Raw genomic sequence first — 113,075 nt, 5'->3', positions numbered from 1 at the left:
TTGTGGCACAGATTGTTGTTTTATTGAGTTAATGTTTTATTGTTACCATTGTTTGCTTTTCAGGTACACCATTCAGCTGCAGGCACTGATTTATTTATCTTGACAGCAATAGCATTTGCTCTCACGATATGTAAATCAGCAAATCTAGTGCTGTAGGAGGTGATTTCACCACCACAGTTAAAAAAAAAAAAAATGCATGTATGTACATCATTAGAAGTGAGTGGATGCAGGGCCGTGTTCTAATGGTGGGCATACCCACCGATCGATATCTTTTTTTTTTTTTTTTTCAGCCCACAGGCTGCATGAAAAAAAAAAGAACATATACAATATATGCCCAACAAGGACCAGCAATGTTCTGGTATGTTGCTGGACTTTGAGTGGTTATACCAGAATGATGCCTGCAGGTTCAGGTATCATCTTGGTATCGTTCTTTTCAGCCAGCGGTTGGCTTTCATGTAAAAGCAATCCTAGTGGCTAATTAGCCACTAGACTGCTTTTACAAGCAGTGGGAGGGAATGTTCCCCGCGCCCCCCCCCCCCCTTGTCATCTTCCTTGGCTTTTCTCTGCTCTCCTGTCCCACCAGGGAACCTGATAATGCAGCCGGTGTTCCATCTAGCAGACCATAGAGCTGATCAAAGATCAGAACGGCTCCAATCATCTCTATGGCCTAAGAACCGGAAGCTACGAGCATTTCATGACTTCGGTTTTACCGGATATAATCAGCGCCTTTGGGAAATTGAGAAAGCATCTTAGCACACCGATCTTGGTGTGGTCAGATGCTTTAAGGGCAGAGGAGAAATCTAGAGTCTAACAGACCCCAATTTTTTTTTAAAAAAGAGTACCTGTCACTACCTATTGCCTATCATAGGGGATATTTACATCCTCTGTGATATAAAAATAATTTTTAAAAAATTGAAAGGAACAGTGTAAAAATAAAATAAAAAAGGGCACCCCTTTCCCCCCCGTGCTTGCACGCAAGGACGAACGCAAGCGTCAGTCTTGTGTCATATGTAAACAGTAGGGATGAGCCGAATACCCCCCGGTTCGGTTCGCACCAGAACCTGCGAACAGACAAAAATTTGCACGAACATTAGAACCCCATTGATGTCTATGGGACTCGAACATTCGAATCAAAGTGCTAATTTTAAAGGCTATTTTGCATGGTATTGTCCTAAAAAGGGTTTGGGGACCCGCGTCCTGCCTCGGGACATGTATCAATGCAAAAAAAAAAAGTTTTAAAAACGGCCGTTTTTTTCGGGAGCAGTGATTTTATTGATGCTTAAAGTAAAAAAAAAAAAAAGTGAAATATTCATTACATATCGTACCTGGGGGGCTGTCTATAGTATGCCTGTAAAGTGGCACGTGTTTCCCCGTGCTTAGAACAGTCCCCTGCACAAAATGACATTTTTAAAGGAATAAAAGTCATTAAAAACTGCTTGCGCCTTTAATGTAATGTCGGGTCCTGGCAATATGGATGAAAATCGGTGAGACAAACTGCATAGGTACCCCCCATGTCCATTACCAGGCCCTTTTGGGTCTTGTATGATTATTAAGGGGAACCCCGCACCCAAATTAAAAAAAGGAAAGCCGTGGGGCCTATATACTCTGAACAGCAGTATACAGGCGGTTGCAAACAGACAGGGGACTGTAGGTTTGTTGTTAAGTATAATCTGTAATTTTGAACTGGTACATTTTTAACGTGTTTAGCTCCAGCCAAAAAATCTATTTTAAGCTTTTTGGAAAACATAGGGAAGGGTTATCACCCCTGTGACATTTGTTTTGCTGTCTGTGCTCCTCTTCAGAAGATTTCACCTCACTTTCTGTCCCAATGACAAATGTTTTTAGAAAATTTGGGGGTTTTATGTGAAAACAAGGATTGGTGATAAAGCATCAGTGGAAAGGAGAAAACGTTTTTCCATATTAACTCTTACAGGAGAGAATTTCCCTTCCTAGGGGTAGATTTCATCTCACTTCCTGTTGTCTCCTTCCGTTTTGCAAGTAGGAGTCGTTTGTAAGTTGGATGTTTGAAATTAGGGGCCTGCCCTATATACTCTGCAGAAATTGTGGCCTTAGGTGCTGGTGTTGCCACAACACTGTAAGCCCTCACAGGGCCCTGCTGTGAAATATTAGATCAAGAATTGTAATTACATTGCCCCTGTTGAACAGGGGCAGAAAAATTGGGCCTTTGATGGTGCTGGTGCCACAACACTGTAAGTCCTCACAGTTACTCTTGGTGGGCGCCTGGAACGGGCCCTGCTGTGAAATATCAAGAATTGTATTACATGCACCTGTTGAACAGGAGCAGAAAAATTGGGCCTTAGGTGCTGGTGCCACAACACTGCAACCCCTCACAGATACTCTAGTTGGAGCGCAGGAACAAGCCCTGCTGCAAAATTATTGCATCAAAATTGTAATTCCACGCCCCTGTTAAACGGGCCTGAAAAAATTGGGCCTTAGGCGCTGGTGCCACAACACTGCAACCCTCACAGATACTCTAGTTGAGCGCACGCAACGAACCCTCCTGCATAATATTACATCAAAAATTGTAATTGCAACGCCCTGTTAATAGGGCTGAAAAATTGGCCTTCGGCGCCCAGAACCAAAAATGTTATCAGCATGATCATTGAGGAGGAAGAGGATAATCACTCAGCATAACAGGATAGTCACTCAGCATCAGCATAGGCAGTCTTGAAGGGATCTGACATTCAAAAAAATTATTCGGTTACATCAGCATCAGGTGGCTTGGTACAGGTGTGATCCAAGACTGATTCATTTTTATGAAGGTCAGTCGATCGACCGAGTTGGTGGACAGACGCACCCTGTGATCAATTACAAAGCCTCCAGCAGCACTGTATGTCGTTCTGAAAGAACGCTGGATGCAGGACAGGCCAGTAGCTCAATTGCATACTGTGCAAGCTCTGGCCAGTGATCCATCCTCAAGACCCAGTAACCCAGAGGATTTTCGGTGGGAAAGGTGTCCAAGTCAGATCTTGCCCCTAGGTATTCCTGCACCATTGTAAAACAGACGCTGGCGATGGTTGCTGAGCTGATCATACCTTCGTGCTGTGAACTAAAAAATTGTCTGTACGCAGTGGTCAGACGGCCACCTTCTCCACCGCTCCTTCTTTGACTGACCGAAGCCTCAGCAACACGTTGTCCATGAACAGGAGTTTGTAACCTCCCAGTCTCTGGGAACGCGTTGCACAGACCTTTCTGCAAGGGCCTCCCAAAGATGTTTCATCCTCTGCTCCCTCTGTGATGGCAAGATAAGGTCCACAACCTTACCCTTGTAACGTGGATCAAGGAGGGTTGCCAGCCAGTATTGATCCCTCTCCTTGATACCACGAATACGAGGATCCCTCCCGCAGGCTTTGCCGGATCAGGAGGCCATGCAGTGTAGGTCTGCTGAGGCATTCGGTCCGGAGTCCTCTGGGTTACTAAGGACGACATGATCCGCAGCCACCTCCTCCAGCCACGTACAAGTACATGGGTTTCTTGGACTGTAAATGATCCCTTAAGACTGATGCTGAGCGCCAGGCTCCACCTCCATGCTGACACAATCCTCCTCCTCGTCCTTTTTCTGTGTGATTGGCAGGCATGCAGGAACACTGTCTGGATAAAGGGGGCCTTGAGAGCTAAGGAAGTCCTCTTCCTGCCTCTGTTCTGCCTCAAGTGCCCTGTCCGTTATTCCACGCAGCTTGTGCTCCAACAGGTGGACAAGGGGGACAGTGTCACTGATGCATGCACTGTCACTGCTCACCATCCTCGTGGCCTCCTCATATAGTGACAGGACAGTGCATGCATCCTGATCATGGCCCACTGGCGTGGGTAAAAAAAAAACAAGCTCCCCTAACCCTGTCCCTGGTGCCATTGTCGCACAGGTACTCATTGATGGCCCTCTGCTGCGTGTGCAGCCACTGCAGCATGGCCAACGTTGAGTTTCACCTGGTGGGCATGTCACAGATTGGGCGGTTCTTGGGCAGGTTAAATTCCTTTTGGAGGCCTGCCAGCCAAGCACTGGCATTATATGAGCGGCAGAAATGCACACACTTTCCTGGCCTGCCTCAGGACATCCTGTAAGCCCGGGACCTGCCCAAGAACTGCTGCACCACAAGTTAAGGGACGTGAGCCAAACAGGGCCCATGGGTCATTTATCCCTGGTCGGAGGGCAGAAAGGAGGTTGGTGCCATTGTCACCACCACCATTCCTGCCTTAAGTTGGCGTGGCGTCAACCACCTCTGACCCTGCCCCTGCAGAGCTGACAGAATCTCTGCCCCAGTGTGGCTCCTGTCGCCAAGCACACCAGCTTAAGCACCGCATGGCATCTTTTGGCCTGTGTAGTTGCGTAGCCCCTTGAACGCCTACGGAGCACCGCTGTTTCTGAGGACAAAGCACAGGAAGAGGCCATGGAGGAGAAGAGGGGGGTGCAGGAGAGAGGTGTGTCAGAATCACCAGTATTGGCATTTGGAGGCGTGGTGGCGGAACAACCTCCAACACTACTGCACCTTGTCCTGCATCCTTCCCAGCAGCCAGCAAAGTCGCCCAATGCGCCAAGAAACTTAGGTAACGTCCCTGTCCATGCCTGCTGGACCATGAATCAGCGGTAATATGCACCTGACCGCCTGTCCAGCGAGGCCAAGACATTGCCTTCCACATGCCAGTAAGAGAGCCCGGAATCGCCTTCCGTGAGAAAAAGGTGGCGTTTGGGAACCTGCCACTGAGGAACCGCACATTCCACAAACTCACAGGAGGGGGCAGAGTCTACCAACTGAAAAGGTAGCAGTTGAAGTGCTAGCAATTTTGCCAAGCTAGCATTCAACCGCTGGGCATGTGGATGGCTGGGAGCGAACTTCTTTCTGCGGTGCAGCAGCTGGGGCAGGGAAATTTGCCTGGTACAATCTGACGTCGGTGTACCGATAGCAGATTGCCCGCAAGTACTCTGGCTGTGACACACCTAATTCTAACCTTCATTCCTCTCAGTGCAGGTCTCAGAAAGGACTGAAGGTATAGTGGGGTTGGAGATCCCAGCTGATGAGGAGCAAGGAGAGGTCCTCTTTGTTCTTTGGTGTGGGTCTTTTAGGTACTCTTGCCAACAAACTACATGGCAGGTCAACATATGTCTGGTCAAGCATGTGGTGCCCAAGCGGGAGATGTTTTGGCCACGCGAGATACGCTTGAGACATATGTTGCAAATAGCAGCGGTTGCGATCTGATGCACTCATCTCAAAAAATAGCCCACACCAAAGAACTTTTTGGAATAACGCGCAGAGACAGCAGGCACCCTGCACATGCGGAGCTCTGCGGTGTGATGCAGTCAGTGTGCTGCCCTTAGGCTGGCCCCTGGAGGACATCCTGCATCGTTGGTGATGTGCCTCCTCCTGCTCCTCTCTTCTATCAGGCACCCATGTGGAGTCAGTGACCTCATCTTCCCCTCCCTCTTCATCACTGGAGCAAACCTGGCAGTATGCTGCAGCAGGGAGAACATGACTGCCAGATTGCTGTCCTCCTTGGGCACCCCCTCTGTCCAGGCTCCCGTTACTGCCTTCATCTAGCTGAGCACCATCATCAGAGCCTTCAAAAGGTGGGGCGGCATCCTGGAGCATGTACCCAAACACTGTGGTCAAACGGTTCGAGGGACTCAGGAGGACATAGTGGGGCTAGGGAAGGAGTCACTGATGCCATTGAGCCGAGGGAAGAGGCCGCATTGGCAGCTGCTTTGCCAGACAAAGTACCCGGAGCCTGGGTGAGAGAGGATGAGGACAGCTTGGTCCATCCACTCACCAAGTCTTCCGCATGTTGCGGCTCAACACGGCCATCTGCCGAAAAAAAGGCCAAGCGTGTCCCACGGCCACGTGCTGGTGAGGATGCACCGTGTCTATGACCAGCACTGTTGCCTCTAGACACAGAGCCTGCTTGCCCTCTTTTATTGGCTTGTGACTGTCTGCCTCTCCTTGTTGGTCTTCCAGACATACTATTGGCCTGCAGTGAGCTGCTCAAAACTGGGATGTGTGTGTGTATGTGTATATATATATATATATATATATATATATATAATCAAGTGCCTGCCTGTAGTATTATTAGTATGGTAACACCTGCACTTGTCTTCAGGTAGCTATTCTGTAGGTGCAACTGTGCGGGGTACACAGTACATTAACTGGAAATACTTCAAAGAGCCTACACAAGCACTTGGCTGCAGATAGCAACTGTGCGGGGTACACAGTACAGTAGCAACTCTGCGGGGTACACAGTACAGTAACTGGAAATACGTCAAGAGCCTACACAAGCACCTGGCTGCAGGTAGCTATACTGTAGGTGCAACTGTGCAGGGTACACAGTACAGTTACTGGAAATACGGGCAAGAGCCTACACAAGCACCTGGCTGCAGGCAGCTATACTGTAGGTGCAACTGTGCAGGGTACACAGTAAGTAACTGGAAATACTGTGAAAACGCCTGCCTGTCAGTATATTAGGAAGAGCAGGATCTAGCTAAACTGAATACAGTGTGTGTGTGTGTGTGTGTATATATATATATATATATATATATATAAAATATACACAACACCTATGCATATATATATATATATATATATATATATATATATATATATATATATATATATATATATATATATATACAATACACTGTAAGTGCAGCTAACTGACTCGACCTGCCTACTCTATCTAACTTAAATCAAATGACACTGTGTGTCTCTATCTCTCAACGCCGGAACACACTACACAGGGCCGACATGCAGACCTTATATAGTATGAGGCATGCACTAAACCCCCTGAGACATAATTGGCCAAAGCATCTCTTAGGAGCCTGTCTGTATATGAACTGCGGACGAGCAGGGAGAACCAATCCCTCAACAAAATCTCCCAATGTTTTTTGATGATCTTTTCAAGTTTCTTGTACTGTAAGCTATAATACATCACCAATCTATATTCATGCTTGTTCTCCTTAAATGTTTTGGTGTTGGAAATCAATAAATTGATAAATCCTCTGGTACCCTTTCTGCAAAAATCTTTCAGTTAACACTTGGGATTGGGACAAATAGTCTGTTTTTCAGGAACAATTCCTTCTTAAACGGACAAATTTGTCCCCTCAGGATATTGCGTGGCCATGTTCTATGCTGACAACTATCCTAAATCCAGAAACACCGTACGTTCCATATCAGTGTTCCATGTGAGGACAATATTCTTATTATCGTGATTCAATTTCTCTTGAAACAGCTGGAAACTAGCTAAATCACCATTCCATAAAGAGATCATCTGCAGGTGCATCTCATAAAATTATTGAATATTATCAAAAAGTTAATTTATTTCAGTAAATCAATTCAAAAAGTGAAACTCATATATTTTATATAGATGCGTTACACAGAGTGATATATTTCAAGAATTTCTTTATTTTAATTTTGATGATTGTGGCTTACAATTAGTGAAAACCCCACATTCTGTATCTCATAAAATTAGAATATTACATAAGACCTAAAAAAAAAAAAAAAAAAGGATTTTTAATACAGAAGTGTTTGCTTACTGAAAAGTATGTCTATGTACAGTATAGTATGCACTAAATACTTGGTCGGGGGTCCTTTTGCATGACTTACTGCTTTAATGTGGCACTACTGACGTGTAGGGGTGGGCCGAACACCCCCCCCCCCCGGTTCGGGTTCGCATCCAGAACATGCAAACGGACCGAAAATTAGTGCGAACATTCGAACACCGTTAAAGTCTATGGGACTCGAACATGAGAAATCAAAAGTGCTAATTTTAAAGGCTAATATGCAAGTTATTGACCTAAAAAGGGTTTGGGGACCTGGGTGCTGCCGCAGGGGACATGTATCAATGGAAAAGAAAGTTTTAAAAACTGACATTTTTTCGGGAGCAGTGATTTTAATGATGCTTAAAGTGAAAAAATAAAAGTGAAATATTCCTTTAAATATCGTACCTGGGGGGTGTCTATAGTATGCCTGTAAACTGGCACGTGTTTCCCGTGTTTAGAACAGTCCCTGCACAAAATGACATTTCTAAAGGAAAAAAAGTCATTTAAAACTGCTTGCGGCTGTAGTGTAATGTTGCCCCCCCCCCCCAGCCCATTACCAGGCCCTTTGGGTCTTGTATGGATATTAAGGGGAACCCTGCACCCAAATTAAAAAAAGAAAAGGCGTTGGGCCCCCCAGGCCCTATATACTCTGAACAGCAGTATACAGGCAAACAAGACAGGGACTGTAGGTTTGTTCTTATGTAGAATCTGTTTGTAATTTGGAACAGGTACATTTTGTAAGTGTAGCTCCAGCCAAAAAATCTATTTTAAAGCTTTTTGGAAAGCATAGGGAAGGGTTATCACCCCTGTAACATTTGTTTTGCTGTCTGTGCCCTCGTTCAGAAGATTTCACCTCACTTTCTTTCCCAATCACAATTGAATTTTGAAAATTTGGGGTTTTTAAGGGAAACAAGGATCGGTGATAAATCAGTGGAGGAGACACCTTTTTCCCCATATTAACTCTTACAGGAGAGAATTTCCCTTCCAAGGGGTAGATTTACTCTCACTTCCTGTTGTCTTCCTCTGTTTATAAGTAGGAGTTGTTTGTAAGTTGGATTTTTGAAAATAGGGGACCACCTGTTAATACAGTGGGGACGGAAAGTATTCAGACCCCCTTAAATTTTTCACTCTTTGTTATATTGCAGCAATTTGCTAAAATCATTTAAGTTCATTTTTTTTCCTCATTAATGTACACACAGCACCCCATATTGACAGAAAAACACAGAATTGTTGACATTTTTGCAGATTTATTAAAAAAGAAAAACTGAAATATCACATGGTCCTAAGTATTCAGACCCTTTGCTGTGACACTCATATATTTAACTCAGGTGCTGTCCATTTCTTCTGATCATCCTTGAGATGGTTCTACACCTTCATTTGAGTCCAGCTGTGTTTGATTATATTGATTGGACTCGATTAGGAAAGCCACACACCTGTCTATATAAGACCTTACAGCTCACAGTGCATGTCAGAGCAAATGAGAATAATGAGGTCAAAGGAACTGCCTGAAGAGCTCAGGGACAGAATTGTGGCAAGGCACAGATCTAGCCAAGGTTACAAAAAATTTCTGCTGCACTTAAGGTTCCTAAGAGCACAGTGGCTTCCATAATCCTTAAATGGAAGACGTTTGGGACAACCAGAACCCTTCCTAGAGCTGGCCGTCTGGCCAAACTGAGCTATCGGGGGAGAAGAGCCTTGGTGAGAGAGGTAAAGAAGAACCCAAAGATCACTGTGGCTGAGCTCCAGAGATGCAGCCTAGAGATGGGAGAAAGTTGTACAAAGTCAACCATCACTGCAGCCCTCCACCAGTCGGGGCTTTATGGCAGAGTGGCCCGACGGAAGCCTCTCCTCAGTGCAAGACACATGAAAGCCTGCATGGAGTTTGCTAAAAAACACCTGAAGGACTCCAAGATGGTGAGAAATAAGATTCTTTGGTCTGATGAGACCAAGATAGAACTTTTTGGCCTTAATTCTAAGCGGTATGTGTGGAGAAAACCAGGCACTGCTCATCACCTGTCCAATACAGTCCCAACAGTGAAGCATGGTGGTGGCAGCATCATGCTGTGGGGGTGTTTTTCAGCTGCAGGGACAGGACGACTAGTTGCAATCGAGGGAAAGATGAATGCGGCCATGTACAGGGATATCCTGGATGAAAACCTTCTCCAGAGTGCTCAGGACCTCAGACTGGACCAAAGGTTTACCTTCCAACAAGACAGCGGCCCTAAGCACACAGCTAAAATAACGAAGGAGTGGCTTCACAACAAATGTGTGACTGTTCTTGAACGGCCCAGCCAGAGCCCTGACTTAAACCCAATTGAGCATCTCTGGAGAGACCTAAAAATGGCTGTCCACCAATGTTTACCATCCAACCTAACAGAACTGGGGAGGATCTGCAAGGAGGAATGCCAGAGGATCCCCAAATCCAGGTGTGAAAAACTTGTTGCATCTTTCCCAAAAAGACTCATGGCTGTATTAGATCAAAAGGGTGCTTCTACTAAATACTGAGCAAAGGGTCTGAATACTTAGGACCATCTTATATTTCAGTTTTTCTTTTTTAATAAATCTACAAAAATGTCTACAATTCTGTGTTTTTCTGTCAGTATGGGGTGCTGTGTGTACAATAATGAGGAAAAAAATGAACTTAAATGATTTTAGCAAATGGCTGCAATATAACAAAGAGTGAAAAATTTAAGGGGATCTGAATACTTTCCGTCCCCACTGTATATTAAATGCACTGCAGCTAGCTGAATTAACTGCCTGCCTGAAGTATATTAGCAACAGTACACCAGGAACGGTCTGCAGTGAGATCTAGCTAAACTGTATACAGTGTGTGTGTATGTATGTGTGTATATATATATATATATATATATATATATATATATATATATATATATATACAGTGGGGACAGAAAGTATTCAGACCCCCTTAAATTTTTCACTCTTTGTTATATTGCAGCCATTTGCTAAAATCATTTAAGTTCATTTTTTCCCTCATTAATGTACACACAGCACCCCATAATGACAGAAAAACACAGAATTGTTGACATTTTTGCAGATTTATTAAAAACGAAAAACTCAAATATCACATGGTCCTAAGTATTCAGACCCTTTGCTGTGACACTCATATATTTAACTCAGGTGCTGTCCATTTCTTCTGATCATCCTTGAGATGGTTCTACACCTTCATTTGAGTCCAGCTGTGTTTGATTATATTGATTGGACTCGATTAGGAAAGCCACACACCTGTCTATATAAGACCTTACAGCTCACAGTGCATGTCAGAGCAAATGAGAATCATGAGGTCAAAGGAACTGCCTGAAGAGCTCAGAGACAGAATTGTGGCAAGGCACAAATCTGGCCAAGGTTACAAAAAAATTCTGCTGCATTTAAGGTTCCTAAGAGCACAGTGGCCTCCATAATCCTTAAATGGAAGACGTTTGGGACGACCAGAACCCTTCCTAGAGCTGGCTGTCCGGCCAAACTGAGCTATCGGGGGAGAAGAGCCTTGGTGAGAGAGGTAAAGAAGAACCCAAAGATCACTGTGGCTGAGCTCCAGAGATGCAGTCGGGAGATGGGCGAAAGTTGTAGAAAGTCAACCATCATTGCAGCCCTCCACCAGTCGAGGCTTTATGGCAGAATGGACGACGAAAGCCTCTCCTCAGTGCAAGATACATGAAAGCCTGCATGGAGTTTGCTAAAAAAACACCTGAAAGACTTCAAGATGGTGAGAAATAAGATTCTCTGGTCTGATGAGACCAAGATAGAACTTTTTGGCCTTAATTCTAAGCGGTATGTGTGGAGAAAACCAGGCACTGCTCATCACCTGTCCAATACAGTCCCAACAATGAAGCATGGTGGTGGCAGCATCATGCTGTGGGGGTGTTTTTCAGCTGCAGGGACAGGACGACTGGTTTCAATCGAGGGAAAGATGAATGCGGCCAAGTACAGGGATATCCTGGACGAAAACCTTCTCCAGAGTGCTCAGGACCTCAGACTGGGTCGAAGGTTTACCTTCCAACAAGACAATGACCCTAAGCACACAGCTAAAATAACGAAAGAGTGGCTTCACAACATTTCCGTGACTGTTCTTGAACGGCCCAGCCAGAGCCCTGACTTAGACCCAATTGAGCATCTCTGGAGAGACCTAAAAATGGCTGTCCACCAACGTTTACCATCTAACCTGACAGAACTGGAGAGGAGCTACAAGGAGGAATGGCAGAGGATCCCCAAATCCAGGTGTGAAAAACTTGTTGCATTTTTCCCAAAAAGACTCATGGCTGTATTAGATCAAAAGGGTGCTTCTACTAAATACTGAGCAAAGGGTCTGAATACTTAGGACCATGTGATATTTCAGTTTTTCTTTTTTAATAAATCTGCAAAAATGTCAACAATTCTGTGTTTTTCTGTCAATATGGGGTGCTGTGTGTACATTAATGAGGAAAAAAAAGTGAACTTAAATGATTTTAGCAAATGGCTGCAATATAACAAAGAGTGAAAACTTTAAGGGGGTCTGAATACTTTCCGTCCGCACTGTGTATATATATATATATATATATATATATATATATATATATATATATATATATACACGACTGACTGTATGTGTGTGTGTGTGTATGTGTGTGTATATATATATATATATATATATATATATACATACATACATACACAGTGGGGCAAAAATTGTGCAAGTTCTCCCACTTAAAAAGATGAGAGAGGCCTGTAATTGTCATCATAGGTATACCTCAACTATGAGAGGCAAAATGTGGAAACAAATCCAGACAATCACATTGTCTGATTTTTGAAAGAATTTATTTGCAAATTATGGTGGAAAACAAGTAATTGGTCACCTACACACAAGCAAGATTTCTGGCTCTCACAGACCTGTATCTTCTTTTTTAAGAGCCTCCTTTGTCCTCCACTCAATACCTGTATTGATGGCACCTGTTTGAACTTGTTATCAGTATAAAAGACACCTGTCCACAACCTCAAACAGTCACACTCCAAACTCCACTATGGTGAAGACCAAAGAGCTGTCGAAGGACACCAGAAACAAAATTGTAGACCTGCACCAGGCTGGGAAGACTGAATCTGCAATAGGCAAGCAGCTTGGTGTGCAGAAATCAACTGTGGGAGCAATAATTAGAAAATGGAAGACATACAAGACCACTGATAATCTCCCTCGATCTGGGGCTCCACGCAAGATCTCACCCCGTGGGGTCAAAATGATCACAAGAACGGTGAGCAAAAATCCCAGAACCACACGGGGGGACCTAGTGAATGACCTGCAGAGAGCTAGGACCAACTTAACAAAGGCTACCGTCAGTAACACACTACGCCGCCAGGGACTCAGATCCTGCAGTGCCAGACATGTCCCCCTGCTTAAGCCAGGACATGTCCAGGCCCATCTGAGGTTTGCTAGAGAGCATTTGGATGATCCAGAAGAGGATTGGGAGAACATCATATGGTCAGATGAAACCAAAGTAGAACTGTTTGATAGAAACACAACTCGTCGTGTTTGGAGGAGAGACAATGCTGAGTTGCAACCAAAGAACACCATACCTACTGTGAAGCATGGGTGTGGCAACATCATGCTTTGGGGCTGTTTCTCTGCAAAGGGAACAGGACGACTGATCCGTGTACATGAAAGAATGAATGGGGCCATGTATCGTGAGATTTAGAGTGCAAACCTCCTCCCATCAGCAAGGGCATTGAAGATGAAACGTGGCTGGGTCTTTCAGCATGACAATGATCCCAAACACACCGCCCGGGCAACGAAGGAGTGGCTTCGTAAGAAGCATTTCAAGGTCCTGGAGTGGCCTAGCCAGTCTCCAGATCTCTTCCCCATAAAAAACGGAAAGTCCGTGTTGCCCAACGACAGCCCCATAACATCACTGCTCTAGAGGAGATCTGCATGGAGGAATGGGCCAACATACCAGCAACAGTGTGTGACAACCTTGTGAAGACTTACAGAAAACGTTTGACCTCTGTCATTGCCAACAAAGGATATATAACAAAGTATTGAGATGAACTTTTGATATTGACCAAATACTTATTTTCCACCATGCAAATAAATTCTTTAAAAAATCAGACAATGTGATTGTCTGGATTTGTTTCCACATTTTGTCTCTCATAGTTGAGGTATACCTATGATGACAATTACAGGCCTCTCTCATCTTTTTAAGTGGGAGAACTTGCACAATTGGTAGCTGACTATATACTTTTTTGCCCCACTGTATAAATATACTAGACTGACTGTGTATATATATATATATATATATATATATATATATATGAAATACACTGCAGCTAACTGAATCAACTGCCTGCCTGAAATATATTAAAACAGTAGAGCAGGAACGGTCTGCATTGAGATCTAGCTAAACCGGATACAGTGGAGATATATATATATATATATATATATATATCAGTCTGACTGTATATATATATATATATATATGAAATACACTGCAGCTAACTAAATCAACAACTTGCCTGAGGTATATTAAAACAGTAGAGCAGGAAGATCTAGCTAAACAGGATCAACTGCCTGCCTGAAGTAAATTAGAAATAGTACAGCAGGAACATTCTGCAGTGAGATCTAGCTAACTGAATAAACTGCCTGCTCCAAAGTAAATGAAATGACACACACTCTCTCTCTCTCTCTCTCTCTCTCAATCTATCTCTCTATAATGCCAGCAACACACTACACAGGGAAGACGTGCAGGTGGCCTTATATAGTGTGGGGCACGTTCTTTACCCCCTGAGCCATAATTGGCAAAGGCACCCTGCCTTTGGCCAATTATGGCTCTATTTGCTTGCGGTGCTGTGATTGGCCAAAGCATGCAGGTCATAGTGCATGCTTGGCCAATCATCAGCCAGCAAAGCACTGTGATGACGCAGTGCATTATGGGCCGTTCGCGCCGCTCGAATTTGGCGCGAACGGCCCATAATGTTCGATCTTCATTGAAAGATCGAACAGCTGATGTTCAAGTCGAACTCATGTTCGACTCGAACAGTCAGCCCATCCCTACTGAGGTGTTATGGAAGCCCAGGTTGCTTAATCATCACGGACTGTGGAAAATTTTACATTTCATTTGGAAATCAAGGTCCCAGAGTCTGGGAAGAGTGGAGAGGCACAGAAGTTGCAAGAGGTTTAGTGTGAAGTTTTCAGTCAGTGAACCGCATTGGATCATAAAAAACAGCGGCATTACCGTCACTCGGGTCGCTTCTGGTCCGCCAGTCATGCCCTACGCGTCGCGTTACGTGACTTCCTCCAGGGAAGGCTGGCAGACCAGAAGTGACGTGAGAAGCGGTAACGCCGTTGTTTTTTATGATCCAATGCGGTTTTAACTTTATTTGATGTAAGAAGTCATTTGTCTGTTAATAAATGGTGACGTTTTAAATTATTTTACACTATGGGATGCATATTGTCTATTTTATTCTAATATATGGACCGGAGGGACCAGGGATACCTCAAGAGCTAGGATTTCCTAGCCAACACAGAGGAGACCTAGGATAGGGCTACCTTAAAGAAGGATTATCAGTCCCATACTGAAACCTGATCTTAAATGTAAACCCTCACATATACCCAGTGAAGTAAACAACCTCAGATGATACACAGAGATTAAACAAATCTCCCTACATAAGTTTTACATGTATATCTGCTGTCTTCATCTTTATATACTGTTTAGAAAGTACACATCATGTTAGGAGATTTTCTGTTCCTGGTTAACACTGCAGGGAAGCCTGGGCATACAGCCAAGACAGTTGATAGGAGGAAAGGCACACACCCCCTGTCCTCATAGGTAGAGACTTTCAGCTCTGTTCGTTAAATAGTTCAGCACGCTGCTAATCTATTTATAGCAGGGATATGCAATTAGCGGACCTCCAGCTGTTGCAAAACTACAAGTCCCATCATGCATCTGCCTCTGGGTGTCATGTTTGTGACTGTCAGAGTCTTGCTATGCTCATGGGACTTGTAGTTCTGCAACAGCTGGAGGTCCGCTAATTGCATAACCCTGATTTATAGCCTCCTCCTCAACACAAAACTCAGGCTGCTTTTTTCATATGTGACGAAGAACTTGTCAGGAGTTATCAGGCTGATAACAGAAGAACGAAGCAGGGGATGGCTACGGGACATAGTGCTTTGAAGAGAGATAACAAAACTGCAAATATATGTGCCCAGCTCAAATTTCATGAATCGGGTTTACATCCACGTTAAGGCTTTTATTATGCAGCAATGAGGTGAGGGTTGTGTGAGCACTGAGGTGATTGGTGGAAGCACAGAGATCCATTGTTTACACCAGGGTTAGGCAACCTCGGCACTCCAGCTGTGGTGAAACTACAAATCCGATCATGCTTCTGCCTCTAGGAGTCATGCCTGTGATTGTCAGGGTCTTGCAATGTCTCATGGGACTTGTAGTTTCAAAACAGCTGGAGGGCCGAGGTTGCCTACCCCTGGTTTATACTAAAGAAGAATGAAGCACTTTATTGGAATGATAACACTTGGACACTTGTCAGCTACTGTGCAGTTATGTTTTTGACGATATTATTTACCACCACTTGTCTATATATTTTGTTTATCATATATTCTCTACATATATCACCTTTTCAAGATTGAGTTATTCATATATGTATGTGATGGTTTTATCCATTATTATATTGTTTTCACATTTAATTAATATAGGGACTGCGCAACACCACCAACATTTAACAACTCTGGTCAGATGTTGTCTTGGGGGTCACAATGCCATCAGACTTGTCTCCCCAAGGTGAGTCCACCTCTTTCTGTACCCACCTCTTCAATGCTCCTGTGGCATTATCAGGTCTTCCAAGATGTTTTTTTGTAAAAAAAAAAGCTGCTGATCGTCTGCCCTTTCCATCATTCCTAGGATTGCCCCATTGATCTTTAACCTGGGACTACTCTACCTTGGGTGGGGTCTTGTCTACCCTCTCTTTGTTATGGAAACTCAAGCCATGTCAGTACGTTCAGGAAAAGCTACAAAAAGGATTAATCTGAAAGTCTAATGCTCCTGCTGAGGCTGGCTTCCCTATGGAGAAAAAGGATGGTACGCTCTTACCTTGCATTGATTATAGAGGCCTCAAAGCCATCACCATTAAGATCTGGTACCCACCACCCTTGATCTCTGAACTTTTTAATATGCTTTGGGATGCTCATATCTTCACCAAGTCAGACCTTTGAGGAACATACAATTCAATTAGGATCCAAGAGGGTGATGAGTTGAAGACAGGTGTCAACACAAGAGATGAGCATTATGAGTCTGTATCTTGTGATGCCTTTTGGCTTGTGTAACGCCCCAGACATTTTTAGAACTTTGTTAATGAGATTTTCTTTTATCTTTTGTACATTTGTGTCATTGTGTATCTGAATGATGTGAACAAATGTGTAAGAAATCACTCTAAATGAGAAACACTAACACAACAAAGCGGCGCTATTCTCAGTCACAGACTATGACTGGTGAATAAATGTCTCTGTTAGAAATACAAGGACAATAATTTCAGCAAAGACAAATGTAGTGAGAATTGGCATGGTGTCTCCAGCTGGATATAATGGGTATGTGTAGCGAATTTGATGAGTGCACCATTCACCATCTGTTATGTCACCACGTGCTGCACATACCCCCGCAAGGGGTTCCAACTCACCAAAACCAAAGGGTTAATAGGCATTAGATAGCATCCTTGATCCGGTCGCTCCCAGGGTCCTCCAAGAAGAGTGGTTAAAAACCCCAGCAGTATCCACTATATCTCTGATGGAAAAGATGTGGATGCAATCTGCAAAATATCCGCTGTAGGGTGCTGTTCCCCTTCTGTGATGAGCGCCGTTACGACACGCCTCCTTCCTGGCAAAGCACAGACGGAAATTGATTATATCCAGCTGGAGACTCCATGCCAATTCTCACTACATTTGTCTTTGCTGAAATTATTGTCCTTGTATTTCTAACAGAGACATTTATTCACCAGTCATAGTCTGTGACTGAGAATAGCGCCGCTTTGTTGTGTTAGTGTTTCTCATTTAGAGTGATTTCTTACACACTTGTTCTCAATTCGTGATTACTGACATCTGTTTTGATTACTGGTATCTATTATACCTCAATCTTCATTTTGTGACATATACCTAATATTACATAAGCGCTGAGATAGGAGAATTGTAGCAGGGCAAACCTTCCCCTTTGTTTATCTGAATGACATTCCTATTTTCTCTCCAGATTTGAACACTCATCATCAGCACGTTTGTCTGGTTCTTCAGCATCTTGGGGACCACTGTCTATATGCAAAGCTGGAGAAATGCATCTTCGAGTGAACCTAGGTCCCTTTCCCTGGTTACATAGTCATAGGCAAAGGACTGTTTATGGACCCAGCTAAACTTCAGGTCATCTCCAACTGGCCTCAGCCCTTCGGTCTGAAAGCAATGCAGCATTTTTTTGGTTCAACAAATTCCAGGGGCGGCCCATCCATTACGGGTGCCACCCCTCCCCCCTGTCCATCATCACCCCCCATCCATGCGTCTGGCCCCTTTCAGGACACTGGCGCATGGATTCCAATGTGGGGGGACTGTTTTTTTGAAGCACTGATTAGAGCCAGAGGCTCTAATAGGCTTCAATATAGGGTGGGCTCGGGTCACAGAGAGTGCGCTCCCATCCCACCCAGGTGTGTTACAACAGCGAATGAATATTCACTGTTGTAGCACTGATCCTCCTCCCAGCCAATCAGGAAGCCGGTTTTGACACCGGTCACCTGATTGGCTGAAAGGACAGGCGATGCTATTGGACGCCTAGGTGGAGGAGCTGGAAGCCGCCATGGAGGAGAGGACACAGAGCCGCTGCACCATGCTGCCTGCCACCCGCCGCCCCCCTACCGCCGATGGGGTAAGTGCAAGCAGCGGCGGGTGGGTGCCGCTCGGGGGTTGATGGGTGGTTGTTTGCCACCCCCCCCAAAATAAATCACCAGCTGCCACTACCAATTTCTATCATTAGTTCATTGCTGGTTCCACTCTGTTGGCCTCAATCACTTCTCTTACCTGGAAGGGTATTGATTCAAGAACCTGGCCTCCTGCAGCAGTTAAAGCTTTTCACAAGCTCAAAACGGCCTTTTTTTCTGCATCTATTCTCATGCCAGAACCTGGTCTCCTGAACCAGTTGAGGCTTTACACAAACTCAAAACAACCTTTCTCTCTGCATCTATTACCATACACCCATCCCTTCTTCTTGGAGGTAGATGCTTCATCCTTGGGTGTTGGGGCCTTTTTCTCTGCATCTATTTTCATGCCAGAACCTGGTCTCCTGAACCAGTTGAGGCTTTACACAAACTCAAAACAGCCTTTCTCTCTGCATCTATTACCATACACCCATCCCTTCTTGGAGGTAGATGCTTCATCCTTGAGTGTTGGAGCCGTTCTTTTCCAAGTGCACAATGGCAAGCTTAGCCCCGACAACTGTCTCTCGAATTCCCAGTTTCCAAGGAAGGATGATCCGGGAGTGGTGATTCAGCATGAAAAAGAAAAAAGGGGGCTCCACATGATGTAGGTCAAACAAATGGGATTTTATTGAAGTAAATCACCATACAGAGGTAAAAAGTGATCACTAGAAGATAAAATGGCAATGTAGGAAGCTAAAAATGCTATCCCTACGCGTTTCGACTGAATAGTCTTCAACTAGTGATCACTTTTTACCTCTGTATGGTGATTTCCTTTAATAAAATCCCATTTGTTTGACCTACACCATGTGGAGCCCCCTTTTTTTCTTTTTCATGCTGAATCACTACTCCTGGATCATCCCTCCTTAGAAACTGGGAATTTGAGAGACAGTTGTTCCACTTCTGCTCGTGTCCACCAATATCCATTGGGGCTTGCGGCCTACAAAGACACCACCTGTCTGGATACTACGGGAGATTCTCCCTATGCCTTTCTGACGTACTGCCATATGGTATGTGCATCCTACGGATCCGGTAAGGGTACTCTCTTATTACTTATTGAATATTTATATGCCTTTTGATGTTTATCGGCATCTTCCAACCTGAAGAGATATCCCTCCAACACTTCTCATATGAACTTTATTTCACTTTGCTGTTTCATATTTTATACCGGACACCATTTGATGCTCAAATTTTCACATTTATATTTTACAAACTTGAAGAGTGACTACTCCTCATATGGACTTTTTTTCTTTTACTGTTTTCATTATTTTTAATTTGTGATAAAAAAAATGTAGCGCTAGTAATGATAACAATAAACCAGTCAGAGGTAATATCCGCTGAAACAAAAACGTGAGTGTGACTGTTGTGGCATGGTAAACTAATAAAGTTCAATAGTGTCCAAATGGGTGAAAATGAAATAATGGTCCCATAACGGTAAGTGTGTGGAGTGAATCCAACCAGAGTGGAGAATCTTCACGTCTATGTGTCAATGGTAATATGATCTTGAATAGGAAACTGATGAAATACGCTTACCAGAAGTGGTGGATTCGGATGCCGGTGACACAGAATCAAATAGGCTCAGAGATCCACGATGGACATGGTGGGTCCAAGAAACCCCCGGATCTCAAGGGGAATCTTCCCTCTGCTGTCCCAGTCACGACTGCCAGTCCAAAACGCCAAGTGGGAGTCCCAGCCGCATGGAGGTCTCAGAGGAATGGATGGTTAGATCAAAAAGTGCTCTCTTAGTGGCAGGAAAGTTGCACAGCACATGTGCAGGCAGATTGGGTCCCACACCCAAAAGGTCCTTTTAAGAATTTTGATCAGTGTGCAAAGAGTTATTTTCTAAGCACAGAGTCAATATGAATCCATTCATTCAGTGAATATGGGACATATGGAGGTGTTTGTAAAGACAGGGTGAAGTGATGGTGTCAGGGACCCCCCTCTCTCTCTCAGATACCCATAAATCAGCAAAAGCGGCAGGTCAGAGCTCACAGGAGCCACCTTAATCAGGGTGTGGAGAGCATATACCTTGCCTTTAGATCGATCCCATAAATCAGCGAAAGCGGCAGGTCAGAGTTCGCAGGAGCCACAGATCGTCATTGCAATGTGAGTTCCAAATTTATTCCTGGTGGCAAGGTTTGGCTAACTAAGAATATTAGTCTCAGAGTACCCTCAATAAATGTTTTTTATGTTGCAATCCTATGACGGTAGAGCAAAAGGTTTTCTCGCCCTCTTCGTCATCCTTCTCCAAAGGTCAATACTACAGACCAATATGAATTCAAGCAAATATTGGATTCTAAATACTCCAGGGGAAGGCTTTTATATCTAATGAAAGGTATATGGTCCTGAGGAAAGATGTTGGATTCCTTCTGCTGCTCATTTGGTGAAATATTTTCCTCCCAAGTCTGGACCTAAAGTTGTGGGAAGGACTCATAGAGGGGGGGTGTTTACGGTCTAGCCTGCAATTTTCTGTTTGTGAAATTCTTACCTCCTTTCCGCAGTGGTTCTGTTATCTGATTCCATTCACATGTTCTGCTGGCTCCTGTGTTCACCTATGAGTGTCACCTGCTCTACTGTGTTTATATCCCATTCCCTTCTATCGATTCCTGGCCCGCCTCCCAGCCTGCTTCTCTATGGTATATATAGACATGGTCAGTGCAGCCCAGGTTGCCTGAGCAACTTCTTAGTTTTTCTTTGCTCCTGATTTGCCATGTAAAACTTACTGACTATCCATGTACCAACCACAGTTTCGTCTACCATTTTCGCTTATCTGCTGCCCGTTCTGTCTTTGGTTTGTTTCCTTGATCCACTTTTGTCTCTTGCCATGTGTACTCTGCACACACGAGAAGTCTCTGCGTTGTCAGCTGGGCGTACCTGGGGGCCAGGTTGCTGTAAGTCCATCCCCACCATCAGGGGTGAAGAAGCAGGCTGGAGCTTAGACTCCTCACCCTGAGGAACTCCAAGCTGACTTTCTTCAAGGTCTCACCTGCCATAGAAACTTGACAACTCCTCTCCAAACCCATCACATGGATGCTCCCCTTTGACTTTGGAGCAATGCCTCTGTCACGTTCTGTTCAATGTTAGGTTGATAGTTTGTTGGCTATAGTCCCATGTCCTAGAGATCTAAAGCCATTTCTTAAGTTCACACTTTTGAGCTGAGACCCAGCTGTTATGCTCTCATATTAAGATGATGCAATTCCTGTGTTGTGATCCTTGCATGTTGGCAGAAGCCCTGTGTCTTTTGGCTTCCCTTTTCCTGCTTGTAGTCAACCTGAAACAATGTTTTCCCCTTTTATTTTGTATACCTTATTTTAAAATGAATCGTCTTTCAAATGAAAAGAATAGGATTCCTTTTGCTGAGTGTTTTTATGTGTGCACTCAGGTGTCAATGGGGCTTCAGCTTATCTAAGAGAGATGTGTACAGTAAGCTTTTGCAAAGCATTTGGCACGCTTTGAGCAGCTTTGTTGAACTCGTCCTAATAGAAGTACAGACTTTCCCTTTACTCAAACTGCTAGCTGACTTTCAACAGGCATCAAGAAGTACTAAAGCCTGCTAGTTTACAACAGTTAGTCCTTCCATTAAGACCTGCGTTTTAACATCCCTAAACTGGAGCGAAATCGTAATTTAACAAAGTATGCTGAAAACTCTGCAAATGCTTTGTTAAAGCTTGCTGTACACACTTCTCTTAAAGTGGACCTTCAGTCATTTTTTCATCTTTCCATCTATTAAATCCTCTGCCCTTGTTGTTTTAACTTTGGATAGCAAAACATTTTTTTTTCCAGTAAATACCTTATACAGCCCACTTCCTCCTTCTTGTCTGGTCGTTAGCCTAGGCACAGCTCTCTCTCCCACTCTCGTGAGAGTTTGCCAGGCTGGAAGGGGGGGGGGGGGGGGGGGTGAGTCATAAGAGGGCCAATGAGAGCTGCAGGGGTTGAGCTGGAGGTGTGCCTCAGTGAACAGGCAGCAGCTTCAGCTGCCCACAGTTAAATTGGATGCAGCCAGACTTAGTGGAGGGAGAATTCTGCAGCATATTTGGCAAGTACAGAATCACAGTATATATCAAATAATATGCAAAGTAGTTGATGGGAAGCTTCTGAATGGCAAAGATGTTTTTATTACAAATTATGTGAGCAGACTGCAGTTCCTTTTTAAGCTGAAGGCAGTGTGAATAAGGTCTACCTGTCCTGTGTCATTACACCACACTGCACACTTGTCTCTACATCACATACATCTACCCACTCTGTATCACTACACTCCACATTTCTACCTGTCCTGTGTCCGTACGCCTCACAAATCTACCTGTTCTGTGTCTCCACACCTCACACACCTGTCTTGTGTCACTACTCTAAACTAGTGATGGGATCAGGTGTGTATGGGATCGTAGTCCCAACCCACCTGAGCAATCACGCCAGGAAGCCAACACTGCACACTGCCAATCATATGCAGTGAGGCATTTCCCGGTCTGTGCAGCTGCCGGTGTGCAGTGTCGGCTTCCTGGCTAGGGTTGCCACCTCATCCCTTTAAACCCGAACACATATGAATTACACAGGCTCTGAGGCTAATTTAATGCAGAGAAGGCACCAAGTGAGTTTAATTACCACCTTAATCAGCCACAGAACCTGTGTAATTAATGTGTGTTTGGGTTTAAAGGGATGAGGTGGCAACCCTATTCCTGGTGCAATTGCTCTGGTGGATTGGGACTACGATCCCGAAAGCCCCTGAGCCCATCACTACTCTAAACATGCTTGTCCAGTATTATTAAACCTCACATACGTACCTGTCCTGTGTCTTCACACTTCACGCACTTACCTGTACCGTATCACTACACTCCACACACCTACCTGTCCTGCGTCTCTACACCACACACACACACACACCTACCTGTCTTATATTTCTACCCTGCACACACATGTCTGTTTTGTATACCTGTGAAGGTTCCCATTTTTCCAGGTCATGTTATAGCTAGTAGTTGTCAGTCCCAATCAGCTACACTTGTTGTATAGTAATGATGATGTTCTAATGAATTTCAGAAACATATCTTGGTGCTAATAGCCACATGGGTAAGTCTGTTACTGTAATCCACCCTTATTTAATCATATATTGCCTCAAGGTAGATGTTAATTATCTAAAACACAATTCAAGATGTCAGTGTATGTAAAACCTACGGGAGGGGCGAATGGTGTTAATGAGACATTGAGATATCTATTGGAACGATACAGAGCTGTTGTGGCAGTGCATTGGATTTTAAAAAAAAACGCTGTATACAGTTGGTGCACTGGAGCACTCAGCACATGTGAGTGTAATTTACACGTTCTTAATAAAGTCACGGTTTTTAAACAGTTTACGCACTGTGTGGAGCCCCTTCTTTTTTACATATACCGATTACACAATGCTTTTTGAAGACACAAATGGACGGATTGGAAGGAGGAAATTTATCTGATTAGTTCTGGGAAACTAAAAAAGCATGGTTTGACCGAACTTAATTGTGAGGTCACACACATTGAGGTGAGCACATACCCTATATGGGAGCACTAGGATTAAAATTTTTGGCACATATTTGAACAAGAAGATTTAAAGAAATTTCACAAGATTGTATTTTGCACTGAAGCACTTTATTTATTATTTTCATTGTCATCTTTATAATTTAGAAAATTGGACCTTTTTGGTTTTATATATATATATATATATATATGTATTATACATTGTCAGGCACTGTATATTACATGAAAACCTATTCATTGTTGAATGATTTGCACAGGTTAATATCAATTAGCGCAACTGACTTATTATATTTCAGTGCATGTAAAGCCTCCCTTTTGAGTGTACATACCCAAGCCCCATGGCAACTGGAAGTCTGATATGGTTCTTTATCATTTGAATTACATGGTTGAAGGTGCGACCTGCCCACTGAGAATGCTGAAAAAATTTCATTTTAACAAAAAGGACTAAATGAGAAACATAAGAAAGGTATTTCCACACCAGAGCCTGCCTCTAATTATAGTAATGTTCTTCCACCTGCTGCATCCATTCCCAGGAGTCGCTTCAATCTACCTGGAGGAGGCGGAGCCGACACACCTGTCTCTTTATTCATTCCAACATCTGATCCCTTCACTCAACTGTTTATGGAAGCTAATGGATCCTTAATCCAGCATTCTTTAATCAGTGACCCCAGTGGATCCCAGTCGCAGACTTCATGTACCAGAGACCTTAGTAGATTGCAAAAGGCACTTAATGAAATGTCAGTGGAAATCTGTAAGTACATCTGATCCTTCTGGTCAAAGGCTGGAAATCCCAAACCTCCTACTATGAGATTTTCCGGTAACTATATATTGGCAGTGAGAGGCAACGCAACATCATGTATAAAAACATGAATAGTTTAAGGCAATTTAAATGTACTTATTGTTTAATTTAAAACAAATTCTTTGTTTTAAACTGTACATAATTTCATGTCAGTATTTCTGTCTTTTATTTTACATTATTTGATCATTTTAGACTTTTAGAGAGACTCCACTTGATCAGCCTCACAGTGTCAGATTTATTGCCACTGCTGTACTGCAGATGATGATCTAACATTACTGGTCCTGCAATGAAATCAGCCAATGCTTCATTAGTCAAGCACGGACAGCCAGGCTTAGCTGAAATGACACTGCATGTACAAACATTATTTGACATTTTGACTTTAAATGCATTTTCCTCACACAAACTAAAACTAAATGAGTGGGTATAAAATTATTAAAGCACAAGGTACTTTTTTTTACGTTTCATGAAAAGATGGTGGATTGTTTTAACTACAATCTCCTACATATTTGTTCAGATCCACTGTTAGCAAAGCAGACTTTGCATACCATATGTTTTCTTAAGAGTGCTACGGGTGTTCCCCGATGATGGATGCATGGAGAAAAAGGAGAGAAAGGTTAGATGGAGGTATGGTTAAACTGAGGAATGAAGAAGTAAATTAATGAAATGGAATGGGATAGAAAGAAGATTGGACATTGCATAGTGTTTTGTACACTGGTTGTAATTCTCAGTATCAGTAATTATTTTGCATGAATTAACACTGCACAGTGGCACCTTCCTTGTTTTGAATGCTGGGTCTAATTCCCAGTATCTGTTTTCATTCTGTATGTGTGGATATTGTACAGTGCTAGCTGTCTTGTGCTTTATACTGGATGTTTATTCTCAGTATCTACTGCACAATAGTCCTTCTCCTGCCCTGTGTTCTGGATGGAATTCCTGGTATCTGATCTTATTCTGTATGTACAGTACTGCTTCTCTTGTTCTGTACATTATGATTGTAATTCTCAAAAGCTATTCATTTTCTGCTTGTAAAGTATATATAAACAAATAGAAAACAGCGCAACGCAACAAAAATAAGTCTCTTGTACTGATACTGAATATAAACACCAAAATATCAAAAAAAGTGCTATAGACATCTAATAACATTATAAGGCCCCTTTCACACGATCAGACTGTTCAGGTCCGCCTGTCAGTTTTGACGGCGGACCTGAACGGGCACTCCATGTTAGCCTATGGAGCGACGGTTGTCAGCGGAGACATGTCTGCTGACATCCGACCCGGTCCGATCCGCTAAAAGCAGACGGATGCCTCTACGTTCGGATCCGTTGCTGGCGGATCGGGTGAGATCTGATGAAAACGGACATGCTGTCCGTTTTCGTCCGATCTCTCCATAGGCAGCAGCGGCTCTTGACAAGCCCCTCCCCGCTCAGTGAGCAGAGAGGGACCTGTCGTCCGCCGGCTCAGCGGAGATCAACGGAGAGATCTCCCGCTGAGCCGGCGGACCGAGGCGGACTCCGTGGAAGCAGCATCCGCCTCGTGTGAAAGGGGCCTAATGTGCAACAAATATGATAGTCCACAAATAGTGTAAATGAAAGTCCAATCAGTATATGCAATCACCACTGTGATACTGTAATCCAAATAATAGAATTGTTCTGTGTTCCTCCACCATCCAAACTAGCCGCTCACCTCAAAGATCAAATGCTCTCAGTTTAAAAGGTTTAATAAATAAAAGAAGAATATTGCACTTACAAAATAGAGCACTGCTGTCAGTGCTAGCTCAAATGCACATATCAAACACATATGCCAACTCTTGGCTCAATGGTAAGATACCTGCTGGATGACTCCTACATAGGAAGTCCCTGGCTTTGGATGTAACGTGTATAGGGGGACCAAGCCTTGGGTGTCACATCATCACGTGGCCATCTTACCATTGTGCCGAGAGTCTGCATATGTGTTTGATACGTGCATTTGAGCTAGCACTGGCGGCAGTGCTCTATTTTGTAAGTGCAATTGTAGTGCCATCCCTGAAGAAGCCGCTTTGTAATTTTTGGTTCTCTGTTTTGTGCCTCAACCCCAAGAACAACCTCAGCCCCTCTGGCACACCTGGTTAGATGAAATCACTGCAGACACACGTGCAAATGACACCAAGCTGTAGCAAAACACATTAGTATTTTACTAAGAATTTTTAAGGCAACACAAAAAAAGGGAATGGCAATGCAGATATATTCAATCTTAAACTTTAGTCTTAGCAAATACACAGTAGATATGCAATGCAAAGGCATTTCCTGGCCCACCTCACATCAGCACACAACGGTTAACCCTCTGGAGACCCACATGACCACCTGTACCTAGCTGAATAAAAGACAGCCCCTCCCCCAACTAACTCGTTCAACTTTTTTTTGGTCTGCTCCAGGCCATCTGTTGATTGCAGTTGGTAAGTTATTTGTTTGATGCATCCCCCCTGCCGAACCTACCCCTCCATGTTCAGCCTCTCATGGAGTTGGAAGGCACTGAATGCTGAAGGTAAAATTCTAAAAACTGGGTGCCTTTTGTGCCAAGGCCGCGGGCAAAATGATGTTTAAATAGCATTGATATTGTTCAGGTGTGGTATTATAAGAGCTCTGCAATGTCATCATTGCCTCTCTCTTTGTTTTTTTTTGTCCTGTCTTTTTATATGCAGTACACCGCACTGCTCTCCTGGCTTTATTGTCAGTCAGAGCGGCTGTGAATCAGTACACAGGGTGCAGGGAGATGGGCAGCACAGGATGCGCCAGTCGCCATGCAATGGTGTAAACTAAAACTAAATGAGTGGGTATAATTTATTAAAGCACAAGGTACTTTTTTTACGTTTCATGAAAAGATGGTGGATTGTTTTAACTACAATCTCCTACATATTTGTTCAGATCCACTGTTAGCAAAGCAGACTTTGCATACCATATGTTTTCTTAAGAGTGCTATGGGTGTTCCCCGATGATGGATGCATGGAGAAAAAGGAGAGAAAGGTTGGATGGAGGTATGGTTAAACTGAGGAATGAAGAAGTAAATTAATGAAATGGAATGGGATAGAAAGAAGATTGGACATTGCATAGTGTTTTGTACACTGGTTGTAATTCTCAGTATCAGTAATTATTTTGCATGAATTAACACTGCACAGTGGCACCTTCCTTGTTTTGAATGCTGGGTCTAATTCCCAGTATCTGTTTTCATTCTGTATGTGTGGATATTGTACAGTGCTAGCTGTCTTGTGCTTTATACTGGATGTTTATTCTCAGTATCTACTGCACAATAGTCCTTCTCCTGCCCTGTGTTCTGGATGGAATTCCTGGTATCTGATCTTATTCTGTATGTACAGTACTGCTTCTCTTGTTCTGTACATTATGATTGTAATTCTCAAAAGCTATTCATTTTCTGCTTGTAAAGTATATATAAACAAATAGAAAACAGCGCAACGCAACAAAAATAAGTCTCTTGTACTGATACTGAATATAAACACCAAAATATCAAAAAAAGTGCTATAGACATCTAATAACATTATAAGGCCCCTTTCACACGATCAGACTGTTCAGGTCCGCCTGTCAGTTTTGACGGCGGACCTGAACGGGCGCTCCATGTTAGCCTATGAAGCGACGGTTGTCAGCGGAGACATGTCTGCTGACATCCGACCCGGTCCGATCCGCTAAAAGCAGACGGATGCCTCTACGTTCGGATCCGTTGCTGGCGGATCGGGTGAGATCTGATGAAAACGGACATGCTGTCCGTTTTCGTCCGATCTCTCCATAGGCAGCAGCGGCTCTTGACAAGCCCCTCCCCGCTCAGTGAGCAGAGAGGGACCTGTCGTCCGCCGGCTCAGCGGAGATCAACGGAGAGATCTCCCGCTGAGCCGGCGGACCGAGGCGGACTCCGTGGAAGCAGCATCCGCCTCGTGTGAAAGGGGCCTAATGTGCAACAAATATGATAGTCCACAAATAGTGTAAATTAAAGTCCAATCAGTATATGCAATCACCACTGTGATACTGTAATCCAAATAATAGAATTGTTCCGTGTTCCTCCACCATCCAAACTAGCCGCTCACCTCAAAGATCAAATGCTCTCAGTTTAAAAGGTTTAATAAATAAAAGAAGAATATTGCACTTACAAAATAGAGCACTGTTGTCAGTGCTAGCTCAAATGCACATATCAAACACATATGCCAACTCTTGGCTCAATGGTAAGATACCTGCTGGATGACTCCTACATAGGAAGTCCCTGGCTTTGGATGTAACGTGTATAGGGGGACCAAGCCTTAGGTGTCACATCATCACGTGGCCATCTTACCATTGTGCCGAGAGTCTGCATATGTGTTTGATACGTGCATTTGAGCTAGCACTGGCGGCAGTGCTCTATTTTGTAAGTGCAATTGTAGTGCCATCCCTGAAGAAGCCGCTTTGTAATTTTTGGTTCTCTGTTTTGTGCCTCAACCCCAAGAACAACCTCAGCCCCTCTGGCACACCTGGTTAGATGAAATCACTGCAGACACACGTGCAAATGACACCAAGCTATAGCAAAACAAATTAGTATTTTACTAAGGATTTTTAAGGCAACACAAAAAAAGGGAATGGCAATGCAGATATATTCAATCTTAAACTTTAGTCTTAGCAAATACACAGTAGATATGCAATGCAAAGGCATTTCCTGGCCCACCTCACATCAGCACACAACGGTTAACCCTCTGGAGACCCACATGACCACCTGTACCTAGCTGAATAAAAGACAGCCCCTCCCCCAACTAAGTCGTTCAACTTTTTTTTGGTCTGCTCCAGGCCATCTGTTGATTGCAGTTGGTAAGTTATTTGTTTGATGCATCCCCCCTGCCAAACCTACCCCTCCATGTTCAGCCTCTCATGGAGTTGGAAGGGACTGAATGCTGAAGGTAAAATTCTAAAAACTGGGTGCCTTTTGTGCCAAGGCCGCGGGCAAAATGATGTTTAAATAGCATTGATATTGTTCAGGTGTGGTATTATAAGAGCTCTGCAATGTCATCATTGCCTCTCTCTTTGTTTTTTTTTGTCCTGTCTTTTTATATGCAGTACACCGCACTGCTCTCCTGGCTTTATTGTCAGTCAGAGCGGCTGTGAATCAGTACACAGGGTGCAGGGAGATGGGCAGCACAGGATGCGCCAGTCGCCATGCAATGGTGTAAACTAAAACTAAATGAGTGGGTATAATTTATTAAAACACAAGGTACTTTTTTTACGTTTCATGAAAAGATGGTGGATTGTTTTAACTACAATCTCCTACATATTTGTTCAGATCCACTGTTAGCAAAGCAGACTTTGCATACCATATGTTTTCTTAAGAGTGCTATGGGTGTTCCCCGATGATGGATGCATGGAGAAAAAGGAGAGAAAGGTTGGATGGAGGTATGGTTAAACTGAGGAATGAAGAAGTAAATTAATGAAATGGAATGGGATAGAAAGAAGATTGGACATTGCATAGTGTTTTGTACACTGGTTGTAATTCTCAGTATCAGTAATTATTTTGCATGAATTAACACTGCACAGTGGCACCTTCCTTGTTTTGAATGCTGGGTCTAATTCCCAGTATCTGTTTTCATTCTGTATGTGTGGATATTGTACAGTGCTAGCTGTCTTGTGCTTTATACTGGATGTTTATTCTCAGTATCTACTGCACAATAGTCCTTCTCCTGCCCTGTGTTCTGGATGGAATTCCTGGTATCTGATCTTATTCTGTATGTACAGTACTGCTTCTCTTGTTCTGTACATTATGATTGTAATTCTCAAAAGCTATTCATTTTCTGCTTGTAAAGTATATATAAACAAATAGAAAACAGCGCAACGCAACAAAAATAAGTCTCTTGTACTGATACTGAATATAAACACCAAAATATCAAAAAAAGTGCTATAGACATCTAATAACATTATAAGGCCCCTTTTACACGAGCAGACTGTTCAGGTCCGCCTGTCAGTTTTGACAGCTGACCTGAACGGGCACTCCATGTTAGCCTATGGAGCGACGGATGTCAGCGGAGACATGTCTGCTGACATCCGACCCGGTCCGATCCGCTAAAAGCAGACGGATGCCTCTACGTTCAGATCCGTCGCTGGCGGATCGGGTGAGATCTGATGAAAACGGACATGCTGTCCGTTTTCGTCCGATCTCTCCATAGGCAGCAGCGGCTCTTGACAAGCCCCTCCCCGCTCAGTGAGCAGAGAGGGACCTGTCGTCCGCCGGCTCAGCGGAGATCAACGGAGAGATCTCCCGCTGAGCCGGCGGACCGAGGCGGACTCCGTGGAAGCGGCGTCCGCCTCGTGTGAAAGGGGCCTAATGTGCAACAAATATGATAGTCCACAAATAGTGTAAATGAAAGTCCAATCAGTATATGCAATCACCACTGTGATACTGTAATCCAAATAATAGAATTGTTCCGTGTTCCTCCACCATCCAAACTAGCCGCTCACCTCAAAGATCAAATGCTCTCAGTTTAAAAGGTTTAATAAATAAAAGAAGAATATTGCACTTACAAAATAGAGCACTGCTGTCAGTGCTAGCTCAAATGCACATATCAAACACATATGCCAACTCTTGGCTCAATGGTAAGATACCTGCTGGATGACTCCTACATAGGAAGTCCCTGGCTTTGGATGTAACGTGTATAGGGGGACCAAGCCTTGGGTGTCACATCATCACGTGGCCATCTTACCATTGTGCCGAGAGTCTGCATATGTGTTTGATACGTGCATTTGAGCTAGCACTGGCGGCAGTGCTCTATTTTGTAAGTGCAATTGTAGTGCCATCCCTGAAGAAGCCGCTTTGTAATTTTTGGTTCTCTGTTTTGTGCCTCAACCCCAAGAACAACCTCAGCCCCTCTGGCACACCTGGTTAGATGAAATCACTGCAGACACACGTGCAAATGACACCAAGCTGTAGCAAAACACATTAGTATTTTACTAAGAATTTTTAAGGCAACACAAAAAAAGGGAATGGCAATGCAGATATATTCAATCTTAAACTTTAGTCTTAGCAAATACACAGTAGATATGCAATGCAAAGGCATTTCCTGGCCCACCTCACATCAGCACACAACGGTTAACCCTCTGGAGACCCACATGACCACCTGTACCTAGCTGAATAAAAGACAGCCCCTCCCCCAACTAACTCGTTCAACTTTTTTTTGGTCTGCTCCAGGCCATCTGTTGATTGCAGTTGGTAAGTTATTTGTTTGATGCATCCCCCCTGCCGAACCTACCCCTCCATGTTCAGCCTCTCATGGAGTTGGAAGGCACTGAATGCTGAAGGTAAAATTCTAAAAACTGGGTGCCTTTTGTGCCAAGGCCGCGGGCAAAATGATGTTTAAATAGCATTGATATTGTTCAGGTGTGGTATTATAAGAGCTCTGCAATGTCATCATTGCCTCTCTCTTTGTTTTTTTTTGTCCTGTCTTTTTATATGCAGTACACCGCACTGCTCTCCTGGCTTTATTGTCAGTCAGAGCGGCTGTGAATCAGTACACAGGGTGCAGGGAGATGGGCAGCACAGGATGCGCCAGTCGCCATGCAATGGTGTAAACTAAAACTAAATGAGTGGGTATAATTTATTAAAGCACAAGGTACTTTTTTTACGTTTCATGAAAAGATGGTGGATTGTTTTAACTACAATCTCCTACATATTTGTTCAGATCCACTGTTAGCAAAGCAGACTTTGCATACCATATGTTTTCTTAAGAGTGCTATGGGTGTTCCCCGATGATGGATGCATGGAGAAAAAGGAGAGAAAGGTTGGATGGAGGTATGGTTAAACTGAGGAATGAAGAAGTAAATTAATGAAATGGAATGGGATAGAAAGAAGATTGGACATTGCATAGTGTTTTGTACACTGGTTGTAATTCTCAGTATCAGTAATTATTTTGCATGAATTAACACTGCACAGTGGCACCTTCCTTGTTTTGAATGCTGGGTCTAATTCCCAGTATCTGTTTTCATTCTGTATGTGTGGATATTGTACAGTGCTAGCTGTCTTGTGCTTTATACTGGATGTTTATTCTCAGTATCTACTGCACAATAGTCCTTCTCCTGCCCTGTGTTCTGGATGGAATTCCTGGTATCTGATCTTATTCTGTATGTACAGTACTGCTTCTCTTGTTCTGTACATTATGATTGTAATTCTCAAAAGCTATTCATTTTCTGCTTGTAAAGTATATATAAACAAATAGAAAACAGCGCAACGCAACAAAAATAAGTCTCTTGTACTGATACTGAATATAAACACCAAAATATCAAAAAAAGTGCTATAGACATCTAATAACATTATAAGGCCCCTTTCACACGATCAGACTGTTCAGGTCCGCCTGTCAGTTTTGACGGCGGACCTGAACGGGCGCTCCATGTTAGCCTATGGAGCGACGGTTGTCAGCGGAGACATGTCTGCTGACATCCGACCCGGTCCGATCCGCTAAAAGCAGACGGATGCCTCTACGTTCGGATCCGTTGCTGGCGGATCGGGTGAGATCTGATGAAAACGGACATGCTGTCCGTTTTCGTCCGATCTCTCCATAGGCAGCAGCGGCTCTTGACAAGCCCCTCCCCGCTCAGTGAGCAGAGAGGGACCTGTCGTCCGCCGGCTCAGCGGAGATCAACGGAGAGATCTCCCGCTGAGCCGGCGGACCGAGGCGGACTCCGTGGAAGCAGCATCCGCCTCGTGTGAAAGGGGCCTAATGTGCAACAAATATGATAGTCCACAAATAGTGTAAATTAAAGTCCAATCAGTATATGCAATCACCACTGTGATACTGTAATCCAAATAATAGAATTGTTCCGTGTTCCTCCACCATCCAAACTAGCCGCTCACCTCAAAGATCAAATGCTCTCAGTTTAAAAGGTTTAATAAATAAAAGAAGAATATTGCACTTACAAAATAGAGCACTGCTGTCAGTGCTAGCTCAAATGCACATATCAAACACATATGCCAACTCTTGGCTCAATGGTAAGATACCTGCTGGATGACTCCTACACAGGAAGTCCCTGGCTTTGGATGTAACGTGTATAGGGGGACCAAGCCTTGGGTGTCACATCATCACGTGGCCATCTTACCATTGTGCCGAGAGTCTGCATATGTGTTTGATACGTGCATTTGAGCTAGCACTGGCGGCAGTGCTCTATTTTGTAAGTGCAATTGTAGTGCCATCCCTGAAGAAGCCGCTTTGTAATTTTTGGTTCTCTGTTTTGTGCCTCAACCCCAAGAACAACCTCAGCCACTCTGGCACACCTGGTTAGATGAAATCACTGCAGACACACGTGCAAATGACACCAAGCTATAGCAAAACAAATTAGTATTTTACTAAGGATTTTTAAGGCAACACAAAAAAAGGGAATGGCAATGCAGATATATTCAATCTTAAACTTTAGTCTTAGCAAATACACAGTAGATATGCAATGCAAAGGCATTTCCTGGCCCACCTCACATCAGCACACAACGGTTAACCCTCTGGAGACCCACATGACCACCTGTACCTAGCTGAATAAAAGACAGCCCCTCCCCCAACTAAGTCGTTCAACTTTTTTTTGGTCTGCTCCAGGCCATCTGTTGATTGCAGTTGGTAAGTTATTTGTTTGATGCATCCCCCCTGCCGAACCTACCCCTCCATGTTCAGCCTCTCATGGAGTTGGAAGGGACTGAATGCTGAAGGTAAAATTCTAAAAACTGGGTGCCTTTTGTGCCAAGGCCGCGGGCAAAATGATGTTTAAATAGCATTGATATTGTTCAGGTGTGGTATTATAAGAGCTCTGCAATGTCATCATTGCCTCTCTCTTTGTTTTTTTTTGTCCTGTCTTTTTATATGCAGTACACCACACTGCTCTCCTGGCTTAATTGTCAGTCAGAGCGGCTGTGAATCAGTACACAGGGTGCAGGGAGATGGGCAGCACAGGATGCGCCAGTCGCCATGCAATGGTGTAAATTATCTTGGAGGTCTGTGGTTGAGAGGGCTTCTCTCCCTCTCTCTATGCAGTCTTACCGGTTAAAGGACTTACCTCAGATTCTCCTGTCTGCCTCTGAATGTGCTGTCCTGGCTCCCTTGCTATGCTATGTACTTCTGTGGGTTTGACAGTCTGACTGTTTTTTGTCCCAGACTCTGACTGTGTCTGCTGTCTGCCTTTGGAAATGCTGTCTAAGCTCACCTGCTGCGGCTTCTGAAGTGAGTGGAGGAAGGCAGATGGGTCTTAAAAAGACAGGGTACCAGTTTTTTTGGTGAGAGGTAATATGCTTTTTTCCATATATTTTGTGCAAATATGAGCTTGCCACACCTGTTAGTGGAACAGAAGATTAGCAAAGCTAGGAGGGGGCAACATGGGACATGGTTTTTAAAAGAGTGCTGAAGGAAATTATGGAAATTAAGATGTTTTGCATTATTTTAGGACATCTGCCTTGACATAACCTAACATGTAAAATACTTGAAGGCCCTGCTCTAACGGATCCTGTGTAAAATACCTGTGCACCATAGACGTACGCAAGGTGTGTGCAAGGTGTGCCTGGGCACACCCTAATCACTACATGCGGTGCCCATTCCCCCTACTGCCTGGGTCCCCCCCCCCCATGTTGGACCACCCGCCCTGCAGTGCTGCTGGCTTTCCTCCTTTCATCTCCCCCTCCCCCCAGTTGCTGCAGGGGGATGTTTCAGTATGGAGAGCGGGGAAAGGGGCTAGTACATACAGTAGGGCAAAAAAGTATTTAGTCAGCCACCAATTGTGCAAGTTCTTCCACTTAAAAGAATGAGAGAGGCCTGTAATTGTCATCATAGGTATACCTCAACTATGAGAGACAAAATGTGGAAACAAATCCAGACAATCACATTGTCTGAATTTTGAAAGAATTTATTTGCAAATTATGGTGGAAAATAAGTATTTGGTCAATATCAAAAGTTCATCTCAATACTTTGTTATATATCTTTTGTTGGCAATGACGTGGTCAAACGCTTTCTGTAAGTCTTCACAAGGTTGTCACGCACTGTTGCTGGTATGTTGGCCCATTCCTCCATGCAGATCTCCTCTAGAGCAGTGATGTTTTGGGGCTGTCGCTGGGCAACACGGACTTTCAACTCCCTCCAAAGGTTTTCTATGGGGTTGAGATCTGGAGACTGGCTAGGCCACTCCAGGACCTTGAAATGCTTCTTACAAAGCCACTCCTTCGTTGCCTGGGCGGTGTGTTTGGGATCATTGTTATGCTGAAAGACCCAGCCACGTTTCATCTTCAATGCCCTTGCTGATGGGAGGAGGTTTGCACTCTAAATCTCACGATACATGGCCCCATTCATTCTTTCATGTACACGGATCAGTCGTTCTGTTCCCTTTGCAGAGAAACAGCCCCAAAGCATGATGTTGCCACCACATGCTTCACAGTAGGTATGGTGTTCTTTGGTTGCAACTCAGCATTCTCTCTCCTCCAAACACGATGAGTTGTGTTTCTACCAAACAGTTCTACTTTGGTTTCATCTGACCATATGACATTCTCCCAATCCTCTTCTGGATCATCCAAATGCTCTCTAGCAAACCTCAGATAGGCCCGGACATGTATTGGCTTAAGCAGGGGGACACGTCTGGCACTGCAGGATCTGAGTCCCCGGCGGCGTAGTGTTTTACTGATGGTAGCCTTTGTTACGTTGGTCCCAGCTCTCTGCAGGTCATTCACAAGGTCCCCCCCCCCGTGTGGTTCTGGGATTTTTGCTCACCTTTCTTGTGATCATTTTGACCCCACGGGGTGAGATCCTGCGTGGAGCCCCAGATCGAGGGAGATTATCAGTGGTCTTGTATGTATTCCATTTTCTAATTATTGCTCCCACAGTTGATTTCTTCACACCAAGCTGCTTGCCTATTGCAGATTCAGTCTTCCCAGCCTGGTGCAGGTCTACAATTTTGATTCTGGTGTCCTTTGACAGCTCTTTGGTCTTCACCATAGTGGAGTTTGGAGTGTGACTGTTTGAAGTTGTGGACAGGTGTCTTTTATACTGATAACAAGTTCAAACAGGTGCCATCAATACAGGTAATGAGTGGAGGACAGAGGAGCCTCTTAAAAAAGAAGATACAGGTCTGTGAGAGCCAGAAATCTTGCTTGTTTGTAGGTGACCAAATACTTATTTTCCACCATAATTTGCAAATAAATTCTTTCAAAAATCAGACAATGTGATTGTCTGGATTTATTTCCACATTTTGTCTCTCATAGTTGAGGTATACCTATGATGACAATTACAGGCCTCTCTCATCTTTTTAAGTGGGAGAACTTGCACAATTGGTGGCTGACTAAATACTTTTTTACCCCACTGTATGTCGTATACCAGCCCCTTCCTTTTCTAAATGAACACAGTGAACACACTCTCTCACTGTGTTCATTCATATTAGTATGCTTCAGTTTGTGAATGAACAGGAAGCCTTTTAGCACAGAGCACTTCCCATTCATTCACTGTTCCATGCAGCTGGGGCTGCAGAGAAAGGCATGTGTGTTTGAGCTTTGGGGTGCACACCCTAATGAAATAGGCTGCGTACACCTATGCTGTGTACTTTTACTTGCACCCCTACCCGTGAAAAATTGGCCTGGAATATTTCAGCAGCCTCGCTCTAGTAATCTGCTGTATAAAATACAGTCTTGCTTTTTTTTTTACTGAACTTCATTACTTTATCTTAAGTAAATTGCAGGGTTTATCTTATCCTAAGCAAATCGCAGGGCTTAATGCATCTGCACTTTGATACCCCCCTTTTTTTTCTGAGGGGAGAGAAGTTTTTTTTTTTTCCTCCCGTGCCTTGTGCAGGTATGTCAAGGCGAAGAGGAGAGAAGCAAACACAGCAGGAGAATGTGGGGACAGAACAACTACGCTCCTCAAAGGAAAGGGGCAGTCAAATCGCAGCGGCTGCAGCAGCAAAATTAGCATGTTTTGTTCATGCTCCAGGACAGGCACAAACAAAAGGGGTGCACCAGGTACAAGTAAAGACACAACTGAGCGCATCAGCGGATAGAAAAAGTCAGGGCCATCTTTCAGTAGCCGTTCAGGCCACAAAAATTGTGAGTAATAAGAACCAGGGGACGATTCAGCAAGATCCCGAGCAAATTTCTGACCCTAGCCCCCTCCCTGAGGAAGAACCAACACTGAAGGATATCCTTCAGGCTGTGAATGCATGTAGATCCACACTGGGGGGACTATCTGACCAATTAAAGGGGGTGAAGGAGGATTTGTTATTGGTCAGGCACAAACTACAAAAAACAGCAGAAAGAACAACAGCATTGGAGGGGAGGACAAGCAAACTGGAAGATGACCTACATCCATTAAAAAGCGAGGTTAAAAATATGAGAAAGCAGATGGATATACAGTGGGGACGGAAAGTATTCAGACCCCCTTAATTTTTTCACTTTTTGTTATATTGCAGCCATTTGCTAAAATAATTTAAGTTGATCTTTTTTCTCATTAATGTACACACAGCACCCCATATTGCCAGAAAAACACAGAATTGTTGACATTTTTGCAGATTTATTAAAAAAAGAAAAACTGAAATATCACACGGTCCTAAGTATTCAGACCCTTTGCTGTGACACTCATATATTTAACTCAGGTGCTGTCCATTTCTTCTGATCATCCTTGAGATGGTTCTACACCTTCATTTGAGTCCAGCTGTATTTGGTTATACTGATTGGACTTGATTAGGAAAGCCACACACCTGTCTATATAAGACCTTACAGCTCACAGTGCATGTCAGAGGAAATGAGAATCATGAGGTCAAAAGAACTGCCTGAAGAGCTCAGAGACAGAATTGTGGCAAGGCACAGATCTGGCCAAAGTTACAAAAAAATTTCTGCTGCACTTAAGGTTCCTAAGAGCACAGTGCCTCCATAATCCTTAAATCAGTGACGTTTGGGACGACCAGAACCCTTCCTAGAGCTGGCCGTCTGGCCAAACTGAGCTATCGAGGGAGAAGAGCCTTGGTGAAAGAGGTAAAGAAGAACCCAAAGATCACTGTAGCTGAGCTCCAGAGATGCAGTCGGGAGATGTGAGAAAGTTGTAGAAGGTCAACCATCTCTACAGCCCTCCACCAGTCTGGGCTTTATGGCAGAGTGGTCTGATGAAAGCCTCTCCTCAGTGCAAGACACATGAAAGCCTGCATGGAGTTTGCTAAAAAACACCCGAAGGACTCCAAGATGGTGAGAAATAAGATTCTCTGGTCTGATAAGCCCAAGATAGAACTTTTTGGCCTTAATTCTAAGCGGTATGTGTGGAGAAAACCAGGCACTGCTCATGCTCACCTGTCCAATACAGTCCCAACAGTGAAGCATGGTGGTGGCAGCATCATGCTGTGGGGGTGTTTTTCAGCTGCAGGGACAGGACGACTGGTTGCAATCGAGGCAAAGATGAATGCGGCCAAGTACAGGGATATTCTGGATGAAAACTTTCTCCAGAGTGCTCAGGACCTCAGACTGGGCCGAAGGTTTACCTTCCAACAAGACAATGACCCTAAGCACACAGCTAAAATAACGAAGGAGTGGCTTCACCACAACTCCGTGACTGTTCTTGAATGGCCCAGCCAGAGCCCTGACTTAAACCCAATTGAGCATCTCTGGAGAGACCTAAAAATGGCGGTCCACCAACGTTTACCATCCAACCTGACAGAACTGGAGAGGCTCTGCAAGGAGGAATGGCAGAGGATCCCCAAATCCAGGTGTGAAAAACTTGTTGCATCTTTCCCAAAAAGACTCATGGCTGTATTAGATCAAAAGGGTGCTTCTACTAAATACTGAGCAAAGGGTCTGAATACTTAGGACCATGTGATATTTCAGGTTTTCTTTTTAATAAATCTGCAAAAATGTCAACAATTCTGTGTTTTTCTGTCAATGTGGGGTGTTGTGTGTACATTAATGAGGAAAAAAAATGAACTTAAATGATTTTAGCAAATGGGGGCAATATAACAAAGAGTGAAAAATTTAAGGGGATTCCATTTAAATTTAAGGGTGAAAAATGTAAATGGAAAATAGATCCCGTCAGGACAGTGCGAGGTTCATGGGGCTACCTGAGAAAAGCGAGGGTCCTAACCCAATAGAATTTCTGGAAAAGTGGTTTATAGAACTGTATGGAAAGGAGACCTTTTCACCATTTTTTTCAATAGAAAGGGCTCATCGAGTTCCCTTTTAGAGCTCCACCGCCAGGAGGCCATCCCAGGCTGATATTGATGACATTTTTTAACTACAAGGACAAAGTCATGCTGATGCGGAAAGTACGGGAGATGGGGAATATTTCCTATAATGGGATGAAGATTTCTCTTTACCCGGACTACTCACCTGACCTGCAGAAGCGCAGAGCTGAATTTTTAGATCAAGCGCACAAAAATATAAACTTGCATATGCTCTATTATACCCAGCATGACTAGGGGTGGATGCGCTGGGGGGGACTCAGATCTTTGACTCCCTACTTGGAGTGAAATCTTGGTTAGAGGATAACAAGGAGAGGCTGCAGATGGATTAAGGGAAGAAGGAGAAAGAAGAGAAAAGAGAAAGAAAAAGAAAGGGGAATGGAAAGGGATTAATTTGCTTGAATATATGTTTCAAGGGGATGGGGCAGGGAGATATACACAAGAGGAGTGGTTTCATGAATGTGGGAAGAATATGTTCAGGGAAAGAATTTTATTTTTTTAATATTTTTTTTTCACTGACAAAGAAGGGGGAGGGTGGGAGGAATAAGGTGGGGAGGAAAGAAGAACATATGTAACACTGAGAGGGACTGGAGAACATGAGGAGTGGAAGGAGACCACGGAAAAACCCCTTAGGGTACACCAGGACAGGAAAAGAGGAGGGTTTGGGGAGGGGGGGGTGGGGAGAATAAAAGAATATTTCATGTAAGGATTAAAGAAAAATGGTTCTTGGGCACCAGATGGATAACAAAATAGACATTAAAACGTACTCTAATAGAAGAAAGCACATGGAGGATACACTATAGCACACAAGGAAACAATGATATTAGTAAATTGAAAATGGGTGTTTTTTATTTTGATTCATCATTATATGTTTATTTTCTCTATTCTATATATTCTCTTATTTCCTTGATTATATATGCAGGCTAAAATACTCAATTTAGGCTCTTGGAATGTCAGGGGGCTGGGTAACTCAGCTAAGAAAATTGCAGTTTTTGCTATGCTGGAGGGATATGGAATAGGACTGGCCTACCTGCAGGAAACACATTTAACAAAGTATACAATGTCACAACTGAAGAATAGGAAATATCATCATCAGTACCACTCTGTGTACTCCTCCTATTCTAGGGGGGTGAGTATAATGGTGAGAACTGGGGTGGCTTTTTCCTGCAGACCAGTGTAGATGAAATGGGGCATTATAGTTATCTTTATTGCCTGCTGGAGAACAGGCAATATGTTCTAGCAAATATATACATCCCACCGCCTTTTTAGTTGAAGGTTATGTATATATTGATGGAATTTATGGTAGATAAGGAAGATGTGCCAGTTACAATAATGGGAGATTTTAATGAGGTTCTCGATAAAAATGCTGATAGATTTCCTTCTGGGACGCGACTGGAGAATGCTGGGAAGAATCGGCTATGCCATTTTTTGGAGGAAGCTGGCTTGATGGACATGTGGAGAGTGTGGAACCCAGGTGTACAACAATATTCTTGCTTCTCAAGCTCCTATTCCACACTCTCCCGGATAGATATGGCCCTGGGGAATGGGGAAGCGCTTCAGAACGTTAAACATATATCCTACTTGCCTAGAGGAGTTTCGGACCACTGGCCAATGGTGCTATCACTGACGCTAGGGGGAAAAAGAGCCCAGGGGGGGCTGGAGAATAAGCCCAAAATTTAAGGGGGTCTGAATACGTTCCGTCCCCACTGTAGATACGGCGTCAACTGGGATACTTTGGGATACCTTTAAAAGTGTTCCTTAGAGGTATCTTGATCCAGCAGGTGGCAAAAATTAAGAAAGAATCTAGGGAATGGGAGGAAAGTATTAGAAAGGAGGCGATGTAAAAGATCCAACCCCGGAAAAACAAAAAATATGGCTTAATAAACAGCAAGGGTATAGAATTGCAATTACGAGAAAGGTAAAGAATAATTGGCTGTCCCAGAAGCGGGGCTCTTTTAGAGAAGGGGAATGTGTGGGACGAATGTTGGCTCACTTAGTGAAAGCAAACTCTTCTCCCTCTTGTATAATGACAATCAGGACTGCAAATGGAGAGATTTCCTGTCTCACAATAGAGATCATAGATACATTTGGTGAGTATTATGAGAAACTGTATAAATCTCAGAGATTGGGAGAGGGAGGAGAAATGAATACATTTTTAGAGAATGTGGAGATACCGACTATTTCCCAAGAGGATAGAGAAGATTTGGAAGGTCCAATCGCCCTGAAGGAGCTACAACTGGTTGTGTCCGGAATGGCCAACCAAAAATCTCCTGGGCCAGATGGACTCCCGATGGAGGTATATAAATACTACGGAGAAATATTACTTCCCGAACTGCTTAGGATACTGAGGGGATCGGAGTTAGAGGGGAAACTGCCTGATTCGATGCTAGAGGCAATTATTATAGTGATACATAAAGAAGCGAAGGACTCATTAAATGTAGCATCATATAGACCGATATCCCTGTTGTGCTCAGACGTTAAAATATTAGACAGTGTATTATCAGACAGGCTGAATAAAATTGCTTCAAAACTTGTTCACCCAGATCAAGCAGGATTTATTGCCAATAGGTCTTGAATATTAGAAGGGCATTCCTGAATATTCAGTCCCCATAAGAGAGCACGGGATCAAGGGCTGTTTTGTTCTTGGACGTGACTAAGGCTTTCTATAGCCTTGAGTGGGAGTATGTCTGGTGCTTCCTGGAGTTTGGGCTTGGATCTTCTTTTATTGGCTGGATAAAAATGTTGTAAATGACTGAAGTAATCGATATAATAATTAATATTATATCTGTGTATTAATTTGTCTAGTCCCTATAATTAGTTGGTCTAATAAACTCTGAGCACATGTTATTGTTAATATCACAATAATACCAGGTTAGCTATGAAACCAAACACACGGTGCTGCTAGTAAAGCAATATCTTATTTATTTCCCAAGTAATTAGGAAACTAACACTAAAGTATTAAAAGGGTATTACAATGTTACATAGCTTACAATCAGAACACAATATACTAAATAGCATATCTCTACAACATATAACAACAATGAAATATCAAAGATACTTATCACACATGGTTTCATCTGCTGGTTCTGGATGATAAAAGGGGTCTGGGCCACATGGAATTTAGGCCCAAGCCCTCAGTCAGAGCAACGTCCCAAGATGGCAGATAGACAGCCTCATGGCAGGCTTTTTCAGCAACAAAGAGAAAGAACTCTCTGTAACAACCCTTTTTACAAGCTCACTCATCACTCATTCAAACTCCCCCCATTGCCAGTCCCTTTTGCTGTGGACCAATCAGTGTTTATTATTATTATTATTATACAGGATTTATATAGTGCCGACAGTTTACGCAACGCTTTACAACATTAGGGCAGACAGTACAAGTACAATACAATTCAATACAGGAGGAATCAGAGGGCCCTGCTCGTTAGAGCTTACAATCTAGGAGGGAGGGTCAAGTTATACAAAAGGGTAATAGCTGTGGGGGATGAGCTAATGGAGAAAATAGTGCAGTTGTTAGATGGAGGCAGGATAGGCTTCTCTGAAGAGGAAAGTTTTCAGGGATCGCCTAAAAGTGGATACATTTGGAGACAGTCTGACAGATTGGGGTAGGGAATTCCAAAGGATGGGTGAGGCTCGGGAGAAGTCCTGGAGGCGGATATGGGAGGAGGAGATGAGGGAGCTAGAGAACAGGAGGTCTTGGGAGGAACGGAGATGGCGATTAGGTTGGTATTTTGAGACTAGGTTAGTGATGTAGCTGGGGGCAGAGTTGTGGATGGCTTTGTAACTTATTTTTAGTATTTTGAATTTAATTCGTTGGGCGAGTGGTAGCCAATGGAGGGATTGGCAGAGAGGGGTAGCAGACACTGAGCGGTTTGTAAGGTGGATGAGTCTGGCAGCCGTATTCATGATGGACTGAAGGGGGGATAGTCTATTTAAAGGTAAGCCAATGAGGAGTGAGTTGCAGTAGTCAAGGCGAGAGATAACCAGGGAGTGAATTAGGAGCTTTGTGGTTTCACTGGTTAGAAAGGGACGTAGTTTAGAGATGTTGCGGAGGTTGAGGCGGCAAGCTTTGGAAAGTGATTGGATGTGGGGCTGAAAGGAGAGTTCAGAATCCAGGATAACACCTAGCACCCTGACATGTGGGGATGGGTGGATGGTTTTGCCATTGCTCTTGACAGAGAAGTCAGGGGAAGAGGCACGTGGGGGAGGAAATATTATAAGCTTGGTTTTGGACAAGTTGAGTTTGAGGAAGTGGTGTGACATCCATACAGATATGTCGGTTAGTAAGTTAGTGATGCGTGAGGAGACTGATGAAGTGAGTTGAGGGGTGGAGAGATAGATTTGTGTGTCATCAGCATAGAAATGATATTGAAAGCCGTGAGAGGCTATCAACTGACCCAGGGAAGAGGTGTAGATTGAAAATAAGAGGTCCAAGAACAGAACCTTGGGGGACCCCGACAGAGAAGGGAAGAGGAGTGGAGGAAGTAGAATTGTAAGTGACACTGAAGGTGAGTTGGGATAGGTAGGATGAGAGCCACTGAAGAGCACAGTCACAGAGACCGAGGGAGTAAAGTTTTTTGAGGAGGAGGGGGTGGTCAACCGTGTCAAAGGCAGCTGAAAGATCCAGAAGTAGGAGTACAGAATAGTGTCTGTTGGTTTTTGCAGTTAGTAGGTCATTTGTGAGTGTTTACATGACAATCCTCCTCATATTACTGACTGTTCTGCCATACTTGGCTCTGGGGGCAGTATTGAAGTCCATGCGCCCTGGGCCGTCTTTGTAATCAATCTCTTTGAAGCCTGTAATCACACATATCACCGCAGGTGGGCTTGAGCCAAGCCATTGTTCTTCTGATTACAAAGCTTTGATGTGTTTCAGGAAGCGAAATACCAGAAGTAAGATATTAAATCATGTTGCTATCCAACATATGCCGCTTTGAGCCTAAAGGGCGCATACCACCCTTCTTCAGACACGGCCCTATTGAACAATCCATAACTGTTTTCTCCCCAACATGTGTTTCCGAACCAGTACCTATAGAACAGTACTTAACTGTCTTAACGTGTTGTATTTTTCAACATGTGCAGAAACATCTCCTATGGAACAGTTCACAATGGTCTCACCGTGTTGTGCTTCTCAACATAGGCCTCAGAACCAGCTCCTGTGGAACAGTCCATGACGGTCCTAACGTGCTGTGTTTCCCAACACGTGCCGCTTTGCTACTGGGTGACACACCAACATCACTCTTCCGTGACAGCTTCCATGTTACCACTCTGTGTCTTCTTCTTTCCGATATCTTCAGGACAGGGTGCAGTACAGGCAAGGGGTGTCTATTCACTCACCATTCACCAACACCCATTCAGAGCAACATATCAACCAGCTTTCCGATATAGAGTCTCGAAAAGGGCCTTTTGCCCATATTACTAGCCTAAAATACACCTTTATCACACTATACCATAACATGAAATCAACCCATTACCATAATATATACATATGTGTCCCATCCAATTATGCATCCCCTTCCCAACCTCTTATAACTCCTCACTGTAGATGCGGGTCAGGATTAGGCAGGCTTGCTCACAATGGCCTTTCCTACCGCACTTTAGGCATGTCAGCGGTATTGCAGGGCTCTGACTTGGCAGCAAAGTCTCTAACTTGTACGCAGAGACCCTACCGTCACTTCGTCCCCCAGCTTGCATAGATAACTGGGCGACCCTTCTATATAAATATCAAGTCTAACAACACATATAAATCTGCAACAATGACAAAACCCACACAATTCCATCCCTGTGCCTGGATTTCAGAGACCATGCCCAGGGTATACCTGGCACCTCTACCTATGGTTAGTGTCAAGGAACCCTCTAGTTCCATGACTAACGTTACATCGGTATTCTTTAGGACAAAGAAACAAACTCGTCTATGTCCCAAAATATATCCCAGGTGCTTCCTTCCCAGCAATGATCTCCATCCTGACTACAGAATGAAATATCTTCCCAACATTTTTCGTTCACCACCATGTATTGACCTGACATACAAAGGACATCATGGTCATGCTTCCGACCGTGGGAAGTATCAACCTGCCTCCAGGTTCCATTCTCTCTGATCATATGTGGGCAACAGCCTCAAATGCAACAAGATAGAATCCCCAGTCAGTAAGCCCATTGATGCCAGCAAATATACAGACTGAGTCTGCACTTCTGTACAGCATAACACCTACCACAATCCAAACTAGCACAGCCCATCCAGGCATTCGACCACCACTTTGGATTAGTGTAAGCGACGTGTTTTGGCAAAGTCTTACTGAGCGGTGATGCTAACTCATCAGGCCACTGCCCCTCATACAGAGACTGTATAATCAGCTCAATGCTGGTCGATAATTCTGCCTGTCGCTGTGTGCACGCCAGAGCCAATGACAGATTTCTGTCCTGTACCATCACACTCCCTACCAACCTCCCAACACGTTTGAGAAAATCTGGAGCTACTTTACCCTGGGTATTTATGTGACTTTGTTGAATGTTGTCAAGGATGACACCAATCGCTCTGAGTAACAAAGCCCCGCTTATTCTCTGAAGCTATGGCTGCGAGTTTGTTCCTCAGGAGGCCGATGTCCACTCCATTAACAACACCCATCTCATCAGCTCCTATTCCCCCCCAGTATGGTGCTGAATACATCCCTCCTCTTTCGGGTTACTCCTCAGAAATAAGCATCCTGCATGAACCTCATTCTGTGTCTGCACATCTCTGGGAGTAAGTCACTGGTACAATGACCGCACTTGATTCAGTGTATATTCAGCACATATAGGGTAATAGGTTTTTATCAACCACTGTGAGATGTTGCAGCGCCATGTGGTGAAGGCATATTGTACCCTGGTAGCCAGCGTTTGTTCCCTTTATCTAACGGAGCATGCTCCTGTGTGTATTCACTGGCCTTCCCTGTGCCGGGTTTCAACCTCTCAGGTGAGACATCAACCAGGCGTATCCCCCCTACAAGGAAATTTTCACCCCATTGATGTGTCACCTGGCCAACCTCTAGTCTGGCCAACTGACACCTTATTATATGTAAGATCCAGTCTCCTGGCTACCTGCACCATATTACTTCCGTTACATCAATACATGTCATACATTAAAAACCTTTTCTTCTTTCAATTCCTCCCTCCAACAAAAAAAAAAACACATATTTTACATTTCAGGTTCTGACGGATTGGATGTATATATTCCTTCCCCAACCTCCAACCAATTGCACATGTATTAATAGCATGTTTGCATTCATCAGGAGAGACTCTGGCAAAAAATGTTTCACAAGTCTTGTTGATGGGCACAGTCCTTCAGATTTAGCATTGGCCCTAAATTGTCCATAAGCAAAAACAAGTATTAAACTGAATCTTTTCATTTGTCCCTTCTCTCCCGATGTCTATCAGAACAAATTTGTGGTGTGGTATGGCACAGACAAATTGCCAACCAGATGAACATCTGTCATCCATGTTCCAGAGACCTCTCCAATCTCACTCCACCAGGACTCTGGAATTGAAACACAAGAGCAGAATTAAATTCTTATCCATAATAGCTGCTCACTTGCTAATATCTGCTCACTGTTTATTTACAGTTCCTTCCTTGGAACCCAGGAACTTAGTATTCCTGGCTTCTGCAACTCTGATCAAACTATCAAAACAACCATGACCTCTTTACGCTGAATCCACTCTAAAATGGATCCCCATGGTATGATCAAAATAAAAAAAAAAAAGAACGTCAAAGTTGACTCACAGAATTCTCAGTTTAAACACTAAAAAACAATGCATTTATCTATCTTTAAGATCTATGCACTAACTCCCCTCTCAGGTGGACAAAGGCTAACCCTTTTGGAACTTTTTCCACCTGAATGAACATAAAACAAAGAGAGAGGAAAAAAAAAAAAAAAACGAACTCCAGAGGCTAGAATGGCTTCCTACCAACAACTCTTGTCTTAAATTAACAAAATGTATTCAGCTGGAGGACATATTCCCATGACCATCTATTCAGCTGCTAATTGACGGAATAGTCAATTACCCCCCTTTCAGGTGGACTAAACAATAATTTTTCCACCTGAACAAACAAAAATAAAATAAAAATATAAAAAAAAATAAAAAAATTTAAATTCTGGCCATTACCACACAAAAACAACATGACAAGACAACCACCACAAGACAATGACAAACACTCAACTTTTAACTAAAGACATCCATGGATTTTCCTCCTGAGAAGAGTAAGTGCTCATTTCCATCTGAAAGACAATTAGTTAATGGGAAAAACAAAAAACAAAACATCTGTACCTCATCACAACATTTGTAACTTCATTTATAACTCTTCAATCCATTAATGCCTGACCATTGTTTATCTTATTTTTTTCATTGTTTGCAAACAATTACTAATTAATGAGCTCATGGTACCATATGATAATCGATTATGCATTTACAATAACCTAACCCCTGTTTTGCTAAATTTGCCCCATGTTGTTCTCACTTTGAAGGACCTGCAAACAAACACAGACATTAGTAACCAAACCAGTTTTACCTTCTTCCAAGGTCTCTGGAAAAAGGAACACAGAGACAGTGATTACACACCATTATCATGACAATTGGCTTTTTGAGTCCCCCAAACCTTTTCCCATTAATTGCAATGCCAGGGGAACAATTGCTATCAATAAAGTTTAGATGTGAGCGTCATATTTAAATAAAATATGGCAAGGAAACATTGACCATAACATTCTTAGCATCCATGCAGCTCACTAAGTGCTGCTAACATTGTTTCCCCCAGTGCTACATTTGAATAACCATGCGGCTACCTCCATTTTGACTTTACGTAACTGTATTCAGCTGGAGGACATATTCCCATGACCATCTATTCAGCTGCTAATTGATGGAATAGCCAATTACCCCCCTTTCAGGTGGACTAAACAATAATTTTTCCACCTGAACAAACAAAAATAAAATAAAAATATAAAAAAAAATAAAAAAATTAATAACAAAAAAAAAATGTAAATTCTGGCCATTACCACACAAAAACAACATGACAAGACAACCACCACAAGACAATGACAAACACTCAACTTTTAACTAAAGACATCCATGGATTTTCCTCCTGAGAAGAGTAAGTGCTCATTTCCATCTGAAAGACAATTAGTTAATGGGAAAAACAAAAAACAAAACATCTGTACCTCATCACAACATTTGTAACTTCATTTATAACTCTTCAATCCATTAATGCCTGACCATTGTTTATCTTATTTTTTTCATTGTTTGCAAACAATTACTAATTAATGAGCTCATGGTACCATATGATAATCGATTATGCATTTACAATAACCTAACCCCTGTTTTGCTAAATTTGCCCCATGTTGTTCTCACTTTGAAGGACCTGCAAACAAACACAGACAGTAGTATCCAAACCAGTTTTACCTTCTTCCAAGGTCTCTGGAAAAAGGAACACAGAGACAGTGATTACACACCATTATCATGACAATTGACTTTTTGAGTCCCCCAAACCTTTTCCCATTAATTGCAATGCCAGGGGAACAATTGCTATGAATAAAGTTTAGATGTGAGCGTCATATTTAAATAAAATATGGCAAGGAAACATTGACCATAACATTCTTAGCATCCATGCAGCTCACTAAGTGCTGCTAACATTGTTTCCCCCAGTGCTACATTTGAATAACCATGCGGCTACCTCCATTTTGACTTTACGTAACTGTTCTACATACTGACGATTTTCAGTTTGTAGTCTCCACATTTGGGTCTTTAAAGGGAAATGGGTTTGATTACTATGGCCTCAATGCTTTGGGTTGCTACCCCATCGGGCAGAATACACTTCATAATGCCTTGGGGTCGTTTTGGAGTACTGTGATCTTCTTTTGATATCATTATTCGCCGCCCAACAATACTTAGCGATGTGACCCCCTTTTACACGGAAAACATTTGAGGGCTGGTCTCTCTGTATAGGCCCTTCTTTGAGCATACGGCATTGGAAACTCACATTGCTGGACATTATTACTACAATTACTATGCTTGGAATAACCAGACTTTACACTTTCATTGTCTGAGGAGTCATCAGAAGTTTCAACTCCTGAATCACTTGCAAGCACAGTTATCGCACTTTTATTTACATCTCCGCCATTGATTTCTGTCATAGCAACATCACTTGCAGCAATAAGAGCGTCTGGTTTTTCTGCATGTTGTTTCACTTCTATCTTTGTTGTCCACTGAGGATGTGCGGAAGGTACCTCCACCATTGCACATTCAGCTTTTGCATGTTTGGAGGATAACTCCATTATGGCTTCCTGTGCACCCTGTAATTCTGGGGTTTCCTGCTCCATGCTAGCAATGTTAAGGGCTTTACAAAATCTATGTCCATGCTTATTTCATTTAGAAAGTCTGAACTCTCTCTGCCTTCCTGTACCTCTGCTTATTACAGATACACCTGCCTTTGACCCATATTCCCTATCACTGGACTCTTGACAGAAGTCTCGCAGGATATTGACAAAATTTTGGTAGGATCTAGCATTCCTCAGAGCCATTCTAGTGGGATAGCTTACATAACACTTGTAACAGAAGAAATAGGGAGTCCGCGCAAATGAGTGTAATTAAGAGCCTGGGTGGGAAGTATATTGCTGAAATGATAGACTGCTGCCCTCACATACGCTGACTCCACAGGGGGTGGAAGGAGCGAAAAAAGTGAAAAAAGAAAAGTGTGTGAGTGTAGCGCTGTCCCAGAATTGTAAAAGGAAATATCTGCATATATACAATTATATCCAAGGTGTCATGTGTGTATTCCCTTGAGTGAGATATGTATGGCAATTATTGCCACTCCTGTGGGTTAAAGTGACTGGTGATTTAAACATAAAGAGCACAATGAGTGCAGTAAATCACATCCAAGGTGTCTAGTGCTATATTCCCTCAAAAGGAAAAAAAACAGTATTGTCCACTGCTAAGAGCATGAAGTTGTCTGTGTCTAAACATTAGAAACCGCAAAGTTGTAATAAATACCTCATACGTGACATGCAAAAAATCTAAAGTGTCTAGTGCTAAATGAATTAATATTAAAAATATTGCTCTACAAACGTTGCAAATAACAAATGACAAGTGCCCAAATGAAGAAGTCACTCTGAAAAGTAATAAACACACATGCCATGCAAATGGTTTTATGATAGTGAACAGTCCATATGGGTATGTGCCCGGTGCACTATAAGTGAAAAAAGGCGTCCGTTGTAGGGTTCCTCAAAGCACACAACAAGTGTTAATCCAGTCCTGGTGTCTCGCGTTGTGATTGTGCAGAGACTCACCAGCTGTATATCCCCTGCAAGGGTAACGAGTAGTCACAGTATGTGCCACTGTGCAGCAGTACTTGGGAAGACCAGGACCAGGATGATATCATAAGGACTTAAGAAGAAAGGATTCCATAGTGTGAAACCGTTTAAAACACTATTTATTAGGTCAGATAAAAAGGGTACTCACATTGTAGTAGAAAAAATGAGCGGTGTACAATGCTTACAAAGATGTTCCTAAGCGTCAGCTTACAGGGAGATGTCAGCAAGGCGTTCAGTCACAAGCCACGCCCTACGTACGTTTTTTTTTTTTTTTACATAACACTTATTGGCCATTGAGTATATGAAACTTGTATCATCCTCCAATAAGTCAGGACAGTTGAACACTTTCGTATACAATTCAAGATACTCACTGCAGAACAAAATTGGGTCATCTCCTCTCCTAAATCTCTGCATTTGCTAAGTTATCATTAACCTGTGCAAATAACTGGCCTGCCAAAGGTCCTGGTAGCCATGCTCTCAGAAGAGAACATGCATCCTCATTACTCAAATGAAATGTAAGGACTGGAGCCTCAAATTTATTGGACAGACTCACTGGTGATTCCAGGGCATTAAATTCACCCAGAATCTGGCACAAAGTAAGTCTCTCTTGGATTGTAATTAAACTGTTATTCTGTTTCGAAGCTATGGGTGCAATAGCAGAATGTTTTTCATCACGGCCCTTCTCCTCATTGACTGTGCAGATATTGGCCAATTGGCATGTTCCTTCGTGCTCATTGAGCGATACTATACATTGCTCTTTAGTAAGAAGCTGGGAGTGTGCATTTGCTAATTTTCTTTCTAAAGACATAACCAACTCTTCCATCTCTGACACCTTTATTCGCAATGACTCTAAAAGTTTGTTCTTCATATCACAGTCCATGCTGCACCTCTGAAGCTGTTCTTGTAGCTCACTATTTCTTTCTGACAAATTGCTTGCTGTAGCCAGCAATTCATCCATCTCACTACTGGAGGCTGTTGCAATCTTTAGATGGTTTTCACTGATTTCCTCTATGTCCTCCCCGAGACGTCTCCTCTCTGCTTCCCACTTTCCCTCCATTTGCTCAGATATAAATTTAATCTTAATTCTGAGCAACACTGCAATTTCATTTGCCAACCTTTCTTTTTTAACTTTCTTTTTTAGCTGTTTACCCAATAATCTGCTATTATGTTGCTGACACTGAGACAATAGTACATTACACTGGCTTTTAAGAGGTTCATCGGCACATGAATGGTAATTGGCAGAAGCGTACTTTTTAACATATGTATACACAAGTTCCATTTCACAACCATACAATCCACACCATACAATCCACAGTAAGTGTGGTGAGTCTTTTCTATGGATATGCAAAAGTTTAATGGTTTTGAAGGATATCAGGTAAAAGTGGTAATGAATGAAGAATTTGAATGCTAGAAGAGCGATTCGTTTTTTTTTCGTGAGTTGTAAGAGCTAACGATAATTGAGTTTGGTGTGTTACTCAGTGCAGTGTGGGAACGTTAGTACAAATAGAATTTATATTTGTATTTGTACTAGCATTCCCACACTGCACTGAGTAATACACCAAACTCAATTATCGTTAGCTCTTACAACTCACGAAAAAAAAATGAATCGCTCTTCTAGCATTCAAATTCTTCATTCATTACCACTTTTACCTGATATTCTTCAAAAACATTAAACTTTTGCATATCCATAGAAAAGACTCACCACACTTACTGTGGCATTATCGGCTGCCTTGTATCTGAGCACTTCTGTCCTGTAGTTTCTTTATGGCTTTTAGGATTACCACACACGCTTTCTGGGGATTATCCATTGATATGCTAATTTGCATCTTAGTCTACACTGAAGCTCGTCTAACCTGTTTTTACCAGAGTTGCTTACAATGCATAGACAAACAAACAAAAAAAAAAACGATACAAAGCCATTTAAACCTAACAGTGACTTTTAGTTCTACAGCCTACAAGACACAAGGCACATTTGTCCACACTAGAGACGATTTTCAATTCTGGGTGTATTTGAGAATTTATGCTTATAGGGACTCAAGACAAAAAAAAAAAAATACGTTAGGTTTTTGTGGATCCTGTGTAAAAATAAAACTCACACGCTTTTCTGGGGTGCCAATTGAAGTAATCGATATAATAATTAATATTATATCTGTGTATTAATTTGTCTAGTCCCTATAATTAGTTGGTTTAATAAACTCTGAGCACATGTTATTGTTAATATCACAATAATACCAGGTTAGCTATGAAACCAAACACACGGTGCTGCTAGTAAAGCAATATCTTATTTATTTCCCAAGTAATTAGGAAACTAACACTAAAGTATTAAAAGGGTATTACAATGTTACATAGCTTACAATCAGAACACAATATACTAAATAGCATATCTCTACAACATATAACAACAATGAAATATCAAAGATACTTATCACACATGGTTTCATCTGCTGGTTCTGGATGATAAAAGGGGTCTGGGCCACATGGAATTTAGGCCCAAGCCCTCAGTCAGAGCAACGTCCCAAGATGGCAGATAGACAGCCTCATGGCAGGCTTTTTCAGCAACAAAGAGAAAGAACTCTCTGTAACAACCCTTTTTACAAGCTCACTCATCACTCATTCAAACTCCCCCCATTGCCAGTCCCTTTTGCTGTGGACCAATCAGTGTTTACATGACAATCCTCCTCATATTACTGACTGTTCTGCCATACTTGGCTCTGGGGGCAGTATTGCAGTCCATGCGCCCTGGGCTGTCTTTGTAATCAATCTCTTTGAAGCCTGTAATCACACATATCACCACAGGTGGGCTTGAGCCAAGCCATTGTTCTTCTGAGTACAAAGCTTTGATGTGTTTCAGGAAACGAAATACCAGAAGTAAGATATTAAATCATGTTGCTATCTAACAATGACCCAAGTGCCAAAGTTAGAATTGACAATGAATACTTGAAGACTTGAAATGAGCAGGGGGACAAGACAGAGGTGCCCATTGTCACCACTGCTCTTTGCCCTTGCAATGGAACCTTTGGCAATCGCAATAAGGTCTAACTCGGGGATGAGAGGCTTCCAAAGGAGGATGGGAGAGGAAAGAATCGCATAATATGCAGGCGATCTTCTTCTCTTTCTGGGGGATACGGTCTGCGGTCAATCTTTGAGAATGGCAATTAAATTAGTGGAGGAGTTTGGAAGAGTTACAGGGTTGGTAATAAATTGGGAGAAGTCAGAACTGTTGCCAGTGGACCCCACTGATACCCCGATTGCATTAGAAATGCCCCAATTGGAAGTGGTAGATGCGATGAAATACCTGGGCATATATCTGACAAGAGATCCTAATCAATATATCAATAAAAAAAAACACAGTTATTGACTAAATTTAAACAAAAAAGTAAAATTTGGAACTGGCTCCCTCTGTCGGTAGCGGGCCGATGCAGTCTTAATAAAATGATATGGATGCCCCAACTGTTATATCTGCTACATAATTCTCCAGTGTGGATCTGTAAAAAATGGTTTAAAAAAACTGAATCTCTCTTCAGAGAGTTGATCTGGAAAAAGGGCCAGGCAAGGATCGGGCTGCAAATGCTGCAGCTGCCGACGGAGAAGGGGGGCTTAGCAGTGCCTCGCCCTAGAAGCTATTATCTAGCAGCACAATTGCAACATTTATTGGGATGTGATATAATGGGCGGGGGCAGTGCAAGTGGGAGAATAATGCTGGCAGGAGCCCTGCATAATACCATAGTAGATGCACTAGAGGCGGAATCTTTTACCCACAAGAATCCCACAATAAAATGGTTATAAAGGTATGGAGAACAGTTAAAATATTGATGGGATATACAGGAATATTGGAGTATACCCCTTTGTGGAATAATAAGAACCTGCAGGAGTTGGCGCTAATAGAAAGGTTTGAAGAATGGGAAAAACAGAGCATAACCAGGCTGATTCAAGTATACGCTGGTAGTACCCTGAAAACATTCTTAGACCTGAGAAAAGAATATGACATACCACGTAATTCATTTCATAGATATTTACAGATCAGACATGCAATAGCAGCTCAGTTTAGGACACATATGCCAGAGTGGAACAATGCTCCCCTTTTTCAAAGGATATTTGCACTGGACAAGACCAGAGGGCTTATATCCGTGCTCCACGGGCAGATACATAATAGAACTAGTACAGGTTCAGAACTCCCTAACCTGAAGAGGAGATGGGAAGAGGATATAGGGGAGATAACACAGCAGCAATGGAAAAAGATACTGGAGATGGGGCCGTCGGTGTCAGTTTCTCCTCCACATAGAGTGTCACATTTGATGTTGATACACAGAACTTATTATACCCCCAAGAAATTATTTATGTTTGGCAATAGAGCTGATGCTGACTGCCCCAGGTGCCAGGGAACTGGAGATCTGATGCATATGATGTGGGGATGTCCAAAGTTATTCCGATACTGGGTAAAGTTTATTAAAACCATAAATAAAATCTACGGAAAAACATTGGAACTGGTTCGTAGGCTTTGTGTGCTGGGATATAGGAATGAGCCAGGAGAAAGGAGGAGCACTACAGTGGCAGTGCTACGATGCCTATTCCAGGCAAGAAAACTGATTGCGCAAAGGTGGCAATCAAAAAGATCCCCGACAGCTAGTGAATGGATTTATAATATAAATTAAGTAATATGGAAGGAGAAAGTAGTTTATATAAAAAGAGGAAACCTCAAGGAATTTGAAAAGATGTGGAAGCCATGGCTTGAGGAGATGGGCTGCCCTCCCTAAATAGGGAGGGAGCTAGGGAAAGCTTGAGGTAAAAACCAGGAAACGAGACAACCCAGAGAACATACTTTTTTATAAGATGCCTAAAAAGTGCTGGAAAATAGCAATACAGGACTTGCCACTTAGTATAAAACAGTTAGTGCATATGTGTATATATGAGAATATCTATGAAGTTAAGAATGAAATAAGATAGTAAGCCAGATAAGCATCAAAGAGCTGGGGGGGAGGGAGGGGAGGGGTAAAAAGTGGATGGTATATATTGTATTGGGGAAATGAGGGAAAGTTAAAGTACTGGAAAATATCTTGATTTCAATGTTTTATATCTTCCCTTCCCATGTTTTTTAATGAAATTTTGTATTAAAGGAAAAATTTAATATAGAATAAAAATTTAAAAAAAAATTAAAAAAGAATTACCTGCGAGGGCGTGGTCTAGCTATGGAGGAGTGAGGACGTGTGTCTCCTCAGCTCCTCGTCCACCGCTGCATATACAGCCGCACAGAGGGAAGATAGCGACTCCGGAACACCGGAGAACATGTTGCAAGGGCAGCGGGCACTTTCCCAGCAAAGAAGGGCAGAAGGGTCCCAACAGGAACAGCTAGACACCTACTTTGGCCCAACCCACGGAACGGGACACGAGGCCTCCAAGATGGCGCTGACGCCGAAGACAGCAAAGGCAGCCAAGGACGCACAGAGAGTTGCGGCACAGCAGCAGCAGCAGCAGCAGCAAAGGCTACAGGACTCCCAGATCCCCTCTCCATGGATGGTTAGTGACATTGTCCCTCCACTCCCCCTGGGATCCTCTGCCTCCCAAGACCCAGACCCTGATATGGCTGACTTACTAGGGGAAGGGGACATAAAGCGCCATATTTGGTCCCTCCCCACTCGAGCAGACTTGGAAAAGTTCACAGCCAGAATAGAGAAAGCGTTCAGAGAGGACATAACCCAGCTTAAGGCTAATACTAGTCATCTGGGGGCTAGACTGGAAACTGTGGAGCAGAGATTAGACAAGGCCCTGCCTGCCATCTCCATGCTCCAGGACAGATGCAGCTCACAAGATCAGAGAATTGAGACTTTATTGTGCCAGTTAGATGACTTTGAGAACCGTAGCCGGCGACCAAATATCTGCATACGTGGCCTGCCAGAAGCTACAGCTCCTAAGGATTTTGTTCCTGCCCTGGAGGACGTATTTAGAGAATTCCTACGTCTGCCTGCCACAGCTTCCATGGAAATTGATCAAGCCCACAGAGCCCTTAGACCACCCTCCCAAGATGTGGACAACCCGAGAGATGTCATTTGTAAGCTCCACAAATATACACTGAAAGACCGGATCATGCAAAAGATGCGTGGGAAGCAATTTTTTTACTTCGATGGGGCCCATCTTTATTTTTACCAAGATATCTCCAGACGCACTCTAATGCAGCGCAGGGCCCTAAGACCCCTGCTGGAGGCTCTCCAAAAAGCACGTTTGCCTTATCGCTGGGGATTCCCCTTTTATCTACAGGCATCCAGAGATGGCAAAAATGCTACGCAACAAGGAAGACCTCCAGCACTTTCTGGATACCCTGGGGCTTGCACCAGTTGAATTTCCGGATTGGAGGTGCCCACAGGTTTACCCACACCTGCAACCTCCCCAACCCTGGATACCAGCCAGATGCAAGAGTCGCAGGCGGGACTGCAGACGCCCCACTTCTGCTTCCCCCTTGGGCCCAGTGTCCCCGCGACACTAAAGGAAGGTTCTCCGTCAATGACCTGTTCTCTGCCCTCATGTGAAGAACATTGTCTTGCTTTGGTGACAGGGATCCACTTTGCACTATGCCGAGGACCCGGGCCCTCGGAGACCACAGTTCGCCTGGAGTTATGACACAGAATTAGCTACGAACTATGCCATGGTGTACCCCTCCATCAGACCACTTGACTACCGTGATTACAGATGGTTATCTACTGCTGTCCTGGAGGGACAACCAGTGGCTGCGGCTTACAATCTGACCCAGCGGACTCTCGCCTTGGATACCCTGTCCTTCAAGTTATTTCCTTTTATATTTTTCTAATTTGAACTTTGTTCTTTAGTTTTTTTTTGTTTTTTTTTTACAAAGTTCTTCCCTCTTGTACATTGCCAAATAATCATGAGACGGCGGTGGGCGGGGGCTGACCCTCGCACCCTTCCCTCTCATGTTGATCCACATTCCCTCTGTAGGCCATACCTTATTAGGTACTATTTCCTTTTTTTGGAAATGAGGGTGGGTTTCGGAAGCTTCTCCCTAGGGGGCTGAACCCGACGTTCGCCCCCCAGACACCCCATCCTGTGGTATTGCTACCACTATTGCACTTTGTGTAACATGTATGTTTTGCTCTCTCTCACTGTTTCTTCTTCTTTCCCCTCTACTTGTTCTACCTTACTACATACCTTTTCACAGGAACTACCTCTGGCTTCGCCTCCCGCTCTGCACCCGTTGTCGTACTACGAGATCCACACGTCCCCAGGAATCCATATTGCATCACTTAAGGTAATTACATATAATGTACGTCGTCTCTGCTCTCCGTGCAAACGTAGCAAGCTATGGTGGGGACTTAATCGCTCAGGGGCCCAGGTGATCCTTTTACAGGAGACACACTTCACTTCCCAGTCGATACCTAAATTATCCACACACATATATAACCAGTGGTTCTTGAGCAACTCACCGGTTGTGAAATCCAGAGGTACGGCTATTGCCATACATAAATATTGCCCTCTCCAGGTCATTGACAGTAAGGTAGACCCTCAGGGGAGGTACATCTTCCTAAAGGGGGTTCTAGCAGGACAGATGCTAACAGTTGCTATAATCTATGCCCCTAACTCTAACCAACTCACCTTTTTGGACAACACCCTAGACAGCCTGACGGAATTTAGAGAAGGCCCCCTGGTCCTAGGGGGTGACTTTATGGTAAGCCCAGAACCACAACTAGACACATGACACCGATGCCCCTCCCACTCCTTTCTTAAACATTTTCGCACATCCCTACAATCCAATTGTCTCCTGGACAACTGGCGAGTGCTCCACCCCTAAGGTAGAGACTATAGTTACCACTCAAAGGTACACGATGTCTATAACCGTATAGACCTGATTTGCGTAGACCACTTCGCCCTGGAGCTACTGCAAGCCTCGTCCATTGGAAATATTATGATTTCTGATCATGCCCCAGTGACTGCCACATTGGTCTTACCACAGGGCACCTGTAAGACATGGTCGTGGCATTTAAACGAGTCCCTGCTGGACGATATGGCGGTGGTTTCCGGGGTCACGGAGGTTTTGTCCCACTACTTTAAAGAAAACAATACAGAAGGGATAAGCAAGGGGGCCATTTGGGAGGGCCACAAGGCCGTAGTGAGTGGCGAGTTTATCTCCCAGGGCTCTAGACTCAAGAAGGCCCAACAGGCAGACTACAACAGGGTACTTCAGGCACTTCAACAGGCGGAACTTAAACACAAACAAGATGGGGACCCAGAGGCTTTGAAGACACTGACGGAATTAAGAGAATTGTTCTTACGATTATTGGACAGACAAGCACGTAAGCAATTGCGCTACGTCTCGCACAAATACTATGAGCTCGGCAATAAATGTGGCCGTATGCTGGCTAGAGCACTCAGGAAAAAACGTGCGCTCATGTATGTACATAAGCTGCGCCTCTTATCCGACTAATTCATGGTCAGATCCTCTCAAATAGCCTCTGGGTTCCGAGACTACTATGCCACACTTTACAACTTGAACTCAACACAGACCCCGGGGACCCAAGCGGTAAGACTGGATGACATCCAGACTTATCTAACTGCGTCTGGCCTGCCCCCACTGACTGACGAACAGTGCACCACGTTGGAAGCCCCCATTACCCCCACCGAGATAGAGTCCATAGTGAAGTCTTTGCCCAACGGGAAGAACCCTGGCCATGACGGGTTCACCAAGGCATATTATAAATTATTCCTACCCCTGCTGTCCGAGTGTGCACTTACTTTAACTCGATAGCAGATGGCAACCAAATCTCTAATGAAGCCCTATTGGCCCATATTTCAGTGATTCCCAAAGAGGGGAAAGACCCAACTATGCCCCAAAGCTACAGACCTATATTCCTTCTTAATGTGGACATAAAAATTCTATTTCTAGCTAAGATCCTCACGACCAGACTAAAACACTTAATCCCACTAATTGTCCACCCAGACCAGACAGGGTTTATCACAGGCCGAGAGGCTAGAGACAATTCTATTTGGGCAATACACCTTTTCCATTGGGCTTGTGTCTCCCCTGAATCACCCCCCTATCCTGTCCACCGAGAAAGCCTTTGATAGGGTGGACTGGACTTATCTATGCGCTGTGCTAGAAGTCCTAGGCCTTTGTACACACATCCTAGCCTGGATCATGGCCCTGTACTCGGACCCGAGCGCTCAGGTCAAGGTCAATGGCTTCCTTTCCCCGAGATTCCTGATCAGAAATGGAACGAGACAGGGGTGCCCCCTTACCCCACTCTTGTTCGCCCTGGTGCTGGAACCATTTCTACGCACTGTCAGGGCGAACACAGATATTAAAGGACTTACGGTGGGTCACACAGAACACAAGCTCTCGGCATACGCTGACGACATGCTCTTCCACCTAACGGATCCTCTGATCTCTCTGCCTGAGCTGATGCAGGAACTCCAACACTATGGGACTCTTTCTAATTTCAAAATTAATTATAGGAAGTCAGAAATATTGCCAATCCAATTACCACCCTCCCTGGCTGACAGATTAAAATCGGCCGTCCCATTCACTTGGACTAAGTCGTCCCTAAAATACCTAGGTATAAGGCTGATGGATAGGTTTGACACCCTTTATAACACTAATTTTCCTCCCCTACTGACAAGTGTGAAGCAAGACCTGGCCCTGTGGACCAAAACAGCATTCACTTGGATAGGAAGACTTAACATTATCAAAATGAATATGCTCCCACGAGTATTGTTCTATATGCAGATGGTGCCTGCGTCCCTACCTAGGAGCTTTTTTGCCCAAATATCCAGTCTGATATCAACCTTCGTCTGGAATAATAATAAGCCGAGAATAGCACTTAGACTGTTGAGCCGCCACAAAGACACAGGAGGTCTGGGCCTCCTAGACACTCAAAGGTACTACAGGGCTATCGCCCTTCAGAGGATACTCAATTGGCGCTTCCATACTCAATCCAAAATATGGGTCTCCCTAGAGAAATATATGGCGGGCAGAAACCTGTCCTACGCCTCGTGGTTGGCCTGGGAACACAGGGGGCTGTCTGATTCTACTTCTCCACTGACGACCCAGACACTGAAAACCTGGGATCGACTCAACGCCAACTTGATGCTGGCGCCCCCTGTGTCCCCACTCGCACCTCTGGGAGGTTATCTGTGATTCCCGCCTGGAGAACAGGTGCCCTTTTTCGGCCCCTGGGTGGATGATGGAAGCATCAGTTGTGGAAAATGAATGCAGGGTGGCAGGTTAATACCACTTGAAACCCTCAGAGACCAGACTGGGAGTTTCCCGACTTTTGGCGCTATAGGCAACTACACCATTTCTTTAAAACACAAAAGAACGCCATACAGGATATCTCCACCCTTACACCCTTCGAACACCTCTTCATAGCAGAGGATCCGGCCCCACACATGATCTCAGAACTTTACCAACTGCTTAGCTCCATGGCTTCCACGGTGAAGCCTTCATGTATCTGCCCAACTTTCCGCCTTATACCAACTGACCCGATCCAACTCAATCGACTCTAAGATGCAGGAATTGAACTACAAGATACTACTACGCTGGTATCATGTACCGGCAGATTTGGCAAGAATATATTCGTCCATATCAGATCAAGGCTGGAGGGGCTGCGGCCACAGAGGCATCTTTCTGCACATCTGGTGGGAATGCCCAGTGATTAGGCCTTACTGGGTGGATATTAAGTCCCAAATCAAAGAAATCATGGGCATTGATATTCCTCTCTTTCCGGTCCACTTCCTGCTACACATTACTCCCATGCCAGTGAGCCAGTACAAGAAAAGTGTGCTGCCCTACTTACTAAATGCAGCTAAGAGGCTACTTCCCATATACTGGAAGCACCAGCAAATCCCAAGTAGGGAGGAATGGTGTTGTAAGGTGGGTGACATCAGAGAGGCTGAGGACTGGATCGCCACCTGCAGGGGTACCCGTGACCACTACACCGCAACCTGGCAGACCTGGACTGCATATGTCTCGAACCTGGGCCATATGCCCTCCAGCTTGGATGTGGCCCTGCTGGAACTTGCAGACCCGTCCCTGAAAGGGCGACTCCGAGATTCTCAAAAGGGAACCAAGGGCTGAAGGGACCTAACACACTACAACGTAACTTGGTAGGCAGAGAAGGTAGGGACGGGATGTTCCTTTTTTCTCCTTTTAGCTCATCGGCAAATGTTGAGATATTGGCAGGGCTCGGTGCGGAGGCCGGGCTGGACACTAGATCCCAGGTATGTTCTATCCTATTCTTCATTCTTTTTCTTTTCCCCCTCTATCACCCACTATTATCCTATGTGTCAACTGGACATGACCGCTTTTCCACAGGTAGATGACTGGCCACATACCAGGTGAAGGGTTAGAAACAGGCGAGCCAGCTGGCCAGACAGGTTAAGGCGGCCTGAAACCATGAGACACCCCTACTTGTAAGGGGGTCCGGCACCTTTATGCCAATGTGGTGCAGACGCCAAGGCTTTGTGAGCCTCGGGCGGGGGCTGTGCAGGAGCAGGTAAGTTGGAGGCATGTGTTTGCCCCCCTCCTCCCGCGGGCGCCTGTCTGGATCACCCCTCAATTTATACGATACACTGTAACTCAAGTATTGTCCCGGAAGCCGGCCAAGCCTACTGTGCACAATGATCAATCTTTGGGGGAAAGGGTTGTCCCACGCTTAGTGGGCAGTCGGGCAGTTAGAGGCTGGTTAGCCTCCTGGGTAGGCTGGGACCCTCTGTCGACCTGCTACCTGATTACTGTAATGTTTTAATGTTTTCAATTGAATGGAATGTCCTATTGAGACTGTTTGAACTTATGTTCCTTTTATATGAAAAAAACAAAAGAAATTACCATTGTATTACATGAAGCAACTACTTTTGGCGAATGTTTATTGAAATGTATTACCCTGTCTTTCATAAATAAAGATTTAAAAAAAAAAAGAATTACCTCACGGTAAAACTAGTTCTCCTGACAGCAACTATTAACTATTTCAGACAGAAGAATGTTGAAGATTGCAACACTTTCCTGCAAGGGCCCTTTGGTGTCTTTTTTTCTGTTCTTTTTTACCAGAGATAGGGATACCAGGTCTATCTCCAAAGTTCAATTTTAAAGTGGTGTCCAGTTTCCAGAAAGACTGGGAAGTAGTGCTGTTATGGAAATGATTTAAGAGCTTCAATCGAGCTCAAGGTTATCTGCTGCTGTCTCTAATTTGAAAAGTGTGGATATGCATGCATATAAAAGTAAACACTCTGAGACACGCTCAGAATTGCCAACTCATTACACTTCTGATTTATTCAAGGCGGTGTTAATGTTTTATACACACAAATACGTCATTGCTATGTTAGTCTAATAGGTACATCTCATTGGTTAAGATAGAAAAGAAGATGGATAATTTTCATAACGAGGTTTGGTTCTCTTTGGTCTTATCTTCAGTTCCGCGTTCTTTTGATGTGTGGGAGGTAGGGGGTACACGCCATCTTGAGAAAATATAGGAACAGAGCAAATCTGTATACTTATATAATGAGTAAGGAGAAAAATATGTATACACATAAGAAAATAGACATTTTCAGATTACTATTATTATTATTTACATCACATTCCTTCACAATCCCCCCTAAAATGACTATTTTCTCTTTTCTGTCCCTAATACTAAAGGTCCTACTTTTTGGCCTGGCCCTTCTCCTCAGCAACTCTTTTAGGCTGTATATAGAATTGGGCAGCAACTGTTCACTTCCCTCCTCGATACAGCTGGAGAGGTGCAGTCAGGCGCTATCTATCCCTATAATCCTATAGGATTGTGAGATTATGGACAGGGAGTGACTGTAGGGGAGTGAAGGGTTTGTCATCTTCCATCATAAGGAGGTCCTCTTCTTCTTGGTGGAGAAATGTAGGTGTGCTATTGTCTACAGCCCTGCTCATTAACTTTTTTACAAAAGGTAGAACACAGCATATAATCAGGGCTAAAAGATCCAGGATTATTAATACCGTTACCCGTATCTGGGCGAGCACCTTCTGCCACCCACTCATCCAGCTAAAATATTGGTCCCATGGGTCTGTGATACCTGAGTTCTTCTTCAACTCTAGTGACAGATCTTCTAATTTCTTTATAGCTAAAGTAACCTTACCATTTGGGCCAATATTATCAGGAATGTATGTACAACAGGTTCCCGTTTTTTCCTATGATTTTACAAAACACCTCCTTTCCCAGATAGCACCATGTCTAAGGCCATCCGGTCCTGGAATGTCATGTAGGAAGTGGGGGCTAACTGATCAGAAATTCCCTGGAGGGCATCTTTAGAGTAATTTACAAATCTCTGTTGGTTATAATATGTGTAGTGTCAGCTCACCTAGAGGCTGGGTGACAGATGTACACCGTTGGGATCAGGAATGCACCGCAAGGTAGTGGACCCTACGGGTGACTGCTGCGGATTGTACCTTGGGAGGTTCAGGAAGCAGGTCTACTGGACCACTGACACAGATCCCACTGGGAGCTAGAGCATAGATTCCCCAGGGCGCGGAGTCTAAGAGCCAGCAGGTGTTCACCAGAGCCTCTAGTGGTGAGGATGGACTGCGCTGCAGTCTGGCTCCAGGTCGCGGCCCCCAGGGTCTCACAGCTCACGCTCACGGTAGACTACAGGAGAAGAGGAAGGAGGGAGCTGGCTGGAACATCAGGGTCACAGGCAAACAGGGATGGTCGGGAACAGGCCAAAGTCGGTAACAGGAATCAGATGTAGGAAACACAGCAAGTACACATAGAGGCTAAAACACAGTGGTTGATCAGCACTGCTGGCTTGCAGTGCACAGGTTAATATAGGGTTCCCTGATATGGCCTGGGGTGGGGCCATGCTTAGAGGGGAGGTTACAAAAGCAGTCAGGTGAGGGTCAGCTGGTCTCTAGAGATGAACACATGGAGACAGGTATGCTGATCGACAAACTCTATTGCATAACCATGACATGTAGTTAATTCAATCTACATTCTTGCTGACAGTTGTTATGGGGATCAAAGACTCAAAACCAGCTTTTACCTGATCCCTGGCTTTAAACTCATCAGGGACCCCCCTTGTAACCCCTATGACATGTATGTATACATGAGAATCAAAGCTTCCGGAGAGAGCTGCTCGCTTCCTCCTCTGACTGTGTGCTGGGTCAGTGCATGTATCAGGGGTATCTTTGGTTAGGATATGGGGGCTTTCTATTTTCATCTTTTTTGTCTAATGCACTCTGTGGTCGCCCAGTCTGGCCCTGTGTTCCAACCCACTGGCCCCCACAGAAACCACAACTCTGTCCCCAGTAACTGTCTGTGTGGCATACATATATGTCCTTACCGTCAGGGATATCACTGTACCAATGGCATCACCATGAAGGGTCAAACGGACAAGGTACTATGTCACAGTAATCTAAGGTAAAGGTGGTCACATGTGTACCTGAAGAGTTACACCAAAACGTAATTATGTTATCATTTTTGTGATGGCCACCTCCTGGGCCCCTCCCCCCTAGATCAAACAGAAAAAGGATATGCAGCACCCGAAAACACGCTCTCCTGCAGTGATAAGCGTGCATTCAGGTGTTCTTCCTGGCCAACTTGACTGAGGTGGCTGTGGTCAGCAAAACTTGGAATGGACCATCATAACTTGGCTCAAGGATCTCCAGACAGTAGTTGGTGTGTTCCTGTATCTAATTCAGGATCTGGAATGGAAGAAAACACCTGGACATGCATTCAGGTTAATTCTCGTGATAATGTGGTTACATAATTAGTCAACACATCAGACTGTAACTGTTGTGGAAAGTAACAACCAAGTCTGGGAGCTGAACCAAACAAAATTTCATAAGGGGATAGGGCATGTTTCCCCTGGGGGTGTGTCTGACACTGAACAGGGAAATGGGCTAACTGTCTGGCCAACTCATGTTAGTCTCTTGGGCCATCTTTAACATCCTGTTTTTAGTGTCTCATTCATCCTTTCTACCTTCCCGCTACTTTGAGGGTGGTATGGGATGTGTAGTGCCAACTGAACCCCCAGTGCTGCCCAAATCTCTTTTGTAAGGGTTGTTGTTAGGGCTGGTCCCTGATCTCTCAATATCACAATCTACATACTATCTCACTCAGTAGTTTCTTAGCTGTGGTCCTGACAGTCATGACCACTTCCACTAGGGCGTATTCGAATCTGCCACTTCTTGGCACTTGAGAATGATCAATTTGCATCCTCTGGAATGGGGTATAGGGCTTTTGCCAGGTGCTTCTTCTGTGCTTCTTCTGTGCTTCTTCTGTGCATCCTGGGTTACATTTGGTGCAGATAATGCATGATCTGCAGAAGCTGTCGGTCAGTGGAGTAACTCTTGGTGCAACACTTGTTGATAAGAGAGTTCATAAAAGTCTTTGTCAAGTGGGCAGCTCCATGTGCCCATTGCACTACGGCTGGGTACATACTCCTGGGTAGACAAGGCTTCTTGTTGCACTCGAATAGTCCATTTCTGAGAGTTGTTCCTCTCCGTTTCCAGCTTTCCTTCTTATCCGGACTTGTTGTTTCCTGTAGTTCTTTTAGATAAACTCTGTCCACTGGGAATGTCTGTAAGGTAAGCACGGGGTGGTCTTCTTCTACCACCCTGCTGTCCACTTCCCGTGGACCACCAGCTGTCTGTTTGGCAGCTGAATTGGCTAGATGATTGCCTTAAGCTTCCTTTGAGTTCAGTTTGTCGTGTGCTTTTACTCAGAATAGTCACTTGGGTTGTGAGAAGCAAGGCATCAATCAAGTTTTCACAGGTGTTCCTGCAGCCATCAGGAATCCTCTGTCCTAGATAACAAAATGCTGAAAGCATATCTTGAGTCCATGAATGTTGGCTCTTTTTCCCTCTGCCCATTTACGTGCTGTAGTAAGTGCTTATAGCTCTGCCTCCTGTGTAGACATCACCGGTGTTAAGGCTTCAGCTTGTAGAACAGTGTTTTCAGTGGTGACCGCGTGTCCTGTGTGGTCATGGGGTGACAAGTCAAGACTCTACTCCTCCTCCTCCTTTCCCCCCCTCGAGAAGTGGAAGAAGGGTGGTAGGATTCAGTGTTTGACAACTTAATAGAGTAATGCTGTCCAGTAGGAGGGAACACAGGAGTCTCAAGTGTCTGGTAGTGGACAAGTGTTTCGGCTGGATCTTGGTTGAATATGGCAACAACATCATGGGGGGCAAGCACAACGAGGCAGTGTCCGAAGACCAAGTTCAAAGTTTTGTCAAGCAAGGCTTGTGTAGCAAATCCAGCTCGCAGACACAATAGGCCTCCTCTTGCTACCGCATCCAGCCGACAGGAATAATATCCTATGGGGCGTAGGCTGATGCCGTGTGATTGGGTGAGTACACCTGCAGCATGTCCCAGACGTTCGGATACAAAGAGCTTGAGCGTTTTGTCGTAGTCTGGGAGCCCTAGCGCCTGAGATGGCACACTTGAGGGCCTCAAACTTAGATATTTCTTCAGGAGACATCTGGAAGGGGTCTGATTGCAGAGCATCAGTAGGAAGGCTTCTGGAATCCATGCTCTGCACTAGGAAATTAGTCCAAGGAAAATGACAGGTGTTGAGCACCACTGCATTTTGGGCTTTGTGGTTCTGCAGCCCTGGTTGGCAAGATAGCACAACAGGCTTTCTGAGGTGACTTCAACAGGGGGTAAGTCAGCTGCACAAAGGATAAGGTCATCAACATGTTGGAAGAGAATCACTTCCGGGTGTTCCTCTTGTCATGTGTCAAGGATGATAGCCATAGCTTTTGCAAACTGGCTTGGAAAGTTCTGTGCCCCTTGTGGCACAACTGTTTAGGTATGTTGCCGTTTCTTTCCGTGGATGAATGCAAAAAGGTACCAGCAGGAGGGGTGAGGGTGGACACTGAAGAAAACGTTTGTAAGGTCCACCTCTGTGAGGTATTTTGCAGTCAAAGGCATCCACAGTAGGTACCTGGTTCTCTTTTTAGGATTCTCTTCTTGGGGTTATTGTGGTTTCCGGGGCAATGATGCGCCCTCTTTTAGCTTGACTGAAACTGGTGGCACCTTTAAGTTACCGTTGTCTTCCGGTCCTGTGGACCATAGGCACGCAGGGATTCTGTCAAGTACTTCCTGCAGTATTGAACTTGAAGTTTTTGCTTCATTAAGTGTCATCAGGAGAGGCAGAGAACACAAAGCAGATGAGTCTTCTAAAGATAGGGGAGTATGTAACTTCATCCTCCCTTCAGGCGTGTCCTGATTGAGGCCTGTAGTCTGGACAACACATCAGCTCCTAGTAGATTCAAGGGACATGTAGAGGACACCATAAATCTGGCAAGCAAATCAGGAAGTGGACTGGAGCGGGGCACCCCATCCATTCCTACGCAGGAAACATCAATAGTGGAAAGGAAAGAACTATTAGGCAGGTTCACCGCCCTCAACACACTTTTGGCTGCACCCCTGTCAATCTGGGACATCTTGGGGCTCTGCATTCTTTTCTGAAGTGACCCCGTTTCCCACAGTTGTAACAGATGATCCTTTCCCTGGTATTGAGCAGTGGTGGTGGACTAGTGTAGGCGGGATCTTCGTCATGGGTTACCATGAGGGGCGTTGGTTTTTTACCTTTTTGATTTTCTATACCTCTGGTCACCAACAATAAATCAGACATTTTCATTGAATGGTATTCAGGGCGGGCCACCATCAGGCCTTTTCTGATATCCTCTCTGAGCCCTGAAACAAAAGCAGTTGATAACATGTGTGTGTGTGCCTTTATGAGTCTAGCATGATACTTCTTCACAGACTCCCCTTTATCTTGGGTAATATCTTGGATTGTGGTCTTCTGATCCGTCAACTTCTCCTTTGCCCAGTCGTGGAGTTGTGCACAGAACTCCACGCCTGAGGTGTAGGAAGTGGCACTTGTCAGGCAGGCATCATTGAAGGCCATCTGCATGACTGGCCAAAAGACATATCCTGCTTTGATTTGGCATAGGCTGATCAAGTCTCTCCAGGCAGCTGAGTAAGTTTCTTGTATCTGCACTATCCTGTGGTAGAAGGGAATTGGCTGCTTCTCTGGGTCAGGCAGACTTGTCACTAAGGCCGCTGCTTGTGATAGAGTAAAAGCGACATACATCACTGGTGCCCCTTCTGGTAACCGAGACTGTTGTTGGGGCAGGGGCTGGCAAGAGGCACTGTTCTTTACGGTTGCCAGCATGTGTTTGAGATCCTCTCGGAACTGAGAGTCTGGAGCCGGATTGGGGGTTAAATCAGTGGGTGGCCTTGCTGCCTGCTGTCGGGCTTCCCACTCAGATGCTTCTTCAGCATTAACATATCCGGCCTGGGAATGTGATGCTCCCGTATTGGGGAAGACAGGTGTGTGGTATGAACCATCTTGGTTTAAAACAGGGAGGGCTGGGTACAGGCTGTTTAAGCTTACTGGGTGTACCAAGATGGCCGCCGGCAGGAAGTGCACTGGACTGGGTAGAAAGTGAAGGCATGGGTGCACTAAGATGGCCGCCGGGCTGAGTTGTCACAGTGGGTTGTGCTTGGGTGGTGAGAAAGGAGTGGTTGTTAGACGGAGGGCAGTGCTGTCCCTCCCCTCCTTTGTTTAAAGTTCCAACATATCATCAGCTCTGTGACACACATATTAATACAATCGCCATCTTTCTTAACTTCCTTTATCCAATTTTCTTTATCACACAGGATTTTTCTCCCTGTCTCTTCAGCAACATAACTTTTGCCATTTCTTTCAACTTTGTTAACTATTTCAACATCTTCTTTGCAATATCACTTTCTTTTCCTTTTTTTAAAAGAGAAAAATCACTTTCTTTTTTCTCTCGTAGAACCAAGGGGTTAATATTTTTCTCAGCGTTCTTATCAGCAAATTCCTTCGGTGGGAGCTCATAAGACTAATGTACGGTTAATCTCAGAACAAGAACAAACACATTAGGGGTAGTGAGGAGCAACGGCCCGCGACCCAACAGATCTCCCGGGCAGCCCCCCTCCGACCTTAACCAGTCCCCACCCCCTCTCGTGTATATAGCAAACAATAAACCACAAATACAATCACGACAGGACATTACACCTGCCACTCTTCGAACTGCAAAATTTCAGCAGGCTAAAATAACCACAAGGGCAGACCACCCTGCAAAATAAACCCGTTTATAGACGTTTTTTTTTTTTTACTGTTACCCGCTCTACACCAAGAGGCCGACAACTCGTCTTGGGGTGAGACTTCTGTAACACTCTCAGACTGCAAAGCCAGCAGCTGAGACAACCCTCAAAGGTTCATCGAACCCAGAGTACACCCGTCCCATAAACGTTTGCTACAAGGGAAACAATCTCACTCCAGAGGCCGACAGCTCGTCTGGAGATGAGAACACACATTCACACATGTAGCACCCTTAGACTGCTGAGTTTCGTAGCCCAAAGAATGGCAGTCAGCAGAAACCCATTGACAGGTTCGTTAAAACAACCTCAGGCGAGGAAATACCTGCCTCTAAGACAGTCTCAGCATACCGACAGAATCCAGCCGTCAACCGAAAGATAAGAGAGTCGTACAGTGGTAAGAATATCAATCAAACTTACCGTACTGTTAGGGCTGCGCAAGACCCCCTCTGTTATCTTTCAATTAACGCCCGAATGCTTGTCGCGGTATAACTTCGACTGTAGCCTGAGGTCCCGGGTTTCGGCACCATCTGTTATGGAAATGATTTAAGAGCTTCAATCGAGCTCAAGGTTATCTGCTGCTGTCTCTAATTTGAAAAGTGTGGATATGCATGCATATAAAAGTAAACACTCTGAGACACGCTCAGAATTGCCAACTCATTACACTTCTGATTTATTCAAGGCGGTGTTAATGTTTTATACACACAAATACGTCATTGCTATGTTAGTCTAATAGGTACATCTCATTGGTTAAGATAGAAAAGAAGATGGATAATTTTCATAACGAGGTTTGGTTCTCTTTGGTCTTATCTTCAGTTCCGCGTTCTTTTGATGTGTGGGAGGTAGGGGGTACACGCCATCTTGAGAAAATATAGGAACAGAGCAAATCTGTATACTTATATAATGAGTAAGGAGAAAAATATGTATACACATAAGAAAATAGACATTTTCAGATTACTATTATTATTATTTACATCACATTCCTTCACAGTGCCTCCGAGTTTTCACACAAGTCGCCTGACAAGTCGTCCCTGTGTGAATGGGCTCTTAATGTGCAAGTGTAAAGAATTGATGCTGCTTTGAAACCAAAGGGTAGTCACGCCAAATATTGATTGGATTTAGATTTTTCTTCTCACTTTGCTTTTTGCTCACTTTGCATTTTGTAAATTTATTCAAATAAATAATTAAAATATATATTTTTGAAAGCTTTCTTACTTTATAGCATTTCTTCACACCTGCCTAAAATTGTTGCACAGTACTCTGTGTGTGTGTGAGATAGATAGATAGATAGATAGATAGATAGATAGATAGATAGATAGATAGATAGATAGATAGATAGATAGATAAAGCACAGTGTACTGCATACTGGGTGTATTTGTTCTTAATGTCCCAAGTATTGATATAGCCTAGTGCCACTTGTCCCTGTCCTGTATATTGAGTGTAAGTCTCAGTATCTATTCTTAGGCTGCTTTCACACTGAGGAGTTTTTTTTAAGTGCTTTTGTGTTTTAAAAAAAAGCATCAGAAAAGCTCAAGAAAAATGCTTCCCTTTAAATTCTATGTATGTGTTCACACTGGGGCGTTGCACCTCCCTTCCGGAGTAAAAAAAATTCTGCTTTTTTGGTGCATGTTTGGTGCGCACCAAATGCGCACCAAACCCATTGAAATACATTGAAAACATAGCCATAACACATCAAAAACGCACCCGTGTTTTGTTTTTGATGAGGTTTTTGAATCATGTCCTGTAAAAAAATCCACCACAAACGTGGGAAAATCATGGCAAAAATGCATATGCATTATTATGCGGTTTTGCTGTGGATCAGTGCGAAAGTAGCCTAATGCCGCGTACACACGGTCGGACTTTTCAGCTACAAAAGTCCGACAGCCCATCCGACAGACTTTCGACGGACTTTCGACGGACTTTCAACGGACTTTCTAACGACCGGACTTGCCTACACACGATCACACCAAGTCCGACGGATTCGTAGGTGATGACGTACACCGGACTAAGATAAGGAGGTTGATAGCCAGTAGCCAATAGCTGCCCTAGCGTCGGTTTTTGCCCGTCGGACTAGCATACAGACGAGCAGATTTCTGGGTCCGGCGGAGTTACGACGTAAAGATTTGAAGCATGTTCCAAATCTAAAGTCCGTCAGATTTGCGACTGGAAAAGTCCGCTGAAGGTCCGGTGAAGCCCACACACGATCGGATTGTTCACCGGATTTGGTCCGTCGGCGTCCGTCAGACAAGTCCGGTCGAAAAGTCTGACCATGTGTACGCGGCATTATTCTCTATGCGTAGACCCTAAATAGTAGCAAGATTCCTTTTTCTCAGTATCTTGTAGCTAAGTAGAAAACGGAGTGATTTGTTTTTTCTTAAAAATCAATAAATATGTTGAAATTCTCCAAGATTCTTGTAGAGATGTAATAAGTCTAGCTACAGATATGTAACCACAACAGATAGTGACTCAACTTTAATGCTAATCCTAAACAGGTGTGTTCTCATTGTCTGACTATAATACATGTGATGTAAAATGATATGTTTTGGGGGATCTGGGAGTTTCATGTTGGTTAGACCTTTAAGCTGATTTCCTCTTCCTCCAGATGAGAAGAAATGTGGGAAGAAGAGATATTGTCTGCTGCTTTATCTGAGTATCCTGCTCTGCTCCATCTTCTGGTGAGATTTGGGTGGGTGGGTGGGGGGGGGGGGTTATTTTATCATGTCATCCCCAATTTGTGAATTATACTATAGGTGGATAAACAGTTGTGTGTACATACAACGTGTAGAGGTAGAAGATACATACAGTATGTTTCTATGCCCTGCTATGCTATTCAGATAAAAATAAAATCATTGGTATGTTGCCTGTAAAGTACACTACATTGCCAAAAGTATTGTGGCGCCTGCCTTTACATGCACGTGAACTTTTTTTTTTTTTAACAAAAAAGTTTTTATTTATCAGATACACACACAAAGAAAATAGCAAGGTACACATTACACTACATAGAGTAATTTGCAAAAAAGAGAGGTTCGTCTTCAGCATATATCATACTGTAGTACACATGGACATGGTCATGTTATCATGTGCCTTCAGACCCCTGAACACTAGGTTACTTAGGGCCGAGTAGGAGCCCAGTATGGCTGCTTCCAGATTGACTGTGGGATTTGTTTTCATCTGTTCAAGCCACCAGTGAACTGTCACTAAGACTGCCGCCTACTAGTATTGACGAAAACAGGATAAGGCCAAACCCCCCAGTGACAGCGGCATTTGTAAGGTTGATCTAGCTATTCTAGGGGTACATCCCGCCCATATGAAGTTGCTGACAATCTGGTCTAGTTTAACGAAAAAAAGGAGTTGGGGATTGGGACTGGGGTATTCAATATAAATTTAGGGAGAAAAGTCATTTTTATAAGGTTTATTCTGCCCACCAGAGAGAGGGGCAATGACTTCCAGGCCTGGCATTTAAGAGTCAATTGGTGCAACACTGGATACACATTATCATCTAGATAGGAGGACTGAGTAATTAGTGAGTATAGCCTCAAATTAAACATTAATATATACCAAATAGAAGTGCCATCATCCAGGTTTGGAATGAAAGAATAGAGGAGTGGAGGCGCGGAGGCAATTGCTGCCACTTGCCTACTCGCGCGTACACGCCTGAAAATAGGAGTTGGACTATCTCGGCACTTGGTAACAAATCACAGTTAATAAATCATAAAATATATAAATTTTAATGAATACATTACAAAAGTATAAAAATATACAGACAAAATAAAAACAGTTGTATACACCACAATTAACAAGATTACTAACGGGTAACCCCGTAAAGTTTCTGTTGGGGGGGGGTATACATGAGATTCCTCAACCGGTTTCACGGTGAAAACCGCTTCTTCAGGAGGGGTGGTCTATAAAACAATTAATATTTTTATAACAATATGAAGGATACAGCAAAATAGTGTTAAAACAACATGATACATTAAATGATATCAAAGTAGAAGACTAGCTCACCCACTCAGACGCAGTCAGTGAAACGACAGGACCCAAACAAATCCCCCCACGGCGGACACGGGGGATTGTAGAAACAGAATCTGATTGATGGATAATAAAGAATAAGAATATGGAAACGACTGATGTTTTGGGGTGCACACCCAGGTGTGATAGGGTATTGAACTGGGTGAGGGGGTGATGAGGTGAGGATGGGTGCATGGGGGGGGTGGGGTTTGGGGGAAGGGGAGAAAGGGAGGACGAGGGGGTAAGGGGTAGGGGGGAAATGGGGGGAGGGAGGAGGGCAGGGTGAGAAAGGGGGGTGGGAGGGAGGAGGGCAGGAAAAGGGGGGGAAGGGGGAGGGAATAGGGGGATGGGGGTGAAGGGAAGGAAAGTAGGGGAGGGAAGGAAAGGGGGATGGGGGAGGGGTTCCCACCTCCCCTACTTTCCTTCCCTTCACCCCTACCCCCCTGTTCCCCCCCTTTTCCTGCCCTCCTCCCTCCCCCCTTTCTCCCCTGCCCTCCTCCCCCCTTTCTCCACTATCCCTTAGGGTAGTGAACTGGGTGAGGGGGTGATGACGTGAGGATGGGTGCATGGGGGGTAGGGGTTTGGGGGAAGGGGAGAAAGGGAGGACGAGGGGGTAAGGGGTAGGGGAGAAAGGGGGGGGAGGGCAGGGGGGAAAGGGGGAGGGAGGAGGGCAGGAAAAGGGGGGAAGGAAAGTAGGGGAGGTGGGAACCCCTCCCCCCTCCCCCTTTCCTTCCCTCCCCTACTTTCCTTCCCTTCAGCCCTACCCCCCCATTCCCTCCCCCCCTTTTCCTGCCCTCCTCCCTCCCACCCCATTTTCTCCCCTGCCCTCCTCCCCCCCTTTCCCCCCTACCCCTTATCCCCTCGTCCTCCCTTTCTCCCCTTCCCCCAAAGCCCTCCCCCCCCATGCACCCATCCTCACCTCATCACCCCCTCACCCAGTTCACTACCCTATCACACCTGGGTGTTCACCCCAAAACATCCGTAGTTTCCATATTCTTATTCTTTATTATCCATCAATCAGATTCTGTTTCTACAATCCCCCGTGTCCGCCGTGGGGAGATTTGTTTAGGTCCTGTCGTTTCACCGACTCCGTCTGAGTGGGTGAGCTAGTCTTCTACTTTGATATCATTTAATGTATCATGTTGTTTTAACACTATTTTGCAGTATTCTTCACATTGTTATAAAAATATTGTTTTATAGACCACCCTCCTGAAGAGTTTTTCACAGCGAAACCGGTTGAGGAATCTCATGTATACCCCCCAAAAGAAACTTTACTTTGTTAATTGTGGTGTATACAACTGTTTTTAATTTTGTCTGTATATTTTTGTACTTTTGTAATGTATTCATTCAAATTTATAGATTTTATGATTTATTAACTGTGAGTTATTACCAAGTGCCGAGATAGTCCAACTCCTATTTTTAGGCGTGTACGCGCGAGTAGGCAAGTGGCAGCAATTGCCTCAGCGCCTCCACTCCTCTATTCTTTCATAGATAGGAGGACAGATTAGTCTGTATGCCAATCCCTAAGGACTGGCGGTGGTTGGCAACAAGCTGGCAGAAAAGTACAGGATCAGGAGACAGAGCCGTAGTCAGAAGTTCAAGCTGGGTTCGGTACAGGAAGCAGAGGCAGGCAGAGATGCAGGGGTAATCCGAAAGAGTAGTCGAGGAAGTCAGAGGTTCAGGATCAAGGTTCAAACAACAAGACAGCAGCAAGGATACAGGAACGAGCTGAGACAATCCAGCACTGACACTGGTATGCTGATCCTTTAAATAGGGAGCCTTGCGCCGTGATTCGTTGGCGTGCGAACGTGCCCGCGCTGACGTGCACTCGTTCGTATGGGTGCGCTAACGTGCGTGCCTGGTCCAGGGCTCGCTCGTTCTTGCCGTACGTCTGACTGGCCCATGGGAACGAGCATTTGTGATGGTTGTCTGACATTGCCCCCTCCTTATGGGCAGCCTCCGGCTGCCCATCTGGGCCCTTCTTTCTGGATGAGAGCAATGAAAGGCTTGTATAAGTCTTGGGGTATGGAGGTTTGCCTCTGGTTCCCAGGATTTTTCTTCTGGACCAAAACCTTTCCATTTAATTAGATATTGATTCTGACCTTGCCTTCTCCTGCAATCTACAATGGTCTCGATTTCGAACTCCTCCTCTCCATCCACCATTATAGCCTCTGGGGGCCCCACTTCACGACCTAGAAAGGGATTAACCACATCAGGTTTCAACAAGGAGGTATGAAACACAGGGTGGATCTTAAATGAGTCTGGAAATTCCAGTTCATAAGCCACTGGGTTAATTTTTCTCTTGACTGGAAAAGGTCCCAGATATTTAGGTCCCAATTTCCTGGACGGACAGGCCAATTTCAGATTTATTGTTGAAAGCCACACACGGTCACCGACTTTCAAACCCAGTTCTCCTCTTCCTGTCGAAGAACCTTTTATTAACTTCCTGTGTCCTGGAAATGGTCTATCTCAGCACCTGGTTATTGGTAGCAAGGAAATTTAGTCTGTCCTGAACAGCTGGCAAGGGAGAATCCGGAATCAATGTTGGCAAGAAAGAGGGATGAAACCCATAGTTTGAGAAGAAGGGAGATTGGTTGGTAGCTGCATGGGCAGCTATATTAAATGCGAATTCCGCCAAGGGCAGTGGTGAGGCCCAATCTTCTTGGGTAAAGGAGGTAAAGCAGCGCAGGTATTGCTCTAGCGTTTGATTGGTACGCTCAGTCTGCCCGTTGGACTGGGGATGGTAAGCCGAAGAGAAATTGAGTTTGATGCCCAGTGCTTCGCACAGTGCTTTCCAAAATCTTGAAGTGAACTCCACTCCACGATCTGAGACAATGTCACTAGGGATTCCGTGCAGTCTAAAAACTTCTTTAATGAAAACTTTAGCAGTTTCTGTTGCTGATGGGGTCCCTTTCATAGGGATAAAATGTGACATCCTGGAGAGGCGATCCACCACTACAAAGATGGATGAAAACCCTTCAGAGGGAGCTCTACAATAAAATCCATCGCGATTTTATCCCAGGGTCTTTCAGGAATGGGTAGTGGTCTTAATAATCCCCATGCTTTGCTTTTGCTGTTTTTGTTCCTGAGACAGATTGAGCATGAACCAACATATTTCCTGCAATCCCTTGCTAAGCTGGGCCACCAAAAATGTCTCTGGATCAAATCCATGGTCTTGTATCCCCCGAAATGGCCGGCCAACGGGTAGTCATGGCACACTTGTAGGATGGTAGTACGCAGATTCTGTGGTATGAAAACTTTATTACCCTGCCAATAGAGCCTATCATTTTCTTGAAGGTTCGTATCTGGGGCAGAGAGATTCCCTCTGAATGCTTGACAAATCTGTGACATTAGGTCGGCTTTTGTAAGCAGAAAATTTCCAGCCTGTAAGATGGTATCCGTTTGGGGGTGGAACCTCAACCTCCGTGAACATACGCGATAGCGCGTCAGGTTTCACATTCTTGGATCCGGGCCGGTAGGTTATATGGAAACTGAAGCGTGAAAAAAAAAGAGCCCATCTTGCTTGTCTGGGTCTGAGGTGTTTGGCGGTCCTGAGATACTCTAAATTTTTGTGATCAGTGAAGATCAGTATTGGGTGTGTTGCTCCCTCCAAGAGGTACCGCCACTCTTCCAGGAACAATTTGATTGCCAACAGTTCTCGGTCTCCCACATCATAGTTCTTTTCTGAAGGCCCTAACTTCTTTGAGAAAAAGGCCACAGGGTGCATTAGAGCCTTAGGTCCTTAGCGCTGGGACAAGATGGCCCCTACAGCGCTCTCTGAGGCATCCACTTCCAGTATGTATGGAAGAGCGGGGTCAGGGTGCTTCAGTACCGGGGCAGAGGTAAAAAGTCCCTTTAATTTGTCTAAAGCAGCTTGAGCTACCTCTGTCCATTGAAAGCGGTTCTGTTTCTTGGTGCGTTGAGTGATGGGCATGATGATACCAGAGAAGTTTTTAATAAATTTCCTGTAGAAATTGGAGAATCCGATGAACCGTTGTACCCCTTTCTTATCAACGGGAGGTGGCCAGGACATTATAGCTGCGACCTTTTGGGGATCCATTGCCATACCTCCTGAAGATATTACCAGTCCGAGAAAGTGAATGGTCTGCCGTTCGAATTCACATTTCTCGGCCTTGGCATAGAGTCCATTTTGTCTTAGTCTAAGAAGGACTTGTTTCACATGGTCACAATGTAAACGGAGAGCAGGTCACTGAAAACGGAGAGCAGCGTAGTGTGTCGGAACTCTACCGTTTGTCTGTAACATAGTCCTCCACGGGCCTACGACCCTGCTGGAGGGTGTGGAGGCTGGCCTCGGCTGTGGTGATACGTTGAGGGTCATCATAAAGTTTAGCCATTTCATCCAAGAAAGAGTCCATAGTACTCAGCAAGGGACTGGCTTGTTCCAATAGGTGATGAGCCCAGGTCTGGGGTTCTCCCTGCAGTAATGAAATGATGAACCCCACCTTGGTACTTTCCAAAGAGAAGGTGTGGGGCTGTAGCAGGAAATACAAATGGCAGGCATTCCTGAAAGCGCGAAATTTGCTGCGATCTCCCATAAATCTCTCTGGAGCAGGGACTTGTGGCTCTAGGGGTAGCATCACTACTGTGGGTGTAGAAGCTGAAACCGAAGATGCAGGTGCTGCGGCTGTCCGTGGGCTGAGGTGCTTGGAGAGAGAGACTCCACTCATTGTTCGAGTCGCTGGTAGCCATCTTGCAGGCCCTGGACTGCTTGAGTGAGGTTTGCAATTTGTTGGCACAGAGCATCCATAGCTGAGGCCCCCCTTTCGGTCTCCATGTGGCTGGATTGTACTGTCACGTACCTTACAGCGGAGTCCGAAATGACGAGGGTAGCCTCTTGCACGGTCTCGGTCCTAGCACCCCTGGAGGTTGAGACAGGGCTGCTAGGGTGGCGGAAGGGTGCAGGTGCCTGCTGGCAGGATCAGGAACACCGGAGCCTTCGTGGAGGAGGTGGGATACTGATCCGGGATTGGTTCAGGAAAAGTCCAGCAGGAATATTTGCAGGGTCAGGGACAGGCAGGAGTTGGCAACATGCTGGCAGTAAGGTACACAATCAGCAGGCAGGTTCGTAGTCAAGGACTGGCGGTGGTTGGCAACAAGCTGGCAGAAAAGTACAGGATCAGGAGACAGAGCCGTAGTCAGAAGTTCAAGCTGGGTTCGGTACAGGAAGCAGAGGCAGGCAGAGATGCAGGGGTAATCCGAAAGAGTAGTCGAGGAAGTCTGAGGTCCATGATCAAGGTTCAAACAACAAGACAGCAGCAAGGATACAGGAACGAGCTGAGACAATCCAGCACTGACACTAGTATGCTGATCCTTTAAATAGAGCGCCTTGCACCGTGATTCATTGGCGTGCGAATGTGCCTGCGCTGACGTGCACTCGTTCGTATGGGTGAGCTAATGTGCTTGCCTGGTCCGGGGCTTGCTCGTTCTTGCCGTACGTCTGGCTGGCCCATGGGAACGAGCATTTGTGATGGTTCTCTGACAGACCCAGGATAGTGGGGACTGGACCTGGATAGAACACGGAGGTGACTGGGAGAGAGAAAGCAGCAGGGACTTGCTCCAATTGATCCTGATGCCTGAAAAAACCCTAAAGTTTTCTGCAATGTCCAGTGCCGCATCCAGGGAGCCCAAGGCATCAGATAGATATAGTAGGGCATCGTCTGCATACAGGGAGATTTTTTCTCTCAAAGGGCCGACTTGAATGCCAGGCACCTGTGGGGAGGAATATATTAGGATTGCCAGAGGCTCCATCGACAGTGCAAACCGCCCGGGGGACAGTGGACATCCCAGTCTAGTGCCCCAGCTAAGAATAAAGGACAGCGAAAGGATCCCATTAGTCCTAACCCTAGCCGTGGGAGATCTATAGAGCAGCTGTATCCAGGAAATTAATTTAGGCCCGAAGCCAAATCTCTTTAGTCCTTGTCACAGAAAGGGACACTCAACAGAGTCGAAAGTCTTCTCTGCGTCAAGAAAGGCCACTACTCCAGAGGGGGCACTATCTCCAAGGTGAGAAATATTGGTATACAGTCAGCGGACATTGATATCGGTGCCCTTGCCAGGCATGAACCCAGACTGATCATCATGTACCAAGGACAGTATCACTGAGTTGAGGCGATTAGCCATGATTTTGGTAAAGACCTTGGTGTCCACATTTAGTAATGAAATTGGTCGATAGGACGCACACAGTTCAGGGTCTTTTCCCAGCTTGGGCACCACAACCACTGCCTCTGTCATAGACAGTGGGATGCATTCTTCCTCTAGCACAGTAAGAAGTACAGCATGAAAGTGGGATACTATGACCTCAGCATGTTCTTTATAGAATTCAGCCGGTAGTCCATCTGAACCCGAAGTCTTCTTTGTTTGGAGTGTGGCTACTGCAGTCTGTACTTCTTTTAAGGTAAAAGGGGCATCCAGTCTATGTTGGGCTTTAGCAGATAGTTCCAGAAACTCCACTGTGTCTAAAAAGGAGAGTAGGCTGTCAGTACTATAATCCACCTTGGAGGAGTAAAGCCGTTCGTAGAATTTCATAAATTGAGTGTTGATCTGAGCTGGGTCAGAGTGTAGTGAGCCATCTATATCTTTAATAAGGGCAATATGGGCAGTTGTGGAGCGTTCCCTAGCAAGCCAGGCCAGTAATCTGCCCGTCCTCTCACCATGCTCAAAGATTCTCTGAGACTGGGACAAAATAATTTTTTGGGAGGAGGTAGCACGGAGGACAGCTTTTTCTTTTTGGACCACTTGTAGATCTCTATATACGTCCTGATCTCCGGTATTCACATACTGGGCCTCCAACCTCTGTGCCTTGACCTCTGCCTCCACAAGGGCCAAAGAGGACTCCCTTCTTACTTTAGCTATTGTCAACCGATATCGGCCACAAGCATGGGCCTTAAAGGCATCCCAGACCACTGCAGGTGCTGCCTTGCCCCTGTTTCACAGACAGAAATCACCTATTTCACAGGTAATCAATGGGGTGATACGTTCATCCGACACTCAGAAATGAGACAGCCTACATAAAGAAGGGCCATAGATAAGGTCCATCTCAAGCCTCAGAAGTACAGGAGCATGGTCGGAAATACCACGGTGCAATATGGAAACCTCCAAAGTGAGAGATGTCAGCGGGTTACCTAAATATATAAGGTCTATGCGGGATAATGTTGCATAAGTAGTGAAGTGACATGTAAATTGTCGTTCTTTCGGATGTTTCCATTGCCACACATCACATAACCCATAGGTCTTCGCCCAGCGAGATAAGGGATAATCTATACTAGGGTCAAAATTAAGTTTGTCTATACTAGGAACAGGGGGCATAGTAAAATCACCGGCCAGGAGGATCTGCGCAGTAGGGTATTGTACCATAATCGGCGCTAGTTTAAATATAAGTGACATATTTGCTGGAGGAGGGATATATACTCCTACCATAACCAGCTCAAGCCTAGCACAAAGTGCATGGAGCACTACATTTGGCCCATCAGCATCCTGATAGAGATCCAGGAGACTAAAGTGTAAGGACTTGTGAACCAGAATATTGACTCCTCTTGAATAAGAAGAAAAGGTGGAGTGGTAGTATGAGCCCACCCAGTGCTTTTTAAGGGCCAATACTCTGCTTCCCGTTAGGTGTGTTTCTTGTAATATACAGATATGAGGATGATACCTCTTCAGGAAATTGAACAGGAGGGTGTGCTTAAATTTGGAGTTTAAACCCCTGACATTCCAGGAGATTATGGAAATGGGGGCCATCTAGTATAAAAAGTAAACGTGGGCGTGCTCTGGATCTCCACCTGTAACATACAGCTCAATAGATATACCGTATAGCAGAAGCTTAATGACATTGCAAGTTTTAAAAGGAAGTACATTGATAGTAGACTTGTGTACCATAGAAAAGAAAATTGCAAACTATGAAACTAAAACAAAAATCAGAACAAAACCAAACCCCACCCCGCGCCTCCCCAGTCCCAAAACTAAACATGGCAACTGCCAATTGGGGTCATGCACAGTGGTGCACCAGAGGAGATAGCGTTAGTGTGCTATCACAGTCCAACCATAGGAGAGTCCGCCTCTAGAAAGACAGGATATACAGTCCCTACAGATGCATATTCACCCAGGGGCACGGGCTGCAGGCATCCTATGCGCCCTCTCCACCACGAAGTAGGTGGAGAATTGGGCCTGAGGGAGCAGTGAGCAGAGTAGGCGCTCTGTAAAGGCTGTAGGGTCGGTCCCCTCTGCCCCCTCTGGGAGACCCACAACGCAGAGGTTGTTCCTCCGATTCCTGTTTTCCACATCCTCGCTCTGGACTCCAGGGATTTAACTTTTCTGGGTATGTAGGGAAGCCGCATGGTAGTGGAGCACATCTTCCGAGTCACCTACACGGTGCTCGATCTCCGTGATGTGGGCGCAGAGAGTATCCGTATCTTTCCGAATTAGGTCCATCTCTAGCTGCAGAGAATCAATCTTCCCCATAAGGGTAGACTTGCAGTCCGTAATTGCCTGCATGAGCACTGTGAAATTGCTCTGTTTCAGCAGCGCAGGATCCGATTCCTTTGTCTGCCACTGACGGAATGGGAGCCTTTGCCGGGGGTTGCGAGGGGCAGAGGACTTCCTACCTTTTGGTCATGCCACGCTGGGCAGCAGTCAATTAGATATTCCAATCGCACACGTTCTCGGTAAAATGGCACAAAAAATACTGGGTGCTGTAGCGAGTACCAGTTGGGTTCTGGAATCATCAAACAAACGTACATCTTCGCCAGCACACCATGGATCAGAAAAAAGTTATCCAAGAAGGTTTTTTTAATGGAAAGAAGTTACATCACAAAAGAGGTGCAACGTTTCGGGGCCGCGCAGGACACCTTCGTCGGGCAAGTGATGATCACTTGCACCGTGTAGGTGATTCGGAAGATGTGCTCCACTACCATGTGGCTTCCCTACATACCCAGAAAAGTTAAATTCCTGGAGTCCAGAGCAAGGATGACCAGGAAAGTATCATTTCAGAGTGGTAAGTATTCAATTTTCTTTTTGAGCAGTGGTTTTCAGCCTCAGTCCTCAAGTAACCCCCTGACAGGACATGTTTAGGAAATTTTATCTTATCTAAAATAGCTGTCCAAAATACAAAGCCATTGACTTTGATTTAAAGCACCTGTGCAAAATGAAGGAAAACCTGCAAACATGGCCTGTTGGGGGATACTTGAGGACAGGGTTGAGAAGCACTGATTTAGAGCACTGAACTAAAATCAAGCTGAAGACAACCCTATTCTAATTGTGAACATTTGAGGGAAATCAAGATTTTTTTTTTTTTAATTTTTTTTTTTTTTTTTAAAGGTTGGGCTTTGTGTCCCTTTTCTTAAAATTGGCTTCACTTCCTGTCACATAGCCAAACAGGAAGTGAGAGTAAAACCCTAATATTTTTCCTTGGGGACACACAGGTCAATCTAACTAGTGCCCCCATTATGCAAATTGCACTCTAGCACTTTGTTGTGTACACCCCAATTTATTAGGTATTTTGGGGTTTATTAAAGGCAAATCCTTTCTGCAATACAAGTGTAGTTGATGAAAATCAGAGGGGTAGCATTGGTGATTTTATCATCCAATCACGTAGAGGCAAAGATGCTGTTTTTTTCTTTTCCTTGCATGTCCCCCTCGGATCTCCAGCAACTGCACTTCTAAGTGCACTTGTAGTACAAAGTGGATTTACCTTTCAGTAAATAAACCCCAAGATACATAATAATTTGGGATGTACATGGCAAAATGCTAGAGTGCAATTTCCCGAATGGGGAAACTATTTAGATTGACCTGTGTGTCCCCAAGGACATACATTGGTAGGGTTCTACACTCACTTCCTGTTTGGCTATGTGACAGGAAGTGAATCATTTTGAATGCAAAATTTGGGAGGTGTCTTCACCCTATCAGGGGTGTAGACATCCCCCAAAACTTTTAATCCCTCTGCAGTCTATCCCCAAGCAAAAATAAGAAAGGATTTTAATGAGTTTAACTTTGCAAAGACACATTCCTAAGTTCAATTGTGATGCATGTTAATGGCCCATTTAGACCTTTAATAGAAAGTCATCAGTTGCCTTTGACTCTAACCCAGGAATCCTCAAACTACGGCCCTCCAGCTGTTGCAGAATTACACATCCCATGAGGCATTGTAAAACTCTGACATTCACAGACATGACGGGAATTGTAGTTCCTAAACACCTGGAGGGCCGTAGTTTGAAGACCCCTGCTCTAAACATTATTTTTGGCCAGTCCTAGAAATCTGCATCTGTTTTTCTATTAACCACTTTGTGTCTGTGCTATAGCCAAGTGACGGCCACAGCGTGGACCTGAATTTCTGGGAGGCTGTAATAGGACGGGCTCCCCGTATGATCCCTGCTGCGCGCGCGAGTCACTGAGACTTGGGTGATCACAGATCGAAGTAAGGGCCGATCTGTTTATTTTTTTCTACTCACGCTGACAGCATGAGAATAAAAATAAAAGCTGATCACCGGCTTAGGTGCAAGGGACATTGGTCCCGAAGAGGCAATTCTGCCTCATCTGTGCCTACCAGTACCACCTTCCAGTGCCACTTATCAATGCCCACCAGTGGTGCCAAGTAGTGCTGCCTATCAGTGTAACCAATCAGTGCCACCTCATCAGCATACATCAATGAAGGAGAAAAATTACCTGTTTGCAAAATTTAATATCAAAATATCCAAAAATACACAAAATTATTTTTTTAAATCTGTCTTTTCTTTTGTTTGAACAAAAGAAAAAAAACACACAGGTGATCAAATACCACCAAAAGAATGCTCTATTTGTGGGAACTTAAAAAAAACAAACATTTGCCTAAGTATGACCGCGCAATTGTCATTCAAAATGGATCAGCGCTGAAAATTGGTCAGGACAGCAGGGGGGTTTAAGTGCCCAGTAAGCAAGTGGTTAATTTCCATGTCAAATATGGATTTCTGTAATAAAGATGGGTGCCCGCATGTGCGTAAGCAAGTCGCACACATATGAACGTTACTCATTGTAAATCATGGGGTACAACTTGTGATGCAACTTTTCAGTCCCAAGTGGCCTTAGGCTCTCTTTCCACTACTGCGAGTTGTTGTGTGACTTGACACATGTGAAGTCGCAGGACAAGTCAAAACACATGTATTTCAATGTTCCCCCGTTCTAATTGGTGCAACTCAAAAAAAAGTTCTTGCACTACTTTGTTCCAACTTCAGTGCGACTTTTTCTCAGATGTTTTGAATCAGTCGCATGACACGGCATTAAGGCTCGGTTTCCACTATTGAAAGCCCAAAGTTGCGTGTTTTTTGCCGCGAGTTTCCCGCAACTTTTTGCCAAAACTTGAAGCAATGCCTGTGTATTTTTGAGGTCTATGGACCTCAAGTCGCATCAAAGTGGGACCAAAGTAGTGCAGGGACTACTTTGAAGTTGCTACGACTTGAAGTCGCGCACATATGAACGGTACTCATTGTAAATCATGGGGTAGAACTTGTGATGCAACTTTTCAGTCCCTAGTGGCATGACAAGTTGCAATAGTGGAAAACAAGCCGAAAAAGCACATTGTAAATCACACAACTTTGGGGTTGAAATAGTGAAAAGAGAGCATTAGGCTAAAGCGGTAATAGGAAGATGCACTGTAAGAAATACTTCTAATTGTAGAAAATCAAACAGGCTCTTGCACTGAATCTAATTTATGGAAGATCTAACTGATTGGCCAGTGTATGGTGACCTTTAAAGATATGAAAACTTGAATTTCTGGTGTTTAAGCCTCATACACACGATGGGACTTTGTACCCCGTGTATGGAGCCCGCTCTGCTCAGCGGAGGATCGCTCCGTGGATCCCCGCTGGGCAGGCAGATGACAGGTCTGTCTCTGCACACTGTGCAGGAACAGACCTGTCAGAGTGCCGCTCTCCTCTATGGGGGATCGGATGATGACGGACTGTAGAGTCTGTCGTCACCCAATCAGATCCGCAAATGGATGGAAAAATAGGTTTTTCCTCCATTACACTTTTTAGGATTGGAGTGGGTCGGATGTCAGCAGGCATGTCACCACTGACATCCGACCCTCCATAGAGGTCTATGGAGTGTCCGTTCAGGTACGAGGCGGACCTGAAAGGTCTGTCCGTGTGAGGGGAGCCTTAGGCCCCTTTCACACTGGGGCGGTGCGGACAGCAGCGTTAAAACTGCGCTATTTTTCCCATTTCTGTCTTTCAGGACAGCACCATAGAGAGACTTTGGCTCCTCCCCTCTTGAGGAAACACCGCCTTCAATTTCAAGATTTAATCCTCACCGTCCCCTCGGCCCCTCAGTTCTGGTGGGGAGACATCGCTAGGGACCAGGGGCTAATGCAGCCAGGGAGGCTGAGGCCTATTATATCCTGAGCAGAGAGGGGGACCAAGGTCTCTCTCTCTCTCTCTCCCTCGACCCTGCAGTCGGAGAGGCTAGTGAGCTGGGTACCTGTATCGACTGCACATTGCGCTCCTCCAGCTTCTCTTGGCGAAGAGTAAAGCTGGAGGGGTCTGCGTTCTTCTGGCCAGGGGTGGCACGGGGCGGAGGCACAGGGAGACCCGCCTGCTCTATGCAGCCAGCGTGGGAGCTCTGAGCGCTGGGTCGGACGGCGGGTGACGTCAGTTCCGGCGGGGGTCAATGTTTCCGTCTAACCCGCGACTTCCGGTTCTGGTCTCGGGGGTTAAAAGCGGACCGCGTGCTTGGCTGGTGCTGCCTCATCTTTGCTGTGGGGACAGCACACGGAGGTTAGGAGACCACACGCTCCCCAGTGGGAAAATGTCGGAAGCGGAGGCTTCTCGAACTGCTCCCGGAGATTCCTGCACCAGCCACTCAAAGGTAAGGGGAACCCTGGGGTGGTGTTCCCTTAACCCCTTCCTGTAAGCTCCACAGGTGTTTGTTTCCTCCAGTGGTGGGGGGAAGGTTTGTAACCGGGACCCTGGTGGTGGTTGATCCTGGGAAAAGCACCCCTGGTGGCCCTCTGTGGGAGGTGCTGGTGGATAAATTCTCTGACTGTTTTTATTTTTCATTAAATTTTTCAGAGCAAGTCTACGGAAAAAAGCAAGTCACCCCATAATCCCAAGAAAAAATGCCCTTCATGCATGTTCGGATCTAGCAGCGTCCGTCAAGGAGCTTTCTAGCACTGTGCAAACTTTTAAAACGCTTTTTTCTAGTTTTCAGTTGCCACAGCCCCAGGTCATTTCTCCACTAGCACAACGGAGTGTTGCTCCAAGCTTAATGGATGCTCCCTCTGGGAGTGGAGAGAATCCAGGAGGCGCCAGACAGGGGGTTGTGGAGGAGCCTGATAGCGGTTCTTCAGATCCCCAGGGGGAGTCGGAGGGAGAGGAAGTGGATGGGGAATCCACAACAGCCTCTCGCTACAAACTTTCGCTGGAAGAAGTGGAGGAGCTTTTAGGAGCTATTCATACCACTTTAGGAATCCAGGAGGAAAGGAAAAAGTTATCTCTCCATGACCAGATGTATAGGGGCCTGGGAGAGCATAAGAAGAGGGTGTTTCCGGTCCATGAAGTTTTGGTTTATGCCATCAAAAAAGAGTGGCAGGACCCGGAAAGGAAATCTTTCTTTTCAAGAACTCTGAAACAAAGGTTTCCCTTTGCAGAGGAGGAGGCGCTGGTATGGAATAAATCTCCTAGACTAGACGCAGCCTTTTCACAGGTCTCCAGGCATACTGACTTGGCTTTTGAGGACATGGGGGCGCTCCCTGATCCCATGGACAAGAGGATAGATTCCCTCCTGAAAAAATCCTGGGATTCTTCCCTGGGTAACCTCAAGCCTGCCATGGCATCCACAGTAGTGGCACGGAACATGGAATATTGGTTGACGCAGATTAAAGCGCACATAGAGGCAGGGACATCTAAGGAAACGATCCTGTCGTATTTCCCTATGCTCCTTAAGGGGGTGGCTTATCTTGCGGATGCCTCGGCAGAATCGGTGCGTATGTCTGCAAGATTGGCAGCATTATCCAATTCAGCAAGGAGAGCCTTCTGACTTAAGACGTGGCAGGAAGATACCGCATCTAAAGTTAAACTTTGCGGAATTCCTCTCACAGGGGACTTGCTGTTTGGACCTGGTCTGGAGGCCGTCTTGGATCGGACGGCTGACAGAAAAAAGGCTTTTCCTTTTAAAAGGAAATTTGCAGAGACTAAAAGAAAGTCTCACCCCCGGAAGAGGTTTGACCCCCCAAAAACTGAATAACAGAAAAAGGGTTGGGGACAAAAGGGCAAAGGGCGTGGGGGGGCTATTTTTCGCCCTCCTGAACAGCCCAAAAAGACCAAGTGACGGAACCACAGTGGGAGGAAGATTGGGGTGCTTCCTCCCAAAGTGGGAGACGATCACCTCCAACCAATTTATTTTGGGGATCATAAGAAGAGGGTACCGGTTGGAGTTTGCAGAACCTCCACCACTCAGACTCCTGGTCACCACGCTGCCAAAATGCGCAGAAAGGTCATCAGCTCTTCTTTCCTCTCTGCAGGAGTTGGAGGAACAGGAGGTGGTAGTACGAGTCCCAGAAGGTGAGACAGGCAGAGGCTTTTATTCCCACATCTTTGTGGTTCGCAAACCGTCGGGGAAGTTCAGGCTCATCCTGAACCTGAAGCCTCTGAATGTCTCACTCACCTACAAGAGGTTCCGAATGGACTCTATTTACTCAGTGAAAGCGCTCCTTCCCCCGAACTGCTTCATGGCATCGGTGGACTTGAAAGATGCCTATCTACACATTCCCATCGCAGAAGGGTGCCAGAAGTTCACCAGGCTGGCGGTGAATACCAAAGAAGGGACATTTCACTTGCAGTTCAGGGCCCTTCCCTTCGGGCTATCCTCTTCCCCCCGCATCTTCACCAAGGTTATGGTGGAGGTCTTAGCTTTTCTGCGGCTCAGAGGCATCTCAGTAATTGCATACTTAGACGATCTGCTCCTCTTTGCCTCTTCCCCGGAACAGTTGTCGCGGGATCTACAGTCAACAAGAGACATCCTGGAGAATCTAGGGTGGCTCTTGAACCTGGAGAAATCCAACTTGATACCGTCACAAAGGGTGGTCTTTCTGGGTTACGTGTTGGATTCAACAAAGCAGAAAGTCTTCCTTCCCTTGGAAAAAATCCAGAAGGTGGACAGAGCAATGTTGTTACTCCAGGGCAGTCATCAGATATCTGTAAGAAGAGCTATGTCAGCTTTGGGCTTACTGACATCATCCCTTCCAGCAGTTCAGTGGGCAGGATTACATTTTAGCCCTCTACAACTATTCATCCTGAGGGTCTGGGACGGCAGTCAGGGGTCTTTGGACTCCCTGATAACGGTGCCGAGTCAGATCAAGAGGTCCCTCTGGTGGTGGAGAAAGGGGGCCAATTTTTCACAGGGTCTGGATTGGGTCCTACCAGTGTCCAAAAGTGTCACGACCGATGCGAGTGGCACAGGTTGGGGCGCGCATCTAGATTCCCGTATGGTTCAGGGCGTCTGGCCGAGAAAGGACGCAAAAAGGTCCTCGAACTGGAGGGAGCTGAGAGCTATAGCCTTGGCACTCAGAGCCTTTCAGGGGGAACTCCATGGGCAGCATGTGAGAGTCCAATCGGACAACTCCTCAGCAGTAGCCTATATAAACAGGCAGGGGGGTACCAAAAGCAGATCCCTTCGGGTCCTCACAGAATCTATTCTCAGGTGGGCCGAAGCAAATGTCCTGTCCCTTTTGGCAGTGCATTTGAAGGGGGAACAAAATCAGGTGGCAGATTTCCTCAGCAGGAGGTTGCTGAGAGAAGGCGACTGCGTTTTGAACCAGGAGGTTTTCGAGGCAATATCTCGAAAGTGGGGAAGGCCTTGTGTAGACCTCTTCGCTTTGAGAGAAAACAGGAAGACACATCTTTTCTTCTCCCTGAACAGATGGGATGGGGCACTTGGAGTGGACGCGTTGGCCCAGAGCTGGTCTTTCGCCAGGTGTTATGCTTTCCCCCCCTGTACTGATTCCAGCGGTACTGAGGAAGTTACAGTTAGAGAGCACAACTCTTATTCTAATTGCACCACATTGGCCCAGGAGGCCGTGGTTCTCCATCCTAAGGAGTCTAGCAGCGGAACCTCCCTGGTTTCTGCCAGTCCAGGAGAATCTTCTTTCTCAGGGGCCAATCTGTTGTCCTCAGGTGAAGAGGTGGAGCATCGCAGCTTGGCTACTGAAAAGGAATTGCTATGGGGCAAGGGTTTCTCAGATCGTTTAGTGGAAACCCTCCTGAATTGCAGAAAGAGAGAAACGCAGGTTATCTACCTGAAGACATGAAAACATTTCAATAGCTGGTGCACAGAAAGTTCCTTTGATGTGCGCAATCCCATAGCGGTATTAGAATTTTTGCAATCAGGGGCGGAGAAGGGGTTAGCCCTTAGCACCCTAAAAGGACAGGTATCTGCTCTTAGCGTTTTTTTGGAAAAACAGCTAGCAATAGACCCGTGGATAGTTAGGTTTTTTTAAAGCCTTAAGCAGGCAGAGACCATTTAGAGTCTCCCCCTTCCGAATGTGGGATCTTTCTTTAGTTTTACAGGCCTTTACGGTGGAACCTTTTGAGCCATTAGAGACTTGTACGTTAAAATGGATCACCCTCAAAACGGTGTTTTTGGTGGCGATCACTACGGCAAGGAGAGTGAGTGAACTCGAAGCCCTTTCTATTAGAGCACCTTTTTTCCAGGTGTTTCCGGACCGTGTGATTTTTAGAACCGATCCGGCCTTTTTGCCAAAGGTGGCCTCGAGTTTTCATAGAGGCCAAGAAATTGTTTTTCCCACCTTCTGTTCGAATCCTGTGAGGGAACAGGAACATATTTTTCATAAATTGGACATTAGAAGGTGTGTCCTTCAGTACTTGGAAGGTACAAAACCATTTAGAAAGTCTGAGTCTTTTTTTGTTTTATTTTCAGGAACTAGGAAAGGATGCAGAGCCACTAGGCGCACAATAGCCAGATGGTTAAGGTTAGCCATTATCCAGGCTTACGTAGTCAGTGGTTTAGAGCCCCCAGAAGGTATTAGGGCATATTCCACCAGGGCAATGGCGACTTCTCAGGCAGAGTGGGCTGGTGCGTCTCCGGAGCAGATCTGTAGGGCGGCAACGTGGTCCAAATTTGACACGTTCGTGAGGCACTACAGATTGGATCTACTGTCAGCAAAAGACCAGGCTTTTGGTTGTAAAGTTCTGCAGGCAGTAGTCCCACCCCAAGGTAAGGTGCTCGCTTATCCTCTCTATGGTGCTGTCCTGAAAGACGGAAATGGGAAAATCAGAGTTACTTTTCCAGGAGTCTTTCAGGACAGCACAGATACCCACCCAAATTTTTGGACATTCCTGAAGAACTCATCGCAGGAGAACGTCAGGTAAGATAGAGATTATTATGATGTGTTCTCGTGTCTCCCCAGCTGGCCGGAAGTCCTCTGGAAGAAATGAGGGGCCGGGGGGGACGGTGAGGATTAAATCTTGAAATTGAAGGCGGTGTTTCCTCAAGAGGGGAGGAGCCAAGGTCTCTCTATGGTGCTGTCCTGAAAGACTCCTGGAAAAGGACGTTACCGGTAAGTAACTCTGATTTTTGCGCTGCTTTACTGGCGGTATTCGTCCGCTAGCGGTTTTAACCCCCACTAGCAGCTGAAAAGGGGTTAAATCCGCCTGCAAAACGCCACCGCAGCTGCGTTTTGCCGGCGGTATAGCCGCGCTGTCCCATTGATTTCAATGGGCAGGAGCGGTTTATACACCGCTCCAAAAAAGCTGCTAGCAGGACTTTTTTAGGCTCCTTTCACACTGGGGTGTTTTTAGGCGATACGGCACTAAAAATAGCACCTGAAAAACGCCCTAAAGAAGCGGCTCAATTCACTCCAGTGAGGGATTTCACACTGGAGCGGTGCGCTGACAGGGCATCACAAAAAGTCCTTCCAGCAGCTTCTTTGGAGCGGTGAACTTACTGCTCCTCCCCATTAAAATCAATGGGGCAGCGCTGTGATACCGCCAGCAAAATGCCGATCCAGCAGCGTTTTGCATGCGGATTAAACCCCTTTTCGGCCGCTAGCAGCCGAATAACGCTGCTTAAACGACAGTAAAGTGGCGCTAAAAATAGCAACGTTTTACCGCAGACACCCCCCCGCCCTAGTGTGAAAAGGGCCTTAGGCTCTATTCACACTAATGCGTTTTTTGAGGCATTTTGCAGAAATGCATGGGAATTTTTTAACATGGGTTCCTATGGAACATGTTCACATCAATGCATTTTTGTGCCTCTGTGTTTTTGGAAAGGGTCGGGGACTTTTTTTCCCGCAAAATGCAGAGTTTTGTTTGTATTAGATTTCAATGGACCTGCATCCAAAACGCAAGTACCGCGTTTTTACCGCGATTTGCATTTGAAGGGGGCCGGGAAACTGGCTACCACGTCCTTAACAACCTATGAGTCATCAGCTGACTTCCCGCTCAATGTAAAAAAAAAATCGTGAAAAATAAACAGCGTGGGGTCCCCCCCAGGTCCATACCAGGCCCTTGGGTCTAGTATGGATTCGGAGGGGACCCCCATGCCAAAATATTTTTTAAAAAATGGCGTGGGGGTCCCCCCAAATCCATACCAGACCCTTATCCGAGCACGCAGCCCGGCAGGTCAGGAAAGGGAGGGGACGCCCCCCCTGAACCATACCAGGCCGCATGCCCTCAACATGGGGGGATGGGTGCTTTGGGGCAGTGGGGGCTCTGCGCCCCCCCACCCCAAAGCACCTTGCCCCCATGTTGATGAGAACAAGGGCCTCTTCCCGACAACCCTTGCCCGGTGGTTGTTGGGGTCTGCTGGCGGGGGGCTTATCGGAACCTGGAAGCCCCCTTTAACAAGGGGGCACAAGGCATTACAGCGGGAGACAGTGACGAGTCAACATCGGAAGAAGAGAAGAGAAGAGCTAGCAAAAGAGCAGAAGAACCCGGCAGAAGGCACAGGACAACGGGAGAAGAACCGAACAGCGTGGAGAAGAGAGTGGAGAAGTCGGAAAAGACCCCCGGAGCTGCATAATAAAAGACTTGTCAAAAACTGTCTACTGTATTTTTTTAACATTACCCTACTTTTTTCCCCAGGTGAATGGGTAGGGGTACCATGTACCCCATACTCATTCACATAGGGTGGGTGGCTGGGATCTGGGGGCCCCCCTGTTAAAGGGGGCTTCCAGATTCCAATAAGCCCCCCCGCCCACAGATCCCGACAACCACCGGGCAAGGGTTGTCGGGAAGAGGCCCTTGTCCCCATCAACATGGGGGCAAGGTACTTTGGGGTGGGGGGCACAGAGCCCCCCCTGCCCCAAAGCTCCTATCCCTCCATGTTGAGGGCATGCGGCCTGGTATGGTTCAGGAAGGGGGTGGGCACTCGCTGGTCCCCTCCCGTTCCTGACCCGCCGGGCTGCGTGCTCGGATAAGGGTCTGGTATGGATTTTGGGGGGACCCCACGCCATTTTTAAAAAAAAATTTTGGCATGGGGTCCCCTCCGAATCCATACTAGACCCAAGGGCCTGGTATGGACCTTGGGGGGGACCCCACGCTGTTTTTTTTTTCTCAATTTTTTATTTTTTTAGCCGGCTTTTTTTTTTTTTTACATTGAGCGGGAAGTCAGCTGATGACTCATGGGTTGTTAAGGATGCGGCGGCCGTCTTCCTGGCCTCCTCCTTAGCAACTGGCTATATACAGTGTAAAAAAAAAGAAAAAAAAAACGCAAATCGCAGAAAAATCGCGGTAAAAACGCCGGTCCAAAAACGCGGCAAGCACCGCAAAAAGCACTGCAGAAACACTCAAAAGCCACATGCATAGATGTGAATTGAGCCTTACTGTCCGGCTAGCGCACCGCTCCAGTGTGAAAGCCCGATTCACACTGGAGTGAATAGAGCCACTTCTTTAGGGTGTTTTTCAGGCGCTATTTTTAGCACTATAGCGCCTGAAAAACACCCCAGTGTGAAAGAGGCCTTAGGCACCTTTCACATGGACGGCTATACTGCCGTAGTTAAAAACATGTTTTTTTTTCTGTGAAATTTAACTCCAGGCACTGCGATCAGCTGCATTGGTACAGTGCGATTAGCTGCGGTTGCGATTAGCTGCGGTTGCGTTTAGCTGCGGTTTGCCATTTCCGTAGCAACCCCACAGGGTACCGACTGTATTGAACTGGGATCCAACTTGAATCCCCACCAATGCCCGGCACTGTTTGGTATGAATCTTGAGGGGGAACTCCACGTCAAATTAAAAAAAAAAATGGCATGGGTTTCCCCCAAGGGGCATACCAGGCCCTTCGGTCCGGAATGGATAGTAAGGGGAACCCCCTACGCCGAAAAAACGGCGTGGGGAGTCCCCCCCAAATCCATACCAGACCCTTATCCGAGCACGCAGCCAGGCCGGTCAGGAAAGGGGATGGGGATGAGCGAGCGCCCCCCCCCCTCCTGAACCGTGCCAGGCCGCATGCCCTCAACATGGGGGATGGGTGCTTTGGGGAAGGGGGGGCCCGCTGCGGGCCCCCCACCCCAAAGCACCTTGTCCCCATGTTGATGAGGACAAGGGCCTCTTCCCGACAACCCTGGCCGTTGCCACCGGGTGATGTTGACCACACCCCCTAAAACGTCACAGTCCCAGCATGCCCAGGGACTGTGATGGCATAAGGGGGTGGGGTCACCGCCCATATAAGTCAGAGCGGAGCGCTCAGAGAGCAATCCAGCCGGAGAGACCGTCGTGTCAACATCGGAAGAAAAGAAGAGGAAAGAAGGCAGAAGACTGGGCTCCTCCACTAGTAAAAGAGCGGCAAAAGAGCAGAAGATAGCGGAGGAGCCCGGCAGAAGACCCGGAGAACACGGAGAACAGGTCGAACAACGGGAGAAAAGGCCGGAGACAGTGGAGAAGAACCGGAGAGACCCCCAAAGTCGGAAGAAGACCCCGAAGTCGGAAGAAGACCCCCGAAGCCGGAAGAAGGCCACCCTCCCCCCCGGAGCTGTCTAATAAATTACTTTAAAAACCTGTGCAGTGTTTTTTTTTTTAATTGACACTTTTTCCCTGGGTAAATGGGTAGGGGTACCATGTAACCCATACTCATTCACATAGGGTGGGGGGCCGGGATCTGGGGGCCCCCTTATTAAAGGGGGCTCCCAGATTCTGATAAGCCCCCCGCCCACAGACCCCGACAACCAACGGCCAGGGTTGTCGGGAAGAGGCCCTTGTCCTCATCAACATGGGGACAAGGTGCTTTGGGGTGGGGGGGGCCCGCAGCACGCTCCCCCTTCCCCAAAGCACCCATCCCCCATGTTGAGGGCATGCGGCCTGGCATGGTTTGGGGGGGCGCTCGCTCGTCCCCACCCCCTTTCCTGACCGGCAGGGCTGCGTGCTCGGATAAGGGTCTGGTATGGATTTGGGGGGACTCCCCACGCCATTTTTTTCGGCGTAGGGGGTTCCCCTTAATATCCATACCAGACCGAAGGGCCTGGCATGCACCCAAAGGGGGAACCCATGCCGGCTTTTCTCACGCTGCTTTAATAGGAAGATGTATTTTTCCTATTGCAGCGAGCGCGAGATGTACCTCGCCAAGAACCAGCGCGATCCTATCGCGCTGGAAACATTCTCACGTGCAGGTACTCCTGTGTGTGTGCTGGTTCACACGCTGGATTAAGGATCTATCCAGCGCACCAATTAAGGTCTGAACCAGCGCAGTGCATTCATCTTAGTAAATGACCCCCACAGTGTAGGATCGCTTAGTAGAACAGAGGGCTGGCAGTAATACTTATTTGACTTTACAACCACTTTAAAGCAATATTAAACCCAAAACCAAAAATGTAATATATTGCAACTTACAAATCATTAGATGTGGTGGCTGCATTTGTTTTCTTTTCTTTTTCTACTTTTTTTTTTTTTTTAGGAATTTTTACCTCTGTTTTCACCTGGTAATCTGGCCAGTAACACACTTTCTGTATTAGGGTGTCTACACTCTGGATGAAGAAGCAAAGGGGGCACCTTTGGACAGCAGCATTGTCATTCGGGGGGGAAAGGGTAATGTTAGATGCACTAGCAGATTTGGCTACACTAACAAATTGAAGCCAATCAACAGCTAACACTTTATAAGCAGTTACAAAAATATTTTGCTTTTGGGATAAAGGATTTTCATAAATAACAACTGACTATTGTAAGCACCCAGTGTTAGTGGTAAATGTTTTGTCTCAACCCTCTACCCACTACATCTGCAGGACAGCTTGTTCTGTTGAAAAGCAGACCTTAATGGTAGGATCTCTGGGTGAAAATGAAAGAAAGGCTAAAGGAGAAAACAAATGCAGCCATCATTTCAATGAATTGGTGAGCTGCAATATAATTGATTTTTATTTTTGGGTTTAATACTGCTTCAAATGCATTTAGGAGAAAAACAGCTCCTTTTCATCAGGATGAAGAGTGGTACTGCTTCAAAACATTACAGTACAAGCCTCTTTTTGTAGGATACAGTTGTGCATTATAAAATGACAATTATTTCATTTTCTGATAAGATAAATATTCACTTTTCCTTGTATACACTGGGGTTGATTTACTAAAGGCAAATAGACTGTGCACTTTGGAACATGCAGTTGCACTCTGCAAGAGCAGTTGCTCCAGAGTTTAGTACATGAGTAGAAGCTCTGCTGACTTCCATCATCCAATCATGTGTAAGCAAAAATGCTGTTTTTTTTAAATTTTCCTTGCAAGTGATTGGGTATTCTTTGCAAAGTTAAGCTTTACCTCATTTACTAAGCTCTGGAGCAACTGCAATTTGCGAAGCGAACAGTCTATTTGCCATTAGTAAATTAACCCCAGTAAATTTTCTGCTAATTCACACAAACAAAAGTTCTCAGAAAACGCAAAACACAAGTTTGATTACATCAATTCCATTTACTGGTGAATGCAGAAGTTCCTTATGTGTTGCTGGTGTGTGTGTGTATGTTTGATGTTTTTTTTTTCTTCTTCTTCTTTTTTAAGGGGTATCTGTTTTCGGAGATGATTGCAGCCGCTTTTGTATAAATGTATATCCAATTAATTAATTCTAGCACCACATTTATCTATGCTACATGTTTGTGATTTCAGGTACACTCATAGACACAGCCAATGGGACACTAGTGCATCATTCTTCTGTAATTTGCAGTAAGTAGTTCATTTTGTAAAAGTGTTGCAGAAAAGCTGAATGTTGTTGGTTCTCATTATGTTGGCATTTTCAGCCAGCATTTCATGAAATCTCCTTGACTGCAGTTACACATTTTACATCTCATTTGTAAGCTTTTTGGTGTAATGCTCCCTTCTTCCATACAGGGGCAGTACCATTCGTGTCACCAACACCTCCCGGCTGGGCCTTATGAAGAGTGTCACACTGCACAGGTACATCTTCTGTCTGTACCGAATACACAACACAACACAATCTTCTCCATATGTACTGAATACTAACCTTTCCTAATGCAAGCTATAGAAATGGTTGTTTTGTTGTCTTCAATCAGCTTGTTTTTTTAAGTGACCAAATCTTGAAAATTGTGGAGGGGAGGGGGATGAACTTCTAAGTAACATTGTGGATGCTTCAGTTGAATCCCCCTACGGCTAACATAACAGATGTCTGGCTTGCATCCAGTATGACCCACTCTACAAGGTACAAAAAATACTTCACTCCTGGGCCTCTCTTTACCTTTCTGACAGCTAAAGTGTTACTAAACCCTGGAGCCTGCATTCACTATAGCTGGTCTCCCACAGTACACAGAACATGGAAATGCAATTATTTTAGTAAATATAAATTCCTAAATACCTTTTCTCATCAGTAGTATATAACAGTTTTGTGACTTCTATCGGTGTCTGGTTAAAGCTTGTAGGAGGAGTTTTCATTCTACTCTGACTGTCCTATGAGGCTGCAGGACCCCTGACCCTCTGTCTGAACAGTGCTGATTGGCCCTGGGGAAAAAAAACTCTCTAGCAATAAACACCAAACTGAGCATGTTCAGAGTGACTCCACAGGCTGTCTTATCAGAAGATGGATTGGGGACAGTGGAAGAAGGGGAGGATCAGTGAAGACAGGATCAAACAGCCTTTATACACAATGCTGACGATTTAACCCTTGAACTCCACAGTGAGTATAACAAGCATGCTTTACTGCATATACAGACTGATTTTACTGTTGTGGGTTTAGTAACACTTTAACTAGTTGCTGCCCTCCCCGCTGTCACGGCGGGAAGTCGCGGCTCTCGTTCTAGGACACGGCGCGACCCCAATCTCTGTAAAGAGCCGTGCCTGCGGCTCTTTAACCATGTGATTGGCTGTGTTTAATCACAGCCGGTCACATGTAAACACGGAGATGCAGGTAATCAGTGCTCCTCACCTCACACTGACAGAGTGTGTGGCAAGGAGAGCCAATCAGCGGCATCTCCTCACAGGAGACATCTACACATGTAATCAGGGCACTGATCATCAGTGCCCTGATTACAATAGCAACACCAGTGCCAAAAATCAGTGCCAGCGATGAGTGCCCACCAGTGCCAGCAATTAGTGCCCGCAACTGCCACCAATCAGTACCCATTAGTGATGCCAGTCCGTGCTGGCTATCAGCCCTGCCTATCAGTGCTGCCCATCAATGCCCATCACTGCTGTCCATCAATGACCACCAGTGTCACCCATCAGTGCCACCCATCAATGCCCATCAGTGCCCATCTGTGCCGCCTATCAGTGCTGCCTATCAGTGCCCACCAGTGCCACCTATTCGTGCCCATCAGTGCCACATATCAGTGCCACCTATCAGTGCCCATAAGTGCGGCATATTAGTGCTTCCTCATCAGTGCTACCTAATCAGTGCCCATAAGTGCCACCTCCTCAATTCCCACCAGTTCAGCCTATCAGTGCCCATCAGTGCAGCCTCATCAGCACACATCAGTGAAGGAGAAAAATTACTTAGTTACAAAATTTACTGACAGACTGAGTAAAATTTTTTTTTTGTCTTTTTTTTTTTTTCTAGTAAAAAATAAAAAAACCCAGCGGTGATTAAATACCCGCAAAATAAAGCTCTATTTGTGTGAAGAAAACGATAAACATTTCATCTGGGTACAGTGTAGCATGACTGCGCAATTGTCATTCAAAGTGCCCGGGCAGGAAGGGGGAGTAAGTGCCCTGTAGGCAAATTAAACAGACTCTTTGCATGAGTTTAAGAGAAGTTCAGGAACAAAATATTTTCTGCCTTATAGAAGGTGCTTGAAGGGTCTTTGAAACAGAAGAAAGGGTGATTTTGGTAATTTTTTGCACATTCCGTGACCATGTTCCTAGAAGCATCCTCGTTCCTCTTTCACTATTGCAGTAGCACAATGTACCTTGAATTATCCATGTTCCCCTTGTTTGACTGAGAAGAAGAACTTGCTGTTGTGTTGTCCCTAGGAATATCATTCTTATCTCTGACTTGCCAGTGTAGTGTCCAAGGAATATCCATCCCCATTTCTGACTTGCGTGTAGTGTCGCTAGAAATACAGAATCCTTTTTCTATTTTGCCAGTATAGTGTTCATAGGAATATAGACCCCCATTTCAGACTCACCAGTGTAGTGTCCCTGGGAACATGCTACTGTGCCAGTGAGGGGAAAGCTAGTTGATTGACATGCTCCTGGCATTGGAGGGGTGGAGGGGGTGGTTTCTTTTGAGTGACTTGCCTCTGCTATTGGGGAAAGGAGTTTTAGACTGGTAATTCCTGCTGTAGGGGCCCTTCTCAATGGTGTACATCTGGTGAGGTGGTGTACTCCTGGGGTATTTGTGGGAGGAGGAAGTAGATGTGCCTCTTTGACTAATATGTTCTTGGTATGAAAAGGGGTGAGGGGGCATCTTAGTGGCTCTAAGTGCCTACTCCTATGAGTGGGGAACTTATCCAAAGGATTTCTGAACTTTATCCCTTCTTCTTGTAGGATGTTGTATGAGAAGCCAGATGCTATGAAGCCTCCGTAAGTAAATTACTTTTATTAGTAATCAGTAGTTTTGGTCTGCATTTACATTGAGTTCCCGAATGCTAAATGTGCAGACCACATATCGATGTTGGACAGCATCATGTGTTGTAGATGTTGAAGTGAATTGTTCAGTATACAAACATAGCAATTGTTTACACCAGAACACTTGTGTCAATGCATATTGCCTTATAACACATTAGCAGGACCAGACCCTGTTAAAAATAATTTTCTTATGTCCATGCATGTTGCTAGTAAAATATTTTACAGCTCATCTGGTATGAACAAGCCCATGGCTTTGCTGGACTGAAGCTATATCCACAGATGTTTAGTTGTAAATGCAGACTGTACCATGATTTACTGTTTATAATGACTGGCAGAACCAGCTATGTGATGGTAATGCAATAACAGGCATCTGAAAACTGATGTTGCTATCCACTAAGCAACACCCATATGTTGATGAGATCTTAGCATTGGCTGTACTGCAATACCATTAAACATGTACTAAAGTGTGGTGTATATCACAATACACTTTTTTTTGTAAGTATGAAATAAATTAAATATGTTTAAACAGGCATTCTAAATTTAACTGCAAGTTGAGGCATAGTGAAAAAAAAGTTTATCCATGACTGATGTAACCCTTCATGTAGAGCTGCACAAGAAAGTGTCTACTGGCCCCTAACTTGCCACTGAGTGTAAGGATTCTCTCTCATTTATTCACTGCAGCTATCCTGTGATGTAATTTCCTGAGCTCCACATAATGAGCTTGAAAGGGTGACAAGCGGAGAACCAAAAAGTGAAGATTTTTCCTGCACTGCACCGCCAAATATTTCTCTTTTAGGAGACTTACAATATCAGAGATGGCAGGGTAGGGGATATGTGGATATGTTCAGGTGACACCTGATCAAATAAGATGAGTTAGATACTTGAATGACGATCAGGATAGGCAGTTAAATATACAAAGCAGACAACATTGTGCCTCCACATATTTATTTTAGCATTTGAAAAAGAACCCAAAAAATATAAAATGGCTGAAGTTGTTCAAACATAATACCTTGCTCATCATGATCCTAAAATGCAGTCCTGCGTCCATAACACAGATTTGGTAAAACCTGTAGGACACTTTGTGGGTAATGTGTTAACAGTGTTGAGTTACTGGTCTCTGTTTTCCACTCTGTTCCAGGAGGATAGATGTCCTGACAATAACGCCTTGGTTTGCTCCAATTGTTTGGAATGGCACCTATAACTTAGACATATTGAATGCACAATTCCACCAGAGAAAGGTCCACATCGGCCTTACTGTATTTGCTATTAAGAAGTAAGTTCAATCAGTCAATCCTGTGTCATAATATATAATTGTCTAGTCTTCAGAGGAAATAGTAATAGTAGAATTTGGGGAAAAGGCTTGCATAAGCTTCTCAAAATTTCCTTCTGATTATCACCTCCACCCTGAATATAACAAACTGGCAGAATATACATATATCAGGGAACCTCTGTATGACTACAAATTTTCTCACGTTTGTAGTCAGAAAGACGGTGCTCTATATTAGCCTGCTGTTGTGGTTAGTGGCCACTATGTTGGGAGATCCCAAAGAAAGGAAACTGCATAAATTTCAGGCTCCAGAACCAAAATTCCTCCACTCTACTGGACCCTTTACATTACATTTTAGGATGCTGGCAATAATTAACTGTTTTGAATATTTCCTTCTGTAAAGCCATTTATGCTTGCTGTGTTTGCTACTAATTTTCTGTGCTAGTAAAAAAACCCAAGTACAGGTAAGCATGCAGGAGGCAATGAGCAAGACATTAGCCAACCATGGTCTTCACATGGTTAACTATAACCTGTGGATTAAAGGTAATGTTAAAACAAGGCTCAAGATTATGATTATGATATGTACCTCTGAGCAGCTGGATAAAAAAATATTTTATTTATGAATCTAAAAAAAGTATAAATCAAGTCGTCTCTGTGACCTTTTGGAGAAAAGATCCCCTCTACAGACTAAAACTGAGTATACATCATCTCCCCTGTATAGATGCATTACTAATCATGTTGCTGGTTCAGGAATACAAAAATTAGTAAAACAAAAGGTAAGCTAATGCACACCCAAATCACATTAGTGCATAAAGAGTTAATTGCATGAATACGGGTGTTGGCACTATATATTGGTTTTCTCAAGTAAGACCCAGAAATAATGATCTATAAGTAAATAATAGGTAGCACCCCAAGCAGGTAACATTTTGATTTTCATATATTTATGAAGGATAGCATCATATAAAGACAAAACAGTCCAAGAGTACATGCACAAGACCTCCCCACAGTTCCTCTATCTAGACAAAGACTCAGCTACAAGCAATATATTTTTCATTAGAACAGGGAGGGAATCCAGGCTTAAAAGTACAGCAATTATCAAACATCAATACACATAGATAGACACCAGAAAGAAACCTTTAGCTGCCAGATACCAGCGCATAAAGTTAGTAATACTATCTATAAATAAACCTCAAACGTGAATCCTTATAGTATTCATTTACTCCTAAATTTTAATAAATCACCAGGTATGAGTCCACAGTTGATGCTCACAACACCAGCACTGTCGATCCAACTTATTTTGTATATAGGAATAATTAAAGGGATATTAAAATTGCACTCAAAATAAAACATATGTAACAGGCTCAGCAGTAATATACACAGCTGAAGTTCCTCACCAACATCTGGTTTTGAATCTGGACCGGAAGTGACATCACCTGGCTCCGTCCGACATGTTGCGTCATAGATCACATGAATTCTTCAGGGTATGGGGCTGGGTGACGATAGCCAGGCATAAGTACCACTACTTATTTACATGTGTCCATGGAGACATTAAATATGCAGATAACATCCTATTACATTGAAACTCCAAGCTACTGTTCTTACTAGGCTCAGACATTGATTACAAAATAAAGGCAGCACTGCACCCCAGAATGTTACAATGAACACATTAGTAAACAAATAAATAAAAATAACCATAAACAAACTCCTGCATAAATGATCATCCTAGAAAGTGTATACCAAGCAAATTTGTCCACATCACTGACAACCTCAGGTTTATCTATCAGCAAGGTATCTCTATCAATATGGCACACTAAGGAAATAGGAACGTCAAGAGTGTCAGAATTATAACCTTTATAAAGGATCTTAGATTTCAGTACCTCCACTTGAAAATTGAAAAACACATATCCTAAAAGCAGTTGCTCCTCATTTTTGAATTTTGTGGAATCTTTTTTGTTCCTTTTTTTTTTTTTTTCATTTAGTGGAGTTGTTTAATAAATGGAACTTCTTGTGACATATTTCAATTTTGCCACAAGATGGCTCTACTGAGTACTATGGGTCCGATTACCGATTTAATGGTTGCTGGTGGCTGCTTGGCTTTCAGAATTCCACCCTCCTTCTCTGACTGTATTTAGGTGCATGATGGATGTCCAGTAGGTGGTCCCCTAAAGACATCAGCTTCTAGTGAAACGCATAGGGTCATCACGTGTACCTTTCTCCAAGACTTTCTCCAAGTTGAATGCTGGCTACGTTTTGTATGAAACACTTTTACTATTGAGTATACTGTATGTGCTAAATAATATTAATAATAAAATTATATAATAATAAATGTGATTTTTAAAAGGATTTTACACTATTGCAGGCTTATTTGTTTTTAAACATCTATCACCCTATTTAGCAAGTGGAGCACAAAGTACTATAAGGAGTAGCGTATATCACTTTCACGCTGGACTTTATACTGTTTAGTTGGAACTCTTTTCAGTATTTATATTCGTGCGTGGGAGAAAAGTGATGCACTTTTGTCTATTTGTCTAAACTTTCTACGATGATCATTTTATGCATGAGTTTGTTTATTGGTATTTTTATTTATTTGTTTACTGATGTGTTCATTGCAACATTTTGTGGTGCAGCATTGCCTTTATTTAGTACACTTTGATTTATGTTTGTAATACCCAAACATTGGGTTAGCTGCTTGGTCCCCCATTAGCCACAGGGGTCATAAGCGTAATCTATATATATTCATTAGGCTCAGACATTCTATTTTCCACAATATTCACAACTAAATAAATGTCTGATGGATCAAATAATGATGCAATATATATATATATATATATATATATATATATATACACACACACACACACACACACACAGTGGGGACGGAAAGTATTCAGACCCCTTAAATTTTTCACTGTTTGTTATATTGCAGCCATTTGCTAAAATCATTTAAGTTAATTTTTTTTCCTCATTAATGTACACACAGCACCCCATATTGACAGAAAAACACAGAATTGTTGACACTCATATATTTAACTCAGGCGCTGTCCATTTCTTCTGATCATCCTTGAGATGGTTCTACGCCTTCATTTGAGTCCAGCTGTGTTTGATTATACTGATTGGACTTGATTAGGAAAGCCACACACCTGTCTATATAAGACCTTACAGCTCACAGTGCACGTCAGAGCAAATAAGAATCATGAGGTCAAAGGAACTGCCTGAAGAGCTCAGAGACAGAATTGTGGCAAGGCACAGATCTGGCCAAGGTTACAAAAAAATTTCTGCTGCACTTAAGGTTCCTAAGAGCACAATGGCCTCCATAATCCTTAAATGGAAGACATTTCAAGACAGAACCCTTCCTAGAGCTGGCCGTCCAGCCAAACTGAGCTATTGGGGAGAAGAGCCTTGGTGAGAAAGGTAAAGAAGAACTCAAAGATCACTGTGACTGAGCTCCAGAGATGCAGTCGGGAGATGGGAGAAAGTTGTAGAAAATCAACTATCACTGCAGCCCTCCGCCAGTCGGGGCTGTATGGCAGAGTGGCCCGACGAAAGCCTCTCCTCAGTGCAAGACACATGAAAGCCCGCATGGAGTTTGCTAAAAAAAAAAACACCTGAAGGACTCCAAGATGATGAGAAATAAGATTCTCTGGTCTTTTGAGACCAAGATAGAACTTTTTGGCCTTAATTTTAAGCTGTATTTGTGGTGAAAACCAGGCACTGCTCATCACCTGTCCAATACAGTCCCAACAATGAAGCATGGTGGTGGCAGCATAATGCTGTGGGGGTGTTTTTCAGCTGCAGGGACAGGACGACTGGTTGCAATCGAGGGAAAGGTGAATGCAGCCAAGTACAGGGATATCCTGGACGAAAACCTTCTCCAGAGTGCTCAGGACCTCAGACTGGGCCAAAGGTTTACCTTCCAACAAGACAATGACCCTAAGCACACAGCTAAAATAAGGAAGGAGTGGCTTCACCACAACTCCGTGACTGTTCTTGAATGGCCCAGCCAGAGCCCTGACTTAAACCCAATTGAGCATCTCTGGAGAGACCTAAAAATGGCTGTCCACCAACGTTTATCATCCAACCTGACAGAACTGGAGAGGATCTGCAAGGAGGAATGGCAGAGGATCCCCAAATCCAGGTGTGAAAAACTTGTTGCATCTTTCCCAAAAAGACTCATGGCTGTATTAGATCAAAAGGGTGCTTCTACTAAATACTGAGCAAAGGGTCTGAATACTTAGGACCATGTGATATTTCAGTTTTTCTTTTTTAATAAATCTGCAAAAATGTCAACAATTCTGTGTTTTTCTGTCAATATGGGGTGCTGTGTGTACATTAATGAGGAAAAAAAATGAACGTAAATGATTTTAGCAAATGGCTGCACTATAACAAAGAGTGGAAAATTTAAGGGGGTCTGAATACTTTCTGTCCCCACTGTATATAAATACAGTGCCTTGAAAAAGTATTCACACCCCTTGAAATTTTCCAAATTTTGTCATGTACAACCAAAAACGTAAATGTATTTTATTGGGATTTTGTGTGATAGACCAACACAAAGTGGCACATAATTGTGAACTAGAAGGAAAATGATAAATGGTTTTCAATTTTTTCTACAAATAAATGTCTGAAAAGTGTGGCTTGCATTTGTATTCAGCCTTCTACTTTGTAAAACCACCTTTCGCTGCAATTACAGCTGCAAGTTTTTTTGGGTATGTCTCTACCAGCTTTGCACATCTAGAGAGTGACATTTTTGCCCATTCTTCTTTGCAAAATAGCTCAAACTCTGTCAGATTGGATGGAGAGCATCTGTGAACAGCAATTTTCAAGTCTTGCCACAGATTCTCAATCGGCTTTAGTTCTGGACTTTTACTGGGCCATTCTAACACATGAATATGCTTTACTCTAAACCATTCCATTGTAGCCCTCGCTGTATGTTTAGGGTCGTTGTTCTGCTGGAAGGTGAACCTCCGCCCCAGTCTCAAGTCTTTTGCAGGCGCTAACAGGTTTTCTTTTAAGATTGCCCTTTATTTGGATCCTTCCATCTTCCCATCAACTCTGAGCTGCTTCCCTGTCCCTGCTGAAGAAAAGCATCCCCACAACATGATGCTGCCACCACCATGTTTCATGGTGGAGATGGTGTGTTCAGGGTGATATGCAGTGTTAGTTTTCTGCCACACATAGGGGTTTATTTACTAAAGGCAAATCCACTGTGCACTACAAGTGTACTGCAAGTGAACTTGAAAGTGCACTTGTAAGTCGCTGTAGATCGCTGTAGACCTGAGGGGAAGCTCTGAAATTGGGGGAAGCTCTGCTGATTTTATCATCAAATCATGTGCAAGCAAAACTGCTGTTTTTTTATTTTCCTTGCATGTCCCCCTCAGATTTACAGCGGCTGCACTTACAAGTGCACTTGTAGTGCACTTACAAGGGCACTTATAGTGCAAAGTGGATTTGCCTTTAGTAACTCAACCCCATAGTGTTTTGCTTTTAGGCCAAAAAGTTCTCTCATCTGACCAGAGCACCTTCTTCCACATGTTTGCTGTGTCCCCCACATGGCTTCTCGCAAACTGCAAACAGGACTTTTAATGGCTTTCTTTCAACAATGGCTTTCTTCTTGCCACTCTTCCATAAAGACCAGATTTGTGGAGTGCACAACTAATTATTGTCCTGTGGACAGATTCTCCCACCTGAGCTGTGAATCTCTGCAGTTCCTCCAGAGTTACCATGAGCCTCTTGGCTGCTTCTCCGATTTTTGCTCTCCCTGCCCAGCCTGTCAGTTTAGGTGGACGGCCATGTCTTGGTAGTTTTGCAGTTGTATCATACTTTTTCCATTGTTGGATGAAGGAGATGGAGATGGCTCTGTGAGATGTTCAAAGCTTGGGATATATTTTTATAACCTAACCCTGCTTTAAACTTCTCCACAACTTTATCCCTGACCTGTCTGGTGTGTTCCTTGGTCTTCATGGTGCTGTTTGTTCACTAAGGTTCTCTAACAAACTTCTGAGGCCGGATTTCACACTGGTACGACACAACAGTCGTACGACTGTGCATCCGACTTTGCCCATGCGACTTGAAGTCCAATATCTGTCCAACTTCAATGAACGGGGATCTGACTTTGATCCCGACAATGCTAGGCACTTTGTGTCTGGTATGAATCTTTAGGGGAAACTCCACGCCAAATAGAATAAAAAAAATGGCATGGGTTCCCCCTAAAATCCATACCAGACCCTTATCAGAGCACGCAGCCCAGCAGGCCAGGAAAGGGGGGGGACGAGCGAGTGCTTCCTCCTTCCTTGACCATACCAGTACACATGCCCTCAACATGGGGGGTGAGTGCTTTGGGGCAGGGGGCCTCTGCGCCCCGCACCCTAAAGCACTATGTTGATGGGGACAAGGGCCACTTCCCGACAACTCTGGCCGTTGGTTGTCGGAGTCTGCGGGTGGGGGGGCTTATCGGATTCTGGAAGCCCCCTGTAACAAGGGGGCCCCCAAATTCTGGCCCCTCACCCTATGTGAATGAGTTTGGGGTACATTGTACCCATTCACCTCAAAAAAGTGTCAAAAATAAAACGCAGTACACAGGTTTTTAAAGTAATTTATTAAGGCACCCCGCCCCATCTGTCCCCATCGAACAGAGGGAGAAGACAGCACAGAGAGGAGACCTGGCAGAAGACAGCGTACAGAGGGAGAAGAACCGAAGAGGGCTAGAAGACATCAGCGGAGAAGAACTGGAGAGGGGAGAAGAACCGGCAGAGGCAGAAGACATCAGCGGAGGAGGGAGAAGAGGCTGAGGGGGAGAAGAAATCGGAAAAGACGTCGGAGCTGCCTTAATAAATGAATTTAAAAACCTGTGTACTGACACTTTTTTTTTTTTAGGTGAATGGGTAGGGGTACAATGTACCAAATACTCATTCACATAGGGTGGGGGGCCGGGATCTGGGGGCACCCTTGTTAATGGAGACTTCCAAATTCCAATAAGCTTCCCCATCCGCAGACCCCGACATCCAACGGTCAGGGTTGTCGGGAAGAGGCCCCTGTGCTTTGGGGTGAGGGGCACAGGGCCCCCCCTGCCCCAAAGTACCCAGCCCCCATGTTGAGGGCATGCGGTCTGGTACTGTTCAGGAGGGGGGTCGCTCACTCGTCCCCACCCCCTTTTCTGACCTGCTGGGACGTGTGCTCGGATAAGGGTCTGGTATAGATTTTGTGGGGGGGGCCATGCTGTTTTTTTTGGTGTGGGTGTTGCTCTTAAAATCCATACCAGACAGAAGGGCCTGGTATGGTCTTGGAGGGGGAACCCATGCCGTTTTTTCATTTTTTTTATTTGGCGTGGGGTTCCCCTTCAGGATCTTCAGAGCACGCCAAAGTCGGATCAGTTAAGACGGTGATCTGACTTAGATCTGACTTCAGTGATATTCAATGGGCTGAAGTAGGATCAAAGTCGGACCAAAGTAGTGCAGGAACCTTTTTCAAAGTTGGACCGACTTGTGGCTCTCATAGGGAACCATTGATTTTCACCCATCATGCGACATGTGATCCCAATGTTGGAGCATTTGTCGTACAAGTGTGAACCCGGCCTGAGGGTCTCACAGAACAGTGGTATTTATACTGAGATTAAATTACACACAGGTGGACTCTATTTACTAATTAGGTGACTTCTGAAGGCAAATGGTTCAACTAGATTTTAGTTAGGGGACTATCACAGTAAAGGGGGCTGAATACAAATGCACACCACACTTTTCAGATATTTATTTATAAAAAATTTTGAAAACCATAATTTTCCTTTTACTTCACAATTATGTGCCACTTTGTCTCAGTCTAATTAATTAAACTCTAGAAAAGGGAAAGTGGCACTGTTCAAAATGAAAATGGTTCCTATATGCAAAATAATTAAGGGGGAATCAAATATGACCTACTGATATGGGTAATGCCAACATTCTCTATAAAGTGAAATGTGCATTCAAAAAAATAAAAAAATACGCCGGAACTACAGAAGTGCCCTATCTTATGCTAGTTGGAGCACTGGAGCTCCTTTTAGTTTTTTAAAAAACAATTTTTAACAGTTATTTTAATTAATCAAAAGCCTGGTTCTATGGATTCATGCTATGAGGCTCATATTTTCCATATACATGTGGATGCCCGTTGTTGAGGACTTCTAAATCGCACTGGTGAGGTGGATAGTGACTGAGGATTGCAGTTGTGTAAACCAGAGGGATATCTCGTCAAGGGGGACATCGCCATTTGGATACAGCTATTACGCCTTTTACCCCTGCAGGGGTGAGGCGCTCTGGTGAGTGCAGGCATAAGAGGGGGGTGTGGATGAAGGAGGGGAGCACTGAAGAGTCACCTTTATTTTGCTTCTGCATGGATCACTGTTTATAGACTGTCATTCATCAACTTTTGGGACTTGTTTATCCTAACACACACATACCAGTATGTGTGTGTATATATATATATATACACATTTTTTTGGGACTGAATCACGCAGGAAATAGCACTTGTCACTTTATTTGTGTTTTTTTGATGCATTACACGTTTTTCTATAGAATGTTTTACACTATTGTTTAATTGTTTACAGTAATTGTAGAAATGTATACCGACATTTGATTTATTTATTTATTGTATGCACATTTCACTTTATAGAGAGTGTTCGCATTACCCATATCAGTAGGTCATATTTAACTCCCCCTAATTATTTTGCATATAGGAACCATTTTTTCATTTTGAACAGGGCCACTTTCCCTTTTCTAGAGTTTAACTATTTTTGGACCCCACATAGGTGGTGTTCCTAATTAGGGAGGCTGCAGTCCTGTTATTTCCTAAGCGCGGATACCTGTTATTTTACTTTGTGTCAGTCTATCACCTAAAATCCCAATAAAATACATTTACGTTTTTGGTTGTAACATGACAAAATGTGGAAAATTTCAAGGGGTATGAATACTTTTTCAAGGCATTGTGTATTCAAACCAGCTCATAAAACAGTGATAGCAAGATTCCAGTTCTTCAACACCAGTATTCAAAGTTTACTAAATCCATCCAGTACAGTGAAAAAACAAATATGAATAATTAGGAAAAACTTTTGAAGTACTCTGCTTCATTCACAGATCCAGAGAACTGCCAGCCCCCTCCATAGACCAACAGTACTTTAGTTACTCTATAATCAGCTTTGTCCCAAGCGTCCTCTGTAGCCTAACGTATCCTACTGGCACATTCGTAGGCTTGCAGAATGCTCTGCTCCCTCCACAGCCTTGCACTATCTTCAGGTTTCTCCAAGGACTGATATAACTAAATTAATAGAAGTATATCCGTATAGAAGTATCTATATCCCTTATGGGAAATACCTTCATCACACTGCAGTATAAAGCCAAAAGGTACACATACACAAATGGGGCTCTCAATTGTACCAGTGTCATTACAAACATAAAAATCTCTTATGCCCTATACACACGATTGGACATTGATCGGATATTCCGACAACAAAATCCATCGGATTTTTTCCGACGGATGTTGGCTCAAACCAGTCTTGCATACACACGGTCACACAAAGTTGTCAGAAAATCCGATTGTTCTAAACGTGGTGACGTAAAGCACGTACGTCGGGACTATAAACGGGGCAGTAGCCAACAGCTTTTGTCTCTTAATTTATTCTGAGTATGCGTGGCACTTTGTGCATCGGATTTGTGTACACACGATCGGAATTTAAACGATCGGATTTTGTTGTCGGAAAATTTTATATCTTGCTCTCAAACTTTGTGTGGCGGAAATTCCGATGGAAAAAGTCCGATGGAGCCCACACATGATCGGAATTTCGGACAACACAATTCGATCACACTTTTTCCATCGGAAAATCCAATCGTGTGTACAGGGCATTAGATTTGCATGAGTATGATTTTAAATCATAATGGAAAAAACTTGATGGATTTTATGATAAAGCATTTGTATTGACATTGACAGCCTTTAACCTGGGCTTATGGAACCCTCCAATGCTGAAGACCCTCTGCACCAAGCTCTGTAGACTCCAAATTTCCCTACAACTCACTCATAAGTCAATAGAGAATGGCTTTGCAAGTAAGCCTGTAGACCCGTATAGTCACCTCTTTTCCGCCCCCACCACCCCCATAGATGGAGCTGGCAAGTAGTCACAGTTTCTATGTAACACATATGGACAGACCAATTACATCTCATTCACTCCACATTTCTTAATTTATGACTCTGTTGTCTTTGATTAATTATCTTTCAGGTATTCAGTCTTTGTTCAGACATTCATAGAATCTGCTGAGAAGTTTTTTATGGTGGGACATAAAGTCACCTATTATATATTTACTGATCGAGTCAGCGACATTCCTGCCTTTACCCTTGGTGCTGGCAGAAAACTGGTAACACTGGAGGTTCCCAGCTACCAACGTTGGCAAGATGTGTCAATGCGACGGATGGAGATGATTCGTGATCAGTCCCACCAGAGATTTATCCATGAAGTGGATTATCTGGTGTGTGTGGATGTTGATATGAGATTCAGCGATGAGGTCGGGGTTGAGATTTTAGGTGGCGTGTTTGGGACATTACATCCTGGCTTTTATAGTGCATCACGAGAACAATTTACATATGAGCGACGACCAGAGTCCACAGCTTACATTCCCACAGATGAAGGGGACTTTTACTATGCTGGTGGATTTTTTGGGGGTACAGTAGAAGAAGTCTACAGACTGACCAACTTCTGCTATAATGCTATGATGGTGGATAAGGAAAAACAAATGGAAGCCATTTGGCATGATGAAAGCTACTTGAATAAGTATTTTCTTTATCAAAAACCCACTAAAATTCTTTCTCCAGAGTACCTGTGGGATAATAATTTTACAGTCCCTGGTTTTCTCAAGAGAAGAAGATTTGTTGCTGTTCCCAAGAACCATAATGCAATTCGCAGCAAACGAGCACTGCAGGGTGTTTCAGGAACTGCAGGAAAGTTTTATACATGATGGGATTTCATCTGCAAGACACAACTGTTGAAGCAACTTATTTTTTTGTAAAACTAAACTCATCCTATAGTAGTTGTATATGCTTTGTAGTCAATCTAAGAACACAGAGGGCATTTAGACAATGTCAGACCTGGCTGTCTGCTGCCCACCATTTTTGCAATACACACATCTCAGACTGTTTTCCATACTGATATAATATATTTTTTTGTGGTGTGGTATCATAATAAATGTCCAGTTAAAGATTTTCATCTACTGACCAGTGAAGATAAATTCACACCTGGGTCTCCTTTTATAATTCATGTTTTTATATTTTCTGCTTATGGATTAGCTAGGGATCCCTTTCAGGTCATTGTTGACATCAACTTAGCAGAAGGAAAAAATGCATTGTAAGATAAGCTTTGTATGTCCAGTTTTCCGTTATCATAAACTTATTTTTGTGAGTTTTGGATAGAGAAAGAGAAGGGTCCCTGTCATGTATTTATTGCTGCCTGTC

The 113,075-nt window shown here is 44.5% G+C and overlaps 1 protein-coding gene across 1 annotated transcript; it reads left to right on the top strand.

Annotated features, from left to right (window-relative positions):
• Nucleotides 1-24,428: 24,428 nt before the first annotated feature.
• ABO (ABO, alpha 1-3-N-acetylgalactosaminyltransferase and alpha 1-3-galactosyltransferase) lies at nucleotides 24,429-112,582 on the top strand. The gene is given in 8 exon segments (XM_073600949.1): nucleotides 24,429-24,557; nucleotides 24,560-24,731; nucleotides 72,964-73,036; nucleotides 97,442-97,498; nucleotides 97,664-97,729; nucleotides 100,271-100,306; nucleotides 101,490-101,624; nucleotides 111,850-112,582. Coding segments are annotated over 8 exon segments (1,401 nt in total).
• The last annotated feature ends 493 nt before the right edge of the window (nucleotides 112,583-113,075 follow it).

The sequence above is a fragment of the Aquarana catesbeiana genome, linkage group LG09 (genome assembly GCF_042186555.1).
Source record: "Aquarana catesbeiana isolate 2022-GZ linkage group LG09, ASM4218655v1, whole genome shotgun sequence".
Lineage (NCBI taxonomy): Eukaryota > Metazoa > Chordata > Amphibia > Anura > Ranidae > Aquarana > Aquarana catesbeiana.
Note: the sequence above shows the minus strand (reverse complement) of the source record. Positions and strands in the feature narration are given on the sequence as shown.